This window comes from Magallana gigas, chromosome 6 (assembly GCF_963853765.1).
Source record: "Magallana gigas chromosome 6, xbMagGiga1.1, whole genome shotgun sequence".
Classification (NCBI taxonomy): Eukaryota; Metazoa; Mollusca; class Bivalvia; order Ostreida; family Ostreidae; genus Magallana; species Magallana gigas.
Window position 1 is genome coordinate 8,759,567 of NC_088858.1, and position 109,546 is coordinate 8,869,112.

General features: G+C 33.4%; 12 protein-coding genes across 19 annotated transcripts; 8 read left to right on the top strand and 4 right to left on the bottom strand.

Annotated features, from left to right (window-relative positions):
• Window positions 1-201: 201 nt before the first annotated feature.
• LOC136269625 (uncharacterized) lies at window positions 202-6,450 on the top strand. Its single transcript, XM_066087151.1, has 11 exons — window positions 202-361; window positions 846-1,055; window positions 1,185-1,309; window positions 2,985-3,114; window positions 3,634-3,777; window positions 4,148-4,354; window positions 4,579-4,689; window positions 6,052-6,123; window positions 6,175-6,225; window positions 6,316-6,407; window positions 6,442-6,450. The coding sequence occupies exons 1-11, from the start codon at window positions 316-318 to the stop codon at window positions 6,448-6,450; spliced, it is 1,197 nt and encodes a 398-aa protein (XP_065943223.1). The 5' UTR covers window positions 202-315.
• On the top strand, window positions 6,397-9,799 carry LOC105341469 (platelet glycoprotein Ib alpha chain). The gene is made up of 4 exons (XM_011448021.4): window positions 6,397-7,110; window positions 7,359-7,434; window positions 8,100-8,277; window positions 8,571-9,799. Exons 1-4 carry the CDS (start codon window positions 6,468-6,470, stop codon window positions 8,832-8,834), a joined length of 1,161 nt encoding a protein of 386 aa, XP_011446323.3. The 5' UTR covers window positions 6,397-6,467; the 3' UTR covers window positions 8,835-9,799.
• Window positions 9,800-20,196: 10,397 nt separating this feature from the next.
• LOC105341458 (growth hormone secretagogue receptor type 1) lies at window positions 20,197-35,792 on the top strand. Its single transcript, XM_020072564.3, has 2 exons — window positions 20,197-20,650; window positions 34,038-35,792. The coding sequence occupies exon 2, from the start codon at window positions 34,038-34,040 to the stop codon at window positions 35,130-35,132; it is 1,095 nt and encodes a 364-aa protein (XP_019928123.3). The 5' UTR covers window positions 20,197-20,650; the 3' UTR covers window positions 35,133-35,792.
• Window positions 35,793-40,627: 4,835 nt separating this feature from the next.
• Window positions 40,628-47,010, bottom strand: LOC105341448 (protein FAM219A). The gene is made up of 5 exons (XM_011447998.4): window positions 46,829-47,010; window positions 44,033-44,123; window positions 43,376-43,448; window positions 43,044-43,124; window positions 40,628-42,821 (listed from the first exon to the last, which is right to left on the bottom strand). The coding sequence occupies exons 1-5, from the start codon at window positions 46,892-46,894 to the stop codon at window positions 42,632-42,634; spliced, it is 501 nt and encodes a 166-aa protein (XP_011446300.3). The 5' UTR covers window positions 46,895-47,010; the 3' UTR covers window positions 40,628-42,631.
• A 184-nt stretch (window positions 47,011-47,194) lies between these two features.
• On the top strand, window positions 47,195-59,372 carry LOC105341425 (dynein intermediate chain 2, ciliary). Of its 4 annotated transcripts, none has more exons than XM_066089207.1 (21): window positions 47,195-47,325; window positions 49,228-49,263; window positions 49,927-49,980; window positions 50,261-50,308; window positions 50,601-50,681; window positions 50,903-51,029; window positions 51,247-51,332; window positions 51,640-51,672; window positions 52,395-52,523; window positions 52,679-52,780; window positions 53,180-53,251; window positions 54,689-54,772; window positions 55,268-55,514; window positions 55,712-55,953; window positions 56,080-56,169; window positions 56,265-56,352; window positions 56,624-56,900; window positions 57,191-57,290; window positions 57,401-57,534; window positions 57,862-57,913; window positions 58,933-59,372. In XM_066089207.1, the coding sequence occupies exons 1-21, from the start codon at window positions 47,293-47,295 to the stop codon at window positions 59,041-59,043; spliced, it is 2,226 nt and encodes a 741-aa protein (XP_065945279.1). In that variant the 5' UTR covers window positions 47,195-47,292; the 3' UTR covers window positions 59,044-59,372. The 4 variants fall into 4 exon arrangements, with proteins under 4 accessions (XP_065945279.1, XP_065945278.1, XP_065945280.1 ...); XM_066089206.1 differs by lacking the exon at window positions 49,228-49,263 and adding an exon at window positions 49,327-49,371 and having other exon boundaries at window positions 47,206-47,325; XM_066089208.1 differs by lacking the exons at window positions 49,228-49,263; window positions 51,640-51,672 and adding an exon at window positions 49,327-49,371 and having other exon boundaries at window positions 47,207-47,325.
• A 3,867-nt stretch (window positions 59,373-63,239) lies between these two features.
• Window positions 63,240-69,939, bottom strand: LOC105341417 (NADH dehydrogenase [ubiquinone] 1 alpha subcomplex subunit 13). Its single transcript, XM_011447956.4, has 4 exons — window positions 69,772-69,939; window positions 67,009-67,087; window positions 64,968-65,039; window positions 63,240-63,590 (listed from the first exon to the last, which is right to left on the bottom strand). The coding sequence occupies exons 1-4, from the start codon at window positions 69,869-69,871 to the stop codon at window positions 63,308-63,310; spliced, it is 534 nt and encodes a 177-aa protein (XP_011446258.2). The 5' UTR covers window positions 69,872-69,939; the 3' UTR covers window positions 63,240-63,307.
• Window positions 69,940-70,105: 166 nt separating this feature from the next.
• LOC105341408 (thiosulfate sulfurtransferase) lies at window positions 70,106-85,263 on the top strand. The gene is made up of 8 exons (XM_011447944.4): window positions 70,106-70,251; window positions 71,831-72,034; window positions 72,298-72,493; window positions 78,474-78,569; window positions 79,004-79,163; window positions 80,323-80,421; window positions 81,408-81,532; window positions 84,834-85,263. Exons 2-8 carry the CDS (start codon window positions 71,832-71,834, stop codon window positions 84,906-84,908), a joined length of 954 nt encoding a protein of 317 aa, XP_011446246.3. The 5' UTR covers window positions 70,106-70,251; window position 71,831; the 3' UTR covers window positions 84,909-85,263.
• On the top strand, window positions 73,279-76,766 carry LOC117689355 (uncharacterized). Its single transcript, XM_066087305.1, has 2 exons — window positions 73,279-74,606; window positions 76,637-76,766. Exon 1 carries the CDS (start codon window positions 73,496-73,498, stop codon window positions 74,255-74,257), a length of 762 nt encoding a protein of 253 aa, XP_065943377.1. The 5' UTR covers window positions 73,279-73,495; the 3' UTR covers window positions 74,258-74,606; window positions 76,637-76,766.
• On the top strand, window positions 76,906-77,998 carry LOC136276172 (integrase/recombinase xerD homolog). The gene has a single exon (XM_066087306.1). It carries the CDS (start codon window positions 76,936-76,938, stop codon window positions 77,656-77,658), a length of 723 nt encoding a protein of 240 aa, XP_065943378.1. The 5' UTR covers window positions 76,906-76,935; the 3' UTR covers window positions 77,659-77,998.
• Window positions 85,264-89,302: 4,039 nt separating the features above from the next.
• Window positions 89,303-93,420, bottom strand: LOC105341393 (uncharacterized). Of its 3 annotated transcripts, none has more exons than XM_011447913.4 (3): window positions 93,232-93,420; window positions 90,655-91,404; window positions 89,303-90,559 (listed from the first exon to the last, which is right to left on the bottom strand). In XM_011447913.4, the coding sequence occupies exons 1-3, from the start codon at window positions 93,268-93,270 to the stop codon at window positions 89,750-89,752; spliced, it is 1,599 nt and encodes a 532-aa protein (XP_011446215.3). In that variant the 5' UTR covers window positions 93,271-93,420; the 3' UTR covers window positions 89,303-89,749. The 3 variants fall into 3 exon arrangements, with proteins under 3 accessions (XP_011446215.3, XP_065944260.1, XP_011446233.3); XM_066088188.1 differs by lacking the exon at window positions 93,232-93,420 and adding an exon at window positions 92,592-92,613; XM_011447931.4 differs by lacking the exon at window positions 93,232-93,420 and adding an exon at window positions 91,565-91,709.
• A 2,343-nt stretch (window positions 93,421-95,763) lies between these two features.
• Window positions 95,764-99,139, top strand: LOC105341386 (steryl-sulfatase). 2 transcript variants are annotated; one of them, XM_066086649.1, is made up of 6 exons: window positions 95,764-95,905; window positions 96,322-96,765; window positions 96,935-97,050; window positions 97,409-98,114; window positions 98,204-98,488; window positions 98,587-99,139. In XM_066086649.1, exons 2-6 carry the CDS (start codon window positions 96,489-96,491, stop codon window positions 98,940-98,942), a joined length of 1,740 nt encoding a protein of 579 aa, XP_065942721.1. In that variant the 5' UTR covers window positions 95,764-95,905; window positions 96,322-96,488; the 3' UTR covers window positions 98,943-99,139. The 2 variants fall into 2 exon arrangements, with proteins under 2 accessions (XP_065942721.1, XP_011446202.3); XM_011447900.4 differs by having other exon boundaries at window positions 95,765-95,905; window positions 96,935-97,057; window positions 97,416-98,114.
• Window positions 99,020-106,729, bottom strand: LOC105341370 (double zinc ribbon and ankyrin repeat-containing protein 1). Of its 2 annotated transcripts, none has more exons than XM_011447882.4 (17): window positions 106,596-106,729; window positions 105,753-105,868; window positions 105,351-105,504; window positions 105,021-105,147; window positions 104,591-104,687; window positions 104,239-104,315; window positions 104,017-104,117; window positions 103,623-103,737; window positions 103,362-103,463; window positions 102,925-103,141; window positions 102,507-102,610; window positions 102,247-102,412; window positions 101,823-101,896; window positions 101,538-101,618; window positions 101,172-101,305; window positions 100,090-100,164; window positions 99,020-99,800 (listed from the first exon to the last, which is right to left on the bottom strand). In XM_011447882.4, exons 2-17 carry the CDS (start codon window positions 105,859-105,861, stop codon window positions 99,638-99,640), a joined length of 1,896 nt encoding a protein of 631 aa, XP_011446184.3. In that variant the 5' UTR covers window positions 105,862-105,868; window positions 106,596-106,729; the 3' UTR covers window positions 99,020-99,637. The 2 variants fall into 2 exon arrangements, with proteins under 2 accessions (XP_011446184.3, XP_011446192.3); XM_011447890.4 differs by lacking the exon at window positions 106,596-106,729 and adding an exon at window positions 106,415-106,521.
• Between the last annotated feature and the right edge of the window lie 2,817 nt (window positions 106,730-109,546).

The following is a 109,546-nucleotide window of genomic DNA, read 5'->3' on the forward strand; positions in this document are numbered from 1 at the left end:
TTCACCCAACTTACTTTCTTGACCTCTACAACTATATTGTATATATGGAAATATGTTTGGTCTTCTTTCTGTACCTCTTGTACCCTTATATGTTGTTGAGTGAAATAAACTGAACTGAAATTCCATCTTGAGGTAAACCTAAACTTTACCGCGTTGACTCTATTAAGGAAGTCCTTTTCCTTTGTGAAAGGAAGCCGACACACGTTGTTGTGTTCCCATTTCCGTTTTCGTCATAATTTACAAGAATGCATAAAAAAGCAAGTTTGTTCTTATTGTTTTAGCATACACTTCATTATCGAAAAGTTTATATGCGAGATGGAATCGGTACTTGTATTCTTTTCTTTATGGACATTATTTGGAGGTAGGAAACTAATTTTGGTTAAAACGCGTACTTTAGATATCTGGGTATATTACGTAAATTATCGTTGTTGTCTATTACTATGTTGCATGGAAGAAAGAGCTGATGCTTCCATATATAATAGACGCGTCTATTCTTCCTTCTATACAATTCTACAACTATCTGAAGGCTTAAACTGAGTCCGCTTTGTCATATAACTGAAGTTTATCAGCATTAAAACGAAAGAGGAGGCAATAATTCATGATTAAATAAATGATTTTAGTTATCAATACAACTTTAAACAGGATTTTTGTATGAACTCCTTTTAAATAAATTTTCTAAATTTTACCTCTTTATACATGTAATTATATATAACAACATTCTTTTTATAAAAACTCTACTCAACTGACCTGCTACAAACTTTTTCTGTTGGGATTATTTGAGATAAAATCCAAGACCCGCTTTGTCTTCCTAACGAAACTACTGGAGTAATTGTTTACTCTTTCAGTTCAGGGTATCACACAGAAGGTTTTTCCCCAGTCGGCCTACCGGACGTGGCTGGACGCCGAGTCCAGCTGTAGGAAAGACAATTTAGGACTCCTCGTCAACCTCGACTCCCTCACAAAGGACACGACCTTTGACCTTGAGGTCAGCATTACAGACAGTGACCAGTACTGGACGGGAAGGTACCGGCTCGGCCTCTTCTACTGGAAGTACGGTATGTCAATATTCCCTCAATCTTTTGGTGGACTTATTAGACACCTTGAAATAGACTGTTGGGAATAAGTTTTACTATCAAAATATAAGCATTCAGTGTGGGTAATGTTTTGTGTTGTTTTCTTCCCAGGGTGTTTTACTCTGGATTCAGCTGCAATATTTATGACCGGCAATTTGAAAGAGATTGGGGGCACAAATTCAGTATCAGAATGCGCAAGGTTTTGTGGCGAGGAGAGGCAATGGGTTGCATTAGTCGTAAGTACATTTATGAAAACACACCCTTTCTGTCTCAATGTCAACTTGTTATTACTTTGTAGTACAATCCTGAGTGGACCCCAGTCATCATCCAGTCATCATATAATGAGTTATTTAGTTTTGCGTTTAGAGTTAAACACTTTCTAATTTTTGTACTTTTTACAACAATTGTTGACATATTTAGCCTCAAGAGGTACGTGAATGTGTTTCTGTGTGATAGTTTATAAGAACATCTCTAATCCTGAATATTTCCAAATATACATGTTAAAATGCATAAAGACATTTCATATATTTCTATTGTAGATTTTAAAAAATCATAGAATTTTCCATATATAAGTAGTATTTTGAATAATTCTGATAAACAAAGTGCCTCCTTGTTGACAAACCGCAGACCGGACAAACAACAGAGTAAAGACTTTTTGGTAGTCGCAAATTGTCTGCGTGCAATTTAGAAATATTCGAACAAGAAAACTGGTGTTCGAGTTACTTAGAATCAAGTCGACTGTTGACTTCCTTCTTATCTGTCACTTTTAGATAACCGAATTAAATGAACTATCCGAATAGCATCACTAAAATCTGAATTGATGTGAAAAAATGGAGTTTTGAATAATAAGTTAACGAATGTTAGAGTACGCAAGGATCTATTATAAACAAATTCGTGTAGTGGAAATCATATCTCGTGAAGTAATGTAGGTTAGCAATTATTCACGATGGTTTTAATTTCCCTATGTTCGCGATTTATCGTTTTTCCGCTTAATTAAACTCATCGTAAATATTTACATAAGCGTTTTTAAAATTTGTTAATGCTTATATTTTGAACAACTTGTTTTTCTGGAGCGTGAAATTAAAACTATCCCGAATGGTGCATTTTGATAAATCGTGAAATTTCAAAACCGTGGAATTAAAACGACTTACAGTATATGGATCAACTGAACTAAAATTTACTGATAATGCAAATATAGTCACAATTTTTTAAAAATTCTCCTGTATCCAATATTTTTTATTGAAAAAATCCTAGTAGCTATTCTAGTTTAAGCTCTTCTCGTTTATATATAAAACTTTATATGAGGAAAATGTTCACCTCTTATTTTAAAAATCACAGGAAGTGAGTCGACATAAGTACTCTTGGTGTGTGTTAATAGATATGTGAAATGTGTTCGCTAAATTGAAATTACAGACGTTAGATTTTGTTTATGCATGTGATAACTTAAGAGATAAGAATAGTTATGGTGAAATAACGTGGATGTAGGGGGAAGTACCGTTTTGGCAACGTCTTAGAAAGTGCCATAAACGATAATATTTGCATGAAACGTCACACAATTTGTTTAAGAAATTTTATTGACATTTGTGAAGTTTTAAAGACATCTTACAATTTGAATTATTAATTTGTCCTTTTTCGATTTCATGCGCCTAACAGTATAAATTTCATTTCAATATCCAGATCGTCAGATTTTAAATTGAATTCAACCGTTTGCGCTTAATCTCTTTTGAAAGCGTTATGGTCAATCAGTATTTTACGATCATTTGTAACAAAGTGCTAAAAATAATCTATTTTATAATTTGTTTTCTTTGTTTAGACTTTCAGCTGAGGTTATAGAATACATGTATTATCATAATGAAAGGTTTTCTACCACACAGAGCATAGTGTTTTATATGTTTAATGATTCAATTACAGAAAAGGTTTTGTTACTGCCTGATCGATGTTGACGAGACGGCTTTGGACGCCTCCAGATGCCCATCGCCCTGCCCCGGGGACAGGATGGACTCGTGCGGCAGTGACCAGGCGATGTCCGTATATAAAACACGTAGGATTTTAGAATTTTGAACACCTATAACACAGTTTTCAAGAAGTATACATGAATTTGTTTACTTGTCCAATAATTTTTTTTTAATACGATAAGTAATGAATGCATTGTGGTGTAGATTGATTTGATTTCGTTTTTGGTTGTACAAAAGAAAGGTTTTACTAATTTCTATGCCACCTCCAAGGGTTTGTTTTTAAATCATTAGTTTTATTCTATTTAAGTAACGACAAGAAAGCAACAAATATTTATTATTTGATTTGTATCTGTTTTTGTTTACATGCTATTTCATAATTTCATGTTCACTTAGGAATTATTTCAAAGTTTTTTTTTACATGGTTTGACTTCAAGTTTTAATTGCTGATTAAGATTTACTTGATCTATGAAATACACTGTATAGCGTTTTACGTTGTGTGAGCGTTCTGATGTTGACAAATGTATTTCATTACTACCGTGCTCCAAAATCATGAGAACTCCAATGCAGCTTACTAACATTGTAGACATTCATGTTTAATGTTGCAGTAAACAAAACTAAGATATTGGACGACATTACACGCAAGCCCATTGGAGAAAACCAAATGTGCGTCTTCATTATGTCCGATGCGGGAGTGATTAGGTGGAAAGTGGATAACTGCACGCAACAAAAAATAGTTCTCTGTCAAAATGGTAAGCTTAAACAAAGAGGCAAATTTTTAAAATAGTTTGACCTTGATATAATAATTTACTACGTTAGAATATATCTAGTGTTTTTATATCATTATTTAATTGTATATCGATATACTAGAACTAAATTCATTTTCTAAAATGTTTTAATAACTGTTTAAACAATTACGCAATGAGATCCTAATGTTTACTGCATAAGATATTCTCTCTTCTCTAAAATATTGGCATACAATGTCTGGGTGCATGCGATAGCAGGTGCTTCCTGTTCTATAACTCCAATCCGGAAACAATGGTGTTCAAGCTTGATTCTAATTATTTATTATATACTAAAAATGAGTCGATGTTCCTTTCATACTATGTTTGATTAACCTAGTGACAAAGAGCGGCATAGAATTTGTATCACCGCACAGAACACGCAAGACCTGGGTGTTGGCAAATGAAGACTGCCAGAGAGAAAACATGACCTTGGCGGTGGTCACTCAGAATGACGTCAAAAAAAGTCCCATAGATAAACTCCCCCCAAGCGTCCACGTGTGGGTTGCTCTACGTCGGCATGATCTGTTCTATTGGACCAGTGGCGGTAGGAAATATTCATTCCTATCAAAGTGCTATATTATTTTTGGAACTGCAACGATTTAATAAATCAGCCCTCAAAACCCACAAAATCACATTTTTAATGCAATTTGTAAATATCTATAACTTAAACTTTAAAAAGTACAACACCTTTGATAATTATACAATAATTGTAAACTTCCAAATGTAGAAGATTGATTTCTAATCATTGTAACTTTCCTCGGCTCACAGATATAAGGAATGACCCCACAGACTGTTTAGCTGTACAAAAGGATACCTATGGGAATCTTGTCAAATCGTGGTTTCCCTGTAGTGACCAATTCAAATACGTTTGTCTCAGTGGTAAGATGATTTTTTTTCAGGGAAAGAGGGAAAATGTAATATTTATAAGCTTTATTAAAAGCTACCTACATATATTATGTAAATGTCTATACAATGTGTGAGAATCAAACATAAAGATAAATTTTAAACTACATAAACTCCTATATTGTACAATCACGAAGAGGTGTATGGGCTTGCTCTCCTGTGGATTTTAGAGTTAAGTATTTAAATATTAAAGTATTTTGGGCACCCCTGCGAATGTTATTGTCATTTAAATTTTAGATCACGTGGTTTATTTGACCCTTTCAGTTTGGCAGTAAAAGTCGTGCCTCGTGTTTATAGTCTATTTTAGAGAATCTAGGTACTTGTAGTCAAATATAAATTCTAGAGGTTTATTGATTTTAAACTGTATCTTCATTAATTGGTGGATAAAATGTGCTCTAGAAATAAATGTGACAATACAAAAAATAGTTTTTTTCTGCTGCTGCGACAATAACATGCGTAGTATAGATCCCCCCTAAGAATTAATTTTCCTTCCGCGCCTGACCTAGTAATAACATCAATAGTGAAACAGACTGTACTATTTTATGCAGAATGAATGGCTATATATATCGATATACTTAGTTTTTATGCAAAACATTCACCCATTATATTTAAAAAAAAACCATGGTACTGCACACTACAAGTATCAAACATGGCTATGATTTTATTAAGCAACACAGTGTTTATATTATCAACCACTCTACACGTGGTTGAACACGAACGATAACTCTGTTCTGAATACCATCGTTTAATTTAAAAAAAAACCCCACTAGATTGTGAAATAAGACAGACATCTTAAAAGATGTTAATGTTTTAACATAAATCAAAGTAGGATATGACATGAAAATCGACCAGTACTTACGTATTTTAAGAATATTATCCGAACACTTATACTTCCGCTCAAAATTTCACAGGAACTGAACAAATCACGGTGAAGTCTCGTGAACTTTCATTCGAGCACCTCTGGACTTATTATATACTTAGCAACGATAAAGAAAACATTCCGAACACATTCGCAGGGGTGGATCCACATCCCGTAGATATAAGAACCCTTCTTCCTATGAGCATTGATCTGTAACTGTTTTATTTTTAATAAACATACACACACACACAATCCACTGCGTCAGAGGCCGAGAGGCACAATCTCTGTTAAGCTGAAGATTTTTCTTTAGGTTAATATATACCAATTTGATGCCACAATTTCATCTTACCCTTACTCACCTAAGTAAACAGATAGTGGACAACGTAAAAAGGTTCAACAACACATATGTTTAAATTTAGAATAAATCTGCATTTATAGTGTAAACATATACATAAATTTATTTTTTTATTCTTAACCAGAGGGCCAACCCCCGACGGTTGAGTCTGCTGTGATAGGAACTCCAGCCCCAACAACAGCATCTACGGCTGAGACAACAACAATGCCAACAACACAGTCAACAACAAAACAAATTACAACACAACCAACAACAATGCCAACAACACAGTCAACAACAAAAATAATTACAACACAACCAACAACAATGCCAACAACACGGTCAACAACAAAAATGATTACAACACAGCCAACAACAATGCCAACAACAAAAACAATTACAACACAATCAACAACAATTCCAACAACAGAAAAAATTACAACTAAACCAACAGCACAGCCAACAACAATGCCAAAGACAATTAAACCAACAACACAGCTAGCAACAGAACAAATTACAACACAATTAACAACAGAACAATTAACAACACAACCAACAACAATGCCAACAACAGAAAAAATGACAACTACACCAACAACACAGCCAACAACAGAAAAAATTACAACTACACCAACAACACAGCCAACAACAGAAAAAATGACAGCACAGCCAACAACAGAAAAATTAACCACACAAACAACAATAATACCAATAGCACTACAAATTACAACAATACCAACAACAGAACAAATCACTTCACAAACAACAATACCAACAACAGAACAAATTACGACACAGCTAACAACGCAAACAACACAGCCATCAGCAGAACAAATAACAACAAAACCAACAACAATACATACAACTGAACAAAATACACCACAACAAACAACAATGTCAACAACACAAACACAGCTAACAACAAAACAAATGACAACACAGCAATCAACAGAACAGATGACAACAAAATCAACAACAATATCAACAACAGATTCAACAACAACCAAAGAAACAACAATTGTTCCAACAGAGAATGTTAATCCTTTTATACCAATTGTTAAATCGAAATCATTCTCACCTGCAAAGTCACCTGTCTTTCCTACACAACCCATTGCCACGGAATCCAATGCCTTCACAAATGCATCTAATGGTCTACCTAATTCAGGGGAATCTAGTGAGCAGTCTGATAACTCGCCCACTACAGGTCAGTGGATGTCATACGATATTTTCAATTTGATATAGAAGATACTACACGAAAAACATAAGTATTTTTTTTTTAAATAACCGAAAAACTCAACATTTTTTATCTAAAAAAAGTTCGCTGCATTCTATCATAAATAACTAGTGTTCACCATCAAATACTAGTATGCAGTTACTGTGAAATCAAATGGGAAGGACAAAATGAATTTTCTGGGATCTCTTCAATGATTATCTTTTGATTTCTATTTATAGAGCTGATTCTGGTTATTCTGATATTCCTGGCCCTGGTTCTGATTGCTGTGTTTGTCTTGGTGCAGTGGGCTGTCAAGTGAGATACATACATTCATTCACACGCAAATATAAATTTTTGTTGTCTCTTGACAAATTTCTCTTTGATTTGGATTATTACATGTAATCGGTTATTTTCTTATTACAATAGTAAGTAAGCACTGTTTCGATAAATCATGTTAATGCTAAGGTGGGATTTTTGTACCCGTCTAAAGGTTAGTTTTGCATGTTAAAATTCAATATGTAAATCTCATAATGAACTATTGTCTGGTAAGTGTATAACCGCCTTAAAGTGTGTCTCGCTTCACAGGTTTATATGTAAAAAGAAATTACAAAGGATTACACAAATAGCTAAAAATAACAAAGGTTTCCTGTATGACACTAGTATCTCCTAAAAATTATAAATATCATAAATAAAAAATATGAAAAAGTACAACATTTACAGGTTTTTATTCATCCTTTGTGAATCAGAGAATATATTGTATGACAACAAACAAAGGTAGTTATTAATTTTCTAAGTAAGGGCATACCATACAGTTTTTGTGTAAAATGTTTTGGGGAACTGCAAAACTAAGATGGGAGATAAAACTGGTTCCTTGATACCGTCTTACAAAACTGCCAAATTTAAAAAAAGTAACTGATGCAGATTAAAAACGTGTGTTGAGGAAACAGGAGAAACAACTCACACATTTGTATTTATTATAGAAGAAGGAGAAGAAAATCTATACGCTTGAATAGAAGAACGAGTAAGGAAATCACATTTAAGGGAGAAGATGAAATGCTCATCAGGTCGTTCCATACTTCTGAAGACAAGACGACGCTTTCTCCGAAGCCAATGCCTAGAATTGATATAGACACAGGTTCTCTGCAAATCCTTGCAAATGTAAGTCATGGTCATTGTTGTGAATTCGTTTTTTACCTTTATGTACTTTTGTGCCTAGTTAAATATAAGAAAAAGTATCAAAGTATTTGCGTATTTTATCCCATATAGCCATTTTAGGTGTGAGAAACAAATCTCAATGCAATATTATTTAATGTTGTAATACTAAATTGATATGAAAAAAAATTACATCAATAACAATTTTGCATTGGTAAGTTAAATTAAGTTTAAACTTACAACTTTGAACTATCCTGCACCACCAAAGTTTTTTTTTAATTTTCAAATTCTTACTTAAGATTTCTGAAAACAAAAAGAAACTCCATCGCAGTGACGACACTCTTGACATTCCCTGGATTGATGCGTCAATGAATACTCTGGACAATGTAAGCGTGTCACGTGACACAGAGACTCGCTCTGACACCATTGGCACCAAGGCCCTTTCCGCACCCGAGCTGGATCGAATAGGAGTTGATTCAGACGATGAAGATGATGTTCCGCATCCTTGTGCAATGAGAACATTTTCTAAACAAAATGAACCCATACTGGAGTCTGAAATATAAAACGAAGAGATTCTAAAAATGAAAAATAAAGTAGATTCACCGGTGATTATTTTATCAGCAACTGGACCTTTTTTGTTCTAGTGATGTATTTTATATCTAAGCTGGAACCCATCTCTTTTTATTATTATTATTATGTTCAAGCCTGAAGTTTTGTTATGGAAATGTATTTTATGCTCAATGAGGAATTACTCACTTGGAAGGTCTAAGAGATGAGGGAAACCATTTTATAAACGACGTCATTCATGGAGTGAATATATATTTTTTAAATTCTCTTTTTTAATTTGTGTATAAAGTTCTAATCTGTAGGAATATGAGATGTCAGAATTGTTTTTTTAATTGTGCATGACGTCATTTGCAGCAAATTTACAAAATATTTTGTATCTCATTGAAAGGAAATCAAACATTAGATAGACGGTTGTTGAATATGTCTTTATACATACAATATATGCATTTTTGATGTACAGTGCATTTGATACACTTGACAATTGATTTTACAGGTTTTTGATTGCTTAATTGTATATAATGTACAGTCATATATTTGAACTTAAATTGAGAGTGAACCAATGAATGTTAATTACTAATTGTAGTCACAGATAAGCAATACAATCCAATACTAGTATTTGTATATTTAATTTTTTTTAAAACTCTCTTTTTAGTTTACTTGCAAATAATAGGCTATCAAATATAATAACCATATATTATTGAAAATATTTATTGTTTTATTTCAGTTTTTCTTGCATTCTGAAGAAAAACCAGTTATAAGGCATAAAATCAGGCTTCCATTGCTTACCTGCATGATTGTTTAATATATTTTTACTATGCAATTTTACATGTTTTGTAAACATATATTCGTGGTTAAGACCTCTGTTATCGATAAATTTAACAGTACCATTGCCATTAACAATTTGAACGAGTACATGCAATTATAGATATTTTTATGAAAATAAAACACGAAAAGTACTACAACTACTTCCTATTGATAACACACTTTGTATATATGTGCTCATACATGGATTAACTAAGTGTATTCAGAGGAAATTGAACGTCGCAGATTTCCACGGCAAACATATAAGGGGAATTATACACTGAATGTAAATATTGTCATATAAATCAGTAGACATTGACTCTAAACATTATCTTCAAGCGTATCATAGATGTTTAATTTTTTTAAAGAGTTTTTTTTAAAGATTTCGTATGGAAATGGCATCAAAATTAACATTGACTTTTTCTCTGGAAAAAAATGAAAATAAAGACATAAAATTCCTTTGAAAACATAGGTTTTTTTTATTTCATATATGATCTTGATAAGTCGATCTTGACCTTTGCTGTAAGTTGTAACTTCCATCTCTGCCTAGAACTAGTGCTGAAACTAATACCATAAATCAGTATTCGAATATTCGTGAGTGCTATTCGATTCGTATTCGAATATTCGTAGACGTCATAGACAATGTATAAAGCATATATGATAGTTTGTATTACTAAGTGGGTGTACATGTATGTGTTGACTGCTTAAACATGTCAGTTCGAAGTTGACACTTAATGCATGAGTATCCATTGAATTGGGTGCGCATTTAATATTTATGCAAATAATAATATACTTATTTTTTTTTAATTTCCATCAACTACAATCAAAAGATTTATTACTTCTTTAATAATATACTTGCAGTCCTGACTCCTGTATGAGACCGATACGTAACTTCGTAAGTCAGTCCAAATATTTCCGCCATGTTTGATATATAGTATTAAAAAGAAAACTGATAACGCTCATAACTCCGGAAATGTTCTGTTTATTTTAAAAAAACAAATTATATCGAGGTATCTTTTAAAAAAAACTTTCGATATTAACTCTCCGTAGCCCAGACTCATTCAAACAGTTAAGCAATTTTTTTCTTCAGCGTCTGACATGAATTGAAAAATCCAGAATGTTTGTCTCCGTTCGATGTAAACCCTGCTTTTACTTTCTATTACTGGGTTAAGTAATAGACTCTACCAAGCATGGCAGTCCTTTACTTTCGTTCCGAGTTAAATGAAATAACACGATCTGCATAGTTTACAGTACTTGATATGGGTGTTTAACATGTGATCGAATATTCGAATGCTAAATATACATTCGAATATTAGAAATTAACTATTCATTCGCAAATATTCGAACATTCGTTTCAGCACTACCTAGAACTGTACAACAAGATTTTCTGCAGGGTGTGATTTTTGCAACCTTTTGCGGTTGTATCTCAGCCACAGGTAATCCGATGTTTTTTACTATCTTTAAAGTCGTCAACTCAGAAAATCGCAATAAAGAAAATTGCAGCAAAAAAATGTCTTTTTGGAATGCTGAATTAGTGTTCAGATGTGCTGAAAAGTATTAGTGGCCTATGAGATATATAGAAAACAAATGTTTATAATCATGGTTAGGTACAATGATTTCAAAGTATTTAAGGAATGTGAGAAAAACTTCTCTTATAACCAATCTTTGACTTTTTACAATGCTTCTTCAAGCCATTTTAACATAACTCTTTTTTTATGATAATGGTTTATGTTTTGGGTTTAATTAAAAGATAAATGCCCGCAATTTTAGCGTACGTAATTATGTCATGTGCGTGTTCGGTTACCAGGACATTCTAGTTAAGACTATGTCAAGGATCAATGAATTCCACTAGATTGCAGAGGTTCTAAAAAACAAAAACACCGACCATTATTTAATTTCTAAATATTTAACATTTTTAGTACTACATGTGAGTAAATTGAAATAAAGTTTTGATCAAAATACTCTTAACTTGAGACTAGATCAAACTAAATCCCGTTCAAATTTAAAGCGCAACCCAGTTTTTAAAATTCTCAAGTTTGGGTCGAATTGATATTATTTTAAGCACAGAAAAAGTTTGCTTTTGAGCGAGCTATAATTGTGTATATCGATATGGTAGAAACATTCAAGTGCTCATCACCTTGCCCGAGGAACAGGACGGATTTATGCGGCGATTACAGAGTAATAGCCATGTGTACCATTCGTAAAATATAAATTGCAACCTTCTCTTTAAATCTGCATGTTTCTATCTGGTTGAGAAATGTTTTTGTAAAATTATTTCACCAATCATTTATCTAATACATTTACGTTCTTGACAAGTTGACACCTAATTATCGTTATTGATGGAATCGGACCCAGTTTATTTTCTTTAAAAGTGTCAATTTATGCAATTTCATCACATAAAATCAAAGATAATGCAACATAGATTGATTTTTCGTTGTTAATGCGAGTGCAGAACCCCGTTTTGAAAGGCTTCACCAAATTTGTTCCCTAGTAATGACAACGAGTGCATCAAAGAGATATGCCTTTGATCCTGAGTAATATTAGTTATATTACTGCATGGCAATTATCATAACCAGATCATATCAATCGATTTCAGTCACAAAATGTAGAAATTGAGCCATCAATAGGACATGGACAAGTAACCAAGTTCACTATCTGCACTGGCATTTGTTGGTAATGGCTACTTGTAGTCAATTAGAAGCTTACAAAGCAATTGAGGAATGATTAGAGACCGAATGGTAAATGGGGCTGGTTGTAAGCTGTATGAAAATGTTATCCTTTAAACGAGTGTGAAATGTGACTTCATATCCTAAAAGATGCATTGTTCTTAACCCTTCTTGCACACCATCTTTGTACAATAGTTTATTCACTATAAACAAGTTGCTTGCGTCAAGTAAGATTCAACTTGTGAGAGGGGACTTCCAGTTTGTTTTTAGCAAGATACCTCCTACATATAGGTGATTGTCCTATACATAACCCAAAGTGGCAATCTTGCACTCATATGTAAACAAAACTATACAGTATATGCAACACTAAGATGAATTTTGAAAAACAAACTTTTATATAAGTTTAGCACAAGCAAAAAAAGTTATATGCAAATCTATCAACATATCCCTGGACAGAGTTCACAGTCCCCATTAACTTTGTACCGAACTCAAACCAAAACAGATCCAATGCAACAAATGAATTGGTAATCATGTTTCATGTTGCGGTAGACGAAGCAGAGACATCTGATAATATTTAAACAAGCTTATCGATAACTCCCAAATGTGAACCTTCTAACAAATGATGCAGGGGCAATATGATGGCAAATAGATTACTTTACAAAATCAATTCTAGTTTGAAAACTTTTAAAGATCCAAAATTTTATGTTCTTTAAATGCCGTATGATTAACTCATATTCAAATTAAGGTACCTCACTACACCTACACTTACACTTTTTAAGACACTATGTCACAAGATGGCGATTTAAATGTTTTGTTAAACTGTTTATATCGTTCGATTGGGTTGTATAACGTCGTGGCTCAGTGGTTAAGTTATTGGGCTTCTGAACCGCAGATCATGACTTCGAATCCACCTGGAACTTTTGTTCATGTTAACTGAATTAAATTTTTCAAAATGTATTTTTTCATCCAAAATTGCACATTTTTGCATATTAGACTTAAATACTTCTTATTCAATATTTAATAAATTTTCAAATTAATTGATATAACCAAATATTTATTTACCCCATTCTGAACAAAACATAGAGCCAAAGTGGACGTTCGAGTGCCTACTTGTACGTTTAAAATGTGTTTGTTTCATCTAAGTGAGATTTAAATGTCTTGCACAAAATATTGTATTTTAGCAGAGGCACAATAATTGGACTTATATCCATAGATGTCTGTAGGCAAGATTAAAGTCAGATAATATCTTGAGATCAAATACTAGTACGTCATTAACTCATTTTTTTCATTTATTCACATCAACAATTATTCTGTTTAATATCAAGGAAAATACAAGAAATCATATTGACGCAAGCGTCAAAATGGGCCGCAAAAATATAATTGTTGTATGAATCATCATTGGTTGTTTACATAAAAAACACATCACAAAAGAGAAAATAATGAGTTGGTTGTACTTAATTTTAATGGTAGATTTTAATTTTAATTATTTTATTTTCAGGAACACGTTTTGAATTTTTACATTTTTCTATTATCATTAAGAATAGAGTTCGTTACTGTAAGCATTTTTAACGGTAATTATTTTTGATATGGATGTCATTTTATGATAATTTTCTACCACAAAGTGCATGGCAATATAATAAATTCACACACAAAGTCATTTCATTTGACGCAGCACATAAAATCAAATACATCATTTATACAAAATTTCATGTCATTCAGGTCTATAGTATTTCAGGTCTTTAGTATGTCCTGTATACCGATCCCGATACAACGGAAATTTTTCGAATAGATTATAGTCTCGATAAAAACGCGTCTAACACGACAGTCTATAACCAACTTTTCATTTACGAGTAAAACAAAAAATATATGATATTTTTAAAAGGCATAAAACATATTTCTACATGCAAATTTACACGTTTTGAATTTTTACATTTTTCTATTATCATTAAGAATAGAGTTCGTTACTGTAAGCATTTTTAACGGTAATTATTTTTGATATGGATGTCATTTTATGATAATTTTCTACCACAAAGTGCATGGCAATATAATAAATTCACACACAAAGTCATTTTATTTGACGCAGCACATAAAATCAAATACATCATTTATACAAAATTTCATGTCATTCAGGTCTATAGTATTTCAGGTCTTTAGTATGTCCTGTATACCGATCCCGATACAACGGAAATTTTTCGAATAGATTATAGTCTCGATAAAAACGCGTCTAACACGACAGTCTATAACCAACTTTTCATTTACGAGTAAAAAAAAAAATATATGATATTTTTTAAAAGGCATAAAACATATTTCTACATGCAAATTTACTTTTAATTGATAAAAATGAGCATAATATTAATTCATTTTAAAAAAAACGATCCCGCAGAAACGCAGTTACAATATTTAAATGTGTATCAAACAAGTTTAGCTTTTTTAAAAAAGCTTACCGTCTTTAGAACAAACCCTAAACAGCAATTAGTTATCATAGACAGTTTAATTCTTTTTATATATAAATGTCACCTTCCTCTACATAGCATGGCGAGTGGATTTATCCGAACATTTTTGTGTCATGTGTCGTCAGTAAGCCTGCGTGTCTAAAATTGAGAACTGTGTACCCGAGCTTGTAAGTTGAGATCGACTATAGGGTAAAAGAGATCTTAGGTAGGGTCGTAGACTCGTATTATTTTGATAAAATCAAAGTTATACCACTGCATTTATCTATCTAAGGTGCAAATAACTTTACCGATATTAGACATACCGCATCAATTTTTTATTTTTTTTTTACATTTTGGTATAAATATTTGAATAAGCAATGCTAAAAGAAAAACAAATAATTTCAATAGATATTGTAGAATGTTACTTTCAACTAGTTGGACCTGAAAACCAAAGACTGAATTTCATTCATAGCAATTTTCGTTTTCTCACTTTTTAAGATTTGAAATCTACGAAATTTGTTAAGTCGTACGTGAAAAAGATCATCAGAAAATTATCTCCCTTGCGCCGAACACTATTTCAACCAATGAAATAAATGTAAATTTTCACATCATGTATTTTCAACCAATCACAAAGGAAAGGAAGTGCACAACCCGGAGACTGTAAATTATTTCAACTCTTTATACCGTCTTCCAAGGAAGACGGTAATTACATGTTTACATACAGTGTACTCAAATACATCGGTGCCAATATATTTTATTGAATTAACCAACAAATAGGCTTCTTTATAAACGGCAGTATAAGCATAATGTACTAAAACTACTTTAAAATGAATATTCTTATATTGAATGTCTAATGTCGTCGTTTTATTTCGTGGGCGTAGAAAGGTACATGTATATTTCAAACTGCATATTTTTGGTTTTAAAAAATGGATAAGATTTATTCATATTACTTTTAAACAATACGATCGTATCACCAAACAAAAAACTTCAAAGATCCTAAAGCAAAAAATCACAAAGTTTCCAAAATTGGTTGTATATTACATTTACATTAAATATGGCTTATCAACAACAAAAAAATATAGGAAAGCGACGTAAGACTTATAACCCTCGGTGCGATTACAAACATCTTAAGCAAGTGACGTTTCCCATTTATGATAATAAAGTATCAGCCAGTCATATTGGCAAAATCAATCAGTTTTACTTACAAAATCAATACAATTCCCTACAACAACAAAATAATCAAAACAACGGTAAACAATGAATAGACTTGTTTATAGATAAATTTACAATAAAGTTTACGGAGGTTTATAATGATGTTTTTTTTTTTCTTCATTATTTAGTTTTCGTACGTTCGACCTAGAATTGTTGATATGAGTTGAAATCTCGTACATACGACATCGTTAAAGTACATGTATCTGTGTAACACCATGCACAGGAACTAGAAGATGATGTCATGAACCAACTGTCCTGGACATCACAGAATTATCAAACTCACTAGTTTCCAAAACTTGGCCTTCGACTCTCTTGGTCTGCCACCGGTAAACAAAAACATATACCCCCCCCCCCCCCCCCCGAATAAACAATGCATTTTAACCTACATGAATCGAAAAAAAGTTAAATAAAAAGGTTATGCAAGGTAACTGTATATAATACTTTTTATGCCAAAATATATTTTTACAGGATATATTATAGTAGCAAATGTTCTATTAAAAAGAAATTTACTATACTAATGCCTGCTTTTATTGAAGACAAAATAAAAACTCAAGAGGAAGTAAGTATAATGTATCATTCCTTACATCCAACGAGTAAACCAAGCTGTTCTTGTATTAATATTCTGTCCATGAAGCTCCTTCCTGGAATCGATGCTGACACATGCTTTCTGTATGTCCTGGCAAATGCAAGTCACGATCACCACTCATGAATGCAATTTTCAGAATCCTTTTGTTGTCTCTTAATTGATTAAAATGACGAAGAATATATATGACAAATTGTCAATACATGAGCGAGATTTTTTTTAATATTGTTTAGCGTTGTACTTATCGAATCAATATGGAAGGCATTAGACTTTCAGACTTATGATTTCGTTTAAAAATATCATTATCAATGAAACAAATATATAGAAACCAAAGGTTCTTTTAGAAAATCGATGGTAAGCCTGAGTTAAGTTACTTCCCCTGCCTTTATCTTGTGGTGCATACTTAAGACTTGAGAAATTCACTTAACAAAAATTCTGTTAAAAAACAAATGTAATAGCTAGAAAGGAACCCAGTGATTAAGATCATGCACCATATGATATCATATCCTGTTTGTAACAGTTTTTGTTGAAAGTAAAAACAAGGCTTTTGCTATTTTTTTGTTTGCAATGGGGACCTTTTAAATGACCAGAAACCGACAATAATAATATTAATGATATTAACATTTGTTTACATTTCTTCAAATTGTGAGCTGCATTTTCATATGTAACGTGTGCCAATCAAATTTTGGTTCAGCATAATCAAAATGTAAAACAAAAACAAAAACGAAGAACTTATCAATGCTCTTTTGCTATTCATTTCAGTGAAACAATATCGTTCGGCAATACAAGTAATCTAAAATTTGCTTTCGACAAGAATTTGAAGAAAAAAAACATTAAACTTTCATAACGAAGAGGCAAGTTGAGGCCTCGTTTTCGGTGCATTCACTATCTCAAATTACTGTTATTGGCAGGAGTTAAGCCTTCAACACGGTTTCTAATGATCTAATAGGAGGCTCTCACAAGCGCAGGAATTCACAGAACCCGACATTGAACTCATCAGCACTCCGCGGAGGGATGAGGGGAACGCCATTTCTCTGATTTTAATTTTATTTTGCACTAAATCCACTATTGTGCAATTCTAGGTTGTATTATTACTGATGAAGTACAAGATATCATATCTCTTCTCTTTCTCTTTTAAGCATTTATTATTAAGCACTGAATTAAATGGCAGAACCATTAAAGATAAAAATAAATCAACAATGTTTGATTTTGGGCCCACTAAGAACGAATTGATGTCAATTTTTGTTGTGTGATTAGTTACATTATTCTCGTTATATATAACAGGGTAAACGTTAGGGTAGGTGTAAAATTAATTCATATAATTTATCTTCACGATCATGCAGTGACACTGCTTACAAATCATTTTGAAAACTCATCCCGTTTGTGCTACAACAATAAAGAAAACTATTCACTACAAGTAATTTTTGGCATCAAAATTAATAAATTGGTGTAGATAACTTCAGTTTTTAATCAAAAATGGTATACAATTTTCCATTATGATCGAAGTAGTTGATGATGGGAACAAAATTTTAAGTTTATGTCTTGAGACTATTCATATGCTGTTTAGAATATTTTGATTGATTTCCTTTGCATGTATTGGCTTTCGCAGTTTTTACCTAACCCTAACCCTATGGATAAACGGTGATATTTTTGGTGGGTTAAAATATCCTTACTTACAAATATGTCCTAAAAAGATTATTGGACATTCCTGGTGGTACACGAATTGTTGAGAACGGTTACAATACACTAACATTTCAAGAAAAGTTAGTAAGAAGTTATCGGAATCTTTTAAATACATGTAAATGAAAGAGTCAATAAATTGATTTCGGACTAAGGCATACAGTCTAAAGTAACCTCAAATGATACAAAAGCCACGAATGGTATAAAGTTGCATTATCAATCAACATTCTGACAAATAATGATTATGTAGTCTTATCATTAACGAACTACCCAGCCGCTAATTAATGATACAGTTTCAAAGTTATATTATTAATAGTCAAAATTTACATCCACTAATTATTAAAGACAAAGGCGCGAAATCAGTACATCGTCGACAGCTTTATATCAATAGTGAAAACTGATTCGTTAGAGGTTGCTACATAGGCTACATCATAGTCCATAGATCTCTCTTTAAAGATGTCTGCAAAAATTTTTCAAAGGTTTTTTTTTGCTGGAAACGAACATCAAGCCAAAAAGGCCGATTCTTTTACTTAAAATTGTTTCTATGTTTTTAGTGTAAAGGTTCATACAATTTTCTTGAAAAATGCGAGTTTTTTTTTTAAAATTATATTTCTTGTGGATATTGTGACAGCATGAAGCTTTTATTGATTTAAGTCTCGAACTTAGGCAATATATAGAGCGCAGACCCTCTTAGAACAATTTTAGCAAAAAAATTCTTTCAAAAACGACAGTACACATGTTTTGAGATTTTTGGTATGCATTTGTATTGTGCAAGGAATTTTAAAATAAATGTTAGATAGGTATTTTCCTTTCCTTATCCTTCCCACAACGTGCACTTTACCTGTCTTATCATACCATGTTTTACAATTAATTGATTGCTCTTCGGTACAATCATAAGTCATATTTATTCTATCTATCTGTATCTTGTGCAGTAGCAAATTAACGGCTTCAATTGGAAACAATCGCCTGGCTAAGTGATAAAAATAGCAGTAATCATTAGACAGTATAATTGACAATGACATGTTCAAATATGAGTTCATCAAATAGATCCTGTAATTTCGCGGTAAAATATCTCTGTTCGTCAATCAGATTGAATTAGATTAGCGACATAATATCAACCATGTGCGTAGAATCATATCCAAACAAACTCCAGTTTACTCTGTGTAAATAAATTCAATGCACCCTTAAAGACTTTTCGTCTGCTTCTAAACAAATGTAACTCAATAGGGAAACCCTCATTTGATAATTTAACAGTACATGCTTCCTAATTAACCTTTCTGGACCATATACATGTACTTCACTCAAAGTCCTAATTTTATGTACTAACAATCGCCATATAGATGCAGCATAATGATAAGATTATTTCTCTTGAAAATCATTTCCATACATTGTTATTACATTTTTTGTTTAGTTCACTTGAGTCAAAGGCTAAAGTGAGCTTTACTGATAAAAAATGATTTGTTGTCTGTTGTTGTCTTGTCATCTTCGTTTCTGGCACCATGCACTTGCCAATTTCAACCAAACTTGGCTAAAAGTATTATGAGAGAGAGAGAGAGAGAGAGAGAGAGAGAGAGAGAGAGAGAGAGAGAGAGAGAGAGATATGAGGCCATCTAGAGAGAGTTACATGTACTGTTAGGTTACATTGACAAAACTTTCTCATTATAAAATATATGTTGTTTGGGGGAGAAATTGGAATGCCTTTCTCCTTTCTGTGTAATACTACTTTTGGTAAAGTTTTGCTGCAAAAAAGGTTAACTTCCTTCTGCCATTTTTTTTCCGTAGAGGACATGAAGTGCATTTCTATAAGAGCTGCTGTGTTTGCGGTAGATTGTTAGAATCGCTAATTTGATTATAAGTTTTCCTTATTACTTCATATTAGCTTTTCCCGGCCTCTAGCAAGTTTTATAAAAGCTTTGATAACTGTTCAAGTAGTTTTACTCTTTGCACTTTTCCCGACGTGCATGACAAGTTAGGTGACTATAGGAGGGTAATCTATACTTTATACCGATTAAACAATGATGAAACGAAACGATTTTCAGGACAAATGCGTGTGATAAAGAAGTCATCATCATAATGCAAAAACTTATAAGTAATATAATTTCGAAAAGTTTATCGTTAAAATTCTTCATAAGAAATGCTTCTGTATGGATAAATCAGGTCTGGTCGATGCCCCTTTCTTAACGCAAAATTTTAGAATACTACTGCATGTAGGACCAAAGCTGTCCGGAAACAACCTGTTGGCGATAATTGTTAGAACCGATGGCGAGTTGAAGAGGCGGATTGATTTTGTCGACTGGTTGTAGTGGGCTCTCATCGATACAGACACTCCGTGCCGGATCTCACCGACCGTTCACAGCAGAGACAATGCATCAGAGGAAGAAGACACGGCGGGTGTAAATTATCGTATTCGGAGAATAATATACATATCACCTGGCAAGGTAATTCAATTCTCTTGTTTTTAATATGCATTTATACGGCAATTGTCCCCAGAATGATTTTTTTTCTTAAATTCATCTCATTTTTTAATTTTTTTTTTTGTTAAGTTTTACTGATGATAAAGATTGTACATCTTGTATTCAAAAATATGGTTGGGCATGTAAATATTTAGATTCGAAAGCTCTTGAATTTATCCAGATATTTATTCAAAAAGTTAAGACATTTTTTGCATGTTGTAAGGGGTGGGTGTTTTTTTTTGGTTTTTTTTTTGGTGTTTGTACTATTTTTTTTCTGGGGGGGGGGGGGGGGTATTTAATAAGAAATGATTTAACATTACAATTGGAATCAAGTATTTAAACTAAAAGAAATATAGTACAACATTGCGGATTTTTCATTAAGAAATAATTTCTTTTCTTACGAAAACATCCAGTTCTCGTTGATCAAATAAAAATGATTAATATACAACCAAAACGTCATTATCAAAATCAGAAACATTAATCTTTTATAATGAATAGACATTATTTACCGATTTCAAAGACTATCTGAGATTTCATCAAATCCAGATTCATATAAAGAAGATAGCTCAAAGGAGTTGCCGGTAAGAAATGTTGTTTTTTATAAGAATATAAACAACATGGTATGGACAAATTGCGCCTATTGGGGATGAGATATCGCATGCCTTGTTCTATGAAGTGCACATTAATGGTGGGGGTTTACGAATAATTATGCTTTGTAACGAGTCCCAGTCTCTGATCGGAGCCACAAGTATTCAAATAATGAAAACAATTTGAAGTTTTAGAAATCTTTCGCCTGATTCGAAATGCAGTTAAAGCTAAGTGATTACTCTCGCTAGAAGACGTTTTCTTGATGATGGTTTAACAAAAAGATGATAAAAATTCAACATAGAATTTAAAGTGATGTCAGAATATCTCTTTTAAGTTAGCATACTTACTACATGCCCCTGCAGATCTCAGACAAATTATCAACATCGGTAAATATCTCATTTCGGCATGTATTGATAGCGGCAAAGAGAAAAGGTTGAATCTATTAGTCAACTTATTAAAAGTTTTTTGGAACTCAGAAGATATTAATTTACATCTTCATTCAATGAAACGCTATTGTAAAGTCTATCAATCAACTTAAGTCATTTTTAATTTTTTTATCGTTATAATGTTTGGTTTTGGTTTTTTTCTTTGGCAAAAGAGGTAGTTTCCGTTATAACATGCAAAACTGTTATTAGCCTCGTTAGGAGTAGAACCCAGGATATACTGTAATTGAAACACACTGCAAAGGCATAATCTAGTTTTATTAGGATCGACCATTTCTTGCCACATGGAAGATTTAAATTTAAGCATGTTGCTTTTAAAGTGATAAATTCTGATGAAATTTACCCTGTCTAGCACTTTGATTCAGACGGTGAAACCCAAATTTCTTTATACTGATGTTCTTCCCAACTGAGATACTGACTATTTAACAATTATCCACAGCGTCAGATATATTTGATCACTGATGTACTTTTCCATGGAAAAAAGTGCAATTTGTTTCAGTTATTAGCCAATCTAGTTCAAACAAATTGCCGATATCTGCGCGCATATTTCTCATAATATTGGCAATAATCGGCTTGTTTTTTTTATCACTGCCCCCATCTTAAGGTTTTAAAATCCAAAATATTACCGTTATGTAGACAATTTGGTCAACATTAGAATGTAATATTTCAGACATTAAGATTCGTATGTTGAGCTCAGCAAAGGTTTTCTACAGGTCGGAAATGATATAGCATGATAATCGGTCGTAAACGCGCGCGATTTACAGCGTGCACTACAAAAGAACAAGCAAAAGATAAGTACTTTTGGAGGGAGAAAAACACGACATATATTTCAGGTAAATGAAAGGATACACTCTTTGTTTAAAAGACAAAAAAACCTTTTGTACTCTAGCGGTTTTACAAAACAGAATTTGCTAAAATTTCAATTTTGATGTGGGAAAAATGTGTGTACGCTCCAAAAGGCAAGAAATTCAGTGTGTTTCAACTCCTTTTACATGTCAAAAATATAACAGACTCTTTGAACAAGACTTTCTGATATGGCGCCAATGTTAATTTCCATACATCATCAATCAAAACACCTTTTACTATATTAAAAAAGTAACCGAAACAAAAATTAACTAAATTTGTATTTTTACTACTAAATTCTTAATACAGCTTCATCGAGATTTAAAATTGAGCAGCAATTTTGTTTTGAAAGGAGATAAGACAAGACAATTTAATTTGACGTTAGGGATAAACCAAGGAAAAAAACTAAATTAACAGTTGTTGCTTGATAACTTTTATGCGAGTAGCCAGTTTCGGCGATTCAGAGTGGCTGATCACAAAGCATTATTAAGGCAATAAATTTCGCGTCCCGGAACCGATTGGGGGATATTCGCCGAGAATAGAAAAGTTTTGTCCGAAATAAGAATTCTAACCCATAAGAAAGCTCTTGTATTTCTGTTTCAATATTTTAGACTTTTTATTTCATGCAAGGTATAAAACCGTTCACAAAATTTCATATACCGAAAACTAGGAACGTATCTTCCGATTGTACGTTTCGTTAAGAAATATCAAAGAAAGAACAGAATAATTGATGATTAAAGATCAATTTTATTCTTTCTTTGAAAATTGATTAACAAGAATATTTGATTCCGTTATGAAGGTGGAGGGGGGGGGGGGGGTCACCACGTGATTCATGTTTATGAATCACGTGGTGACCCCCTGTCATCCAGTCAACTGAGAGGTGACTAGAAGATGACTGAATTCATGTAAAGCTCTGCCATTAAGTCAATTTTTCAGATGTCGTAGTTAAGTGAATGGCACAGCTTCATCCAGTGAATGATGTAATGTAATGTAACTTTAAGGTATTACTTATACATATAAACAAAACTCCCCCTCCCCCCCCCCCCAAAAAAAAAAAGAAGAAGAAGAAGCATAAACAGAGAGTTCTTTTAATTTCAGCAGAAATTCTACATTTTTACATAAATTATCATTGCAGTGCAAAAAAAGAAGTGTCATGCAATATGCGTGTGCAAGGTTCGTCTGATAATTCACATTAAATGCAATCAGTTGCTCAAAAAATAAAGCAAAAGTTATTGAATGAAAAAAAAACCCAATATAATAATCGAATCGCTGCTGGGTTTTAGAATAAAAAGGTGGTTTTTTAAAATTGACTTTCATATCACATGGAGGTCGATTTTGGCGTTCATAAGGAGTATCTTTATAATCATAACACGACAAGTCGGACCAACGCAAGAGTACATTCCCTAACCATCTCACTGTGATTGGGACAAAGAGTGAAAGGTATCTGTCAATCAACCTTGCGGTTATGGAAACAGAAAGATGGTGTTTTGTTGCAGGTGACTAAAGGGAGTGATGTTTTGTCCCTTATCTCTCTTTTGTCTGTAATTCTCTCATTTTCTTTCATCTTATCCAAGGACGATGTAATTTTAGACTCAAATCACTAAATCACGTGTTAACAGACAATCACGTGACAATGCTTGTCTGTATTTTTAGTATATAGATAACAAAGTGCGTGCTCTCTGATTGAAATATTGTTCCATGGCCATATAGAACTACTAAGAATTATGGACGAAATACGTTTGATGATTGCTTTCTGTTGTTTGAACATCAATCATAATCCAAGTCTTTTACCACTGTAAAAAATAATAACAACACCGGATTCGATGTTTGATGGACGTGAAGCATTGATTCATATTGTTTACCAAAGTATTCCGACAAAATGCTAAGTTATAGGCGACGTACGACCACGTGAACACGCTGTTAAGTCGATGTATTTTATTATGAATTATGAATATTTGACACGATTGGAAATTGATAATCAAAAATATGTTGACTCTTTAGCTCGTGGATTTGTTTGGAGCAGCCCCCCCTCCCCTTCCCGATTCTTTCTAAAATTTTCAAAGATAAGTTTACACTAAAAAAGTGCGATGATATTTGATACTAAAAAAGAGAAATATTCAAATTATATAAACATCTCTTTGTTGTCAATGTGAATCATCAACTGAATATAAGATTTTTGTGGATAGAAGAGTTAAAAGTATCAATTGAAAATGGGTGTCTTTAAGCATCGAATAAAAAAAATTCAACATTCTACGTGAACTAAAGTTGTCACAGCTGCACATTGTTTTCTTTCTTATTATTTTAATTCCGAATTAATGTATATGTGTTTTGTTTTTCACGAAAAAATGCTGCCGTCAATTGACAGAAAATTAGTACGCTTTATTTTTGAAAGATCGGAGGCGTGGAGAAAAACTCAGATGTGAAATATTTCTATTTTTCATAGAAATTTTCACAACTCTATAGATGCTGACAAATTAGACACCATAATCATCCCAGAACGCACGTGTTAAAGTATTGTTATTTAAAGTAAACGCATAGATATCATATAAATGGCTTAAATTAAAAAAAAACTTTAACTTTAAAGTTTATTCCTATGGTAAATACAGTCAAACTTCGTTATCTCGGAGTATATGGGACGGTTTAAAAAACTCCGAATATTCGAGATATCGAAGGTAAAATACACTTAAAAAATAAGTGGTTGGGACTTACAAATCACTTCAATATTAATAATTGAATTCGAGATATCAGTGTTCAAGATATCGAGGTTCGACCTGTGAGTTATGAAAGATAAATATATACTTCTGTCTGAAAAGAAATACAGTAATGCCAGAAATTATATTTTAAAAAATTCAAGAATTGATGATTTTTAAAAATCTCCAACATGCAGGAGGAATTTGTTGGAGACTGCGTTATACCGCAATAGGACCCATGCCTAAAGATATTTGGGTCTTAAAACTACCCCAGATCCCTTCCCTGACATACCCCCCACCCCTGCCCTCCTTTTGATCTGACGGAAATACCATGTACCTGGAGCAGTGTTTTACTATTTTTCAAACCTGTCCATTATCCTTTTTTGTGACATGGCTAACACGAATCGTTTTCCCGAATTTACCAAGTACACTGTTCAAATAATATAAAAGTAGTTTTTTCTTTTAAGTATATGCACACATGTATTTCTTTCACCGTCTGATTTTTAATTACTAGTATGATATTCATCGTAATTATCAAATAGAAGCTTCACAACACAGCTGTGAGATAATTGGTGTTGAATTTCGATTATCGTAATCACTTCATTGAGTCTTGTGGCAAGTTCTGTACTTTTTACATAGAAAACAGCATGAATGCTGTCAATCTGTAATATGCGTGTAATTAGGATAATTCCCAATATCCTCTGATACTGGAATTCGGTCGAGTGTATGATTACATTTATGTTACACTTGCAGGGAATCCACTGTCTTACGGATTAAAAGAATACTCTTTAAGAATTATGTTTTACATCAAAATTGTATTCAATCGTTTCATTATTCCATCAGTAGTTGTATTGGCAACATTTTGAGGGTAAAGCAATTTAGTCGTTTATTTTAAGGAAAATTATCTCCAGTGGAGGTAATAACAATAAGAAAAGGGAAAAGGAGGAAAAATTACAAAATAAGTTATGCAACCACATGTTTCGTAAAATGGACAGGTAAGGTGAAAAAATGATATGCTTACATCGGCTTCCGAATGAAAAACCGATAATTGTAGTAATTGAATATCCGATCAAAAAAAATCAGCTACAGGATGGAAGTTCACGATGTAAGAAGCATGCGCTAGTTAAATGAAACCTTGCCGGTGAGCCCCAGACAATCTAACTTTGATCCGGGAAGTGGCCTTTTGGTTTTCTTTGAATCAAGGCTTACATACAGGCCTTGTTAATGATAATGTGGATTAACCTCTTTGTCGGCAACTCGAACCAAAGTACTTGAAAACAGTTTGTTATCATTACGATACAAAATAAGGGCAAAGAATTATTTCGTTGTGAAAGTATGATTAAAGTGCATTTACAAAAAAAATAAAGACCAAATTATTCAGTGTTAAGCAATGTTTGTAATATAAATTCATTTTGACGTACGTAGAAAAATTACTTTACGACAATATCATGTTTGGATTGGTTTGTTTTGTTTATGTCCTACATAGTTGATTTATCTTATCAACCAAATACAATGTCGATCACTGCCTTTGTTTCACACAATCAACTTTTTACCAAAAAGATATATCCATGCTTATTGCAATTAGTATTGCTCGTTTTCCGGGAAGAACGACTTTTATAAGACCGACTTTTATGTTCAACGGTGAGGTTTGAACCCATGACCGCTGTCTCAGCTCCTTCCGCTATCACTGTAGAACAAAAATAAACGATTCATTACTGTAGTTTTGTAACGAACACTTGCTTGTGTTAGGATTGAGTCTGATTATGTGTCAAATTAAGTCTGAATATGTGTCATGACAACGTTAAGACCTTGTTTTTTCACCGTCTGTATCCGAAACTGTTCTTAAATGGACACTTCAAAATTCAACATTTAACTAGTCGTCTGAATTTCTTATTCACATTCATTTGCTGTGACGTGTTTTTATTTCTTTTTATTATTTTTTTTATTTTGCTGAATTATTTTAAGACTATAGCACTTGGTTCTTGGTATAGTAACTATATGACCCTATAAATAATAAATTGCTATATGTAAAGTCTTGTGGATTTTAAGGCGTTTATCCTGTTCCTATTCATGCCAATATACCAAAGCAGAAACTTATAAATTCTTCTTCACTTTGCATTTTAAAGAGCAAAGAAAAATCTCCAAAAAAAAAATCAACATTTTCAATCTTTCATTCCTTTTATCCCACTAACAATTATTAATTATATAATATTCAAAGGCTCTTATATTTATTTTAAAGTATATTCCCATACGGAAGAAGAAAAATCCAACTATGAACAATAATTGTCTTTATTTTGAATTAAAAGGGTAACCTTTTCTTCATGATATTTAACATTAAAGGATATTCCTGGTTGAGAATTCTTGCGTATCAAACCAAAACCATTTCATTAAAGTCGGCGCCATTGACATTTTTGTCAAAACGGATTGTAGGTCTAGTTTCGTTTCATTCGTCAAATGGAAAGCACGCACCTTGTGAGCAAAAGTCTAGGAACCTAACTAAATGGCACAAAAACCTAGTCAACTCTCTGTCTTCCTTTGCTCTCTTTAAGCTGACTTGAGGAAAGCTTTTTGAGATTTGTACCGGGGAAATGGTCTGTTGTGGTTAAAATGTCGGTTGTTTACGGTGAAACGTGGGATCTGATATGAATTTTATCCTGAAGCAATATCTGGGTGTACCTGTTTGATCTGTAGAGATTATACATCGAAACACGGATACAAACGCATAGGTTTTACACATTAATTAAGGTTCACTCAACAGATCTATGCAGATCTATGATAATTTTCTCCGATACAACTAATTAACCCCTTTTTGATATCAGAATTCCAGAACTTTATCAAAAGCAAACATGTTTAACGTGAAATTTACTTACGTTTAAGACAACTTTGCTCCATCGTGCCATATATCCCAAAATACATTATAAACTATTTTTAAAACTGGCATAACAAAAAGAAAAACCAATGAAAAAATCACTTAATTAACCTCCTTGAAAATAACTTTCATAAAAAAATAAACATGAAATAAAAGCTTGCGAATCTGCTCGCCTTTCTAAATCAAGAGTGATGGAGAATAAATTTTTTTTAATCTTGAGATTTTTAATGCTCGCCACTGAAGTATTAAACGGAGCAGATTTGATCTATCTATACAGTATGTATGTCCATTTCTCATGAATTAGAAAAAGAATTTCAAATGGCGTTGAGCTTTTTAAAATGAGTTCTATTTGTTATGCAATACATGCATGGACACCGAGCATTCGGTAAATCTCGTTATTCCCCTGTCAAAGCTCGGGGTTTAATTTGCAATTTTCCATCACTGTTGAAAGTACAAAAACCGTCTTCGTGTTTTATTGTCCAAGAAACCCATAAGGAATATCGAGCAAAATGTAACAGTTCATTCTCTTCGAGGTTCGATCAGTGCTGAATGTTTTACTGTCACCCCCAGGACTTTGGAGGTGGAGGGGGGGGGGTCGCAAGTTCTTTGTTGCGGGTATCAATTAAATATTGTAAGCGTTTGAAAGACTTTATGACTTCTTAAAGTCGTTCTATGAAACCATCAAGGACCTCTCAGGAAAGAAAATTAATCGTACTGAAAGCAGAGAGAGATTGTGCACGGTCTTTCTCTGAGAATGTCAATTGCAGGCAGTTTTTACGAGGGGTAATATTATTCAAATGGAGGATTATTGAAAGGATGATACAGTGGTCCACTATAAATCTAAAAAGAACATCGTTCGCCTAATGTAATTAATTCGCCAATCGCTTCATCTCCACTAGACAGAAAGGAAGGCTGTAATACAATGCATGCAATAAGCTTGCTACGTTAATTCAAGGAAAGACGCTGGATATTTGAACAGCTTTATTGCAAGATGGAGATAACACGAACATTATGTGACTTCATCTTCCTCATCATCACTATGTATTCTGGGATTTAGGGATCTAAGTAAAGCTGTCATAATGTTACACGAAGCTGAAATAATTTGAAAATGGGTGTACGTACATATTGAACATTTAAAACAAATATTACAGAAAAAATTCTACAAATAAAATAAACCTTTGGTTGTTTGTAGATTTTTTTTTCTATGATATTTGTTATTTTCAGGATAATCATCATTACACATAGAATCATGTTTTGAAATACTGATAGTTTACAATTACCATGTTTTACACACAGAGATCAGTCCTATAATAACCTCATAAGGTGAAAAGAACACGCATAAAGTAAATATTTAGGTATTCAATAAACATATGTGTAAAAGAAACGGTAGTACATGTATTACCAAACATTGCATTTTGCATGCACTAGTAGCAGTATAAAATGACATGATCTAGAATAAAATTGCAGGTACTAGTAAATGCAAAATCCAAGTTATTCTTAAAAGATTGTTGGGTAAAAGCTGTTCCGTTAGAAATATTTTTTTTACAAAACTAATTTTGAAAATAATATCGTTAAGAAAATTTGGAAACACACAGTAGGATTATATAACTAGGTACCTTCTCATCTGAAGAGATAAGATAAAAAATAATGAATGGGCCTGAATTTTGAACGATGCTACCTCTGAGTATTGTATCTGCGCTATATAGATTAAATCAAAACAAAATAAAAGCAAACTGTGTTTTTAAGAAATGGCAAATCTAAGCTACATAATTATAATCTACTTCCGGTAGAAACATTAACCAGGTCAATATTTTGTAATCTTCACTATGATTGAGATTGCTCGCCCAGGAATTCAACCTCGCAATGAACTACACTTTAGCGTGTTAGTTAATTCAACAGAAAACCAAGAAAATTAAATTTGCTGTACTTTAACCAAAAAAAAGTAAATCGGTGGAGTGGGGGAGAGAAATTATCAGCTGATGTTGCTCTTTTTTATTTCATATTCGATAAGCGATACAAAATGACGATTAATTACCTCGTTAACATCCGCGTTTTATCTGTGTTCCGAAATAACAGGCCACTTCTTATATTTACCCCTGCTGAAATGAAAACAGAATTAAAAGTGCATTGTTGAACAATATCTTGAAAAATTTATCATTCTATCTTGTTCTTTTTTATCAATGTTTTACAATAATACTCGATGTTGTTTTTACATATCAATTAAATTTTTTTAAACTAGGCGATAAAAATGAATGATGTATTTTTTTTTATCTTGTCAGTTTAATCTTATTCAAAACATTTTCATTCATATAATAACTCAAAAGATAAAAAAAAACCATCATCTTTGTGCAGTTTTTTTTTTAGGAAATTCAAAAGTGCAGGTGCGCATTAATCCAAGATTAGAAAGTCTCTATGTTCCAATGCCTATTAATGGGCTGTTTCCTGTCATTAGCCTGAACTGCATAAAACACATTCTCGTTAATCCCACTATAAATGTAAACAATGTAAAACGGCATGAAACATTTTTTTTTAAAGTCCATAATTTTTGCTCAAAAGTTTGGATGTTAATCTCAAAGGGAAAAACGTCGGCATAAGTACTGTGTGCATGCTAGAATTTTAAAAAGATTTCTTTTAACCTTTTTTTAATCATTTTGCGAAAAAATACTCTAGAATGCACTTTTGTTTCCAAATTTTTAGCATTCTTTGTTTGAAACCTAACAAAAACGCGTTTTCTTGCAATTTTTCTCAATATCTACAAAACAGAAATCGGAATTAAACATAAGCCATAGTTTTACATTAGGATTGAAAAGGGATCACATAAGACAAACTCTATATTAACAGATCTGTTTTTGTCCCTGACCTTTTAAACCCCTCCATCACAAAAACACATTGTAGTTGGACCGCATTCAAAAAATGTGATAATTTGTTTTGGGATCAAACTTACGGCATCTGTGTTTTGAAACTTAAAGAATAAGTAATAAACAAAAGATTCTCACGCGCAGCTGAGACGCACGGCTTGGGGTTCTGCTTCTAAAGCAGACGTACATATGACATTACGGTCACCCTCAGTTCAGCAGCTTGGTCCATTAGGTAGAGGACTTCAAAAACATTTTGCAATCAACCAGTCACGAAAACAATTTGGTGCGTGTATTTCATTTATTGTTTGAATCATTGCTTTGTTTTAACGTTATATGCGTACTTTACTCCTATACGTATAGATTACATAAGAATTAAAAACATGTTCTAACATCTAAAAGTTTTTCCCCTATTGAGCAATACCTTGACAAAACTTTTATCCCCCGTAAGCCCGGTGCTTAGTACGACATTACCGATAAAAAGGGGGTATTCGGTTGTGTTTTCTTGAAATGAAACGATTGTTATTATCCTGTCTATACATATCTACGTTGACGTCAAGATAATTCTAACAACCTGCAATGATACTCAAAAGCTTTATTTTGCACCGGACTATAAAACGCGTCACGTGATTGTATTCTATGTCTCTCAAGACGGCAATATGGCGACCGTAATGTCTTTTTAATTGTATTTCTGTGTTATCCATAATATAAAATATACACAAAGTTTATGTCCTCGACAAATCAAAACACTTTTTATTTTAGGTTGATTACTAACTGTCTACAGAAATATGTCGGGTTGTCAAAGTTCATAAATGGTTCGGCTTCATCCTCGCACTTGTTGATACATGTAGATGTAACAACTATTAATACATTAGCTTGATATTTACGTATATCCGTTCCCTATGGTCAGTGACCATCGAAGTCTTCGTTATCCATAAACTACAGCATTGCAGAATTCTGTTGATTTCCGTCAAATACTGTCATGTTAAAGACAATCAATGTTATCTTATCGTATCATTGGGTACAATATGAACACCTTTTATGATAGAAATATGACTTGAATTTAAACAATATGTATCTGAACTGTGTAGTAATTAATAAAACTTGCTGGATTCCAGACAGTTAATGAAATTAACAATTTTTATCAATAGTGAAACTATTTATTGATTGAAAGATGTATTCATTTACTGATCGATCTATCTTAAAGAAATAAAAGCTTATTAAAGGTTGATTTAGATACATGTGGATACGTGTTTGAATATTTGCACACCAATTTTTAAACTTTGAGAAGTCAGTTCCAACCAACCAAAGCGAAACACAATCACAAAAAAATGCAAAAATATAACAAAAAGCAAATTAGGCTGTTCATGATTTAGATTGATATCAGGTTAATCTGGGAAAAGTAAACAGATTGATGGGTTGCTTCGTATAATATCCTCGTGGAATAAGTGAGGTCAGAGAGTGAACGTTCGGTGGATATGTCGCAGAATCCACCAAAGCAAAGACCGCTAAGTCGGAAATAGCTCGGTTCCACGGTTATATTATATGTTTACAATCTAATTTAGAGAGTTTGAGAGGGGAAGTTGCCAAAGAAATGTCGGGATGATAACAAATTGACTTCCTATAAATGGAGTAAATTATTTTCAAATCGGAATATTTATTCAACCGTATTCCATTAATGATACACGTCTGCACGCTGTATAGAGAGTACAACTGGAAGCCATGAGAGAGAGAGAGAGAGAGAGAGAGAGAGAGAGAGAGAGAGCAGTGATATATTACTGTACTTGAATACAGTAACCATTTCCATCATTCTGCCTGGAATGTAGTGATTGCCTAGTCGATAACTCGAACTCACGTTTTTGTCAGACAATTACATAACCTATTAATAAAGGAAGTTGCTTCTTCACTCATTCATTTTCTTTGTCAATCACTTTTTTGGAGCACAAGAAATTATGTGATACATGAAGTTGTCGTCGTGTAATGCTATCTAAACATGCAACCCGTTGAATACTGGCTCATTAATAATCTCCCCTGTTGCAATGATGATAACAATAAAAACACATTGCACTGAAAAGGAGTCCTCTTAGTTTTTACTTTACATATAAAAGGGTTTTTCCCTCATTATCTATATGATAATTAAGCTATTCGTATCGGACAGAAATTGTACATTTCGTTCTATAAATAGTGTAAACCTTTGAAGTCAAATTTCAGATCATTGCCGAATTCTTTCCGTAGAAGACATGCTGTGCAAGATTCCAATTATTAGTATTGGACAAAGTAAAATTGTTCACAATGACTGCCTCAGCTAATCACTTGCGGAGATCGTTCAATCCTGATCAATTTTTACTTTGTTATTGGCCAAATTCTAATACCAATTAGTGACATTTTCCACAATTGATAAATTTAGAACAAAATATATATTCTATGAGTTTTCAATCTCAACTGCAAGTCCTCTCCACTTCCCCATCCAACACCCCACCCCAATCCGTTTCGTATGTAAATCTGCCATCTCCCAAGGGAATATAAATATCCTTTGTATCATATATATTCCATAGACGTGAAGTAATAACTAAAAATTTGAATTATATTTTGATTTATCTTGGGTTTATTACAGAAAATACCGACATATTGATATTTTGTTCGCAAAAACAAGTTTCATGGAAGGCAAAATTTTGTTCCCCCAGGTCCTCCAAATGTTTTTAACATTTTAACGAAATAAGTTGGAATGTCATTAAAGTGGTGCGAAAACATCAATTCCACCCTATTGATTGAAAGAGAGATCTGATAACCGAATTTTATAAAACATTAGTTTTATTTTTGTCGGGAGACATAATTGCTCCTACGCATTCTATAACACAAACTTACATAAAGTTTATGTATATATTATATATGCGCATAAATACAGAGCGGTAAGCATTTGGTTTTTTTAAAACAAATTTTTGCATCGGTTGTCTATTTATGCATATTAATTTGTTAACTACTATTGCCGAATTGCTATTTACTCAAAAGGGCCAATTTCTGTAGATTTAGAATTTATTAAATCTTTGTACTTCTAATATGTAATCTTTTTTTGTTCCATTACAGATGGATTCAATGATGAACTTTTCCCTTGGAATAACTTCAAGCACAGAGAATATGACGGAGACCGAGTTTGACCTAAACCTCTTGTACGAAAAATATATTCCAGAAAAGTTCCTTATACCTAAAATAATAAAGACCATTCTGTACGCTTTTGGATTTCCCGGAAATATTTTAGCTTGTATTTTATGGCTTCAAAAACCCATGCTGCACTCCTCGGGATGCTACCTTGCGGCCCTAGCCGCTTCAGATGTGTTGTTTCTGATAATGTCCCTCATGTATGATCTTACACTTTATTGGAAAGTGAAAGTCCTCGAATTTCCTACTATCTGCCAACTGTTCCCGTGTATGTATCTTTCTGTACAATATTTATCTCCCTTGCTTACGTTAGCGTTCACCGTTGAGCGCTTTATATCAATTCGATTTCCGTTCAAGAGGAGGATATACTGCAACATAAAGAGGGCCGTCTGTGTCATTCTCACGCTTGTCGCCATTTCTCTTGGAGTCGCCGGAATTCAGATTTATTTTTGGCATTACGATTATAACCTAGAAAAATGTGTCAACAGGCTGGAGTTCGTGTATCTGTCTGAGAAATGGACCTGGGTGACGGAGTTTGTCATGTTCATGTTTGTCCCTGTCCTGATCTTGCTGTTCAATATTCTACTGGTCGTCACCATGAGAAACTCCTCCCGAAGAGCACAGGAACTCTACGGACCAATGCCACCAAAGCAAAAAACCGTCACAACCAAAATGCTGTTGGTAGTTTCATTTGTCCTTATATTTACGACAATACCAGTGAGTATCGTCTACTCTTTGAACGATAGATTCCCACTTGGTGATTTAAGTGCTATCCATAATATATCTAATGACGTCACATGGCAACGTCATTTGAATTTCATGTTGACCCAGGAAATTATCTACGATATTGGTATGAGCCACTACGCCTGCAACTTTTATTTGTATCTGCTCATTGGCAAAAAATTCAGGTTGGCCATAAAGAAATATTTTCAAAAACTTTCAGTTATGAAACTGGTGGATTTCAAAGACAGGAATTCGAGATCTTTGCGATCTTCTTTTACCGAGTTAAGATCTATGTCGTAACGTTTGATCTCGAGAAATCGCAAACATCAGTGAGAGGAAATGAAATTAGAAACATTAACGTGAACAATGTAAACACATTAACTTGATTAACTTGTTATATACATTGATTTTCAATATTTACATCTTTTTAAATGGACACTTATGCTCATATTTCTAGCTTTTCCTCATAAATCCATAGAGAAAAGAGAAAATTGCGCAATTTGCCAACGATTCATTGAGACAGGATATAAAAGCGTAGAACTTGTCTATAAAACTGCCATGCCATTCGAGTCGGTGTGTCTATGAGATAGAAGGGGGAAATGGTTGTAAATGAATTATCCTTATGTGTCACCTATCTATATTGGCATTGCTGAATAGTCGGCAGATATTAGTTTAAAAAAAACTGTAGGCGAACAAGTAAATAGTGTTTCACCTTGAGAAGGCATTTAGTTAAATGATCTACGATTTGCTATCTTTGCAAAAATATTAGAGTTTAGAATGAATTGTATATAAATGTATGTAATTTATGGCCATAAAAATTTTGACAAGGGTAAAAAGTGGTCATACAAGAATATGTAAATAGCAATTCAGAAATAAATCATTGGTACATGTATGTATTCCACTAATTCAACATTATATTTTGTGTTTATATATATGTGTGTGTATGTGTGTTTGGAGAGAGAGAGGGAGAGAGAGAGAGAGAGAAAGAGTTTTAAAAACAACTTAATTGTCACCTCAAACGTCAAAATAAATACCCATCTGAAAATATCACCGAGGCTTTGATATCACTGTGTTGACATTTTGATGATTTTTTTTTTCGATATTGAACGACGTTAAGTACATTGTAGTCAAATAACTACGTGAACTGTGATTTCTATTTTACCTAAATTTAGACATTTTCACAAATATTCAGCATAAAAAAGTTATACAAAAGACTTTTATAGACTTAAAAATAGTTCAATATAATTGTAAAATGTCGTTTATAATTAAGATCCTTCTTAAAATATGGTCCAGTACATCTAAAGGTTAGCAATTCTTTGGTTTCATTAGTATTCGTTGAATGTCAATTTTTTTGTTTATTTCGGTGTTAAGTTGAACACAAAATTAATTATCATTGAAGTACAGTATATAAATAGTGCCTGTTTGGGAAGGTAACAGTTGAAATTGACACCCCGAGAAAACCATTGTCAACCGATGCGAACACACTTGGCAACGGGTAACACTATACAGTTGTTGACTGGGGTCGAGGGCAACAGTTGATCTGTCGGACCGGCTCGCAAACTGTTGACCAAGGCCGCTAACGCTAAGGGTAATAGAACGGATTACCAACTGCGTCTAAACCAATCAGATTTCAGTATTTAACATGAAAGTATAATAAAATTAATTGTTACATGTGCGTACATTATGCGCGTACGGTTCGCCGTAGAATTCACATCATTTCTGAGTAAAAGCAGTAATAATTTCTCAAAAATTAAGACAGTCAGTATAATAAAATAAATAACGCCTATTTGGGAGGAAAACAGTTGAAATTGACACCCCGAGAAAACCATTGTCAACCTTCGCGTCGGTTGACAATGGTTTTCTCGGGGTGTCAATTTCAACTGTTACCCTCCAAACAGGTACTTTTTTTATAATGGCATTTTTTATTGATTGGATCACTGGCCACGAACTTACGTATCCTAAAAACTGGGAATTACACTAAATCCATAGAAATTGATACCCTCGTCTAGCGATGAAACCACAGTAGTTTTAACCAAAAGATAATGTTATATTGGTGAATTGTATTTTACATGAACATATTTGTCTGGTAAAGAATGAAAGGTTATTTTCGTCCCATTGTTTTTTTTATTTCGCCTTTCTACACTTGCAATTGGTTTTGCTCTGTCTTGAATTTGCAAGCAGTTTAAAACATTTATGCAATACTAGCACATGCATATGTCGTCCAGCAAGGGGTATAATTTGATTAATAGAAACATTCTGGGTTGATATCAATATAAGAAACAATGATAAAATTCGAGTAAGATAAAGTTGATATATTATGACTATATTCGGCATCAACAACGAACTTTACGTGTATTTTTTTTTCATTTCCTCCACTGCCATTCAAACATCGTTTTAAAAAATACTCAGTCAGTGTAAGAGGTTTTGTTACATTTAAAATAAATTGTGTTCATAACTGCAAGCTTACATTTCCTTTGGGGAAGATTCATTACCCACTTTCTATATATTATTAATGCAGCTAAACTTTCTGTTCAATGGTTTTTATTCTGTCATATTATATGAGAGAAAAACTAGATTTTTAATATTGGAAACTGAAATCACTCAATCTATCTTCAATTTTTTTTCTGGCTACAGAATACAATATCCATACCAATATGCCAGGTTAACTGTCTCGGGCATAGAAAGACTGTGCCGTAAAACATGCTCAGATTGATAGGGATTAAAAACATTTTTTGAGTAGGAAATGTTAAAATCATTTTTAAAAAATCAAACCTATCTTACAGTTCTTACCCTCACCTACATGTGGATTATATCAAGAAGGGAAAAGTGAAAATGATATTAAAAATATCTTTGAAATTATAGTTATATTCTAAAGTGACGTGAAAATTGTTCTAAATGCAGATGATTCTTTAGTTAACATTTCTCTAAAATATTAAAAAGGAGTTTTGAAAATGTGCAATAAATACGTAATCATTGTATTTGAACTAAAAAAAAACTTCGGACATAGCCAGTAAAGAATGACTCTCAATGTTAGGTGGCCGTCTTATTGTGCAAATGCGTACAGGTAAAAATATATGTCTTTGAACAGTGAGACACACCGCGGCGGTTTAAACATGGCTGCAGCAAGGACCGCGATGGTGTAACTCGGTAAGGATTAACTAACCGCGGGTGAGGGGAGGGGGAGCGGTCAAATACAGGATCCGCGTTGTTTGTACTGTAGCAATAGCACAGTCGAGCAAATTCGAAATAATTTTGTCGGGCCATCACAAAATAAGAGTTGCATTTGATACAAGTAGGTTCTGTCAATTATGAATAGAGCCACTGAGTAGTTATCTAGATTTCATTTATTAGGTTTCAGTCATTCAATATAAGAGGAAAGTTTAGTCAAATCAAACAGAGTATTCGATTGGAAATACTAACTTTTTTTTTACACAGATACTGTGGAAAATATAAATTGCTTGGTATCAGAGTAATTTGTTCGATACAGTAACAATATTAGAAATAAACAGTACAATATGGCTCGCATTTGTTTTATCATAAAATATGTATTTATTTATCAATGAATGAGGAGCACTTGAAATATAAACTGTTTTAATATTTTAACAGGAAGAAAGTTAAGAAGTCAGCCATTTACACTGTATAATTTTATGCAAATATAAGTAAAACACGATGAAAACAAATACTGTAAATTTTAGCCGATAACTGGTCCGATGCAAGTCAAGTTTTCCATATAACCTCAGTTTTTTGTTGTCTAATACATTGATTAAAAGGTCATTGTTTTAAAAAAAAAAGGGGGGGGGGGGGTCTGCGGCAAAATATTTACCACCAAATGTTTACCGACATATGCATCAAATCGGGACTTATCTCACAGAGTCTGCATGACACTTGACAATATAACATGTAATACAGCTCTCTTAACTGTCTGCGAGCTTTAAAAATTATGAATAATTCATAATAGCGAAACATCAAAAACAATTTTCTTGTCAGAACCATACAAATACTCATCATTAGTCGTGTGTTTTAAAGGCTTGACCTAGCATTTACATTCAGCTGACATATTTACTTAGTTCTCTGTATAATAGAAAAGACGCAACCATTGCAGAGAGCTCGGACGATAAACAAACGATGAATAATCATTGGAAATTCCAGGAATCGGGGGAGCGTAAATGACTTAGAATCCAACAGAGTTATTATTAGACATTAGTAAAAGTAGAAATTTAAAGCTTAAATTAAGCTTCTGAGAGGCTTTCCCCACAAAAATATGGCTAACAGAAATTTTAAAAACATGATATTTTTGTAATTTTAGAAGAAAATAACATTTTCGCAACAACAAAAATTCAGCATGAAAATGCAGCTCATATTGCTTTAAGGAAGGTCAACATATCACCCATCAGATCTACCTTAAACATTTAAATACAATTCCGGTATTTTGGGCCATAAACTATTTTCTAGTAAAGACAAAATTTAAATATTTAAGCTTTAATATTTTAACATTTCAATACAGAGCTCTTTGTATAAAGGAGGTAAATATAGCTTTAAAATGGCCACGGCCATCTAGCCCCTCTAAGTGATATTGTCTATTTGTTTTACTTTAAGCAATTCAAATAGTTTCATGTATCGCTGTCGACTCGGATACAAAAAATATTGCATGGTTGCCCACAGTATTTGATGTAGATGTTTCGCTGATAGTGGCTTAATATGCTTCCTATCGCCCCGATCTCTTGACTAATTTTCCCATTGAATTAGTTTCTATCAATAAAACATGCACGGTTTTAACCGTGGATGAGTTTAAAACTAGATGGCCTGTCCGGCAATTATCTCTCTCCCACGTACATTATACCCCCAAGGTTATACCGAATTAACAATTTACTTATATAGGTATTATATATAAAAGTAAGGGGTCATCAAATCGTGCAAAGCAGAAGAGTGAATTGAACATGTACCTTAAGGTGAAGTCCGCCGATTACAGATTGCTGATTGGCTACATCCTTTACCCTGAGAAAATACGTTGATCGACTGGTGGACTATAACTACTTCTCAACGTTCAAACCTTCCAGGCTTTAATTCTCGATAATCTTAAATTACAAATAAGTCTACTTATGTTCTCCTGAAAAAATCTCCTATTTATAATTTGTGTCCTTTTCTGTCGTAATAAATTGCCACTCACTGGCTTTTATCATCTTTATCTAAAAAAAATCCTATTGTCATTAAAATCTACACAACACATAAACCTTTACCAAAACCATTTTCAGGTACTCCATTTTGACCATGTTGACAGCACCATTTCTGTTGTCAACAAAATTAATAGCTACTCCCTTGTCTTCATAATTCAAAGCATTGTTCCAGTGGTCATTGTAAATGACACTCCCTGTTAACAACAACATTTATTCAAAACAAAATTTCTGTTTCACACCATTTTAAATATTTGATGCAATTTTTGTTCTCTTCAATTTTTAACCACAACTCCCTTTTGATAAACATCATAAGTTACTGAAGACTTTTTGTGCTGTCAACACTAACTGCTGATGACATATACAAATTGATAATAGGTCGTTTTTATGCTTTGTTATTTTCTCTTGTCAACATAAAAAAATAACTACTCCCTCTTGTCAGCATCTCTTTCTTGTAAATATCATTTACAGTTACTCCCCTTTGCTCTTTAGTCTGAAACTTTATTAATTTAAAATTTATGGTTTTAAAATCCTAGATCATAGAAGTATTTCTGTAACTTTCCATTTCTCGATGACAATATATCAATGAAATAACTGCAATTTTCATTTCCGTCATAAATAACATTGTATGTAAAATGCATGAATGTTTAATAAGTCACATAATAATGAATTACACAGGTATAGGCCTATATAAATATTTGATATTCGTGACATCATAACAATCTATATTTAAATGAAATTATGTAATTTGACTGACATTCTAATTTTTTTCTAACAAACTACATGTATTAAGTATGTTCTAAGTTATCCAATAGTGGAATGGGGAAAATACTTTAAAGGCTTTTACAATGCATTAGATACAAATAAAATAAATAATACAGTGTAGCATGCTGATAGTGGTATATCACATGCTTGAAAATTTCACAATGAAAATAAATGGTTTCCTTTATCACTATATGGAATGTATGAATGTAGAAAAAAAAAGGTGTGAAATTATTGAAAGTCATGGCACTTTTCCATCTGGCGATCTTGTTGTACTTGTAAATAATGTAAGGAAGAGCTTGTAATAAGGGTCCTCCACATCCTTTGGAAAATTCTCTCAAATGAGCACAAAATTGCGTATTATTTAAAGATGTGACATCCTTGCATGTGTACCATTGACAATAAAAATAACAATTTTTGATTAAAAACATACTTTTCAAATATTCATTGGCATTCATATCAAAAGTCCCAGATCGACTCAATTGAACCCAAGATCTAAAGGTCAGTAGTCTGAAGTCCTACTCACTTAGCTACAAATCTAGACAAACAATTCCACTTACACACTAGTGAATAATTCCACAGGACAATTAATTCTCCAAGTTTTAACATATGTTTATAAAAAGTCACGGGATTTGGAGGACCCTTAATCATCATCCATTTTAAAATGTTGGAAATCAAAAATTGCACAGTTTGACTCAAAAGAGAGAGGAAGGTAACATTTAAAACAATTGCTACATAATAAAGAAAATCAGATCTCTGGGGAAAAAAACCCCAAAAACATTATTCTTGTCTATATATAAAAAACAAAAAAAAACAAAAAAACAAAAATGTACATAGAACTAGAAATAACTGAAGACAATTGAATGTACTGGAATGTACCCTGTAATAAAATATATTGATACACATAACCAACAAACTGAAAGAAATACAAAATACTTTTACATATAATTTTGAATTATAATCAATTATGCTAAATGGCAGTAATATAGGATTTCTAAGATCTATGGGACCACACTAAGGGCATAACATTATATTAACAAGAAACTATAAAATATCTGTAATTAATATCAATTTTGTATCAATTATGCGTATATTAATTATTAGGCTTTGGTTCCAACAATAGAACAATAAAGATACCAATATATCATACATATCATATACATACATACATATATACATACATACATATACATATACATACATACATATATATCATACATGTGTAACGTGAGACTAGCAATCCAGTTCACTTCCCCCAATAACCATGTAACACGCATACAAATTGACTGTCTATCTGTCAAAGTAGCAATATATTAATTTGAAATTTATTTATATAAAAAAATTCATCAAACCCCAAGATTCAATCTATCTAAAGGATTCAAATAAAATTTACAAATATGTATGAAGACTCTCAGAAAAGCAACAATGCAAAGCTTTTGAATCGAAGCATTTCATTAAGTTCAAATGACTAAATCCAGTCTAGCAATACTGACAAATTTGATTTCAAGTAAAATTTGAATTAAAATAAATCATTCAATCAAACAGGTATCAATCATTTGTAAAACATAGTACCGGTATTTTTCTATTAAACCTTAAAGACTAAATATTACATGCACAAAATATTAGTTTTAAACATTCACATAATTCTAAAATCATATATGGGAAAATGTGTATTTTAATAAATGAGAAATGGCAAGTGGGACAAATTAACTTTAAGGTTTAAAAAATGAAAATGAAATTTTGAAATGAGAATAACAAGCATTGACGTCTGTCTTTTTTTCCCCTTCTATTTCTAAATAATTGAAAACCTCTGAACATTTAATCACTACAATCAAGGCTTTTTAATTTCCATTTTTGTAAGCACCTTTACTGAACTGCACAACTCCCTGTGTAGTAATTGCAACATGTACATCGTTCATGAACTGGCCTTGGGGGAATGAGGTCAAGGTCCTCATCATCAGGTTCAAGGTCAAGGTTATAGCCATCCTTGATCAACTGCTGGTTAATCTCCTTCTGAGCAGCTTTTGATATCACAGGCAATTCAAAGTCATCATCACTAAAAATTAAAGCTCAACCATTCATTACAAGTGGCAATTTCTTTAATAAAATAAATGTTTCTGGCATCTTTCTTTCTAAATAAAATTCAGTTACTTAGTCAATTGTCTCTACTTGCAGAACCTTTATGTATAAAGTTTACAGTTTTGCAGAACAGGAACACGTTAAACCTTTTTTATTTACAGCTACATGTACATGCCACACTATCAAACAGTGACTATACCTTTCATCAGTCATTATAGCAACAAGTGGCTGACTATCTTCATTCATAGGTTTAATGTCATTTTTCTTGGGAACAGACAACCTGTTAATTCAAAGAAATCAGTTTGATGACTAACAAGGGATAAAATATATCAAGATGCTTAATTATACAAGTATAATCATAATCAAATTCTGTCATATAATTTATTTATTGTACATGTATTTCTTCTTACATTGAATTTAAATTATTCATATCTTAAAGCTTTAAGATATGAATAATTTAAATTCAATGTAAGGAGAAATACATGTACAATAAATAGATTATATGACAGCTCTTTTCTTTTTGGGCCCTACCTATTTCTGGAAAGTATGGATTTCTTTGGTTGGGCTGTTATAGCTCTCCTTGCAGCATTTTCTTTGTGCTTGTCTGTAATAAACATCAAAAGTTTTAATAGCATGCCATCTTCAAGTTAGTATTAAATGATAATTTTCAGTGATGTGCTCCACTGGCATATTCAATAACACAAGTAACAGCATGTAAGTCTTTATGGAGAATGCTTACATAGGCAATGCCTGCTGCCTTATTCATTTATGTAATATATTTACATCATAAAATATGTTCAAATCAAATCAAATTAAGGTACATAACCAGTAGAGCAATCACAATTCATATTGCCATGATCACTGGATAATATTATCGTTGACCTGTGTTTACATTTTAACTTATATTTCTCTATAGTGGCTCAACACACCAAAATATTATTTGATGGATCAATTAAGTCTCCTTTTTATTTAATATGATTTTTTAAATAATATATTATTTTCACAGAATGTTGTAGGAAATCAAGTTAAGAAGTCAAAAACTAATGCAATTTTTTGTGCACCATATATTGCTTTCTTTTTTGTGTGGGAGAAATTGTAGCTTAGCATGTCAATGTAAATTTTCCCATAGATCTAGAGACCTTCAGCTATTGTCTAACCAGAAATTCCCTTATGATTCAGGACATGTACCTATTTTCATTTGCAAATCATAAGATTTCTTGTAGGTGTTTGAGCTCTTCTTTGGGGTTCCAAGTCCATTTGCTGGGTTTTTCTGGGGACTCTATAGGAAAAGAATTAAAAGCAACTTATAAATATAGAAGAGATTAGAATGTAAATGTATTAATAGATAACCACACAGATACATATAAGTACACCGTATATCAATGAATACACATTTATTGCTTAAAAATAATAATTCATATAAAATTTTAAAAAATTCTGAAATCAATATTAAAGTGAAAAAAATTAAAATACTTTGAAACACTTGTTTACTATATTAAATAGATTAATTGCATTGTGAGTCAAAATACATTGCTGGTTAGCATTTATAATTTTACGAAACATGAATGCTGCTACATTATTTATGAATTTAGAGCAAATTATGTTCGGTTTGTAACCCTAAGAAAATAAATTAAAATATATCTGGAGGGTCTTATTACAATGGAAAGGGAACACTTTTCCAGCAGGATACAAACCACATGGCTACTTTTAACAACAAGAACCACTAGGAAGATATGAATTTACAACATCCACTTGATAACTGCTGATTAAAAATAGGAATTGAAGTAAAATTACTTTATAAGTATTGAAAATGTGCCAATGATGATGTAAAAACCAAATACCGGTAACAGTGCGCTCAGATGGACAAATTTATTTTTTAGGCATTTTTGTATCATTCTAAAGATATATTTGAGACATCTTGATGAAGATTTTGTATGCATGTTAAGTCTTACAGGAAGTGCGTTGAACGAAATTGTCTAGTCACCCAAAATGGCAGTATGAATAGGTGAAGTTTACAATGCTCTTAATTTCAGGCCAAGTAGGGCTGTTACATGTAATAGATAGAATGTTCTATCAGTAAAATGACAACTGTCCTACAGACCTGGTTTAAGGACAGATTTCATTTCTTATACCGATTCATAGCAAAAAAAAAAAGCATTGTATTCAACCTAAATTTTCATATGGTTGGTCTCAAATTAGTGTTGTAAAATCGGACCAATTTTACTATCGATAATCAAATTGAATCGGCAGCTCACAATCGATTATAAAATCGATTATGTAAACTTTCAAATTCCAACAAAGATTAATTTTTTTCATCCTGTCAATGAGTGAAAGATACCAACATCAGAAAATAAAGAAAATATCTTTTTTATTTATAAATCATATATCAATAGTTTTTTTAATGACCTTATCTTCAAATGAATTACATATTATACTTAGGTACTAACCTAGGGCAAAATTTTAATTTAAATTGGATTAGAAGCAAGTCAATAAAAATAAAACCACTTCTAAACTTTCTAATAACTTATCAAATTTGTTGAATTTAATTGATCTGATACATTCACACATTTTATACAATCAATGTTTTGTAATTCTGTGAGTTATATGATAAATAAAATCAGTCCTTGTACTTCTGTGTATTTTGGAGGTATAAGTGCAACCCTTTGACCCAATTACAACCGTTATGTAGTGGATCTGTTTAATTTTGAAGACAACTGTAAACAAACGGTTGTATGATTATTTTAGCAATTATTTGGCCGCATTATTAACTAATCACAAGTTTCAAACTGTAATTGTAATATTAGCATGAAAAGTAATAAACATCGGTTGTAATTCTCAATGCACAGTATCACCCGTTTTTATAACCCATGAAGATAAGACAGTCGCAAGTTCCTAATCACAAAACTTGTGAAAACGGCTTATTAATTTGATAATTATCATTTATTGCCTTTAGGTTTAATTAACACGATCCTAAACACAGAATACAGGGTGACTTCAACTTCTCTTTCGGAGGAAATTCCGGCGAAGTTACCGATCACAAGGCATTAGTCGCCCCTAGATTTGTCACTGTATAATAATACTTTAGTCTTTTCATGGATATTGCTACGCAATAAAAGGTTATATGTCACGTGACTGAATTTTAGCGACTATCGATGATAAAGAATCACTATCGATTGTCGCCGACCTGCTGCCTTCAGCGACGATTTTTCGATAGTCAGCGACTATCGTAACAACACTATCTCAAATGCCTACATTGTTGCTCTTTCCAGGGACATATACATGTATATATGAAATACCGGGTTGCTGTCTTGAAATTTAAGCAATATTTGTGCAAGTGTAAGAAAACTTGCAAGCCTCGCCCTTTTCATGTTTTTGACCCACGTCCAAATACAGCTTATATTTCAAGACTTTAACCATTTATTTTGTATATCCTGCAACATAGTATCTGGTGAAATCTACTTTAGACAAATTTTGCTGCATATCTGCCGTTGAAACCATGGCGTAACGAAGCTTGAAAGATTATGACACAATGCATTTGAAAGTCAAATAAAATGTATGAGGCTATATTGGTGCATTGACCAGATCTAGCTTTGGTTTATTAGGTTGCCTTTTATTCAATTAATGCAAGAGGTGGTTGCAGGATAAATATTTATTCTCTTTTGAGAAGTGGACAGGCATAGCGTTGATGTTTTTGTGATGTATGGGTGCATTTATGTTTAAAATGTAGAAATAGTAGGTCTGTTACGAAAATTCAGGGAAACTGGAGTCAAAACATGGGTCGAAGCATAGACCGTCTTTGTTTCGGACATTTACACGTTTTTCAGAATCAAAATATGAGGGCTTGCAAAGAGAAGTGGATGTAGGCTATGCCTGTCTTCTTCTCAAAAGAGAATAGCTAGAATATATTAAGTCCCTGCTCTTTCACAGCCATCAAAACAATAACATATGTCAGGTCTATGCTCCGTTCTATGTGAATTCACTTACGTTTAGTAACTCTGTTTGATTAGATTTATGATCACTGTCAAATCCACTGTCTTCCATGTTTTCCATTACAAAAGACAACCAGTTTTGTGGTTACGGTTTGCATAATATTGTCATTTTTTGACACCGCTTGTTGCAACTGTCTCTTCCTTGTACTTGCTAATCACAGGAATGGAAAGGTTAATGATTAAAATCTTTAAAAAGTCATTCTAAAAATTTTAGAAATTAAAATATTTTGGTATTATTTTATTCTAATGTATTCTTGATATTTTTAAAACAATTCTAATGGTGATTGATAAAATATGCAATTTATTTTATAATCCAATACTCATCGTCAATTAGATCCTCCAATATGTCAAACTCTCGTGTACCGCGATAGTCTCGCGCTTTTGTTGTTTCCCTTAGAAACGAATACCGCCATAGTGGTGTGTGATAGTTTGCAGCAACAGAATCACAACACTGCAAAAATGCCACCAAAGGCAGCGCCGAAGTCTAAACAGGTTTGATTTAATACAAAATGCAACAATATATTCATTGAAATGAGTAAAGTGAATTTTCAAAAAGAATAATGCTTGATTTCATTAAGTTGACAATTGCAAGGTTACCAAAAAAGTTTTGTCGCCTAAATTTTTGTAAAATCTATTGATATGATTTTGAATATGAATATGATCCAGATGGAATATATGTAGCCATGCACTTAGCTTTATTCAAATAATGATCATGTTTTTTATTTTTTCATACCAGTCAATTTACAATAGCTAGAAGAATTAAGAAATTAAATATATATCATTTTTAATTATTATATATATTTTTATGTATTTAAGGACAGTTTATGTAGTTGTAGTATGTCTATATACTTTTCTATGTATAGTGTACAATTTTCTTTCTTTCTTGTCTTTGTATATACAACTTACAATTAAATATATATGCTTATGTTGAATATACTTAACCTTGCCTGCTGTTGCTCTCTAACCCTTTCCCTCCTGCATGCCATAACACAAAAAAATACGAAATCAGTGTATCTGGTACTTAATTTTAGTTGTAGATTAGATTGTACTACACAATGAGTATTCATAATTAATCTATTGAATGGGAATCACCCTTATAGTCATATATAAAAAAGGACCTTCTTCTCTTGGCTGTTTCACTTCTTAATTTGTAGAATAGATCATTAACTTTATGTTGACCCTTATGCAGGGTTGTCTCTAAAAAATGAAGTAGAAGGAGGAAATGAAAAAGTAGAAGGGGGTCTGGGGGTCTTGCTTATAGCTACATTGTGTTTGAAATGCAAAAATAGCCGGGTAATTAAGGCATTATAGGTGGGGGAATTCCCCGCCTCCCGGGTCTAATAGACAACCCTGCTTATGCATGGCCTTAAATAATTCTGATAACAATTAAAATTTCCTTTGTTTTTATATTGCAAATCATGCATGCATAGTTATTTATTAAACATGAGATCTCAAAAGAAGAAAGGTGTGCATTCAATATGTCAAACAAAAGTTATACCTATTCTATACGATTTCTCAGCAGGTTTTTAATGTGTGTCAACTTAATTGGAATGCAAACAAAATATGCTTGAACTCATGCATTACTTACTTACATATTATAACTAACTAAAATGTGATACATAGTCTAATGTAAAAATTATATGAAAATGCAAAAATTATGTTTGCATTCAGGTTATAAAAAAGTTAATTATATCACTGTTCTTGAGTGGGCTTTAATTAATTTGATAAAACTTCTTAAATAATTCATTATATTCAATCATAAAGCCAGCATCTTTGCCCTGTTAGCACATCTCATGATAGTGCTATTTGTTGTAGTGTGACAGCTGCTTTAATATGACCGGTAAAAAGTCACAAAGTCTTTGTTAAAACTCCTATAATCCTTTTTGAAGAAACCAAATTTTTAATATATTTATGGAGAGTTTGTTCGTAGAGAATACTTGTACTTGAATATAAAATTCAGTTTTTATAAATTGTGAAGGCAATATATAGAATAAATTTTAATATCCAAATATAAGGGTTAGAATTAAAAATATATATAGGTAATCAAATTCTACTACCTGACTGAACATTATATACATGTACCACAAATAGATATTTATTACAAATATTGTAGTTAACTTGTATATATGTAACCAAATTATGTATAGCAAGATTAGATAAAATTAATACTAACATCATGCAATTACCCAGTACTGGCTTTATGTGATCTGCATGAATTTTTAACAACCCTTCGCTGATCCTTAGAAAAATGGCTTCTAGAAACTCTAAATGCTTATTAATATACTTAAAAATTGCAAAATGAATATAAATTACTGCCATCTACTACACTAAACTTAAATAGCATAGCTTAAATAAAGTTAGATAAATTGAAAGGGTTCCTTTATGTTAATGTAGGGGGATCTGTCAAGGAGGAGAGCAACAAGAATCAAGGTGAGTGTGTTCCCCCAATGTACCCCCCATTTAATTATTGTTGTCTTTGAAATTTAATGATAGGCCCAGAAAGGGAAAACTTCCAGACCAGCAGGGAAGAGTGGAAAGGTAAAGCTGTGATGTATAATTATTGAAAATTTCACAACATGTGCTAATCAGTATTTGTGTACTGTTTAATTTAATATTGAATGGGACACTTTGAGATTTCATAGCGGAGTCCATCATATTTCAAAATATTCTTTATTAATTATCCTTTTTAAATTTTTCAACTTTTGAACATAAGATGCATTTTAAAATTTCAAAGAAATGCAAAAATTATTATTAAAAGAATTTTTTTTTTAATTTTATTTGGAAAGACAGTGCATGAAAAAAAGAGGTGTATGTCCTATACCTTCATAAATATGGTATATGAAAACAGTTTAAAATATGAATTAAATTGATTGAAACAAGTAGCATTTGTTTCTTTAAATTTTTTAATTCCATTGATCAGTACTAAATATTTGAAAAACATTGTAAATTTCTCTCTTTTTTTTTGCTTGTTATTTATGTACTATATGTCTTATTTTTCATATCCTGTATAAACTTATATTACTGATACTTGCAAAAACCATGATAACTGCAATAACTGTACATGTTGATGTAATGTCTGAATTCCCTGCTCAGGATGGAGATGATATGACAGATATGGGCGATACTGACGGAGATGACTGGATGAATGTAAGTCAATATCACACTGTCTGTCTGCACACTTCCATTTTCAAGATTATTACAATGAAAATATGAACTAATATTTATCAATGCACCTGCATGGTAATAATGAAACATGTATTTAAAATCATATTTGTATTGTTTTATTTTAAAAATACATGTATTAATTTTTTTCAAAAATACAAGAAATCTACATCAAATATAAGAATATTCATTATACCGTTTTGCTTTTTTTTTTGACATGCTGTGACAGTTACTGTTAACTATGAAATTTTACGTTTCATTACAGACTAAAACACTAGTGAAACCTGACGATCAGCTGGACCTTAATGACCAGGTGAATAAACTGTGTACATTACCTTATAAATTTATTTAATGATGAAAATATCATTTTCTTTTGTCAAACATTTCTGTGCTTCAATAGACTCCTAAAAGTTATGGTATATCTAATATATAAAGCCTAATATGTGATATTTAAAAAACAATGTCTTCATTCTAATTTTTTAAATTGTTATTGTTGTTGCTTTCAGTGTAGTTTTCTTGAATATTGATATACTTTGATCTTGACTTCTATATTTGCTATCTCATTTCAAATTTAAAATTGTAATGGTTTTGTTGTTTTTGAACAGGAATTGAAAGAGGAATTTACTCGTATTCTGACAGCCAACAATCCCCATGCTCCACAGAACATTGTTAGATACAGCTTCAAGGTTTGTGAAAGATCGTTATATTAGTTTGACTGATCATTATATTAGTTATATAAATACAATGTTATTGTAACTTCTGCTGTGTTTTAAGAGTACCAATGTACCATACATTTTTGACAAAGTATTCGTTTTCATCCTATTAGTTATATAATTTATAATATACAAGATTGTTGACATACTGGTAATCAAAGTATAAAGTTTTACCACTGTGACTGAATTTGCAGGAGCGACAGTATAAGCAGACTTCCCATGTTGACCAACTGGCCATCCATTTTGCCCTGGATGGCAACATGCTTCACAAGGAATCAGATGAGGCAAAGAGACAGATGGCCAAACTGGGAATCCCCGATAGTAAGTATTAGTTTATGCAATGTTCTCTAAATGTGCTACATGTACTGGAAGATAGGAATTTTAAAGATCAAATTGAACACCATTTAGGTACTGGTGTATTTATGTAACTCTGTCTAGAGATGTCACATCCACTTGTTTAAGGATTCCTGCCAAATAAATCAATCTGTTGTTTGATTTCAAAGTTTGAATTTACTTTGCATTTTTAATTCTCCATTAGGTGGTGAAGTAGCAGGAAGTGAAGGAGGGGAGACAACTCCTGCAGCTGGCGGTGCTCCGGCCGAGGGAGAGGAGGGAAAGGATGAGGTAGTGTATTACAGATCTCAAAACCAGTCAAATTTAACAATAACATTAGAATAGTGCATACGTATAAGTTGCTATGTATACCTTTGATTGATAATGCTTGATTTTTACACATCAATCAATCCACAAAATACACGGTAAATTATAGTTTGGGTAAGAGATATATACCGGAATAAGATCTTTTGTATCACACAGATTATACGTTGTTATGTATACCTTAGATTTATAAAGATTTTATTTTACGCAAATTTCAATCCACAAAATAATTGCTAGTTTGGGTTAGAACTATAAGAGATTTTGTATCACACAGACTTCAGCAACGCAGGGCGAGGAAGCCGAACCGGTATTTAATTATTTTCTCAAGACAATGTCACTTCTTCACTTGAAAGTTTTCAGCACAGAGAGCTTCTTTTTTTCCCTCTTAAATAAGAATATACTCTTATTGGTTTTTATAAAAAAATTTCAGTGTGCATTACAAATTCTTTAGCGTAATCTACAATAGAATATTTTTATAATTTTATTTCATAAGACTGAATTTATTTTTATAGTTAATCTCTGAATCACAATTTTTATACATTTTTTTAAAATTTATTTATATGTATAAAAACTTTCTGAATCCTTATTAAATATACAACTGATTCTTTTCCATTGTCCATAAATCAATTTTCATGTTTATCTTTTTTAACATATCCATAAGTATAAATGACCAAGAAATCTAAAAACAAAAATTATGATGATGTTAATGCATTGGTTTTAAATACAAGCAGCTTGTTTATACACACACAGCTTTAGTTGTTGTTTTTATACACTACAGGCTCAAAATTCAATAAATGATGCAAACAAATCTAACAGAGTGTGATCGCTGGTAAATGGAATCATTCACTTTCTACTGCTATTTTTGTTGTGACACATACATTTATTCTCAAAGATAAATATTTTTTCTTACTTTGCAGTGATGCACTGGAAAGGGAGTTTTTTTTACTTATTTTTGTTGAAGCATTAATGACAGATTCTTTATACTTGTATTTACAAATATATGATAAGTTATTCAATTTGATTATGTAGGCAAAAGAGGGGGAGCAGAGAGAGGAGGCAGGTACCCCAGGCCCAGGGACTGCTGCCAAAGGCGAAAAACTGACCAACCAGTTCAACTACAGTGAACGAGCCTCCCAAACATACAACAATCCATACAGGGTATGCTTCAGCTACTGATCAACCCCAAATACTCCCTCATAAACATGGAATTTAATCTGTGATACCTAGAAAATTGACCGAGTGGTTAAATATCATATGGGTTTTGAGAAAAACAAAGTGGGTCATGTAAAAATGGTTTGTATTTTTTTTAACAGGAGCGTGGTACTGCCACGGAACCACCCCCTAGAGCCACTTTTGCCTCAAATGTCACACAGTGGGAAATAGCTGATGCCTACCATGAAGACTTTGAAAAGCAGGTAAGTTTGGCTTGGATATTATTCAATTCTTACTTTTAAACTGTGTGTTTTTCAAAGAAAGTGATACTGTACTTTTTGATTGGTACTTGTTTTTTAATAATAAAGGTATTGCTGTATTAATTCATAATTCTGCTAAATTAAATATAAGTTAATTGTTAGTTGATTGTTGATTAGTTTTTGCAAACATTTATATATTATTCATTTACTGGTTTGTTGTACAGTTTACCAGGTTTTTAAACAATTGTATAAAAAGTTACATCTATATCATACTGATTGATTTTGATTGTTACATGTATTAAATTTGATAAATGTTTGTATCCAAAATTGCACAGCATGTAAGCTCTTAAGGTCATTAATTTGTGTTCAGTTAATTATAATATTGAATGGATCGTTCTTCAGTTAGAGGCAATTCGTGCAAAACAAGTTCATAAGGCTCCACCCACTTTTCCCCACCAGCAACACCATTTTCAAGTATTGGTCACTTGACTGTCAATTATATACGGTTTTTTCTTTATAGTGAAAGATCTTAGGAAAATACTTCAAGTAGATATTCCAAATTGGCATCCTCAAATCAATTATCTGAAAACCCATATAAATGAATGCAAATCTAAATGTAATTTTTTATTACCATATTGAATTTTTATAATTATTTTGCAAAGAGTGATTTAAAATAATTTTTTTGAAGAAAATTTTAAAAAATATATAAACATATGTCAAGATCAACATTCATATTCATCATATATTGTTACATGAAGTGTTTTCATTAGGAATTACTTGATCTTTCTCTTTATCAATATTTCAATAGTCTATTGCATGTTTTTTGCATAAAAAGACACATATTGACATGTCTTTTGTGATTATTCATTTATTTGTGTATGTTACTAGAAAAATGAAATTCCATCCAGTCAGAATTATCTGACTCTGAAATATGGCACCAAACGTTTCAGTGCATTCTGGGTAAAACTGATATGATATATATCACACGGTTAATATAGGCTAATCTAAATTATCCTTCAATGAAATTGTATCCCGCACTGTATTCACTGATCAAACCAAGCAGAAGACTACCTCAAGTATTCACCAATCTAAGCAAGCTACAGAGAAAGGAAAAGTCTGAATAGTTTATTGCATGTTTGCATATGATATTGCATGTTATCAAAATTAATATTTCACAAATGGAATGTTTTGTTCCTGTATCTTATATTGTCTGAAGGCCTTTTTAGTGCATGGAAAACTAGTTTTTACGTGTAAGAGTAAGGAAATTATCATGTGAATTGCACTCAATCAGCAGTAAACATGCACCAAATTCTCTCTGGTTTATATTTTGAAATGAATTACCATAATGGTTTCTAGCAAGACCATATCTGCCAATGGAGAGAGAAAACATTTTTCAAAAGGAATCCATATTATAAACAGAGAAACTCTTACTGTTAACTTTATATACATGTATAATACAAAATCAACAATTTAGATTTAGTAACTGCATGTGCATGTATTATTTTAGTGTGATATATACACCACTATAACACTTACAGAGCATATTAGATCAAGAAAATGTACAATAGTTCATTTACCATGACAACAAAGCAACAATATTTTGATTTAATCTTTTGAAATCGCTCATATTTTAAACATGTGAAATGCTATTTCACTGTATGTAATGCACATGTATAAGTTAACACTGGAAATAGATTTGTCATTATGGAAATTGTTAATCATAGAATAGCCAAAAAAATTTACGTGCATGCATGAAAATGTAAATTCAAATTCAATAGTAAAAATAAACAAAGTCTCAAAGTAATTTAATTTGTACGAGTTTTAGTGGAAATTAAAACTATAGTGCTTAAAACTAACACTTGGACTCATCAGGATTTGTATTTGTATTCATCTAATTATCAACTTTTTCAGGAAAAGAGCAAGGAGAAGAAGACTATTCCTGGAAGGAAAGAAGAGGAAAAGACCAGAAAGAAACTTACAATCACTGAAACACAGGTAATGGATAATCTCTTTTTTTAAGGGTGTAATTTTAGTGCATGAAATGAAGACTATTTTTTATGTACAATATTTTTTTCAAATTGTTATTCGTCCAGTCCTGAACAAAATCAAGTGAAGATGCTGCATCAACAGCTATAAAATCATTAAACAAATAGAAAAAATGAGTAATTCTTTCTATTTTCTGTAGATTCCTTAATAAATGCAAGTGTACCTTAATTCATCAAGTTTTATGTTTAGTATCAAAACACAAGAATATGAAATAACAAGCACCAAACTTTTGTTGCTATTTAGGTAGAAAATGACTACCAGAAAAATAAAACCAAGATTTTGATACTCTTAAGGGATGCGTCTTGTGATTTATCGATAATTCAGATATAAAATCTTTGCATTTGATTAGTGATTAATGTCAACCAGAAAGATAATTGTACCCGTAAATGATATCTGTGTCAACTTAGAAATAAGTGTGAATACTCATGTTCTTCTCTTATGTAGGGAGATGATATATCCCGCATTTCAAAGGCCACAAAAATAGTAGAAAGAATGGTGAACCAGAACACGTATGATGACATTGCTCAAGATTTCAAATACTATGAGGATCCGTCCGACGAATACCGAGATAACGAAGGAACCATGCTCCCGCTGTGGAGATTCTCCTACGAAAAAGCCAAGAAACTGGCAGTTACCTCCCTTTGTTGGAATCCTATGTACAAAGATCTGTTTGCTGCTTCTTACGGTTCTTGTAAGTGTTTGGTGGAAACTAAAACAAAACATTTTTTTGAGTCTCGTAATAAATAGAAAATGTCATGGTTTAAGCTTTTAAATACTTGGTATTACTTCAACATAACGAAATTCCTCAAATGAATGGTGAAAACATTTAGGGTGGATTAAATGACCTCTTTATTTATGGATGTTTAGCAACCTTTTGTTACGTTACAGATGACTTCATGAAGCAGGGCAGTGGAATGATTCTCTTCTTCTCCCTGAAGAATCCCTCTTTTGCTGAGTACATCTACGAGACTGACAGTGGAGTGATGTGTCTGGATGTCCACCCCGAGCATCCCTACATGGTCGCTATCGGTTTCTATGATGGTAGTGTGGGTGTCTACAACGTACAGAAAAAAGAACCCGTCCATAGGTGTACAGCCAAAAATGGCAAACATACAGACCCCGTCTGGCAGGTACAATAACTCTGTAGTTTGTTATTGGAATTTTTGTAAACATTCATTGGTCAGTAACAGTTGCCATAGAATATTAGAAATTAATGTTCTAGTAATCATTTAATGGTTTTTTTCTTTGATAAATAGGTTAGATGGCAAAAAGATGACCTGGAAAATAACCACAACTTTTACTCCGTGTCCTCTGATGGTAGAATAGTTCACTGGACCATTATCAAGGTACCAAAAAGAACTGGTGTTAACAATACAGAACTTATAGCAGTTATCTTTCTTGTTAAGAAATTATTACTTACTTATTTGACTTGTTATTACAGAATGAACTCCTGTTTGAGGACGTGATTACCCTCACTCTGCCCGGTGCCGCCGGAGAGGGCCCTGATGGGACCAAGGTCAACACCGTCGGTAAGGGAGAATCCCAAAAAAATATTTAATTGAAATATTTTTGATTGAATTTATTTCAGACGATACATGAATCTATAAGTTACTTGTAAGTTCCATGCTTGTGGTCAGCAAAAACATTATATAACACCATTAAGCATGTTCTTATTTATAACTATTTCTTATTGGAATCAAGCGAATTGTAAACAAAGTTCCAGGGTTATACATGTGCACATGCCTTTTTCTATATTCAATATTTCATAATGACTACAATGAATTTTAATTTTTTTGGCAGGGTGTGGGACAGCTTTTGACTTCCACAGAAAAAATGACTACCTTTTTCTCGTGGGGACAGAGGAAGGTAAAATCCACCAGTGTTCCAAAGCCTACAGCAGCCAGTTCCTGGACACAGTCGACGCCCACAACATGGCTGTCTACAAAGTGCGCTGGAACCCGTTCCACCCGCGAATTTACATCACGTGTAGTGCTGATTGGACCGTGAAGATCTGGGAGGTCAGCAGCAAAACCACCGCAGACAAAAGTGAAACCTCATCAGTGGAGGCTCAGACCAAGTGAGTACATATGTACTTACAACGGAGAAACTTGGATAGTTTCTCTAGTCGTAACGTTATATTCTAATTACCTGTAAATTTATATTTCTTATGTTCTTTATCTGAGTAGAACCGTGTTGATCATGTATCCAGGGAATTTATAAAGTTATAAAATTATTTAGAAAATTTTAACATAAACAATTTCAAGCTTGTACCCATTTATGATATAGTATATATGTATTTACTAAATAATATTTGGAAGTATTTTTGTTTTGTTTTTTTTAAGTTTCTTTTTGTATTTAACATTGTAGGAAACCTCTTTTTACTTTCGATTTGAACAACTCTGTTGGTGATGTGGCCTGGGCTCCATACTCATCTACTGTGTTTGCAGCAGTCACTGCAGATGGCAAGGTATTACACACAACTGAATGCACATAGCTAGTATAAATCATGACCTAGAGACATCAAAATCTCTTATCTTATGAAATGTTTTGAAATTTTTTTGTTTAATTCATTTTCAGATGTTTGTGTATGACTTAAATATTAACAAATATGAGCCCCTCTGTGAACAAATGGTAGCTCAGAAGAAGAAAACCAAACTCACTCATGTAGAGTTCAATCCCAAAGACCCCATCATTATAGTAGGAGATGACAGGTAAGTGGAGATATAAATCCAGATTGGATTTAAAAATGTATTTAATTTGAATCCACATTATTCTAGGGCAGTGTCATATACCGGTAATGTTATCTTGATACTGCAAAATATTGAACCCGTGTTCAAAATATTTGTGATGTTTTGAACCTGAGTAGTATTAAACATAGAATATAAAAACGTAAATTAATGTCAGTTGATTTTCTACACAAGAGTGAGTTGATCCAGATTTGTTCATCACAATGTTCAGAGCTATAACAAAATTCATCTTCACTACAAATTCAGCCAAGTAATAGTGCATGATGTAATTTTTCTTTTTCATTTTTACAGAGGAAATGTAACCAGCTTAAAGATTTCACCTAATCTTAGAAAAATGCCAAAGGTAAGACAATTTTAAGTCTCAATGTACATTATACATAGTAACATCATATGTGTATAGATTTTTGTATCAACATCTACGTTAAGTCTTTTATCCTGTGTAATTATCTAGGGATTAAATAACACTAATATAGGTTCTTTTAACGGAGTACCTTTTTTTTCTCGGAATTAATTTCCTTTAATGTAAAGATTTAATGTACAGTGTACTTGGTGATGACTTGAATTCTGCTCTTAACTTGATTGCCTTTCATTTAGCCATACTTGGAGGACCCCTCCATTGTTAATAACCCTATCAAACTTTTATATTATGAATTGTTGGATAAATGTGAAGGAGGCCCAGTGTTTGGAATGGTAAACTGTTCTTCAAAAGACACCCAATTTTATTTATCAGCATTGAGCAAATCTTTTTCTGCATATTTTATATAGTTTTAACTTGATTTGATTAAACTTATTTTTACTTTTCAAGAATATTGGGGGGAGAGAGAGTGAGAGCGTGAGAGAGAGAGACGCAAGTTTGCATGCAGTTAAGGAGAATGAAATTTGTCATCATTTAATGTCATTTTTAAAGTTTATGGGTAGAGTTAAATGAATGAATTTTGATGATATTAATTTATCAGTTGTTGATCACTCCATAAACATACATTTATATCACATTATTATTTGAGAATTGGTAAACAGAACTGTCTTTCAGTGGCTTTCACTTCACATATCACCTGCATTATTTTCTTTGCTGGAGAATGAAGTATAATTTCGAACTGATGCAAAGGGATTTTATGCATGGCAATTTTAAAAGTTAAGGAACTTATCCCCCCCCCCCCCCCCCCCCCCAATAAAAAAATAATTGAAACATACACATGTATGTGTGTGATTTTGAGTGTTTGAAAATATTAAAATGATGCATAGATCCCTATCTGATTCCTCTCCCTCATAAAATTGAAGGTAACAATTAAATTCAACCTATCTCCAAAGACCATTCTGATGTGATGTGATTCCATTTAACCTGTTCGTTTATGACCTTTTTAGGAGAAGAAGGGAGCACCGCCCATGGACCCCAAGCAAAAGGAGGACAATGAAATAGCCAAGCTAGACAAAATCTTATCAATGGTTCGAGAGCCCAATGAAGACAAAAAATAAATTATCTGTTACTGTTTGGGGGGAGGGGGTCAAGATTTTCAATGAGGATTTACTTTGAGACCAAAATTGTGATGCTGGAAATTAACCATATCCAGATCTGAACAATCCGTCCTTACAAGATATAAAAATTTTGCTTTTTTCAAACTTATGAATGATGTATTGAATTGTTATAATTGTGAATTGCTGTAACATTAACTTTGAAATGTATTGAGAGACTGTTATTATGCAATACATTTAATATATTTAGTTCTTTTAAATTGATGCATTGTCTTTTTTATTATCAAAATGTGATATTTTAATTTATATGTTTATTAAACAAATGAAATACCTTTAATAATTCTATTATTATTATTAACAGTGTCTCTATATTGTCAGTTTACTGTACTGATATGTTACATGATTTTATTCCAGATAAGCAAAATTAAGTTCTTCAGCATTAAACATATTAGAGAGGTTGAGATTTAAAACGTGAACGGGTACGCGTACGTGTGTTATAACTACACATACAAGTACACGTTTTTGTAATTCATCAGTTGAGATTCCATAACTTGTAGGATATAAACGTATACGTAAATTTCGACGCAGTTTTTTGACATGAATTTACTTAATTCACTTTGAATTAAAGGTGAATTTCTTATCAATTTGCATGCAAATGAAGTTGAAAAATCTATGTAATGTATCACAAGAATATATTAACCCATCAATTAGATTATATTTGTTGTAAAAGTTACAAGTTTGTACTTACGTGTAGACGACAGATTAGAAAGTTTAGAAAACGTGTAGAAACTTTGTCGTCACAAAAACTGATGACGTAATACGTGAAGAATTTAGATGATTCCCCTAGTACACGTTCACGTACCCGTACACGTTTGAATTCTCAACCTCTCTAATATTGCAAATCTTATATACATTTGGCTTTCATGGGAAACGAGAACAATTTATTTGAATTTTTCCAGTTCTATTCACGAGAACAATTTATTTGAATTTTTCCAGTTCTATTCATTGACCAATTGGGGCCTTAAAGGGGCAACAAGATGACTGTGGAATTATGTAAAAAGGCAATATCATATAATGGGCACAAATATATTACAAGATGGAAAGAGTTGAATTATTGTAAGGATGCAGATATAAACATTTGCACATGCATAGAGTACCATTAGAACAGTTGGTTCCTATTTAAGAAAATTCAGTTTGAAATGGTGTTTCCGAATTGAATATGAAACGTTACATTCCTCAGTGTAGGGAGGGGGCTCTGATTTTTTCACACATTGCTGTTAGTAATGTAATATTGATAGCTCACGTGAATAAAAGACTTTGATAAGGTTTTAAAAGTACAGTTTATAGAAAAAAACAAACACTTTTTTAAAGTTTAAAATAGGTGTGTGCACGTATGATTAATACATCAACATTTCACTTCAAACTGTGTATTGTAAATATTATTAAAATCTCAGGAGAGACAATTTATTGGAAATTATTCCAAAAATAGCTAGTTTCCTCTTGAAACGATGTACATTGATTAGTCATTCTGACAATTCATATCACATCGATGTTGTGTGTTATTTTCAACCTCAAAAGACGAAGCAGATGAATATTGGTTCGATAGTAAAGTATTACATATTGAAATGAAAGCAAGAAAACGCGAAATTTCATGCTATAGTCAATGGGACGCAAGAAAAAAAATAGTCAAAAATTTTTGTTGGGATTAAACATCAGCTAAAAAATCTTAATCTTTCCAGTGAACAGTGGTGAAACTCATCTTTAATCTTAATACTATAAGCACTGAGTCATTCAAGCCACAACAATCAAAGTTCATCGCTTAAAAGCCTATGTTGATTAAAATCGATATTTCAAAAATGTTTTGACAATAATCTTGTGCGAAAACCTACTCATAATAAATGGTATGCGTTTTGTGAAATTTTGACCTACGTTGCATTTTGCGAAAACCTACTCATAAAAAATGGTATCAATGTTCTTAAAATGACGCTTTTGAGAAATTAAGTATGCATACTAGGAACTGTCCAAGACGTATTTATCAATCAACATCGTTAATAGCTAATTTATTTTATTTTATAGACATTTTTCTTGGTTCTTCCCTTTTCTACTTTCTTATTCTCGTCCTTATTTTGGCATCCATATGGGGTTTTTTTTTATTTAAAAAAGAAATGAATTGTGTTAAATTAACACTGTTAATAAAAGTCCAAAATTTATCTTGAAATAATTTGTAAGAAGACATTAGAAGTGTGAATTAAATATTTAATGTCTGCATCTATATAGTTAGGGGTCAGCATTTATAATTATTATTCTTTTATATAATATATAGATAACGTGACAATGTGTGTACACAAGAATTTTTTAAAGACGTTTACATTTGGTTATATTTGCTCAATAAAATTTTTACGGTAGTTAAGTAAATTATTAGGAGACCTTTTCATTTAATATTATTACATTTATTTGATAACATATAAATTAAATGAGTTTTGTCACTATATACTGCAATACAAAGAAGAGGGAAGAAGTGAAAAAAAAAACAGAGCGGGACTCTTACAAAACGCGGATATAAGAATATTCGGAAATCGGTCGGGCAACTGTGATTTTATAATAATCAAATGTCCATTTTTTTTTTTCAAACTAGTATTTATAAAGTTCCGTGATTATCACCATGCACGATTAATAAAATCGACCGTGATATGTTGAGGCGGGGGGTTACGATCCCTTCTAGTTGAACTTACAGGGGAACCTCGGCCACCTTAACACTGGGGGTGTTGGCACAATGTTACCATTAACGTTTGAATTGTATTGTGGGTTAGGTGGTGTTACAATTGTTTACACCTTGAATTCTTTATTTTGGTATATATATAAAAATGAAAATCTAATAATCATCTACTTCCAGTGCTTATTTTGATCCTGAGATGCAAATTAATCCATGGAGTCCTATACCCCCTCCTCCCCTCACAATACATATTCATATTCACGTATGGTAATTGTTATTACAGCATTCGTGAAGTATGCTAGAAAATATACACTGATTCCGTTATCGATATGAAGATAATCCACAAGATAAACATATCCCCCCCCCTAGAAGAATCAGAGGCATAAATAACATATTATTTATGTCTCTGGAAGAACAAAGGTTTTCTTTTCTTTATAAAATTACCAATTGCTATAGGCAAATATTGACACTAACTTGTGAATCTTTATTTAATATTTTAATTGAATATCTTGCGGATATAATGATTAAATACGAAAATTGGCTAAGGTATGAATTTCCAACCCGGGGATTTAACACCATCAGGGATTAAAAACACAAGGTCGCAACTCGCGCGTGGCGACAGCTGTTACTTAGGCAACTGGCAGGTGACAAAGCCGAGCGTCCTTTATCTGGAGGGGGGCTTTTTATAAACCGTCCCACGATAACAAAGGGGTAGCTCTATGTGTACACCCCACGGTAGAGCGTCTAGCAATCATTTAGTCTACGCCTCAATGTCAACATGACCAGAATTCGGCGCTCCAACAGAATATACAACGAAAGAAGGGTCAATCTTGTAGATGCTGAGAGAAGATTTCGGCGCTCGTGTGAACAAATTGTGATGTTGAACCGTGCCCTGACCTCCCTACAGAAGAGGTACGACAACGCAAAACGGAGGAATGTCCGGTCCTTCCGCTACCATCTCCGCCTCCGTCTAGCCGTCATAGAAGGCATGAGAAACGTGTACTATGACTATGCCCACGAGAAAGCCAAGCAAGTAGCCGAGTTGCGGAGAGAACTGTTCGGAGAGATCGTAGAAATCGTGTCTGAAGAGAGCTGAGCTAAAGAGGTGTCAGCAAAATCGCAAAGAAATCCCGGTGTTACAAATGGTACATAGGATTACCGAAATGCCCGTGATGTCGTGTAAATCCATGTTCTTCAAAGACCGTTAGATGCGATGGGTTTTGTGAAATCTGGACCTACGTTGCATTTTTTGCTTGGGCTGCCGCACTTCTACATGTCGTATGTGTATGACTGTGTTCAAAGCGAATACTACCGGTATATTTCAAGGAATGTTAATTCAGCTCCTAGTGCTTAATTGTGTTTCACTGGGCATTCCCTATGTATACCAGAATTCACTGAATCATTCGATGACTTATGAGTTGAACTGAACTCTGTAATTAATGTGATCTTGTTTATATAAGTCAAAAAAGCTGTAATAACAAAAAAATTTTCTAGTCAATACTTTTAATACACAAGTTGAATGCTTATTCTCAATAAATTGATTTATACACAATTTTAATAGTTTTTCGAATAGTCTTCATTACTTGGAATATCGGCATTCCTTCGGGTTATTTGCTCGAAGTAAGCTCCCTGTGACCTTGTATAGTATTTCTTTGACAGCTCCTCTCCATAAAATAAATTTGTATGAGCAAACAATTCATATCCATGAGGCATTATTCCACGTTTCTTGACATCGTGGAAGATGGGTAACCCAAACAGGGTTCCAAACTCCCAGTCTGGATTATCCTTCATCAGGTCCTCCTCCAACTCACAGTTCTGACGAAACAACTTGAGGACCCTGGAAGACAGAAAGTCAATTAAATCTCGGCCTGCCACAATCATTTAGAGGATTGGTATTAATGAACATAAATAGCATTCACCAAAGTTGCAACAACGACAATGAAGAGGAACTACAAATAAACAATGAAAGCTATTCCCTATTTTATTTTTACAGAGAAATACATATAACTGACCAACTCTGTTTTCATTTTGGTATAATAGCTACCTACTTTAATTTGTAGTTTGGTAACTGCATTTAGTTGACAAATTCTGTTTTCATTTTGGTATTCTATCTACCTTCTTCAAATGAAAGTGTTTGATACATAGTATGTATTACATACATTTAGATCTTTGACTAGAGGTACTATGAACAAGCTAACAAATGATACCCCATGCTAAGAAAATATGCAAATACTAAAGTATTTCCCTATTGATATGTAATGGTAAAACCCTCTTTTTCTTCCAGTGACCTTGAACTTGAAGAAATGACTATAGCTCAAGGTCAGGCTATATTTTCTGGTTACAGACAATTTCATTTTCCATAACAAAAAATGGCCTTGATGAGAATTATGTATTTTTTAAACGATGATTTTGAACTTGCACAAATGACATCATGATCATGACAAACCCTCAGACCACAAGCAATCTTTGTGTGAATTAGGAACTTCCAATGTTTTGCCATAACAGATCAAAAAAATTATGCATTTTTCTTTACAGTGACATTAAACTTGCCCAAATGACCTTGGGCCAAGATCAGAACACAACCTCAGGTCAGAAGCAATCTTTTTGTAAAGTACAGAGTAGGAACTTCCAATGTTTTGCAATAACAAAGATATGGACTTGATATTATTGCACAGTGTCAGATGGACAAGGGAATTCTATATCCTATATACCCCCCCAACCCCCAAGAAAAAAAAACACTGTTTGCATGGTGAATAACAAAGTAAACACATGAAAACTTAGCAGAAAAACAGATTAATAACTTATGAAGTAGAATATTGACATAACTAGGTTTTGTGTATATTCAGTTTTTAAAACATTTAAAAAACTAAACATGCTAAACTTTTCACTAAACCATGAGTGCTGATATTAGAAGTCCTGGGACAAAATATGAGAACCCATTTTGTTTAAAGTCAAACAATTTTGTTTCTAGACAAAAGAAAGATCACATAAATTGTTAAACACCCATTATGTTTATGGATATAAACCTTTAAAATTGCAGTTCAATAGATATTTTGGTTGTGTTTGTTGAGGGTCTGTTACACCCCCCCCCCTTTCTGTAAACCATATTAAAATGGTAGTCTACAATTTTATGCATAAAACTAACAACACCTGATACCCCTTTTCAAACTTTCAAAATAACTGTTTCATGCTAATTCATTGCATTTACACTTACATTCTATCCTTTTCTGCCATCAACAAAGGTTCTAATGCGATGTTTGCCTCTGTATTTTCTAGTTGATGCATTCTGTAAAATAAGGTACACAGATGTGAGGTAATGCTACAGAGGGTGGAATATATTCTGTATATGGAGAAATATTTGCCCCGTTTTATCGCTCCCCCCTTTAGACCTCATTGTCAGTGGGCAAATCAATACTGTGTTATCAATTTAATAGAGAGAGTATCTATTATATACCGGTAGACAAAAGTGTAAAATAGAGAAAAAAAATGTGGTGTGAAAATAACCCTGTATACAGTAAAATGTTAGTTCAAGTACATTATTATAATACTGATTACTTTATTTTAAAGGAATTTTTATACAGCAATTATTGAACTTCAGACCATGCAAATGTTTTTTTGACCACACAGGACATTCAGTCCTGTGTAATCAAAAAACAGACAGGACTGATTGACCAAGAATAAGATATATTTCATTTGTAAAATTTCAAAAGCCTACATTTTTCTATTCCTCTTTTATATCAGTTATACTGAGCTACAATACGTCACACATGTAACATCAGAGAGGCTCAATGGTATGTAACATTCTCTTATCAAAGAGACAAAGAATTGTTTAAACATGATTTTTTTAAAGCCCAAAAATTTTCCCTGTTTTTTGTTTATTGATCAAAGCAATTTTCCAAAAGGTGTAATACAAAATATTTACAAGAATGCCAAAAAGCATTTGCATGTAATGAAAACTAAAGTCGGTCATTGAAGTTTTTTTAAAATAGATTTATTTGTCAACTTTATTACCAGGTAAGCAGGAATAAGGAATGCATGATTATTATACCCCGCTGCGAAGGAGGATTTTATACCCCCGCTCCGAAGGAGTAGGGGGTATACTGTTTTACCCTTGTACATCTGTCTGTCTGTACCCAACAAAAATTTGGGTTGCATTTTTCTCAGCAACTATTTATTGCAGATGCTTGAAATTTTAACACATTATTGGTTTAGGCATGCAATAAAATTGGATATATTTTTGTATTAATCAGAGGTCAACTTCCTGTTAAATGATGACTTTGTTTATTTTTAGCCAAACAAATTTTCGCCAAAGATTTCTCAGCGATTATTTAATGCAGATGCTTGAAATCTTAACACACTATTTGTGTAGGTATGCCATATCGTGGAATCTATTTTTGTAGTAATCAGATTCCAACTTGCTGTTAATTGTCAACTTTGCCTATTCACATCAAAGCGGGGGTATTACTAGTGAACATTGGCTCACAGATATCTTGTTTTGTATGAGGTTTCAGTCTATGCAAAAGACATCAGACCATCGAACATGACCAATGTGCAGTGCTTCTGGTCTAATGCCTCATTTTTTACACATGACTGGAATGTCCGAGAGTGTAGTAAAATAACTTGAGCTTTGATCTCAATCAGACAATAGATGCTGGCCAGAATTTACTCAGTCGTGAAAATATGACAAATCAATATCTGGTTGCAAAATCAAATTTCTCGTTCTAACAAAATTTGGTTCACTGGAGTTATTTTTCTTAATTTTTGAAATAAATAGCAAAATTTTGTGCATTTTGATATCTTGTGAAAACCCCTTTTATGAACCTTATGGCATGGTAGAATTTAGTTTTTCTAACATATATGGTAAAAAATTATATCACTAATCACATATTACAGTTAGAGGAAAATTTCTTCAACCATAGTATTTTTATAACCTGTTTAGAAGTACAGACGATTGTTAAATCTCAAATATTCCTATAATAAATGAACCTGTATTTTGAGATGGCCCCTTAAAAGATCAAGACTGAACATATGTGTTTAAAAAGTAATAAGTTTTTCTATTGTATTTTTTTTAAGCAAGAAAACCCCTAGTCGGCCTCTTTAACTTAGTTTAATTTACATATTTACTCTTTAGGCAAATTTATCATTTCATGCAAATTTCTTGGCACTATTTAATTTATCCAATTTCACCAATAACCAGGTACGGTAAATTTTTGGTGCAAGCAGAATTAGTTTGTAACATACAAATACCAACCCACCTGTTGTATCTCTTTGTTTCAGATATCAACCACCAACAATATGCAGTAAAAGGTATAAAGCCACCAAGGATGTATTTACCTGAAAATTAGAAGTCTATTTTGAGTATAAATAACATTTCATTTCAGTTTCATACACAATTATTTTTTCCTACACATATCATTCATACAAAAGTAGACATCAATGTTGCATTATTTTACACAATGTGCTGCAATTTTACAGTAGCAATGTAGCTGGATCTTCCCATGTGTTCCTGCAGTATGTGCTTCACAATAAGAGATGGATTTCAAACCTGATCTCATTGACTATTGATCAAGTGATGCACATGTCATAGAGTGCAATAAATCAGACACAACAAGCAAACAATGCACATACAATTTGGAAAGAAATGCAAGAAAACTCACTTTAATAGATTCAGAGTGCAATGATTATTTAATGTCTCTTTGTTTTATAGGAGTTATCAATCATAAGAAATTCATGTTTCCAAATAAGGTTGCAAAATGAAATATGAAGTTTTCCCCTGGAACTTCGAAAAATAGAATGCATTTTAATACCATAATAATACATCATTTCCCTTAACATTATGTACCAATAATTGATGACTCAAAATTTTTTCCTAGGTATTGTTGCTTAACCTTTTTAAACACCCTGTAAAATGAAGTGATGTAGTTTGTGGAAACTCTCGATCTCATGTGAATTAATTAACATTTGTCACTTTCCAAGTTCTGTGAGCATGTTAGAGAGAAAGTCTGAGGCGAGTAAAGTGATAAGATATCTGCAGTAAAATGTCCAAGGAATTTTTTGTTATAAAAGTATTTCCTCAGAATGTACATGTTGGAAAATAATATGATCAGTCCAAAATTAGTACAGCTTTTAGTGAGTCAAAAACTGCAAGTTATTTTGTGTGGGAACTAGGAACTTAACATAGCTCTACAGTATGTCAACACAAGTTTCCCGTACAGCTACATGTACATATCTCTAGCTTGTAGACAAAGAAGATTAAAATTTTTTATTGTTTATTAATTTTATAAAGTATCAATTTTACTGTCTTGATTTTTCAAATAATTACTTGTTGGTCTACAGACCGTGCAAGCTTTTACCTCTTACATTTAGGCAAATATGACAGAAAAACTTCTAGTTTAGAAATGGAATCACTGTTATATGTGTAAAATACCAGCACTGACTGTATTCAACTTCTATTAATAAGAATTGTATACTTGCATTATCTTTGTTTATATTTTATGTTTTAAATTAAAGACACTGAAAGACTTAAACAGGCATTTATTAGTCAGCCAGCAGAGAAACTTTTAATTATTAAATAATGCCTTCTGTAGTTTTTCATTTTTAGAAGAAATCATACAGTCTGTGTTATAGAAATTTGAACAAGGTATGTGAAGATTGTGGGTCATCCTCAGTCTCAATACTATAATAGTAGAAAGGCTGTCTATGCATGTGCATGCTGTGTATCTACAGCCATGGTTTGAATCTCTCTGGCCGGTCGTCGATCTGATTGGAAAAAATCATAAACAATAACCATGGTTTCTGATGAGGCAACCTGAGATACAGGCAGCAATCAATGATTATGAAGAGTTACAACAACATTTGCTTGAAATGATTCATTGAGGATAAGTCGATGTGCAATTAATATGTACATTGCTACTTGCCTCTTTATACCAACAGTTAAAATAAGCGTGTAAACCAAATGTACACCAACAGACTGCAGACCAATGCACGGGCCCCGGAAGTTATTGTAAATATATTGCATGTGCATGTATAAAAAAGTAAGGGTAGGACACTATTTTTGAGGCGAAATCGGGTTTGACAAAGTCTGGGCGTTCCTCAAACGAAATTTCGCGATAAATCGTTCAAGTATACTTTACTTACGACATATGTATACATTCGTTCCGCTCCAATGCTGTTACGTCGAAGAAAAAGGTGTTTTTATACATCCAAGTGCCTAAGAATTTCGCTAGACTGGTTTACATCCGGTTTAATCGCAGTGAATCGAAAGATAAGTTCTGATTAGTTAATAATAAAATAAATCTGCTCGTCAATAAGGTGGCGAAACTGATAACAATTTATGGTGAGTATGTATCAGCTGTTTGAATGGAGTTATGTATATAGATACTGGGTAGTTTGGCCTTTCAACAATGAAATGCGAGAATAATGAAGAAGATTGACAAATATCGATAAGAAATTAAAGAATTTATTTCATTATTGACCAATCAGAACTTACCTTTCAATTTACCTTTAGATTCACTGCGATTAAACCGGATGTAAACCAGTCTAGCGAAATTCTTAGGCACTTGGATGTATAAAAACACCTTTTTCTTCGACGTAACAGCATTGGAGCGGAACGAATGTATACATATGTCGTAAGTAAAGTATACTTGAACGATTTATCGCGAAATTTCGTTTGAGGAACGCCCAGACTTTGTCAAACCCGATTTCGCCCCAAAAACATGAAAAAGAGTGTCCTACCCTTACTTTTTTATACATGCACATGCAATATATTTACAATAACTTCCAGGGCCCGTGGACCAATGCATTTTGGAGACTATATTTCAATATCTAGAGACAATCCTGAATCTTATTGATTCACTTTTTGTTATAAAAATAAATATACAAATATCTGACTTTCTAAGCTTTTTAAAAAGCTAATTTTGTGTCCTGTTCATATTACAATAACATGTACATACTACCTGACTTCAGAATACAGCTACAGTGCCCTTTTCCACTTGCTACAGTACTGAACCCTAACTTACCCTTAATTCGTTTGAATATCTTCCTACTATAATCTACTGGACCATACCCCCCTTTGGGGGGCATGTCTTGTTTATATTTAGGTCCTGCAGCTGAAGCCATGGTCAAATTGGACCAGGCCAGACAACAAGTTTTCGAAGGTCACAAAAACCGGAAGATTATATTTTCTAAAACCAACTCTCGAGTGTTATACGGAAACTTATAAAAAACGGATATTTTTAAAAATCTGCTTTAAAAATATTTTAAAGAGATTAGTATTATTGCAGTTGGCGCTTAAAATGAAAATTGCCACCAAAATAATATATAACGGTTAAACTTCAAGGTGAGCCAAAGCCGGAAATTCTACAAATGTTTGTTTAACTCTACATTTACCTTGTGCAATAAATTTCCTATGTGATTTTAATCTAAGAAAAATCCTTCTTACAGGGTACTATGACAGTAATGACTGTGTGCAACTTACATTGTAAAATCTGAAGCTTAAGGTAAGAGTGGTAAGAGTTAGTCGTTATGATAAGTGAAATTGAAAGTACTAGCAGTTATGTGTAAAGTCGATCTCGTGACAATGCGGACCGTAGGTGACCTTCCATGTGCTTATAGTCCTAGTACTCTTACACGTGCTCCATGGTATGCATCATGTCGTTGTTTGTAAATAATCAAATGAACCACATTTACTAATCATGTACACCACTTCTTTACTGATGCCAGAAATTGTGAACTTTGCACAACTCATCAGAGATTAAAATGATGCAACAATACCACAAAGGAAATACCCCACACAGGGGATTAGAGAAAGAACCGAAATAAAAGTAACTACCTTGGAGGAAATAAAGAAAGGGAGGGCAATTTTAAATACCACCTCTTTTAAATTTTTACGCCCAACCTGCTCCAATTATAAATAAAGGAGGAAATATAGAGAAGAAAAACGATTTTAAATACCACCTCTTTTTAAGTGTTACACCCAACTTGCTCCAATTATTGATGAGTCTTCTTTAAGAACTGACAGTCTGTTTGTCTACATTAACAAACTTGCTCTAGTTCTCACATAAACATCCAAAATTGCTGACTCCCTGACTTCTCTCGAGACCAAACAAGCAACAGAGATTCCCATCACACACTTTTGTTTTCTGTGGACTCCAAGAAATTGTGGATTTAGATAAGAAATTTGCTGATGAATCGAAAAAGTGTCCTTCCTTGTTATTTTTCCTCCAATGTACCTACTTTTTGTAATGGTCCTTTTTTTCTATACCAGTCCCTGTGCATATAGGGTTTAAAAGTTATTTCCACCTCATTTTACTATTTGAATTTCTTAACTGGAATATGATGCATGTATGATACAGTTGTACTCCTATGGATTAATTCTGAAGATAAAAACATTCATTTGAACTTTACCTTTCTTTGCATTAATGAAAAACTAAGGATATGTTAAAATGAATTGAATAGAAAGCTACAATAAACAACACGAGGATGCACATTAATTTCGACCACCTTTAGGAAATTTTGAACTTCCACTGATCAGTTTTTGAAATGTGTTATACTGTTTTTGATTGAAGTTACTTTTGTGGAGATTGTGTATTTATATAAATCATGAAAAGATAGTTTGGTTATGTTGAGACATGCCGGTAATTAGATACATGTAATATCATGACATATCAAAGCTGCCTACTGGTAACTTTTAGTTACTGTCTTTAATCAGAAGATCAGATTAAAAGTGGTTACATGTGAATTCCCATTGTTGTTTTTCACGCATCTCTTATATATATATACACCAGTATCTTCATGTACTTACAATAATTAAAGCCTGGTTATATACTGGTATGCTGCAGAGTCATTTTCAGTCCCTTTAGCTTTAAAATGTATAAATGGATTTGGTTGCCATCATAGGCATATAGATAAAACCATATTTTACTGTGCTACGGTACAATTAATCAAAACTGCTGCTGTATGATTTTACTTTTAATGTATAATTAAAAACAAAATAGTATATTGCTATTGTTGATTGGGGTAAGATATTTGAAAGACTGTGATAAAAAGATGTGACGTGCTGACATTTCTTCTGTGTAGGATGAGAATAATCGGATTGTTTCTGACATCTCCAAAGCACTTCATATCCTATCAGACATTTAGCACAAGACATTTCCAAACACTAGTCTCATCAACATGGTTAAGAAACCAACTGGCAGCATCGAGAGAACTCAGCTCCCAACTGAGAGTGCTGGATGCATCATGGCAGTCAAATGGTCAAGGATATGAACAGCTATACAAACAGTGAGAATATTCCTCAAGTATTTTTTTACTGGTAGCGGTAAACTATGTATACTATAGGCATAAAATTTTTATTATTCAATTGTTACATTTTGGTAGTAACATTATCATTGTTTGCTTTAATAATATATAGATGTATTGATCAATTTTTAAAAAGTCCTCTATCATTTTTATTTTCTTTTACGATCTTTTGATTGGGAACCCAATATTAGTTCTTTAATAATGTGTTGGCTTTTATTAAATATGAAATATGTTGGCTATTGTAGAGCACACATCCCTCATGCTTTGTATTTTGACCTGTACAAATGCTGCACAGGCACCAAAGAAATCCCCCTCAACCTCCCAGAACCCGAGTGCTGGACGAGGTACATTAAGTCACTGGGCGTTTCCTCAGACACCCATGTGGTGGTATACGATGGTCAAAACATGAGGCTCGCTCTCAGAACCTGGTGGCTTTTCAGGGTAAGTAACTCCTATACTGCCCAACCACAGATGTAGAAGATTTTGCCATATTTGAACCAGAAATAAAACAAGTGAAAAATTTCATTGAAAAGAGTATCCAATGGTCCTAAAACTTCAAAGTAAAGTTTATAGCCGGTAGTAGAATTTAAAGCTGCTTGGTCCGATTTTATATCAAATTTTATGCACGCTTTTAAACGATGGCTTTGCTTAGTATATATTGCTAACAAAACAAATGACATTAAAAGGTACCGCGTTATTTCACCACATATTAAATTTCATCCCTGACGACGAGACGGGTATGGTTGTATTACGAATTTGACATCGTTTTAAATAAAGGTCGAAATGATCAGACAAATTACAAATAACATATGTACGTTTTGTTAGCCAATATTTCTAAAGTCTGCTTTCTTTACAATCGATGCATAGCATGCAGGTTGAATAACCCCAATCATTCGGGGGACGAAACCATCCTTTTCTAAACATTCCCGTGATGCATTTTGGTTTGTTTTTTCGTTTGCCCAAAGAGAAATTATTTTTATTTACTTTGAATATTTCTAACTTTGAAAGGAGAATGATTCTGGTGGTGTAAATAGGAGAAAGTCCTTAACTTTCTAAGATAAATGATTTGTATGAAAAAAATGTTGATACTGTAATTACAAAAAAATCGGACCAAGCAGCTTTAATTTGAAGTAAATTCCATGACAAAATACATGTGCTATAATTCTTTCATTAAGTTTTTTTAAGTTTAAACCTTAATGTTACATACCGGTAAGTGTAATTTTCCTATGTATTTATTGAAGCTATTACAACACGTGTTTCGATCGAACACGTGTTTACCTGATGTTTGTTATGAAGACTAACCAATTTGATTGGTTATTATATTTATAGAAAACCTGTTCTACAGGTATTCTCGTAAGGTACGCACGATTTGGTAAAGAATTGAGTTTTAAGTCATTCGAAGGCTCTCTCTCAGTGCAAGCAGACGTTTCTTAGCATTTACCTATGGCTAATACAGACCACGAGGAAGATATATTAATGGAAGAAGATACTGCTCATAGGCCTCCAGAACAGAATACGGCTAACGCATTCGCTTTGACCGACGCAGTTAAGCTGCTTTCTACGGCCATTTCTACACAATTTCAACAATTAACGGAGAAGTTACAAGAAGATAACAAATCTTCAGCACAGCAACTTTCTAAGAAATTCAAAGAAAATATAGCTGGAAAACTGAAGTACGAAGGGAATAAGGTACAATATTTGTTCAATGAAGAAATATTAGATGAACTTGAAAAACTCAAAGATTTGTCTACATACAATGAAAATGTTGTCAAAAGAATTAATGATAAACTTAAAACTAGACAAAAGTATATTAGGATGGCAGACGGGTCACCTGCAGGGTGGAAAACGGTTCAGGAATACCAATGCAATGATATCGCTGACGACTCGGACGACGAGAAAAAGATCAGGAGTGCCGAGAACAGAGCTCTCAGGAACAGTAAACAGAAAAAGTCACGCTTCCAACCGTACTTCAAACCCGTACCCTCTGCTGCTGCCGGTTCTGCTGCTCAGTTGTCTGCCCTTGCTCTACAACAGACCAACACTCTGCAGACCAATGCTGGTGCCTCGAACTCGTTCAACCAGCCCTTTCGATCAGGTAGTAGACGTACCCCACAGCCCAGCGACGTCTGCTACAGTTGCTTCCAGACTGGGCATTGGAAGACCAGATGTCCCCTCAACATCTCCACAAGTTCAAATCCCAAGTGATCTTGATGATAAGTATTTATTATCTGTAGATATGTTCGAACGAATAACAAATAATGAGATAATGAATGAGCATTGCAAGTTATTATCTATCATAGAATCAAATCAATCATGCACAGGTGTAAAAAATAGTTTACAAAATCATTATGAATTTTGGAGAAAGATAGGCGCATTTGAAGATATCTTGAGATTGATCAAAACTGGTTATAACATTCCTTTTGCAGTTAACCCACCGAGGATTTATTTGAAAAATAATAAGTCAGCTTTACAGAATTTTTCTTTTGTTACAGAAAGCATCGGAGACTTAGTAAAATCGGGTTGCGTCATACAAGTTCCTTTCAGACCATTTGTTGTAAGTCCATTGAGCGTTGCAGAAAACAGAGAAAAGAAGCGTTTGATTTTAGATTTGAGTGTGTTAAATGGTTTTCTGAAAAAAGAAAAGATAAAGTTTGAGGATCACAAACTGGCTTTACAATATTTTGAGAACAATTGTTTCTGTATCAAATTTGATCTTAAATCTGGTTACCACCATATAGATATTTGTAAGGAATGTCAAACATTCCTTGGTTTTGAGTGGAAAGGGGAATACTATTGCTTTACAGTACTTCCATTTGGTTTGTCTACAGCCCCGTATATATTTACTAAGTGTCTAAGAGCTATGGTTAAGTATTGGAGATCTAACAATATAAAAATTGTTCTGTATTTAGATGACGGGCTAGCTATGGCAGAATCATTTGAGGAATGTCAGAGAATTTCCAGTTTTATCAAATCATCACTAGAGGATGCTGGATTATTAATTAATCAAGAAAAATCTATTTTCAGTCCAGTTCAAGATATTGAATGGTTAGGGATCAGATGGAATTCAGTAAGATTTAGCATTTCCATTCCAGAAAGAAGAATTCAAGATGTTGAGTCTACTATAGTTCAGTTTCTTTCAGATTTACCAAAAGTTTCAGCTAGGGCGCTGGCCAGAGTTGCTGGGAAAATAATTTCATTGCAACCTGTCTTTGGTAATATTTGTAGACTAATGACAAGATACTGCTATATGGAAATAGTTTTCAGAGTGTCATGGGATAATACACTGAATTTCAAGTTTGCTACAAAATCAATAAACGAATTAAAGTTCTGGTTAATACATTTTCAAAAATACAATAACAAAAAACTAACAGTAACGGAAAGAGAAAGTACGATCGTTTATTCATATGCTAGCGCTGTAGGCGCTGGGGCATTTACTGTGGGTGTGGATGAAAAGTGTTTTCATCAAATGTGGAATGAAAATGAAATGAGCAAAAGTTCGACATGGCGAGAAATGAAAGCCATAGAATTGGCCTTGATATCATTTAACGAACTGTTATTTAACAAATGCGTCAAATGGTTTACAGATAACCAGAGCTGTGTGAATATTTTGCAGTTGGGCAGCATGAAAGCAGATTTACAAGAAATAGCATTTAATATATTCTTGTTTTGCAGGGAGCACAACATTTCAGTCGACATTCAGTGGATCCCCAGAGACAAAAATCAGAAAGCTGATTATTTAAGCAAACTTGTTGATTATGAAGACTGGGGAGTGTCTCAAGATTTTTTCAGTTTCATTGATTCTTTATATGGTCCACATTCCGTTGACAGATTTGCTAATTCAAAAAACAAAAAATTGCCTAGATTTAATTCGTTGTTTTGGAATCCGGCTACGGAAGCTGTAAATTCATTTACTCAAGACTGGAGAACAGAAAACAATTGGTTAGTTCCGCCCATTTATTTAGTGACAAAAACCATTAAATATCTCATTAATAGCAAAGCGGTGGGAACCTTGATTGTACCAAAATGGAGATCTGCTTCTTTTTGGCCTTACATTTATAAAGATAAATATTCTACTTATGAATATATCACAGATATCTTAGAGTTCAGTGACGCATCAGGAATTTACGTGCAAGGTCAGAACAAATCCACGGTTTTTGGTTCTAACCGATTTGTATCTCCAGTATTGGCTTTAAGACTTGATGCAAGGTTTTTGTGATATAATGATACATATATCATAGGACGTGTATATATACAGCAGGACCTGGTACTTTAAGAATGGTACTGCAGACGTTGATGTAAATATATAGTTTGAGGCCCTGGTACATATTTGTACTGCAGATGTTTGATATATTCTAATTTAAGGCCCTGGTACATATTTGTATTGCAGATGTTTGATATATTCTAATTTAAGGTCCTGGTACATAATTGTACTGCAGATGTTTGTTTTATTTTATTTAAGATTCAGGTACATAATTGTATTGCAGTTGTTTAGTTAATGTGCATTAATTAGAATTACCTTGATATTCAAGATATTTTGATTGAACAGTTTCTTTTAACTGGTTATTTGTCTTGTACATTTTGCAGAATTATTTTCGGTCGGTAGGTGGACGTCTTTATTTGACAGCGCTCAGGATTCATCTCTTTTGAAGCTTGCGGAGTCCTTACCGAATTACTGCCTAAAATCAAAAGCCGAAAATACAGTAAAGAAATATAGGTACGCATTCAAAAACTTTTCCAAGTGGTGTAAAACATTTAAACCAACCATCGATCATTTACCAGCCTCCGATGTACATGTCGCATTATATTTAGCTCATCTCGCAAACACTTTTGATTCCTCTTCGAAGATAGAAGAAGCTACTCATGCAATCACATGGGCTCATGACATGGCTGGATTCCCTAATCCTTGTGATTCCACCTTTGTTAAGTTTGTGAAAGAAGGTTGTATCAGAGAACATAGTCACCCTGTCGTTAAAAAAGAACCGATTTCATCAGATATATTGTCTGCTGTTGTTGAAAAGTTTGGGAAGAGTGATGCAACACTATATGACCTTCGAACCTGTTGTATTTTTCTTTTAGGATATGCAGGTTTTTTGCGTTTTTCAGAAATTGTAAACATAAGAAGGTCACAATTAGTTTTTAGTGACTCTCATCTAACATTGTTTATTACAAAAAGCAAAACAGACGTTTACAAACAAGGTTCTTCTCTATGTTTATCTAAAACGAATTCTTCTACTTGTCCTGTATCTATGCTTCTCCGATATTTACTTTTATCAGACATTGATGAAAGGTCGGAAGACTTTATTTTTAGGCAAGTTACATTTTGCAAGAAAAATAACTCGTACAAGCTTAGAAATAATAAACAACCTTTGTCATATACAAGAGTACGAGAATTAGTGTTGTCTACATTGGACAGTCTAGGCTTAGATTCAAAGAAATATGGTGTTCATAGTTTGAGGTCGGGTGGGGCAACTGCTGCAGCCGCAGCAGGTGTCAGCGATCGTCTTTTTAAAAAACACGGGCGTTGGAAATCTGAAAATGCCAAAGATGGTTATGTGCACGAAAACTTACAAGTTAAACTGTCTGTTACCAAACAACTTGGGTTATAATTCAAATGTCTTTTCTTTCTTTATCGTCGAACTGCACTTCTGAGAGCGCTTCTGCATCTATATAAGTGTTGTTATTTATTTTATAAATTATTTATGTTCGTTTGAGTGTTAACGAATAAGAACATAAATGTATTTATTGAAGGTATTACAACACGTGTTTCGATCGAACACGTGTTTACCTGATGTTTGTTATGAAGACTAACCAATTTGATTGGTTATTATATTTATAGAAAACCTGTTCTACAGGTATTCTCGTAAGGTACGCACGATTTGGTAAAGAATTGAGTTTTAAGTCATTCGAAGGCTCTCTCTCAGTGCAAGCAGACGTTTCCCCACCCACCCGCCCTGAAAGATAGTCATAAATGTTTGGTTTTATGAAAAATATATATATAAATATTTTGCTAATATGTGTTGTTTTGTTTTTGTAGAGAAAAAGAACACAAGAAAATTGAATTATGTGATTGTATACATGTAATAATTAAACTGCACTTCTGAGAGCGCTTCTGCATCTATATAAGTGTTGTTATTTATTTTATAAATTATTTATGTTCGTTTGAGTGTTAACGAATAAGAACATAAAAGCAACATTTACATATCCACTATAAGATTGATGACACAATGTAATCACGTACCTACATTTCATTGCAATTACCGGTAGTAAAGAAATTAAAATTCATTTAAAATTATTATAGATTCTTGTCTAAAGCAGGGATCTATTTTGAAACTTAATATTTATAATATATGCTGTAACTTGTATGGTGTACCCATTTTGTTTATTGCGGAGTGTGGGTTTTCATTTATCCCTTTTGTTTTAGCTGTTTGGTCATGAGAATGTCTCCGTACTAGATGGAGGTTTGATTAAGTGGGCAGAAGATGGTTACGAGATAACTGTGGAGGAGCCAACGGTTAAGGTTAAACATATTTTTACTTCTAAGGAGATGTTTCATGCACTTGTCAATAATATTTTTTAAAATTACACATATAAATAATGCATTTGTATTGTCAAAAAATTCATTTGCGTTGACTAAAAAGTCACTTTCAATTCTTTATATTTGCATATTGATTTGAAATTTAATTTGTTACCTTGTGAGGTAAAAAGGATATTTCTGGTATCAATTGGGAAGACATTTAATGTTAAGGATATTAAAAGTTTTCAAGCTCTTTAAAAAGATATGATATGCCTTTAGTGATATTTCTTGGGAATCTGCTGCATTTTAGTACAAATTTCAGTTTTGGATTACCCTATGATAATTTAAGTATGAGTAAAGTGAGGAAAGTACTGATAAACATGAATGTTCCAATTTGTAAAATGCTTTAACATTATATAATATCAATTAATTTGTAGAAACCAGGCAATTTCCAATGCAAGCTGAATAAATCCCTTATGCGTACATTTGAGGACATGCAGAAGAATGCAAAGAATGGTGCTGAGCAGGTGGTGGATGTTCGGGACAGCAAATCTTTTGAGGGAGTGGTGGGGGACTCAGCAGGGGAGAATACTCCAGGTAAAGATACAGTAATGTATCTTATAGAATGCCTTATTAGATTAGTCAAAACCGGAAGTACAGGAAGAAAACAAAATGGAAGCATGTCAACCCATCAGAGGCATATTGGTGGATCTTGCAATTTTCCTAGCGTGTAATAATTAACTTTATCCATGAAATTAACCTTTTTGAAGCATTAAAAGTGAAGTTTTTTAAGAAATCATTAATTACTGTGGTAATTACATTGTCTAGAAATAAATAGTTATTATAAATACATGATGTGAATAGGCACATAGCATACTTGTACACATTGAATTTAGCTAGGTTCGATTATTATTACTATAGTCCAGTTAATATATAAATTTCCTGAAAAAATAACTATTACATTAAGTGGGGTCCACTGTATTAAAATGGGGGTCAATCTTCATGGAATGCCACCCTTTTACGGGTTTATTTGACTTTATTTCTGACTATTATCTATCTATTATCCATTATTGACTAAGATGAATATTGATTAAATTGTAAATGCTGAAAGATCAAATTATGCAGTTTGTCATGGATGTGAATTTTTAAGTAAGCTTAAGCCTAAACGTTCTCAACAAAATCCAGGAATATTTAGCCACCGTGAATATTACCTTAATAATTTAACAATATATTACAAAACAAAAGAAATCCATGTGCATATATCTAATAATACAATATTTTTTTGGAATGAGCATTTATCAACTATGTTTTCATTATTACCTGGTGATACTGTGGAATCATTTAAATTCGTGGGGGCTAATTTTCGAGGATTATGACTTTTTTGCTGGTTCGTGGGGATGTAATTTCATGGATAACTCTTTTTAAAACTGTTTTCGTTGGAGGATTTAAATTCGTGGGGAAGGGCTACCCACGAATACCACGAAAATTAGCCACCATGAATTCTAATGATTCCACAGTTTGAAATACAGTCAAACTTTGTTATCTCAAACTAGATGGGACTGTTTGATAGTGTGAGCTAATTTCATGGATAATTTTTATATGGAAAAAATTACTCTTAATGATTAATGAAGAAGGAAATATAAATTCCTTGGAGAGGCAAAATCGACAAAATGGACCCACCAGAAACTCTTCCACACTCTTATGATTCCACAATATGGTGATATAGAACAACTCAAGAATATCCATTCTATTTCAGAATCCAGGAATGGGCATATACCAGGGTCACTTAACATACCCTATAAATTGTTCTTCAATGAAAACATGACGTTCAAGTCAAAAGAGGAAATAGAAGATTGTAAGTACAGAGAGAGCAACAAGTATGATATATCAAAACATCATAATCTGTGAAGTTTTTTTCAAAGGACTATATATGATAAGGGCCTAAAATGGCCCCCTAAAATGAATGTATCATTTTACTATCATTCTTTGTTTTCTAAGTACAGATATATATGTGATGTGTTTACATAATATTCATTTTGGTTCAAGTGCCCACAATTTAGAAATATGACATTGTAAAGACAACCTTTTCCTGCCATTTTTGCATTTTTAGCATAAAACAGCTTGTTTTCAAGCAGTTTTTCCCTCCGAAAACATAGAGCGCATTCTTGAACAAATAAAATATTTTAAATGTATCTAGCCAAGACTAATAAGTGACAAAAAAATTTTCCTTGTTCAAGCATGCACTCTTTATTTCCCATTCGTAAAAAGATAAGAAAAATGTCAATTTTTGGCTGATTTTGATTGAATTATAGAAATGGCATCACTTCTGACTTCATATACTGCCAGTGAGTGCAAATAAATCAAAGAAATAGATGAAAAATATATTTTATATCAACTCTTCTATAAATTAGTTAACATTTTATTGTACCCGAAACACTTAAAAAATGGTGAATTATGGGGGCCAAATTTAACTCTTATCATATATACCGGTAGTTCTTTATGTGATTTACAGATACATATGTATAGAATTACTTGTATGGCATAATTACATTACAACGTTATAATTGATGCTTTTGATGCATTCAAAGTGTAAATGTGAAATATTTTTTGATTTCATACATTTTTAAAAAAAACTAAAAATGAGGAGTTCTATGATAACTAGGTTAATGATTAATCACCTGTTAAAATGATTAAATCATTGTCATTGAATGCAGTAATGAAATATCTTGGGTCAGTCTAGATACAGAGAATCTTGCTAAACATACATGTATGTAATAGAATGCACATGAAGGTATGAAATCAACATGTTATGATTTATTATATGTATGCCTTTTTGGACAGTGTTTGAGGATGCTGGAGTGGACATGAATAAGCCGATAGTGTCCAGTTGTTTCCTGGGACTTACTGGAGTAGCCATCAATCTTACCTCCCACATGATGGGCAAACCAGACACAGCCCTCTACTATGTAAGTCACATTGCCAGGTGCAATTAAATCAAGGTACGTGTACTTTCATGAAAAAAAATTAAGAGAGTGCACATTGAATGAATTGGATTTTTTTCTGTCCAACTATATATTTTACAGAGATGACAGAGGTTGGTATCTTATTTAAAATTAATTTGCTCTGGCAATTGATCAAATCACAATACAACTTGCCTTTTTTTTGTTTATTTGTTTTGAAGAGGAGGTGTACTGTATATCCGTTTTCGTTACATTGGAACATTGTTGCTGCCATTTCTTATTTATATACAATTATTTACATTACTAACTAAAGCATTTCCTGTTAATAGATCACAGGGTTTTTTTCCAATATGTCCTTAACCATTTATAGCATAGCCTGTCTGTTATGTGAAGTACAGAACATGAAAAGTTCTTGTCAGGTGCTTGAAATACATTGTTGCTTGATTACCTATAAAACTGATCAATAAATATCACTGACTGGTGTATGTTAGGTGTTTGATACCCAATCTCTTGCTGTATACAGACATGTACGGTACATAACACGCTGGCTGTGTTGCAGGAGAGAGAAATTCTGCCCTGCTATTTTTTTTATGTAAAAAGACCTATTGGATGACTTTTCAATAATACATTCTGATAGGGCTAATTACATGTACTGTAAACTAATAATGACAATACAGATAGATGTATTTATAGAGAAGGTTTACTCATAATAGAAATTATCGGTAAGACAGCAAGTCATATGCTTTATAGTTTGTATATCTTTTTGGGCATATAGGCAGTTTAGACCAAAAGTCCAATAAACTAAGGTAGACAAAGGTCTTCTCATCATGTAGATGCAGGTAATGTAGACCGTAATTCTTCTAGATAAATCTTCTAAAAAAGTAAACTGTATAGGCCAGGACCTGCGCAGGAGCCATGAACTTAGACGAACTCACTTTTGATCTCTGTTTCACTTTTTTGCTATAAATTACTTATGTAAATGTGAAATTGAGGTCAAAGTGAGCTCGTCTAAGCTTTATGGCCCTGGGGCCTGGGGCCAATAACTTAGACTAGCTCACCTTACACTGGTCTCACTTCATGAGGGAATATACAGTGGAAAAGAGAGATCAAAAGTGAGCTCATCTAATGTTTTATGGAACCAGGTCCAGCTGTCTTTTGAATTAGATAGATAGTTTAGACAAAATGCCATCTAGAGTATGAGGGAGATAGTGAACCAAAGGACTAATGCTGACCATTGATTTGTCCTTCATAAATAATTTATCTAGCTTTTCATAAATATATTAACAGAAATAATAGTTGAAACTCCTACACATTTTGCGGCTACATGTAGTGCTATTATATCTGGGCTTTTCATTGTGGTGTTTGTATCGTTGCTACAATGACTGGAAGGATAAACAAATCTGAGATGTGAGATGGCTCCCCCTGAGGGAAAATAATTTATTACTTATTGAGATATGAATATACCTAGGGGAGGATATCCAATGCTAGTGAATTATTAATTCATGTGTTAGTCTGTTTATTCTTCTGTGTTACATAATGTATTTTACACCTAAACAGATGATTCACAAGTTACTTGTACCAGAGATATAATGTGGGAGGAAGATAATTCAGGAAAGTAAGGGCACTTAATCGTATGATACCGGTTGAAATTAGTTTTGAGGCTGTGTGAAGCAATTTTAAACATTAACATGACATGCCAATGCACACATTTCACTTACAAAAAAACAAAAAAACGTATGTACAGGTAAGTGGTAATGAATTAAAAATTACTTCACAGTTTTATTGCTTATTAAAGTGGCTCGACACACCCTGACCAAACCACCTTTGACATGTATTTTTGGGAGTTGATTTTAATCAACTCTCCTATGCAGTTACTCTGACAAACCGAAAGTGAAACAGTGTTTGGACTAAAGCACAAATCATCGCTGCTGACAAGACTTAGTTCTTGAAAATAACTTATAAATTCGATAAAATGTATGCTAAAGCATTGTTATTTATAAATACTTTGAAAATAGTCAGATTTTAAATGGTACGAACAATTTAGATATTTTTTGTAGTCATATGTATTCTTACGCCAGAGTTCAATATAGTCTCGTTCAACTCAATGCTCGGCTGTCTCCGTAAATCTCCGACAAGCAGAGAGTCTCTCTTGCTTGTCGGAGATTAACGGCGACAGCCGAGCGTTCGGTTGAACGGGACTAGAATTTAATATTGCTTGGATCCATAAATTTTCCAGAAATATTTTTATCACTGATACATAGTTTGATTGAATTAATTCTATCTTTAAATATTACTTAACATGATTCATATGGGATTTTATCAACATTCTTGTGTCGAAAAAGTCCAAAAATTCATATTATAAAAATGTGCATAATTCAAATACAGATTAGAAACTACCCGTACTTGTAATGCAAAATAACATATCATTGATTTTAAAATAAATGAACATCGATAAAATCAACTCCCGTCAGTTCTTCGTTACTTTGTTAGATAATTACATTTTGTATCATGCATCAATTAAGTCAAAATTTTAAACTTTAAAATATCTTGTTTGTAGCCAAAAGAATTTTTACCCTTTCTCTGAAAAAATTCATATAAATTATCAAAAGTTGATATCGATCTCTTTTTTTGTGTAGTCATATTTCAAGAAAGATTCATTATCGATCAATCCAATTATAATTTATACAGGGAAATATTTGTCACTTAATTTTCGCTTCTGTATTTTGCTCTCAGCAGTGAGGAAATTTAAGACTTGGTGAATTTAAAACATATTTTAAATAAGTGTGTTAATTACAAAGATTATCTAATTTTTAACTGTGTTTAAATGAATTCAAGATGGGGTGAAACTGTTTGCAAGTGAAAACAAACATGTGGAGAAAATAAAGCTGTATACAGGAAATTGTTTTGTCACACAGGAAGAAAAAAAAATAATGAGCATAAGGGCAGAACCCAAAAATTTCTAGGCTGAATAATTGCATAAACATATATGCAAATGTATAATTAGTGTCCACCATTTACCACTGGTGTCATTTTAAACAGTTTCATTGTAAATAAACCAAGTGTAATAGAAACACTGTTAGACTCCTACCCATCTTTGGTCATGATTTTTTCACATAAACAAATAGTTCCCTAATTAAAGCTTGTTGAGGAGATGACAATGTAAACTCTAAGGGAATTTAATGTATCATAAACTCTCTGTACTCCGTGTATCAGGTCATCACAAATGAAACGACCATAAAAATGGTTGTTCAATCAACTCTTATTAGAAAATGTCATTATTCATCCAGATCTATTTTGAATGTTTCAGGGTTCTTGGAATGAATGGAGACTTCGAGCAGACCCTGAAGAGTGTGAAACTGGCCCCCCTCGTCTAAAGGCGTGACCGCCAGGTTCAGATGCCATGGACAGCAAGATTGTGTGATTGAAATGTTAATCCCCTACCCGCAATAACAAAAGTAATATTCTACCCTGTCCTGTATTATTGCTCGTTAGTAATTATTTGGATGGAATAGCTAGAGCTTTGTTCATTATTTATCCATGAGGAGATCGGTGAACTTGATTTGATTGAAAATTGAAATCAGTACTGGGATGTGATTATGATGACGATTGAAATGGTGCCATTTGAAATGATTCTCCTCACATTCATGGAGATTTGTTGATTTAGATTATTAATCTGTTTGAATTATGTACATTGCAGTTTTGTTGTATCATAAAAAATAAACATATTTTAATTGCTATTTACAATCTCTTATGATTTTGGGGAGAAACCAAGATATGTAGAATGCTTTATATGCATCACAAGGCAATTAAGCCCTATCCTGGAACCCCCAAGGAAAACGAAAAAGGGGCAGACCAAGAAACACCTGGCAGAGAGATTTAGAGGCAGACATAAAGAGAATGGGTAAAAACTGGATAGAGGTAGAACGATCGCACAGGATAGAGGGGCCTGGAGAAATCTTGTCAGCGGCCTATGCCCCAGAAGGGGTAGCAGGCATAAGTCAAGTCAAGTCAAGAATTAAGTCAGTGACTAACTGATTGAAATATAGGCATTGGCAATACAGTACGAGGGTTGTTCGGAAATTATTGAGACAACTCGAATATCTTCTTTTCTAATTGACGAATGTTGGTGAAAATTGGCATAGACACTGAAGAAATACCAACAAATAATAAAACAAAGTAATATTAAAAGAATATTTAATATTTTGTTTACGACGGTAGATAAACAATCGGTGGTCGGGGTACCCGGCGCAGCCATAAACTCGGAGATTTAACAACTTAAACGTCTTCTTTAAAAGTGTTCGTAGAAATACAGTTAATGATAAAAGAAATCAATTTAAATATGTTCATTTTGCTATTCTTTGCGACTAACTTTTGATTAAGTTCCACTGATGTTCGAGTTCAAATACGGATATGGTACACATATATTTACCAAACAATAGAAATCTGACAACGACTTTACATTGAATTTTGACGTCAAGGCGGCGCATTGAAAACCGTCAAACTAGTGGAAATCTCAGAAGAAGACCTTTTAAGGCCACGAAATTGCTTAAAAAACTATACGATGACAAGACAAGGTATAGAGCCTCAGCTCATCATTTTTTTTTTCACTGATTGTTAAACGAGAATTAGGCCAAAAGGATTAATTATCAAGTACTTTTAACACACCAACTGTTATCAACAGTTCTAAAATATATAAAAAATGACTGCAGGAGACATTCACAGTAATTAGACTTTCGGGTAAAAATAACTCGATTTTTACCCTAAAAAACGAGCGAATTATTGAAAATATAAATAATGACATCTTGAAATAAAAACAAAAGATGAGAAATAAAGTATAATTCTTATTTCCGTTCGTTTGTAAGGTGTTTAAAACACAGGAGCAATAAGAAGCGTTAAAATGACGTTGCGAAAAGTTTGCGGTTGCGCCGGGTCACAGGACGAAGGCACGTTGGTCAGCTTACCAGGAACGATCTATTCAAGCCATGGACAAGAAACTTTTCACGTTGATAATCTCTATCCTGATTTACGTGTTGGTGAAATTTCAAGAGTTTATCTTTTTTACTAAAAGAATAAGAGAAAATGTCTCAATAATTTCCGAACAACCCTCGTATGTCAGTTTTTTATTTTCACCCACTAGAGTCATATTCAGTAAAAACATTCATTCACATAAATTTTAAATCCTAGGATTTAATAATCTACTAAATAAATGTTCAGTTTGAATTTGATCATGCACACTTTAAGTGACAGAGGAAAATCAAAGTTAGAACTCCAAAAGAACGTATGTATGGTTAAAATATTAATTACTTCTTTTCAAACATTGTCTTCTTAAAAAATTTGAAAAGATCAAATTGATGTGGAAGCATCCTCAGGTAGTGTAGATTCAATTTTGTTTAAATCATGGTTCCCGGGGGATGGGTGGAGCCACAAGGGGGGGGGGGGTCGAGTTTTACATAGGAATATGTAAAGAAAATCTTTAAATAATAATCTTCTCAAAACTATTAGGCAAGAAAAGCTCAAATTTGTGTAGAAGTATCCTCAGGTTGTGTACATTCAAGTTTTTTTTTATATCATGGGCCACAAGGGGGTGTTTAACTTTTACAGGGGAAGATACGGATAAAAATCTATTAGAAAAGCATTCAGCCAAAAAAAGCTGAAACTTGTGTGAAAGCATAGATTGTGCAGATCATGATTACCTGGAGAAAAGTTCGACCATAAAACGGGGGGGGGGGGTGATCTGAAATAGGAATATATAAAAATCAAAAACAACAAAAGGGGCTTGGTAATATGTGGGTAAAAATCGGCAGATTTTTAAACACTTTCTTGTGTAAGATCTACTGTACTGTAGTTGAATTTGTGATGATTATGCTCATTTAATCACAGTTCTGGCTATTGGTCCGCAGGTGAGCGATGTGGCCCCTGTGCCTCTTTTTTCAGCTACATGTGAAAAAATTATAATAAATGAAAGATAAGCGTTCATTCACGAATTTCTCGCAATGTATGATTATAATTGCAAAGGTTTCACGTTGTTTCGCAAAAAATTGGGAGTTTTTGATACGTAAATGAGCTCAACTGGCTTTCGTAATATCGAGCTGTGTCAGTCAGAATAAGAGGGGTGTCTGTTCCCTGAGTTTTAGTTAGAAAAAAAAGCTCTTGTCATATTTTAACTTATCTGCTGAACAGAAAATACATGTACCATATCTTTTGCAACATCTTAACTTTTTATTTTAAAGTTTTGTTTTTGTTTTGTTTTGTTTTTTGGTTTTTATTTTGGGGGGTGTCTCTGGGTCTTTTACCAATGTTATGATTAAAACAAAACTTTTATCAGTATATATAGAGAATTTTGTTAATGATAATGTTTTCAAACATTCATGATAACTGAGTAAAACCTCGAGTACTTTGTTTTCAATACAAGCCTCGCTGGTAATCAAATTCAAGATCATCTAATTAGTTTTACCATCCGCCTTGATCCTTATGAAATTGCAGTGTAGAGACTTAGCTTTGCTTTGTGTAGATCACTACGCATACTGTATCTGACAATCTTGTAACTTAATTACCACTGCCTTCCGGAACTTGGAGGTTATTGTTCATATACCTGACAAATAATAATTGATTTTTTTAGTATCCTAGCTTTTACAAAGAAAACGCCGGCAATTGTTCAGACAATTGGGTAGAACTTGTTAATGCCGAGACGTCGTCTGTTCGCTCTTTTTTGCGTGACTCAATCAGCCAGCCATTGGTACCTTATCCCGTTAGTCTTACTTCAATCAAATAGCTTTTAATTGGAATTCTGTTTAATTGCACGCAGAAAGCTGCAGGAATTGCGGGTATTACCTGGCCTTTTTTCGCGGTCGTCTGCGTCATATTTATCGGGGAACGCCGGTTTTTTCACATCTTGAAGAAAATCAAGATTTGTTTGTAAACATTAGCGAGAAGTTCCCATTAGCAACCGGTACTGTACTTCTGCCTGTATACGACTTTCAGCTCAGAATGTTGAACAAGCGTTAAGCCAAAGGAAAGTGGCATATTATGAATAATTGAAAACTATTGTTTGAAGTTTACATTGTATTATTGTGTAGTGATGATAAACTGCCACGAAACTTACTTTGTTCGGCTTCAAAGATTACACGTGGTAGATTATATGAATCAAAGAATAGAATATTTAAATCTGGAACCATTTGGTGCATTAAAAATTCAGCTGTAAATATTTATTTTGATTAAAACAAAACATATGCTGCCATCATCTATTATAAAATTGATTTCAGTGTTTTCAGAGCGTGGTGTATCTTTAATTTTCTGTTGTTCGATGATACGATAATTCTTTTTAAGAAGAAACACCAAGTCGCTAAAAGTATGATTCATTTCATGCAAGTGAAACTGCAACTAACCTATTCGAACACTCTTAGATTATGACAGAAGGACAACTTCGATTGTAACCTCACCACCACCACAAAAAGAATTCCATAAGTTTCATGGATTCTGTCTTTTAATGTCCTTCTGTCAAACCAGTATCCTGTTGAATCGAGATCTGTAATAGTATGTTCTCTCATGAAAAAGGCATATATTCGAAGGGTAACGTAGCATATTTCTCAGTTCTCTGGATCCTGTTCAGGAATAGTTTCAAACGAAATTTGTTTTGGAAGTACATGCATGTCGCTATATTTCTCTGGCTTGCCTTTTTTTTAACACCACGATCGGTAAATTCTATTCTTCATATTGGAATCCAATACAGCAATGTGTTGTCAGTTCGACTGATTTCAGCATAAAATAAAATGCATATAATAACAATTACTTTATTGTTCTTTATAAACATTTATCAACAAAGGGTAGAGACTATATACAATATACATATGGTCATATTACAAATGATTGCAATATGAAGTAATGTAAGTACCTTTGGAACACGTTCATCAATTGATTCTTTTCTTTGATGTAGGTAATGTAAAGCTAGTATCTCGGTTGTATTTTATCCAGATGTATTAACGATAAGGATAAAAAAAAAAATACGTCAGTGAGTATATCATATGTTCAATTAATAAAATCTAAAATCTACGCTGATAAATTAAAGAGTAACAATTATCACCAAGTATTTCTTTCTTTTTTTACGAAATTCATTTCTAATGTGAAAACAAAGATCCTTTCACAATTGCTGGTAGTAATCCGTTACCATAGAAGATATGAATTTCAAGCACCCGTATCACAGAGGTGAGCAGACGACAATTGCTTCTAGCATTCGGGGGTTTCCATCCGGGGTCCTTTCCTCGCCGCGCGCTGTTGGGGCGGTTCGTCATCATACTCGTCTTCTGTCTCCTCACCGTTGTCGTCTGCATACGCATCATCTCGGTTATCTACTTCATCGTGATAGCCATTATGCTGCATCTCCTCCTCGCCTTCATCAACCTCCATGTCTCTCTCTTCCTCGAAATTAGACTGTCTCTGTGGTTGTCGCGCGGGTTGGGATTTTGCCGGGTACCTGTTGCTGTCCTGGGTGTCACTTCGCTGGTTTCTGTGTTTAGGGGGTTCCTTTTCATGTTGGTTGTGTCGAGCCTCGCGTGCTGGTTTGGGCGCCAGCGAGTCATTGGATCTCCTCAAATCCTGGGACCTGTTGTTTGGTCCGCGGTCTTCTCGGCTTGTGTTTACTTTCTGGGACTGAGCTGTTGGTTTATTTGTAACATTGTTGCTTTTTTGATTTCCACGATGGCGAGGCTGGGTCCTGTCATCCACGAAGCCATTTTGATTTTTGTCATCATTGTAGCCATTTTGATTCGGTCGGTTGTTTTGAAGTTTCCGTTGGGGCTCTTTAGCAGGCTTCCATTTACCCCGCTCCTTTTGTCGCTGTGGAGATGGTTCCCTGTATGTCTGGTGGTGAGGTGGTTCCTCATAGTAATCCATGTCATCTTCTGGGGGCGGGGTCGGTTCGCGAACAGGGACTTTTTTCTGTCGTAATTCTTTTGGGGCACCCTCTCCCCCAACAACGAAAAAGCTGTCCACCTTTTTCACAACGAGCTCATGGCGAAGATTTGAAAAACTCTCGATCTAGAACGAAATGCAAAATTGAAAGTATCACTAAAACATTTACAATCTTGACTAATTGGTTGGATATGTATTCACTTTTAAGTTAATTATCTTACCTTGGTGTATGGTGGGACGGCACAATACAATGCTGTTGCTGGGTTGTCCAACATGTTGACCACCTCCCCCATGTCAGCCAGCATTTGCTCGAAGGACTGCTCTGTGTGGGGGTTGATGATCATTTTATCCTGTACAGACCTCATGGTGTTGTTGATGACGGTAAACGTCAAGGGTTTGCTCTTGGCTTGGTTTGGAGATCTATTCATCCCGCCGGTGTGACTCCCTCTGAGTACGTGTTCTCTGGAAGACCCCTGACTCCGCTGGATCGGCAGACCACGCTTGGTGGGGGAGGGAGGGCCGGATATCTGACCGTACTGTATTCTCCGGTCAATTTTTAGCGTGCTGGATACCACGCACTCGTCCCCCGGCTGAAATTCCTTGACATTTTGGATCAGCTTCCCGTCTTCAAGTCTGAAGATGTACATGACGCCCTGAGGAGTATCTATCTTGTTATTCAGATGGTTCATCAGGCTATCCAGGGAGGGAAACATTTTCTCGCTGATGGACAAAACGATACCTTTGTGCAGAGCGTCTCGGTTTTTGAAGAATTTTACCCTGATGGCCTTGCTGTGCTGTTCACGGTCCAGGAGGCTTGGTGGATAGCTCTCATAGCGCTCGTAGCGGTACTCATTGTAACCATTCTGCTGCCGGATCCTCTTCTGGTGGGGTTTAGAGACGGCCATTCTGTTTCCTCCACGATACGAGGGCTGGGGGTAATCCTCGCTCTCACTCGATTGGTAAGGATCTCTCTGCAAAAAATAACATTTGATGTTGGCTTTAAAACTCAACTCAGCTTTATAGACGAGATTAAATTGCAGGGGGTAGGAGTGTGTTGTGACGGATGCTCGGAAAATTTAAATCTCGCTTCAGATTTCGTACTGCAAATCTGTGACATCAGATAAGACAAACCTCAGGGAAATGGAACTTATCAGAGGTAAGAAAAGCCAATCAATAGGTATTGGGTGGACTTTGGTAATGATGTCCGTAAGATATGGCGTTACAAGATCGCTTCTCGGCAGTGCATTGATATCGCTAGGAGGCTGGAGTCCGCTATACGATACAAGGGTATTGTTTCCTAAGCAACCAGTCCCTTAATTATTAATTAATTTCTAGAACCTCAAAGCCGAGAAAGGTGAACAACATTGATAGTTACACTTTATACATATATCAGGGTCGGGAAGATATCGAACACCGCCCGTCTCACCTGTGAGGCAGGTTTGTTTGATTTGTATAATACGTGTTCCCGCTCTTCTAAAAACATAATATCTAGATTACAAACTCTATATATACATGTCACGTTATGAAATATGGACTTAATTAAGTTCTCAATATCTACAAGTATATTATTTTGATTTTTATAGTGAACAAATTATACATTAGAGCTGGCATTAAATTTTTTAAATGCTTCAGTACATGGTATATCATTATAGAAAAGAGAGAAATTATCCAAATGTATGTATGATTTTTATAGCTGTAAAATGTTAATATTTTGCTATATTTCCACACAGAGCTCTTCATATAAAGGAGTTAAATATAGTATAAATTGGTCACGATCATCCAGCTCTCTTGAAATATACAAACGAAATGTATGTACTTATTCAGATTATACGGTATATAATTCATAATTAATAATTGAATTCAAGTTTTTTATTTTTAAAATGTTTATGTTTTTATGTAAACACATGTATTACTGATGGAGTGGAAAAGTTACAAGAAATACATTCGATTGAAATGCATGTTATAAAAATTAAGTCAATGTAGAAAAGTTACGTGAATGTCAGTAACAGTTAATCAGAAACAATTTGAAAACCCTTTAGTTAATGCACAGCAATTCAACAGCTCCATATATATGATATGTCTACTTTTATAATGGAAATATAATTCTCATTTTAAAAAATCTTTGTTGTTTTATAGCTTTTCAGTTTACGATTCTTACCTAAAATATCTGTTGACCATTAAATGAAGCAACGTACGGTAGCTCCACAAAGTGAAATGAACACAAACATATACTAATATAAAGACTGATGTCGATCATGTTCCTTTCACGAAAGTAATCGTACCAAGAAAAAAACATTATAAAGAGTACTACGTGAAAATTTAATCAATTATCTTCATCTAATTTAATCAATGACCTTCATCTAATTATTCGGTACATCGACTTAGTGCTTTCTGCATTCTTATCACGCTTGGTTCACTACAAAAATTTCCCTTGTAACTTTACTTACAAGAGAAGCGATGTGAATAGTTTGGTGTTTTTTTTTTTTAAACAAATCAACTACAAAAAAATTACAAATGTTTTGAAGCTGGTTTCAGTTAGATAGTCAGATGCTAGATCTTAGAGAATAAACGATTTTCACCCTAAATTTTTTATTCGATTTGTATTTTTTATAAAGACGGGTATGAAAAATGATAGACACAATGCTAACAACGGTTATAAATACATTTTTTGTTCGCAGCTATAGCACGAACTGTTAGATATCTATTTGCAGATTTATCTACCAGACACAGACGTCAAATGGCTGCGATTGACTACACTAGCTAGGAATTATATATATATATATAATGATAGGACTTACCGAATCTGCGCCAGTATCGTAGTAAGAAGATCGCTTCATGTTGAAATCGTGCTGGTCTTGTGAAAGAAATCTCGGGTATGACGGAGATACATAAAATTAATATGTTCAGACACTGACCAACGCCAGCTTCAAGTTTGCATGGTAACCATAAACAATGGTGGAAGGTTTTCCCTCGGCGCGTGCCGCTTAGACTCTGTACCGTATTTGGTCCATTAAACACAGATATAATTATTGTATCTATGACAGTGGATATCGCCATTCTCATTGTTTATTAATGATGATTTGAATGATACATCTCAATAGGTCGAGGAATTTGGAAACCTTATGAGACGTCGGCGCTCGTTTGCGTATCTTCAGATAATTTACATAAAACAATTGATAAAATCTTCCAAATCTGAACTGAAAATCGAATGCCTTTTTTATCCTTTATTTTTCATGGTCGTGATTATTCAAAAAAAAACCAAACATTCCATTCAAATGGCTGTAATTGTAAAAATTGTTTTAATCTGCGAGTGTCTTTCAAGAAAATCATATGAAAGACCCCCAAATAAATTCCCCACCGGGTAAAAAGAATCTAATGCATTTTTTTCATACCAGAGCATATAAGTATTTTTTATCGTGGGGGGGGGGGGGGGCTTTTTCTTTCTTCTTTATGAAAGTATGGGGTTAATTTTTTGGATTAAATTCTAATATGCGTTATTCTTATCATGCAGCTCCAAAAGAATCACATCGTGGTTTGTACTTGATTAAAGTAATGAAATGAATTTACCAATAGACTTGCACGTCGTAAATAATGAATTATTAAAGATGTTTCCCTACACACCGTCCATTAAGCCCGGATGTGATAGTTTGGCAATTCTTGCGCACGGTACTTGGCAAATCAATGAAGCCGATGGACAGACGATGTAATTTGTAACGTCACTAATTGCTGATTAACTTCCCTTCCTTTACAATATCATATCTTTGTTACACGTAAAATAAAATAAAAAAATCTCGTCAAAAAATAGAAATTACGCTACTTTTGTCTCAGAGAGAGAGAGAGAGAGAGAGTTTTAGATATAAGTTTATATGACTGTTTTTTTAAACCCCACATGCATGTGATGAAACATACATTCACACGCATATAGCTGCAGATCTGTACATTACTCTATAAAATAATTTGAGTCGACAGACTGTACATATATAGCATACCAAAACCTGTAATTTACGGCGCACAAACAAATTGCGCTTGTTTTGAGCTGATTAAAACCTTATCTCGATATCCTACCACAATCTGTGCAAATAATCCATATAAAAAATTCTTAAGTTTATGTTCGTCAACTCAGTACTAATGTTGTCGTTTTACTTTTCTCAGACTTTCTCTTAATAAACACGCTAGTCTAACCGACCTCGGAAAGCGGATGGACAGTCGTCTTAATAGACCACGCCACCTTACGGGGGCTGATGATGGTGTTAAAAGGAATTTCAGAGGCAAGTAAAGTGACGAAATCTGTAGTTAAAAGTATGAGAATATTTTGCTTTTGATTAAGTATTTGCACACAATATGGTAGGGTAAGATGTTTTCAGGGAGGTAAGAAATAAACAAGTCGGACCTTTGGCTAGCGACAATGACTCAGTACATATAGATCCAATAAGTACATGTATCTGTATAATAAGTAAACTACCTTGCATATCCTACTTCCGTCTCAAGTTCTTTCATATCATGGTTAAATAGAGAACTTCATATCGCTTTGATTAGTAAGTACACTGTATTCTAAACTGTAGGAGAGAGAGAGAGAGAGAGAGAGAGAGAGAGAGAGAGAGAGATTTATTTGTATATTATTTGATATACAAGGGGGTCGAGTTGGGGTAAAAAGATCTATTCTGTGAAATCCTCAAGCTTTTACGTAAGCGTGTATACCAATCTTACAGTTAAGAATTTGATTATAGCTTTACATCTGTGTGTAAATTGTTATCGAGAAAACATTGCAAGTATTATTTAATGAATAAAAAAAAATGATTTTTTTAAATAGAAAGAAGTTCGCAAATATTCCTCTTCCTGACTTCAATATCCTGGCCTTTAATAAAAGCCTATACTCAGAATTATCAAACATGTCAGCTAGGCTGAATCTCAACAAAAATAATGATTTGGGGTTTTGTGAAAATGCCAAAGGTTTAAAAATTTAAAATGCAGGAAACTTAAAAAAAAAAATGCTATAATTTCAAATTTGATGATGAAAGGAAAAAAAAATCATTTAGTAATGAATTGGTAACAATCAGAGGACTATAGTTTTGGAAGAATTTTAACATCTTGATCCCATCCTATGAACGATAACCTTTTTATTTTAACACGATAACCAACTATAACACCCTTATGCTGGGTGTATGATGCATTTTTTACCCATACATATATACATACGTTAATTGCAGGTTTTAAAAAAAGAAGAAAAAAACCCATTGAATTTAAAATCTCAATACCAATGCATGGTAGTCATGTCATTTTACTTTCAGTTAACTGTAAACGAATGACCACTTAAAGGTCAGAAAGTGTAACGCGGCCCAATATACGCCTGGCTGTATACCTGTATTATTTCCGAAAGTTCAGAAACTGGGCCTATTGATAGACTTAGGGGGTCCCATTCACGTATAAATTCAACGAGCGCTTTGAAAGTTTTACACTTTTACAAAAGAAGAGGTAAGTTTTCGTTCTACTGTCAGATCTATTCACAAAATCAGTCTAGATCTCACAACTTTCATTAATCTTTCTAATCTACATGTAAGATGGAATAAAGCTTAATTATGTAAATTTAGTCGCTGCATGTCGCCTCATATACGAACCCTGTGGTAAAAATATTTGTACCCCTCCCCCTTCCCAGATATTTTAACCACAGGGTACAAGGGAGTTTTTTTGTCCTGGTGGGATCCCAAGGCTTATTTTCGTAACATGCATAAGTTTAAATATAAATACAGTATCCAAACCGGATCGGGGGGAGGGGGGGGGGGAGCTTTTAGATTCGCACATATGGAAGGAAAGGGTAATGTGCATCTCATCTAACTACTGTCTTATTTTCTTCTAAATTTAATAATTTTATGCGTGTTTGCTTTCTCTAGTTAACCAATGAAGATTATTACAAACTAACGAGGGGCAAAGTCTTCAAATCCACTTGTGTCATATCGCACACAGAAAAACATGTACACATCAAAACACTGACTTTGTACCGAGGCCGTTATTGTGTGCTGTGTATATATCACGGATAACCACGGACCTTCGTGGCGAGATGAACATACAGGGATTCCGAGTGTTAGTCCAGTGTGTGGTGGCAGCTCTCCTCTCTCCCGTCGGATCGCTCAACTTCAAACCGAACATTGTGATTTTTCTGGCCGATGATTTGGGATACGGAGATGTGGGTGCGTTCGGGAACAATACGATACGGACACCTAATATCGATGCCCTCGCCAGTGACGGGATCAAGCTGACCCACCACCTCACCGCCGCCAGCGTCTGTACCCCCAGCAGGTCAGCCATGCTTACCGGGCGGCTGCCTATCAGGACGGGTATGTCTAACACTAGGGATTTATTGCTTGCGTACCCCCCTCCTATTTTTTTAATTAATTTTTTTTTGGGGGGGGGGTCAAATTACAAAAAAAAACCCACCAATTAGAAGTCTTCTCTGTTATTTTCTAGTAAAAGATATATATGATTTTTACCACGACATTTTTGTAGGAATGTTCGCTAACGGGCGTATTGTGGTGAATATATTTGCTGCTAACGGAGTCGGTCTTCCCACGTCAGAAACCACGCTGGCAGAAGTCGCGAAGACCGTGGGATACAAAACAGCTCTTGTAGGCAAGTACCGGTTACAGTAGCAGAAGACTCCCCCCCCCCCCCCCCCCAAAAAAAAAAAAACATGAAAAAAACACAAAAACATATAAAAAAAAAAACCAAAGCAAATAAAAATCCTGTACCCTTTGCCACCAACTTTCCCCATCTAGATTTTCAACCCCAACTCAAAATGCACGTGCACCTTCTTAGAATTTTTATGCAATCCATACGACCCCTGTCTTTTTAGGACTCGCGTCGAGAAATTTCAAAATGCTGGTAAAGGTGTGGTCCGGCTGCTTTTCACATATCAGAATAGGCAAGATTCGTGGATCATTCACATACATGTAGCAAAAATATATAGTAAACTCATTCTACGTTTTAGGAAAATGGCATCTAGGAATGAACAGAGATTACAAAGGTGACATGGCGTTTCATCCCAGAAATCGAGGCTTTGATTTTTATTATGGCCATATCCTAACCAATATGAAAGACTGGAGCAACGAAGGAGACAGAGTTCTAACGTCTCAGAGACCAAACATGTTTTATCAAATGGCCACCGTCTTCTTTGTTGGAATCACTACTTTGATATTTTTGAAAAAGGTTGGTCTTATAGGATGGGGACTGTGTGTCTTATTGTTTGTTCTGATGAGTACTCCTATGGCTTACATTATGTTTGTCTTTAACAACATGGCGTGGTTGAATGGACTTCTCTACCGTGACTTTGAACTCGTGGAACAACCAATCCACCTAGAAACACTCTCGTATCGATACACCCAAGAGTCAATTAGATTTTTAAGGGACAGGGAGAGAGACAACAATCCGTTCCTATTGGTCGTCTCCTGGGACCACGTGCACACCGCTTTGAAGACTTTGAAAAAGTTTCGCGGGAAATCTAAACACGATCGCTATGGCGATGCAATTGAAGAAATGGACTCTGGGATAGGTGATGTAATGAACGCTCTTGATCAGTTTGGATTTGGCAGAAACACAATGATATACTTCACTTCCGACAATGGAGCTCACTTAGAAGAAACGGGGATGAAAGGTCAAAGTGACGGAGGGTCCAACTTGCCTTTCCGAGGTATCTATATATCAGATTAACATTGATTTTTTTTCTTCAGTTAAATCACTCAAAGAACATAAATTCAATCTTGACATTTCTTTGCACAGGTGGAAAAGGCCACCCCACGGTGGATGGGGGTATTCGAGTCCCGACCGTCATCAGGTTCCCCGGTATTATACCACGTGGTAAGGTCATAGACGAGCCGACTCAGCAACTTGACATGTTCACGACCATCACAAAGCTAATCGGCGGAAAGATCCCCAGCGACCGGGTTATTGACGGGAAGGACATGCTGCCGCTCCTACAGTTCAAGGAAAGCAAGTCGCCTCACAAATTCATGTACCATTACTGTGGGGAGCATCTTCAGGCGACAAGATATAGACCCCCACAAGGTATATATTGTACAAAGCTACTGCACTTCGTCACCCATTTAACTAATATCCAAGAGATTTTTCTCTAATTCCAGACAATTTCATTTTTTCTTTTTTAGGAAGCAGTGTATGGAAACTTGTGTCCGAACTTCCAAATTACAAACCAGGAGAGGACAAATGTTACGGACTAGCCTGTATATGTAGTAATACTATAAAATATGATCCACCTCTGCTGTTTGATATAACAGCAGATCCAGGGGAGAGAAATCCTGTCAGTTACAAAAATAACAAACATTTACAGGACATTGTTGATAAAATATCAGCTGCCACAGCTGAGCACAAAAAGAGTGTGGGTACCCCAGAAAGTAGAATGACATTCTTTAAATTATTATGGAGGCCATGGTTTCAACCATGTTGTAATTTCCCATCATGCACTTGCTCAGATCCGGTTTATAAGGATTTTGTTGATGAATAGGTATATTTATATATTTAATAAAATGAAGAAAGAAATACATTTTTATGTTTTTTAGCAAAATAAAATGAAAAAGAAAATATACTTGCTTTTTCTTTTATTCAGCCCCTCTTTGTCATTCTAATTGATATTACACTAACCATGCATGTTCCTATTGAAATATTTATGGTACATTCATACAATAAACAACAAAATGGGAATTTACATCTTAATGATTATCCTTGTCATGGACAGCAAGTTCTAGGAAAGAAATCTAAACAAGCTGAATCCGAGTGCCCACTACAACAGGATGTTACTGAGGTAACAATAGAAGTCAGAACTTTATGAGAGGAAGAAATATGTACGGCTATAAATTAGGGCTCACTAAACAGTCAACTATCAACAATTCTTGAATTACCGTATCTTTGGAAATAAACAGTATTTGTAACATTCAAAAGCAATAACTAATAACAGGAAAATAAATATCATTGATATGTCCCACTGTCAATTATAAATCTGTGAAAATATCAATATCATTTCTACTTCATCTATACATTCTATATCCTTCTATCTCTGACATCAATCACAACTTTCATCAGTCTGTATTGTACACAATGAAAGAACAGTCTGTGTATTGGGTTAGTATCCATAAACACAAAATACACCATCCTCAACATCAGATATTCCCAAACTTTTCTCAGCAATATGAAAGTTATCTATTAAGATGCTGGTATCGTAGTCTTGGGTTTGACCATCTTCTTCAGCTGTGAGCTGCCCATGGCTGAGGCGAACTTTTTCACTGTACTGTCGTACCCTCCTTTGACAGCCAAGTCATATGGGGTCTCTCCTCTGTCGTTTTTCTTGGTCTGGTCTGCCCCATTTCTGTAACAAAGGATTTTTTTTATACACAAATGCACAATGTATAGAGAAGTAAAACATGATCAGTTGAATGCATGGAATGGAACTGATTGAATCCTGTTGGGAATTGAGAATGGTAAATCAATGCACAATATGTACAGAAGTAACACATGATCAGTTACAGAGCAAGAATGCAAATGATTGAAATTGAATTCTGCTGTTGGGAATTGACATTGGTAGATCTGAAGATAATCCGTCTTTTGAAGGGTATTGCTCCTGTATTAATGTTTTCTAGTTTAGTGCCAATACTTACTCTAGGAGAACAGAGATGACCTCTGACCCTGAAGGTCCCAGTCCAACAGCCTCATGTAAGGGGGTGTTGCCCTTGCTAAAACAGAGACAAATTGTAGAAATTAAAGCATAATATACATAAACATCTCAAAATTTGATTTCTGTTTGCTTTTCTTTGTGAGCTTTGATTTGCAATTCTAGAGTGTTTACGATAGATATATAGAATGGTAAAAAATACAATTAATATTGCCATTCATTTAACGAGGTCGAGTACAGAACGAGTACGCATGCTTTCGCGCAGCGTTTCATTTGTATTGTGATGTCATTTTTTTGCTTGGTTGACGCCATGGCGTGATAGTTTTTACTGCAGATATTCAGCGAAATTTGTTGAAAATTGCTTGTGTGATGCGTAAAATCGATATTATATTATGGAATAAACATAAATGTCTCGAAGTATAGGTTTTTTTGGGACTTGGGTCAAAAACGTGAAGAGGGTTCAGCAAGCCTAGCCCTCTGTCACGTTTTCTTAACCCGCCTAAATATAGCTTAATTCCTATATTTCAAGACACCATGTATTTCATATTAATGACCCTTAATATGTGATGTTATATATTAATTTATTACTTAAATATGTCTGATTGTTTTAATAATACTATAGAGATCACCATTTCCGCCTTTGTCAAATAAAAAATAGCCATTATCTGACAAGTCTGTGAAATTGGGCATACAAAAAATAACTTTGATAAGACCCCTGGAACAGATCAGGAGGTAAAAGGGTTTTTTTATTTGACCATTTGATGCCTTTTAGCAATAACTTTAATATGTAGAACAGAAAAAGAAATCCCTAGGGCAGAAGTTTAAAAAATGTGCAAAATTGGTACATTTCAAGCTAAATCCCATAGGGTCCTATGTTAAAATTAACAAACTTTGATATGACCCCTTAAACAAACGGTGTGGTAAACGTCTTTTTTTTTTAATCTTAAAATAATAATTATACCAGTAGAAATTCTTGTTAAAAATTTCATTCAAAAATCTAGGGCAGAACAAATTAGACCCGGCCTCGTTAATCATTTATCAATAATACCAGGTGTACTAATTACATACATAGAGGATGGCCCCTTCATGTTGATGTCAACTCCAGCTTCCACTAAGACCGGTATACAAGCTGCTCTCTTGTTTTTGATAGCCACATAGATGCAGGATAGGCCATCTTTATTGGTACACTCAGCATTGGCTCCCTGTAAAACAATTACCAACCGTTAATGCTCTTCCATTATCACTCAAGTCTCTAACATAAAGCTGTGAATTTTAATTCATTTTTAGCATATGAAAAAAAGAAGGAAACATTTGCTTACATGTACAATAAGAAATAAAATGGTCATGATGAGACCTGCTTAACACAGTTGGTTTGCCAGAAATTCTCTTTTTCAAATTCAAGCAAGCACTTTTAAGTGTTCTCTGTAAACTGACCTCGTCTATCAACTGTTGCACTTCAGAAGGATCTCCCTCACCATTGGGACCAAGCTCTCGTAGTAATTTCTGATCAATTGCCTGGAAAATCATTACAAAGTCTTTTTTGTTACACCTCATATTCTTTGATCTTATACATCCAATTGCACCATTTGTGTATCATTACATACTTTAAGTATAAGTACTGTTGTCAAATAACATTAAACTTCAATACCACTGCAATTTGGGGTTATCATTAGATGATCTTGACCAACTAATTATGCACTGTATTATCCCATTACTTACTGCTATCTTTGGTCCTACTTTTTTCTTGGGTTTCGTTTTCTTGGTTGTTTTCTTTGTTACAACTTCTACACTTTCTGTTCAACAAAAGATTACAGGAGTTGAAACTTGTCCAACTAATTATGTAGCATTAAGAAACAGTTACTGATATAAAGTGAGCTTCAATGGCCTTTCCTATGTAAAATCACATAAATAAATCTTAGTTTTGAATACTGGTATACTTTGATTAAAATAAATGTAAATAAACTTATAATCATAAAACAAAATCTGAACAAAAAATAAACAAGAACATCAAATAAAAGTTACAGCAAAAATATATTTGAAGCACTTCAATGGTGAAATCTTTGGTTTGTAACATGGTAAAATGAGGATAAAAGTGTTTATCAAATGATATAGGACTGAAGTGATCGGGGTCTCTGACACTGACCGTCTGAGTCGGTGTTGTGCCAGCTATCCTGCTCCGTGTGCTGGCTCAGGTAGTCTCCACTCATCGCGATCTTGCGCCCAGCCAGGGGGTCTTTGTTGTTGCGTAGGGCAAAGGTCAATGTCACACTTAGTTCGTAACCATCTTCCTGTACTGTGCTGGTCAGGAGCTGTGCAACGAAAATTAAAATTAGCTTTCTACAAGAATATCAATCTTTTTTTTTCCTGAAATAAATAAAGAAAAGATAAGATAATAAATCCTACCTTTCCCATTTTGGGTTCACCAATGAGGGCTCTGAATTCTGCCTCATTTTGTGCATGAGCTTTCAGGTGTGCACACATGTGATCCACCTGCTTTCTCCAGTAGCCTAAAATTGGATTATCAAGGATATACATGTATTGACAGACACTAAATTAAACAGGATATTTATATGAATATTTACACTGTTCAGATAGACTTATACAAGCTTTCAGTCATTACAAATTACATAATATCATAAAAAATCCCAAACGACTAGAGCAGATTTTTTGGATGTACAAAGAACTCATAATGAAGTCAGAGATAACAACTGTAAGACAAAAGCTGACTGAAGGCAACTCAGACTTCCAGAAATCAGAATTAATATTGCATTGCAATCTATTTCATCATGTCTACTGAAATCCCTGGAAATGGACCCTATACCTTTGCCTGGACTGACAGCAGTCAGCAATGGCCTCCTGTCTCTCAGCTGTTTCTCAAATGACTTCTTCTCCTCTTCCTGTTCCTGCTTCTTGGCTAGTTCTCTGTCCGATGGGTAGAAGAGTCCCACCGTCTGAGTGGAGGCACTGGCGGTGGGTCGGCGCGGTGCTGCTGTGGTTGATGGGGGCATGATGGGGTAACTAACAGGTAACCACTGTGTCTGAAGATAATAAAGATATGTATATCTTACAAATGAGGTAACTGACAGGCAACCATTGACAAAACAAATATGAGAGATCTTACAGCAGCATGTTACTTAGCCTTGCCAAATTTACAATATGAATTTTCAATAAACTATTATAGGCAATGTTTGTTAATACAAAAAGAAATTCATCGGTCAATATCCATTTAAGATTCAGACACAATGTTGATTGACTGACCTGTGGTGGTGGCTTATGTTGTCCTGGTATGGGGCCCTCACAAACTACACAGGTGGGGACAGAGAAAGGCACCACCGACCGGCAGTACTGACACATACCCATCTACAGAAGGAAACAAACAATGGGAAAACTCAAACAATTTCACAATAAATGGGAAAACATCTCAAAATGAAATCTTATTGAATATGACAATTTTTTAATAAATTTATACTACATGGATTCTTTATAATCAGATACATTGAAATTGATCCAAAACCCCACCTTTCTGATGTCGCTTGTTGGGATGGAGACTTTTGGTTGGGAGGAGGGCGAGGTGGTATCCATTCCATTTGTATATTTTCCAAATAAATCCATATCACCAGTGTAATAAGAAGTTCTGGATATAAAAACATTAAATATTTAAAATACATGGTATAAAGATGATGATCAATTTTGATATACATGTACAAGTAATTTGCAGCAAAATGGTACATTAAAGAAAGAAGTAAATAAAAGAAGAGTTCTCTCTTTTAAAAGGTATATAAGAGTTATCTCCCTTAAAGTCTGTTGCATCCCATTTTGATATACATGTAATTTGCGGCATAGCAATACATTAGTAATTCTCTCTTTTAGAGGTTTATAAGAGTTAGCTCCCTTAAAGTCTGTTGCATCACACCTCATCTGATCCAGTTCCTGTTCCAGTCTCATGGCCGCCGTGGTCTCCGGAAGACGCTTAGCTGAGTGGGGCCTCTGGGGGGACTCATGACGCATGCTGGTCTAAAAACATAACCACATTCTAAATGTACAAGTAGATACATGATATAAGTTTTTTCACAAATAGATGAAGATGATAAGTGTGAACAGGCAAGCATGCTTCACAATCTTGTAGAGTACAGACCTCTCTGTTTCTCCTTGCGCTGGAAAATCTGGCATCAGCATAAGGACGTCTGTGAGAGGACCCTGACACTGTCATATCTAGGAAATATATCATACAAAATAGAAGTCATGTATCCAGGATAAATAACACAAAAATAGAAATCACACGAAACGATCGAGTTCTTCAAACTCATCCTGCATTCATTAACACGTTTAATAAAAAGATGATGTTATAATTACTCAATAATTCTGACTAAATACAAAATATCAAAAACCAATGTGTACATGTGTTTGTCCATTTCACAAAATGAATGTTAGACTACTATATATATTTACAATGCCTAACAATTTATGCTGACACATTACAGCTTTACCTGATAGTTTTTGAGTTGCTGTTTTCATCGCCGATACATCAGTCCAAGCTGTACCCTCTGACAACATCAAATTTTTGGCTGCTCTCTTCGTATTCAGCTGTAGCCAAAAAATTAAATAAATTAATAACATGCAGTATAAGAAGGATGAAATTTCAAACAAATTATTTTCATATTCTTGAATATTTTGTACATCAGTTATACAATCATGAAATTTTATGATTTTATAATGCATTTAACCAGGGAAAATAACAAGATAATTTATAGTCTCAACATATTATTTCTTCAAATACTTTTAGGTACTTGATATTGAAGAAATTCTTGAAGAAATACTAGATAAGCATTTATACTGTGATAAAATATCAATGAATAGCTTCCAAGTCAATGACAGGGAATAAATTACCAGACAGATAATGAAAATCTGATTACTAACCCTGGTTTTTTCTTGGTCAATTTCATCTTGAAACCCAAGATCATCATCGACAGGGGGAGAATGAGGAACAGGGGCAAACTCCACCTCAAAAACCTTGGTAACTACATTACTCTCCCTCATTCCATCTCTGAAACCAAAAAATACAATTACCTCTTTAAATTATTAGCATTTCTTTCAACCAAACATGAAGAACATTTTTTGCAATTTTCAAACAAAAAATACAAAGAATATACATGTATTACTATACACAAGTAAATGGTTTATGGGATTATGGGCTTTTCAAATTGGATTTTATAAAGCAATGACTGTGTTTACTGAGGTCTTACTTACTTTGACAGTGCTAAAGCCTTAACTGTCTGTTTTCCAGCAGGAAGAGTAAATGGTCCCATGTACTGCATGGTGCATTTCTCCACTCCAACTTTCGGAAATGGATCTGGCTTTGTTCCATTTATTGTGTAAAATATTTTTGCCTCTTGTTTACCATCTGTGGAAAAAAATCACAAAGCTTTTTTTTATTGCAAAATTGTTATAAAATAACTGCAGCTGTGTAATTTTATTTGTTTTTTTTTAATGAGCTGGTCAAAATGGATAAACAAGAAAAATTTCCTTTTTCTTTATCTAAATACACATTCACAGTCTTAATTATTAGTGTCTACAGTACCATTAGTTGTGTAATGTTTCATGCAACCAATGTGCAATATTAATATAAATTTCAACTAAAACCTTACATACCAATTGATAGCTCAATTTTGGTGTTGGAGTCTATTGATAGCTTTGACCGGCCTGGAAGAGGGGTCCTTATGGGTATAATGGCTGGGACTGGGATAGATCCAGCTGTCATTTTGTTACTAAAAGACAAAGATTCAATTATGAACGGTAAATCTAATAGTAAAATCATGTGAATAATTGTAACCAAAGTTTATCGAAAACATACAGATCTGTTCTGATTGCTAGTATCACTCTAGGCATGTTTTGGAGTAAAAATGGAGGTAAATAATACAACTTCAGAATACGAAATCATACATTTATGTTTTAACCTGAGTTTATAAAGTAATTTGAATGCCACATGCTCAATATGTTAATTGCACTATGACTTTTTACACGAACACCTACGAGTTTAGATGTGGTATAGTTGTAAACAATTGAACATGAATTTTTCTTTATTTTTCTAAAAAATGTATCAGACAAGAAGTTATAGATATGCATCCTGATTTGACGAACTAATTACAAATTTGGGACCTTACAAGTACAAGTAGTCCCTTACAGAGTAGATTTATTTGTATCAGAACTGCAGTAGCTACATCGATCCTTCGATTTACAATACACTTTTTACAAAGCATTAAAACATTGCAATTGTTCAATTACTTTAGTGAATTAAATAATGACCATCCTACCACAACAGTCAACTATAGTGCACAGCCCTCACCCTCGAGGAACGTTGCAAGGAGTTACAGTACGTGGAATCTTTATTTAAGCATGTCTAAATCATTTTACCTTTCCACAGGATATGAAATATTATTAGCTAATAGTATACTTTACTTGCATTAAGCATACACTTTTAATGTTATTCATTACCTTCAATATATGTTCATAAATCTGTAATAATGAATAAAATAAAATAAAAACAAATAACAATTCTATCGAAAACTTGTCCAGACACCTGCCATGTTTTGTCAATAGCAACACGCGCCCTAGATAATTTGTTAAACCGAATTTCATTGGCTAATGGCTAAAACTAAAAGTTGAACTGAAGCAAATCTACATTTCCGATTTGGTGGGTTTTTTTTTTTTTTTTTTTTTTTTTTTTTTTTTTTTTTTTTATTTTTTTTACATTTAGACCATTTGGTAATTTTCTTTGTAAGTACCATTTCTTTTTTATCTGTGAAAAAAAAAAACCATGAATGAAAGCTGGCTTCGTAGTCACCAACTTTCCTCAAGTCAATACCCAGCCTCAAATCTTGAGTTGAGGGATTTGAAAATTTTGGTGACGGTGGAGAATTACCTACTTTTCAAGTTATGGACCTTTGTTTTGATACACGTTATTCCCAGTTGTTTTTTAAGCAATATGAGCTGCAATTTTCATGCTGATTTTTTTTTTAACGAAAAATGTTATTTTTTATATACTTAACGAGGCCGAGTACAGAACGAGTACGCACGCTTTCGCGCAGCGTTTCATTTGTATTGTGACGTCATCTTTTTGCTTAGTTGACGCCATGGCGTGATAGTTTCAACTGTAGATATTCAGCGAAAATTGTTGAAAATATCTCGTTTGATGCGTAAAAATAATGTTATATTGTGGAATAAACATAAATGTCTCGAAGTATAAGCTATTGGTCGAAAACGTGAAGAGGGTTCAGCAAGCCTAGCCCTCTGTCACGTTTTCTTAACCCGCCTAAATATAGCTTAATTCATACATTTCAAGACAGTAACCATGTATTTTATATTAATGACCCTTAATATATGATGTTATATATTTTTTTATTACTTAAATATGTCTGAATGTTTTAATAATACTATATAGATCACCTTTTCCGCCTTTGTCAAATAAAAAATAGCCATTATCTGACGAATCTGGGAAATAGGGCATACAAAAATCAACTTTGATAAGACCCCTGGAACAAACCAGGAGGTAAAAGGTTTTTTTTATTTGACCATTTGATGCCTTTTAGCAATAACTTTGATAAGTAGAACAGAAAAAGAAATCCCTAGGGCAGAAGTTTTGAAAAAATGTAAAAAATATGAAAAATTGATACATTTCAAGCAAAATCCCATAGGGTCCTATGTTAAAGATTAACAAACTTTGAGATGACCCCCTAAACAAACGGTGTGGTAAATGTCTTATTTTTTAATCTTAAAATAATAATTATATCAGTAGAAATTCATGTAAAAAGTTTCATCCAAAAATCTAGGGCAGAACAAATTAGACCCGGCCTCGTTAAATGGCAAAAACATTATGGTGTTTAAATTCTGTTAGCCATATTTTTATTGGAAAAGCCGCAAAGAAGCCTTATATGAAGAAAAATTGAATTTTTGTCGTCCTGTACAAAATATAATCTACTATAAATTCTTTAGAAGAGAAATCTTTCTTCTGTCGAAAATTAATGATTCTTTCAAGATAAGATGAAAACCTTTTTTATCATAAGAGTTTAATTTTTTATGCAGATTCTAAAAATTCTAAAAAAAAAAAAATGCAGCTCATATTGCTTTAAAATCCCTCAAAATGCTACACTATGATTGATTTTTTTTAATTCTCAAAATATTACTTATGAATAAACATTTTGAAAAATGAAGTATTAAGGGAAATATTTAATGTAAGTATTAACGAAATAGTTGTAATTTGTTTTAGTGGGACAAAAGGGAAGAAAATAATAGGCCTAGTGTAATTTCCTCTGACTGTTATACCAGTCTTTAATGTATGATCTTATTAGAAATATAATAAATGATATTTCAATACTAATTTATTTAGTTGATATTTAGAGTATAAGTCCAGTATTAAAGAGGCTGATAAATAAGTCTTTATTCTATTTGTGTAGAATATAGCATGCGCGGATCATGAATATTTTCAAGTTTAGAGTAGGGGGTCCGATCGAAGAACTATTTTATTTGCCATGGGGGGGGGGGGGGGGTCTCATGCCTAAATGAGTTTTCTATGGGGTTCACTCTTACCCCACTCTATATCCGGGCATGTACAATATATTCTTCAAGCATATAGAGAAAATATGATTCCAAAGTATGAATGGTATAAAAAGTCAAGACCAAAAAAAGGATTCCGGCGACAACCTGTTCAATGGCAAATGAATCCATAAGGAAAAAAGAGAGGGGAAAGTTCCCTTAGTTATAAATGACAGTGTCTACTTTGCCTTCTTCTTTCCATTTCCTTTATGACTCCTCGGTCTTGAACAAACCAAAACGATACATGCTTTCTCCGTGTAGACCCTTTATCTAGGGTTTACCAAGTACATGCATGTAGATTTCTAAGAAATTGACCTATGCATGCACTAACATCTCCGTTTTTTGGGGGTGTTTTTTGCATTTAACTTGTTGCTGGAAGCTAATATTTCTTCGTATTTTGTTTAAAGTTACATAGACGCCTGTTGATATATGACTCTGTTCTCTCATTTAATTGTTTAATGGTGTTTTTGGACCTTGCAAAAGGCTATTTACTTACTTGTTCACCTAGTTTTTGTAGATATGTCATGGCCGCTTCTGTATAACAAGTTACGTGAAAGCCTATGCTATCACACTTTCTAAAGTCATGTCCCTTTTCTGCTTCTCTCTTATTTTTACTGTAAATATGAAGCAAAATTAACTGTACTTCAAACGGCTCTGGTTCTCAATGCTTATAAAAACCGTACCTTCCATAAATATTAAGATAATTTCTAAAATCATTAAACAACGCTGTAAATTAAACCACTCTGTTTAAAATCAGCTCATCGTATTGGGTCAATATTACTTGCAGTAATATCAATTTTCTATGATAATGTGTCAATGAATGAGAGAAAAAAATTGTGCAAAAAGTTAGGGAA

Coding starts and splice junctions, on each gene's coding strand:
- LOC105341370 (XM_011447882.4), bottom strand. CDS start 105,861: ATGACAGCTGGATCTATCCCAGTCCCAGCCATTATACCCATAAGGACC. Junction 105,148..105,350: donor AAGGCTTTAGCACTGTCAAA/GTAAGTAAGACC, acceptor TTTTGGTTTCAG/AGATGGAATGAGGGAGAGTA. Junction 104,316..104,590: donor AGCAACTCAAAAACTATCAG/GTAAAGCTGTAA, acceptor TATATTTCCTAG/ATATGACAGTGTCAGGGTCC.
- LOC105341458 (XM_020072564.3), top strand. CDS start 34,038: ATGGATTCAATGATGAACTTTTCCCTTGGAATAACTTCAAGCACAGAG.
- LOC117689355 (XM_066087305.1), top strand. CDS start 73,496: ATGGCTAATACAGACCACGAGGAAGATATATTAATGGAAGAAGATACT.
- LOC105341393 (XM_011447913.4), bottom strand. CDS start 93,270: ATGAAGCGATCTTCTTACTACGATACTGGCGCAGATTCG. Junction 91,405..93,231: donor ACGATACTGGCGCAGATTCG/GTAAGTCCTATC, acceptor TATTTTTTGCAG/AGAGATCCTTACCAATCGAG. Junction 90,560..90,654: donor CCGTCCCACCATACACCAAG/GTAAGATAATTA, acceptor ATTTCGTTCTAG/ATCGAGAGTTTTTCAAATCT.
- LOC105341425 (XM_066089206.1), top strand. CDS start 47,293: ATGCCACCAAAGGCAGCGCCGAAGTCTAAACAG. Junction 50,309..50,600: donor AGCTGGACCTTAATGACCAG/GTGAATAAACTG, acceptor GTTTTTGAACAG/GAATTGAAAGAGGAATTTAC. Junction 51,030..51,246: donor CAAACTGGGAATCCCCGATA/GTAAGTATTAGT, acceptor ATTCTCCATTAG/GTGGTGAAGTAGCAGGAAGT.
- LOC136276172 (XM_066087306.1), top strand. CDS start 76,936: ATGGCTGGATTCCCTAATCCTTGTGATTCCACCTTTGTTAAGTTTGTG.
- LOC105341469 (XM_011448021.4), top strand. CDS start 6,468: ATGCCAACAACAGAAAAAATGACAACTACACCAACAACACAGCCAACA. Junction 7,111..7,358: donor TGATAACTCGCCCACTACAG/GTCAGTGGATGT, acceptor TTCTATTTATAG/AGCTGATTCTGGTTATTCTG. Junction 7,435..8,099: donor TTGGTGCAGTGGGCTGTCAA/GTGAGATACATA, acceptor TATTTATTATAG/AAGAAGGAGAAGAAAATCTA.
- LOC105341386 (XM_066086649.1), top strand. CDS start 96,489: ATGAACATACAGGGATTCCGAGTGTTAGTCCAGTGTGTGGTGGCAGCT. Junction 98,115..98,203: donor GTCCAACTTGCCTTTCCGAG/GTATCTATATAT, acceptor TTCTTTGCACAG/GTGGAAAAGGCCACCCCACG. Junction 98,489..98,586: donor AAGATATAGACCCCCACAAG/GTATATATTGTA, acceptor TTTCTTTTTTAG/GAAGCAGTGTATGGAAACTT.
- LOC136269625 (XM_066087151.1), top strand. CDS start 316: ATGGAATCGGTACTTGTATTCTTTTCTTTATGGACATTATTTGGAG. Junction 1,310..2,984: donor GGCAATGGGTTGCATTAGTC/GTAAGTACATTT, acceptor ATTCAATTACAG/AAAAGGTTTTGTTACTGCCT. Junction 6,226..6,315: donor AAAAATAATTACAACACAAC/CAACAACAATGC, acceptor TTACAACACAAT/CAACAACAATTCCAACAACA.
- LOC105341448 (XM_011447998.4), bottom strand. CDS start 46,894: ATGGAAAACATGGAAGACAGTGGATTTGACAGTGATCATAAATCTAAT. Junction 43,449..44,032: donor TGATTTGCAAATGAAAATAG/GTACATGTCCTG, acceptor TGTTTATTACAG/ACAAGCACAAAGAAAATGCT. Junction 42,822..43,043: donor GCTATAATGACTGATGAAAG/GTATAGTCACTG, acceptor TTTAATTTTTAG/TGATGATGACTTTGAATTGC.
- LOC105341408 (XM_011447944.4), top strand. CDS start 71,832: ATGAGAATAATCGGATTGTTTCTGACATCTCCAAAGCACTTCATATCC. Junction 72,035..72,297: donor TATGAACAGCTATACAAACA/GTGAGAATATTC, acceptor TGGCTATTGTAG/AGCACACATCCCTCATGCTT. Junction 81,533..84,833: donor CAGACACAGCCCTCTACTAT/GTAAGTCACATT, acceptor TGAATGTTTCAG/GGTTCTTGGAATGAATGGAG.
- LOC105341417 (XM_011447956.4), bottom strand. CDS start 69,871: ATGGCTTCAGCTGCAGGACCTAAATATAAACAAGACATGCCCCCCAAA. Junction 67,088..69,771: donor GATATTCAAACGAATTAAGG/GTAAGTTAGGGT, acceptor TCTAATTTTCAG/GTAAATACATCCTTGGTGGC. Junction 63,591..64,967: donor ATGGCAGAAAAGGATAGAAT/GTAAGTGTAAAT, acceptor TCTGTCTTCCAG/GGTCCTCAAGTTGTTTCGTC.